The following is a 119681-nucleotide window of genomic DNA, read 5'->3' on the forward strand; positions in this document are numbered from 1 at the left end:
TATGATTGTAGATCAGCTATAGGAATTCTGACTGACGCACGTATAAACGTCGTCTTCTCTCTGATTGTAACAAAAAAAGAATGAATAATTACTCTGTTGTTCTATGATGTTTGGTATGATTAAATGTAAATTTTGTGTTTTGAGAAATTCGTATTTTTTTCTTAGTTGATTTATTACTGTCTTATTATAGGACAAATAAAAGACAAACTCTGACCAAACTACCCTGTTATCTTTACTTTTGTATGGATTGTTTGGTCATAAAAGATTTATTTAACTTACATTAAGTCAATAATAAATCAAATCGATGGTGAAAATGGATGTTAATTCAATCTTTTTGCTAATATCAGGGACACTAGTTGTAATTTTTCAAACTACAAAATATTTACGTATAATTATACTAAACCTGATGAGAGGACAATGCAATGATATATAAAAAAAATGGGAATAAATTGTTTAATTAGTACTTTTTAATTTTTATAAGCTTGCTTGCACAATTGTTTTGTAGTTGTTTGTTAATTTTATGAACTAAACAAAAATTTATAATTTCAGTCCTGTAAATAAAGTGTAGTAATTTTAGTTCTGTGTAAATTTATTCAAGTAATTTTATCTTATCAATTTAAAATTTTCACACATTAATAAAAAAATTGACTGAAATTTGCTAAAATGACAAAAAAAATATTGATGTTAGAAGCTTAATTTGGCGTAAAAATTACAAGACAAAATCATCAAAATTAATTCGTACATAATTAAAATTGCAACTCTCTATACTTACGGAATTGAATTACAATTTTTCCTATAAATTATTTTAATAAAAATTATAGTAGTTGAATTATATATTAATGCAACATACATTAGCAAGTTTTTTTTAAAAAAAAAAATCTAATTAATGTGTAAAATTATACAAATATGAAAAATGTATAGGAAAAGGGTAAAATTATGGGTGTGGTGTGAAATAGTGAGACAATGTCTGAGATGTGGGACCCATACAAAATTTTGAAGTATGGATAAAAACAAGAGATGAAGCTGTCCAAAAAGCTACCCTTCACGTTCTAGTTTTTTCATTTCGGAATCTGTAAAGCGCTGTCTCACCGCTCGCCCCCCCCTGCCTACATACACACGTTACTCTCTCTGGACTCTGGATATACGTCCAACCCCCCCCCCCCCCCCTACCTACTATACCCTTATCTATTTATCCAAATTTTTATTTATAACTGATTTTAGGTTAGGTCTCAATATACATTGATTGCGGATAAAGAGTTTGATTGATTCATTAGTTTCAAAACCTCCTCTGTCTAGCGAAATATATTTTCAGGATAAAATTCGTGAGGTTCATACGAGATGTAAACGAATAATACCTTGCGTAATGAGACATCAATCGAGTCACAAGTTACATCAACAATATATGTAGAAATACGTTTTATTTGGTTTCATATTATTCACAACAATGAATAATTTGTACACTTTCGTCATATTATTAACTAAAGTTTTTTGGTTAAAAATATTCATTGCGTAATATATTATTTTGAGGAATAATTGTATTTACAGTCCCTAATCTATGATCTGTTTACATAAATCACTTTTGTCTTTTACATAATTACAGAAACCACCTCTAACAACAAAAAATTATGATAGTTTGTATAATGAATTTGATGATTTTGGGAAGTGTACGTATAATTTCTCAGAAAACGGGAGTCGTTTATATAAATAATGTTGATGTTTGAAAATTGAAGCATGGAGGCAAGTTTGTCTCTGGACTATTTGTAGTCCATGTAGGTTATATTGGCATGATGTTTGAGTTTCAAGAAAATTAGTCAAGTAATTGGCTAAATTAATGTGAAATTTATAGAATTATTTGACATTCTTTTATATGAATATCAAATACATTTAAATTGAACATCCAACAAAATTTTTTTTATAAATTAGTTGTTGTAGCACATGGTTCCTGCGTGTATGTAATAAATATTTTTTTACGCTTTAAAATATATTAAAAATAAAAATAAAATATATTAATCAGTACAAAAGAGAAAGAATGTACAATTTAAAAAATAGAATAAATTTAATTATCTTATCAGTTGAAAGATACTATTAAAAAAAGGAGTATATTTTATCCTTTTTAATGAAAATGATAATCTTTCAGAAAAATAAAAATAAATGGAGACCTATGTCTATTGTTTTAAATAAATGATTAATCAGGTTAGCTGTATATATATATATATATATAGCATTCTATATTTACAAAATAAAAATATAAGTTAAATTTGATTAATGAAATCATACGACCACAGAGAAAAATAATTAGTACTAAAATTAATAAATAATTACATATAAGTGGTACTCGATTTCAAATTTATTAATTTTAAAGTCGTTGGGTTTACCTTTAGGGTAAAATTATAACCATCTCCCTTGAGATTTAGTATAATTATGAATACCTTTTTGTTATTAAAAAATTTATAAATACCACCCTCATATTTGATGAAATTATATAATTCTAATATGTAGGTATGAAATTATCAATTTTTTCTTACATTATTATTATTTTTTTTTTGTTTTAAAAATCTAAAAAAATCAAATGGGGTGGATGAAAAATTTTTAAAAAATAATTCACTCAGTTCATAAAAAAGAATCAAATAATTTTAAAAAATAAATAAAATTATAATTTTAATTCCACAAAGGCATTTTGGTCAATTAGCACAAAAAAAAAATGGATAGAAACCTAACAAATTGGGCTAACTGTTAGACGACCGTTATAATCAAGGGGTACTGATAATTTTTCAAACAACGGGGTATTCATAACTATGCCAAATCTTACAAGAGATTATTGTCATTTACCCTTAATTTATAACCATTTATAACTCTACTTAGTGCTCATTTGGCTCTGCGATTAAGCATATCACACCCTTGAAATTCTACCAAAACTACTTGCACAATGTTAGTTTTGAAATTTAAGTATAATTTGCAGTTGTATAATTGGTTACAGAATTTGTGAATCCAAATGTCAACACGTGCCACTTACTGGTAGTTGGCGCTTTTAGTCCCACAAAACTTATATTTATGTATTTTTACTCCTAAAAAGTCACATGCATTGTCGTTTTTGGACTAAAAAGACGTTGTTTGGGATTAAAAAGTTGTTGTAATTTCTGAAACTAAAAATGCCCAAAATCACATTCTTTTTGGGACTAAAAAGACATGATTTTTGAGTTTCATGAGACTAAAAACGTTACCCGCCATAATTGTGGTATTAAAAAAAATTCTGCCCTTATTATTTGACATTTTGGTTCCATTTCCTACCCTTACTGCATAATTGATTACGTAACAGTTTATTATTCGAATAAAGTCAAGATAAAAAGTTTCGATAAAAGTATTTATTGTGCAAACGATCCTATTTATACGGTTGCATTTTTCGTCAACTAAAAAATATAATACCAATTATGTGAAGAGCCTTATAATTACAAAAAATATATAATTTTCTTGTATTTTTTTTAAACGATTGTATGGTACGAAAAATATATTTTAACAGCCACAGAGTTACAATGGCGATGTCATCAATCCTTATTTTTGGAACAAATTAAAATAAAGAGAAAAATTATAAATTTGTGACATTTATAATATATAAGATGTGTTGAAATGATAAAATTTTAATTACCCCATTAATCAGATCAAGGTACAATATTGTGAATCCAGTGGGTACATTGTTAAAGATGTTAAAATTAAATAAATTTTTTATAGTTTAATTTTTTTTAGATTAGATAATCCTTTAATATGGTATCAAAATTAAGATAATTAAATTCTTGCAATCCATTTATAAAAAAGAAAGATTCACATAAGTGTTTGCACATGAATGTAGCGTTTTGAAATATTAAAAGTAAATAATTATATTTTAAATAAACTTTTGTAATTTTTAAATAAAATATAAGATCACAGAGCTCGTACGATGCTAATAGTAATAAGGGATATTTACACTTTCTTTTCTTAAGGTCTTGTGTATTACACATAAATTTTTTGTGGTTTGAAAAATTATATCTAGCACCTCTGAAGTTTGCTTCCGTCCAACAAATAAGTCCGTTTATTAGTCAAAATTTACTGAATTTGCTTATATTAACAAAAAAAAAATCTATAATTAAATAAAAGTGAGTAGTTATTTAGAAAAAGTGAGAGAAGAAAAAACATGAAAGTTGAGAGAGAGAAAAAAGAAAAAAATACTGAGATAATTAAATAAAATAAAAAATAGCAGATAAAAAACGGGAGGGACGCCAAATAGGTGCTCTCCCTTAATAGTATATTATAGTAGATTACACATAATCATAATCATATAGACGTGTCACTAATTCTCTATAAAAATAATTTTATAGACAAATCTTATTACTAATAATTATATTGCAATTATATTAAAATTATTATCATTTAATATATATATAGTTAATATTAAATTTTGAATTATTACTAAATATTATATATAATTGGAATAATTACACTTATCTCTTCTGAGGTTTTCTGTAACTATATGTTGACCCCCTGCGGTTTGAAAAATTATATTTAGTACTTCTGATGTTTGCTTCCTTCAGTCAAAATCCACTACATTTATTGACATTAACAAAACAACTTAACAAAAATCGATAATTACCCTCGATAAGCTTAATACAGACTTACTGCATGTCAAATAATTTTTTATAACTAGACTAGCTTTATAACGGTAAAAATATACCTCCTTACATGCATTAACATGTTAAATTGTATAAGTCTAATTTGATCATGAAAAGATTTATTTGACCAGCAATAATCAATTATAAGTCAATCAGGGGCAAATATAGATTTTTTATCCGATTTTTTTGACAAACAGAAAAACTTATTTGTTAGACTGAAGCAAACTTTAAGGTTACTATAAATATAATTTTTCAAATCACAAGAAATTTACATAAATTACACCAAACTTCGAGGAGAAGAGTGTAATTATTCCTATATAATATTTTTTTGAAGGGTATAATTTAATTTGGAGTGTCCAAGAAATGATGCATGCACAGTTTAAACAGGAAGAACTTTTTGCAGTGATTGGTTGGGAAATATGGGATGGGCATATATGGTAATTGAAAGGCAGAGGAGAAGGGTGAATGGAGTTCTTCTTGTTCAATCATGCTGGAAAAGTGAAATAATTATATTCTCGTGATCATATGTTTAAAACATTAATTAATAATCCACATCTCTCATCATTCCAATTCTTGATTTGAGGTTTTGTTCCTTAGTCATTTGATTCCTAGACAAAATTTCAATTTCATCCATAATTTCTCTTTTGAAAACCAAACATTCTCCTTCCTTCATTTTATTTATTAATCCATACCCTTCACAAATTATTATTGTTATTTTGTTAAACCAACACTTTATTTAAATATTTAAATTATTAAAAGATGAGAATTATTTAATATTTAATATCTGAATGTGAGAGGCCTTTTTTCTTACTTATGGGTGATGATCAGGTTTGAGACCAGGACCTCTCGTCTGACCTGATGAATTTGTTGCTGTGTTAAATGACAGTTTTGTCTAAAAGTTTTAACTATCAAAAGAGTACTCATGTAATGTTTATAGGCTGAATTACAACGTGAACTTCAACATAGTTACAGGTACCTTTTCGTTGTCTGAAAAATTAACGATACTCTTATGATGTTTGATGAAATTATGTACTCCTTAAACTGAGGCTTGAAAATGTCTGCTTCGCCCTCGTTGTAGGTTTTTTTTAATTGTTAAATCTCTTTGAAAAATTAAAAAAAGTTGACAAGGTGGAATTTCCTTCTTACCCTACTAATCCATAGAAAAGATTTAATTTCTTTTTTAAAAAAGGAAATTATTTTATAGCCTACAAGGGCATTTTGGTAAATTCACCATAAAAAGTGGATGAAACCTAACAAAGATTTATATAATGAGCTAGTTGTTAAACGAATATAAAAATTAGCAGAGTATTAATAATTTTTCAATCAACGACGAGTATTTGTACTTGTTGTAATTTAACCTTTTTAATAACATAACATCTAGTTGTTGAAAACACTTTTATTCAACCATTTTTTCGGATGGGGAATGTTTTTCTATTGAACAATAGATCGATCTGTCGTTTTTATTAAATAATAGATGTTGTTTTTATTGTAATAGTAGATATTAGTTAAATTTAATGTACTTGATATTATTGATCAAAGTATGATTGTTGTAATAGTCTTTGTTAAATACTGATATCCAACATAAATAATTATAATCAATTTATTTCAACTAATAATAGTTCATCGTTTTTGTTTAAAAAAAAAGAAAAAATAAATCTGAAAAATGAGGTTTCTAGATATGAATAAGAAAAAACCCAAATAAATTAAAATGATATGAATAAAAACTAATAGCACAGAGAAACTGTATGGTGTGTTATAATAGTGATAGGATGAAACAAAATTCGATTATCATGAACAAATTCGAGGTTATGGGTTTGAATCTCATTAGATGTGTGGGTATTTATCTCACTTTATATGAGTATTTGTCTTACTTTATATGAATTATTGTAATTTATTTGTCGAATCGATGGAATTTGTCTACCAATCTTAGTTATATTGATGTATTAATCGAATCCACGTGTTACTTTAAAGAAAGAAATAGAATTTGATTTGCGGATGTAATTGACTATGAGTAGCATCTTGTGACAAAGTAGGTGCAAATTGGGAAAAATTGCAAATAGCAGCCAAGTTGAATTGTTTTGTCTCACCACATGCAAATCATTTTCCGGGACTCAATTTCAAAATGCATCAATTGAGCAATTGAGTGATGTCTATATTCATCTCTTTTTAATATTTTTTTTGAAAAAAATGATTTTATTTATTGTATTATTATAAAAGTATGAATGTTTGTTTAATTTATTATTAAATAAAAGTTGTTCCCCTAATAATACCATTTTTTAATTATTACAAGTCTAAATTGATGATCTTTTCTTTTTCTTAGACTTGATTTTAATAATATTTTGGGTTAATAATTATTAATTTACATTATTTTGTTCATGTAATTATATAATTTTTTATAGAATGTATATGCTTAATTAATCCATATCTATATGCATGTAATTCATATGTGTTATTAAAGGTGAGCCCCCTAGAGTAAGATAAAAGAATTTATATTTTTAGAAGAGAGAAAAATATAAAAATAAAATAAAAACCTAATTTGACGATAATAATTATTGTCAATTAAAGATAAAAAATGTCAAAATACACAAAAAAAAAATTAAGCCCGAATACACTTCAGGCGCGTGCATCCCATCTTGTGTTAGTTTCTAACAGAAGGAAATATTTTTGCTGCATTTATTAAAATACGAGAGATTTATAGCGTATTTCTAAAATACAATAGGGTATTTAACTATTTCAGAATAACACATTGAGGTTTTATGTATTTTAGCCTATTATATTTTGTTGCAGTGTGTTCTAGGTTTGGCAAAAGCAATATTTTTTTTAATAAATTACTTAAGTCAATGATATTATTCAACTAGACATAATAATATTATATTCTTTTACCAAAAAAAATTAAAAAATAAGAGAAAAGATTTATATATGAGAACATAAAATTTTTATATTTCAATATGATATTTTAGTCTATCTCTTTTAGTGAAATAGTGAAATTCTTAATTGTTTTTCTATATGTTGAAATGTTTTATTCATTACTTTAATTATATTTTGAATTGCATTTATTCATAGTATAATTAAGTAGAATTGTTTGCGTTGATTTTTATATATCTATTTAATGTGAATAGGTTGGATTCTATATGTGAAAAACATACTAATAATGCTAAGTTCCTACGTTGAGATGAAAGTTTCGATGAAACTGCGATGGTACTTCACTAGGTGCATAAAAACATTGAAAAATCTGTTGCAAATTGTGATGAAAATTTGAGAAAGTGTCATTGCAATTCCGTGATGAAAATTGCAACGAGAATGTCGGGAAAGATGGCGGGAATTGGAGGAAGAAGGCGTCATTGCGATCCATTATTGAAAAAAACAATTTTGTCGCAAATTTTTTAAGGATTAGCAGAAAGGAAGGGTGAGCTTGCAAAATCGTCACAAATTGCTAATTATCAAATGATGTAGATTTAGCGACTGTATTTCTGGCATGCAATGGTAATATTTTGCCGTCTCAAGGCCGTCTAAATTTTAATGGCTATATTACAACGGTCATAACATTTCGGTCTCTAAATCCATCTCAAAATATGAGTATATATGGGCAATATCTTTTCATTTATATTCTTACACTCTTACATTAACATCTCAAGACATACAAAGTCTCTCTATCAATTAAGCATTCATTTTCATTAGCTCTTGTATCTTACATTGAATTAATACAAAACTCTAATCAACATATCATATGTAAAGTGAAGAGGGGTGCGTTATTAATCATGTAAAAATTCAATGGTATTTTAAATTTTTTATATTATGTTAGGAGCCCTAAATGTACATACTTTATGTTTGAGCATAAATAATTGAAAATTTTGAGTTATTTTACTAAACTAATATATATTATCTTTAATTAAGTTGATAATTTAAATATTTTATTCATGCTAATACTTGTGACAATAGATGTAGTTTTATTTCAGTATTAATAAAATATGCAATTATACTAATATCTTACCATAAGTAAGTGTATTTTATTTAAATTATATTTTCTTCATGCATGCATTTAGATAATAGTATTAAGACAACTGACAAGATGAATGTACGAGAAAAAAGCTACCTCGAAATGTAGGAATTAGATTTGAGTTTGAGACGTGTTTGTAATTTTATATTTTGGGCTAAAAATAGCGTGCATACATGACAGCAAAAAATTTGATATCCATGTGGTGAGTGCAAGAACTGTAAGTTCAAAATTACATGTGAAGTTACTTTACGACTCTAAGGGTTAAATGCAATTTACTTTTTGTGATATGTGAAATGAGCAAATAAACTCCTGTAAAGAAAGAATTAGTAAACTACATTTTGCCATTCGAACTATGCCTGTTTTCACACTTTGCCATGAAATATTTTTTTATGTCAACTTACCATCTCAACTTTGCAAATTTGCGCATTTCCTTATATGATTATCTTTTTATTGATTTTTCATCGAAAAAACATCACATGCTGTGAATATGTGAAAAATATCACATCACATAATCCTTAAACATCACATGTGCATTGCATGTGATTTTTTTCGATAAAAAACTTGGTTGAAAAATAGTTACAAATGGAAAAGTATATAATTGATTTAGTAAGCTGACATAAAAAAAAATTTTAATGTCAAAGTATAAAAACGGTCATAATTCGAATGATAAAATGTAACTAACCCTTTTTTATAACTTGTTATTGCTCTATTTTATTTTTTTTATCTTTTCACAACTATTTGTTGACTGAAGCATCAGAGTTGATGTCCATAATAATGGGCTGGGCCCAAGAGCCCAATTAATCCAAAACGAATAAAGAAATGCAAGGTCCATGGTGCCCCCGTCCCTCCCAGGAGGTCTAGTTCAAGAGAGGGACCAAAATGGCCTCAGGAAGCCCAATCCGGGTAGAGTCCCCAAAGAGTCCGGTAGGCACCCCTAGAAAATAAATTGACTATGAAGACCAAACGACCCAAATTTGAAAAGGCTCTAATCCTAAAAGGCCTCATAGACCCATGAGGAAGTTTAGGAACTTAAAGATCCCTAGCCAAAGTTAAAGTCCATCTTACGTGGCGTTCATGGGTACCTTAGGTGGCATCCAAGTAGGATTTTTTGCGACATATCTCATAGAATCGGACAAAAACCAGCATCCCCCTTGGAGACACGTGGCTTCTCTAGAGAGAAGTATCCTATAAAGTCTAAAAGGTTGAACTCCAGTATGCGAAAATGCATCTCAACCACCTCCATGAAATTTCGAGAGGCATCCTTATCCCTAAGAAAATACTTTCATTCATAGCAAATTCCAACAGCCCCCCTCCTCCCCCCACTCGAATTCAGGGGGATCCTCCAACTACCTCCCCAGAATTCGGGGGGATCCTACAACTATTGGGGACTTTCCACGAATCTGAGGGGGATTTAGTATTATCTGATAATTTTGAGATTATGTTCCCGAAATTCGTATTCTTCTCAAACCAATTTAGGATTGCATATAAATAGAATGCTCCCCCAGCTGGAGAAGAGAGATTTTTTATGGTTTTTATATTTTAAGTATACATACTATAATTTTTACCCCCATGCTACCACTTTAGCTAAGGGGAACATTATAATTTCGTATTGAGGCTTTGTTTCAATATCAACCTCTTATTTGTACCCTCAAAACGAGTAATAATACTATTTTCATCATTCATTTATACTCTTTTATTTCTTAGCATTTCACTTTATTATTTTGCACTCTATCTGGATTGAGCACCAATGTTTTTGCTCACACATAAGAACAATGGAGGCTACCAGTATCAGAGCTAACAAACCCTCGAATACCTCCTTTGGAAGGACGGGTCTCTTTTCGCTGGGGGACCTGCCCAACTTCAGGGGCCCCACCATTTTTATTATCAAATGATAATAACCCTGCTACCTCAACTTTTAATGTGAAGAGAACCTTGTGACATGACATCTCAATGGGGATAAAGCAGGAGCACCCCCCTTTCCCACAAGAAAAAGGTGCCTTCAGTGACTAGAGGGCGCACATTGATAAGCTTCAGCAGAAACTCTTGGACCTGCAAAGGTATGTTTTCAGGATCCCCTTGGGGGCGAAAAATCCTTGCAGAAGAACTCCCCCTCCAATAGAAAGAACTCAATCTGCTGGAGTACGACGGAACTACGTATCCTTAGGAGCACTTATCCTGCTTCGAGAATATTGCCTTTGTCCACTGTTATATTGTTGGGTTCAAGTGCCATGTGTCCGTATCCACCTTCACACGGTCGACCCAATAGTGGTTCAACCAATTACCCATGGGATCAATTCGATCATTCGTTGAATTTCACTCTCTTTTTCTACACCAATTTGGTAGTAGTAGATAACGTCGAAGGACAACTAGAGCATTTCTTTTCCTACAGCAAAAAGAAGGAGAATCACTGAGGGAGTATTTTCAACGTTTTAACTTAATGACCCTAGAGGTTCCTTTTGCTACATCTGATTCATTAACATGTGTTTTTTCACAAGGATTGCAAGATGGGGAATTTTCAAGTCCTTAGCCAAAATACTCACCCACAATTTTTACAATCTTTTGGCCCGAGTTGAAAAATACATAACCTTGGAAGATGCTAGGAAGTACAAGGATAAATCCCTTGGTAAAAAACACGAGGAACAGGAAGAAAAAGCCACAAACCTCGAGGAATAAACCTTCCCTCCAAGCAGGCACCCTAAACCCTGCTTCTGGTAGGCACTTAGGTCTATCTCCAAGTAGGTGCATAGGTTCTGCTTTGTGCAGGCACAAAAAAAACCCTATATTGTACACAGGCACAAAAATTCATGTCTTCTGTATAGGCATATAAGCCTACTCCTAATAGACACCTTATCCCCCATCTAGCGGGGCCATTAAGTCCTGCTCCAAGTAGGTACCTTTCTAGAAGAAACCCTGCCCCCAAACATGTCTCTTCTTAATATAAGCCTTGTCCCCAAGTAGGAACCCTCTTAGAATAAGCCATGCCCCTAGGCAGGCACCCTCTCAGAGTAAGCTCTACCCCATGCAGGCACTCTCTTAAGCAAAATCATGTTTCTAGACACATCTCTATTATTAACATTTTCTTGCAGTAAAATAAAGCCTTACACCCATGTAGGCATAAAAGGCACCCATTAAGCTCTCCTGCATGGAACCACACAAGCCTTGCTCCAAGCAGGCACCTTAAAAATAAAGTTATTTCATGCAGGCACTAAGTAAGCTCTTCTTTCTCTAGGCATGCTTATGCTACTAATATTTCATTGCAGAAATTCAAAATAAAAAAAGAAACAAAGAAAGAAATTGCTCCCTTCAGGCCAGTCTCTTGTCCCACAAAAATAGGCTGGTCCAAAGAGACCCAAACAATCCAAAAAGAAGAAATGAATACAAGGCCCATGGTCTCCCAAGGAGGCTTAGTTCAAGGGAGGGCCCAAAATGCCCCTAGGAATACCAGTCCAAGTAGAGCCACATGGAGCTTGCTAGACACCCTCCAACTAACTCCCCCGAATCTGGGGGGGTCCTCCAACTGCCTCCCTCGAATCCCTAGGATCCTTCAATGCTTCGGACTTTCCACCTTATTTGAGAGAGATTCAGCATTATTTAACAATTTGAAGATCATGTTCCCCTAAATTTGTGTTCTTCTCCAACCAACTTAAGGTTTTCTACAAATAGAGAGCTCCTTCAGCCAGCGAAAGAAGAGAGGTTTTTTTATGATTTTTGCACTTTAAGTCTACATACTACAATTTTGACTTCTATGCTACCACTTTAGCTTAAGAGAATATTATAATTTCATAGTGAGAATTTTGTTTCAATATCAACCTCGCAGTTGTACACACAAAATATGCAATAATACTCTCTTCATCACTCGTTCCACTCTTTTATTTCTTAGCATTTCACTTTATTATTTTGCATCCTAACTGGATCAAGCACTACTTGTTTTGCTCATTTCAGGTGCTAACACTTTTTTTTTGTAGGTTTTCTTTTGAGGCTTGTAGGAAATTCGGCCCAAATGAGTCAATTCCAAGAGCTATCAAACGAGCAACTTTTTGTAGTAGTTGGTAATTATTAAATGGGTGGGTTAAGGTTCAAATCATCGGATGACTTAATCATTTTTATAAATCGAAGGACTAAATTGATAAAGGGCATATTTGTAGGACTAAAAACAACAGTGGATAAAGTTATGAACTAAAAAAATGAATTTTTTTCTTTTTATTGTGTTTGTTATTTTTCAATAATTTTATTTATCAATATCTATAACATTATAAAAGAAAATCTTTTGTGGTGCTAATTTGTAAATATCTAAATTAATTTACCCTTTAATCCGTTTCTTCCCTTCTACAGAATTTTTTGCCAAAATAGTACTTTTAATATTTTTAATAATTTCATAATTATATATTTTTTTCTTATAACCCACTGCTCCACGTTTCTATCTCAAGTTACTTCTCCACATTTATTTTAACCACAAACTTCTATATTCGTAAATAAACTCTACAATTGTAATTTATATTTTTCTCTGTTACCTTTTTCCACATCTCATTCTTTTCATGAACTTCTTTCTTTCTCATCCCCTCACACCATGATTTTTTTCTATTTTTTTTTTCTTTTCATCTCACATTATAGTTATTTTTTATATGTTCGCGAGGACGATAACGTCTAATCTATACTAATATAAAAAGGAAAGAGCCTCCATATTCACAAATGAAGGTTAATTCACCATTGCACTAATTTTTTATGAAGTCAAAATGCCCTTCAATTAATAAGATAACTAACTTATTCAACTATTCAAATTATATTGATACGTACCAGATTTTTTGCACACTACAACGGTCGAAGGATTTTCATAACAACTACTAATAATCGATTGTGAAGGCTAAATTATAAAGGGTTTCTTCAAAGTTTATCATATACGGTCTATAAAAGAAAATTTTGTGACTGTATTAATTTTTAATTGCCCCAATTCACCCATTCTATTTTTTTTAAAACAAAGTTATCCACAATAGTAATTTTAATATTTTTTTAATTATTTTATAATTATGATTTTTTTCCTCTCAACCATTATTCGCTACTACATATCTCCCAACTACAACTTCATATTTCTCTCTCACATCTCGTCTTCATGTTTCTTTTCTCACTTCCTTATTTTTACAAACTTCCTTCTTCTCAAGTCCCTCTCGCCTTCTTCATGTTTTCATATTTTTAATTAATCCAAAAATTATAATTTTTTTTTTGTCTCTCATCTTACCATGTGCATTTATTTCTTATCACATACTTATTTCTTTCTCCTCACCTTACACTACGTTTATATCTTTTCATAATTTTTTTTAATCTCACAGTACGATTCTTATTATATGCTTGCTTGGATTGTGGACGAGACTGACTAGTAATTATAAATACATTGTCGCCATTTAAAAGAATACAAATACTATTTGATATTAACGATCGTCTAGCAAATACTCCCCTATAATGGGTTGTCATTGGAGGTATTTATTAGACGGTCATTAATCTCAGAGAGATATTTGAAATTTTTCGAACAACAAGATGGTATTTATGATGGCTTAAATGAATTTTGGGTCCGGTAACTTGGCTCATTTGACTTTTTCGTCCTTTAATTTTTTAGGGTGGCATTTTGATCTGACCCTGTAAGATTACCGAGGACTAACCCTGTAAAACAGAGGTTAGCACTACGATACTTAAGTTAATAACGAATTAAAGAAGAAATGAAAGGGAAAATCTGAATTAAAATGAGAATAATGGTGAAATACGATATAGGAGTGATGAATACTCGTGTGAGAGTGCAAAATATAGGCTCAATATAGCCTAAAGAGAGTAATGCCAGAAAGTGAGAGTTTGGGTTTGAAGAATGATGATACCAAATTACGGCACAAGACTCTATTTATAGACTTGTACAGAGTAAGATACGGGGTTAAATGCTAAGTTTCGAATAGCATCGGAAAGCCCTTTGGGTTCCTATCATCCAGAGCAAATCGTTTCAGATTTCGACTAGATTTGATTGAGAAACGTAAGTTGAACTGAACCCTGCCATGTCTGCCTAAAAATTCGAGTTGGTTATTTGCTGATTCTCAGCTCATTTGCCATTAATTTACTCAGAACTACCTGGAGATAATTTAAGGTGATGTGTACAAATGTCTTGGCAAGCTATATGACATGTTCTCCCAACTGTATGATGATGTATTCGGTTGAAATGGACTTATTTCTTGGGTGAGCCAGTTTAGTAAAGGAAGTAGCTAAGCCTGTAAGCCTTTCTTCCCTATTGATGGGCTTTATACGTCCTGCTAATGAGAGTTGAGCTCTTAGTTGGCTGGGCTAGTATGCTTAACTTGTGGACTTTGCCCGATAATTTTAGGAGGCATCATATATATACATTAACTGATAAATTAGTTTTTTATTCTTTTATTTTTTTAATATAATGTATTGGTTTGTATATTTCACTCTTATTTATAATATATTTTTAAATCATGAAAGATTATTTATTATATCCACGAAGAAACAGCGTGCCACAACGGCTAGTATATATATAAGATAACTCGTAATATTGTAACTTATTTTAAAAGTGAAACTAAAAAAAGCAATTTCAATTTGTATTTTGAATATTAAAATTTATAATCTAAACTTTGAACTTTATTTGAATTTAAACTTAAGTTTTTTCAATTATATTTCGTATCTAAATTAACAAGCACCCGTTGACAATAAATTAGGACATGTCTATATGTCCTATATCTTTATTAAATTAGAAAAAAGTGACTATTTCAAATTTGTATTTTGGGTTGATTTGGGTATTGATATTAATAACTAATGATTTCATTATAAACATTGAAAAATAAAGATAACTGTAAATTAGTAAAATAATAAATGTATCATAATCTTGATAATCTAATATGAAATAAAAGTCAAACCGCTAAAATAAAGATAAAATATTTTGATTTAGATTTCTGCAAATCCTATTTTAACACAAGTAGTGGTTTTTATTTTTCTATCTAGTGTTAATTAAAATGGTTATTACATGTAGTGGTTTTTATTATACTATTTAGAGAAGAGAATTATTTGACATTAATTTCATTTTTTCTATAAGAACCAAGCAGGTATCTATACTACATATTGGAGGAGAGCACCTTCGGTGTTCTCCCTTATTTATTATAGTTTTTTTGTTTCAAAAAAGGATATAATACTTCATAATAATTTTTTATATAAAAAGATGGAGAAAAATATTATTTAGTCCGCTAAGTATGCCTAATTTTAATTTTAGTCCGATAACTATGTCCATTTTTTTTAGATCCAGTAACTTACGGAATTGCTTACTTTTAGTCATTTGGCAAATTTTCGGACAATTTTACCCCTATGAGTGCATATGGACTAAAACTGCATTTCAAAAGTTGCATAGAGGTAAAATTATCCGAAAATCTGTTAGAGGACTAAAAGTAAACAATTTCGTAAGTTACTGGATCTAAATAAAAATGGACATAGTTATCGGACTAAAATTAAAATTAGGCATACTTAGCGGACTAAAATAATACTTTTCCCTAAAAAAATGGGATGCAATACATTTTCTAGAATTCATAATTAAATCCCACAAAGAAAAGACTTAAACCAAACATGATAAATGACTATTTGAAATAATATTGACGGAGGCAAGAAATCAAGTTAAATAAGGTAAGGATGACTTTTCAAAAAGAAGGTCCAAGTTGTAGAATTTTCTCGAAAAGAAATCACTTATAAGAATTCTAGTGTGAAGCGTGTTGAATCACGCCCCAATAATATAAATTTAGTCAATATCGTTTCTTGGCAACATCAAATATAAACTTGAAAATAGCCTTTTAAAAGTAAAAACAAACAAGATTTGAGAAATTAATAATTGGAAGACAATGTTTGTGTGAGTACGTGAAGGAAAGTGGGAGCAGAAGTTGCTGTAGCGTTATCTGGAGAAGAGGGAACGCTGCAGGCTGGTATAAGGACGTGTTTGGACCAAAGGTCCAAGCTGTCAGAGTCAGAGAGCTCCTGCATGCACCCTAATCCATGTGACAAACAGCTTGCCTCTGCTCTTACAAACTACACAAGAACAATCATACACATTCAACTCTGAACCCCTTTTGTATGTATGTGAGAGCTGCTTTTTGTTTTTAAGTAACTAAAAAGTATCATCATCAGAGGGACAATTAATGTAGTAAAACTTCCTTTTCTTTTTGGTTAAGAAGAAAAAGGGAAAAGAGGTGATGGGATTCTAATCAGATAACTTCTTTTGTAATTTGCTTATCCCGCAAAATTTCACTTTTAATCTCATAAGATTGGAGGTTCGACACTTTCAGTCTTTTATTTTGCGGAATTTTCTAAATGTACTAAAAGAAATTCAATATTTAATCATGACGGATTGTTATGATTAAAATAAATAGTCATAGTAAATAGTTATTGACTACCACGGCCACGCGACGATTTTTTACTGTGGTTTTTGTGAGTATGACTAAAATAATTATCATGACTAAAAGTCACGGCAAAAATATTTGAATTATGATAAAAAGAGTTTCCATGTAAATTTTTGCCTTGATTTTTATTTAACCATGATTAATAATAATTATTTACCACGGTTTCAGTGAATTGTAACCAATAGTAAATTTTCTGGTCCCAAAGTTGGGAAACTCCACCTATTTAGTCCCATGTCCAAGTTTTAGTAGAAATTTTGGACGGCAAGAACACATGCAAGATGCGTGGCCGTTATACACGTAACATATATATATATATATTAATTGAAATAAAAAAAATACAAGACAATTTAAAGTAGAAAATCAAACCCAAGATCATATCCAAGCTATTCCACCAACAAAATGACAATTTCACATCGTCGACTTTGAAATACTTAACATTCTTTGCAAATCAAGTTAATAGAAATTATCATCTTAAAGATTATTAATAATAATTAGCTAGTAATTTGTGATACATTTTATGTGTGTGCGTTAATTGTTTAAATTTATTTAGAACATAATTTTTTTATAATTTTTATTATTCAATAATTAGAGAAATAAATGCATGGAAACATTTTTTTAAAAAAAGTTTTAAGGTAGTTATACAGTCTATGACACCAATTCCTCCCTTTCCAATTGAATATAGTATAGATAACTTAAAGGCCTACATTTGAATAGAAAATTTTGAATGCAATCGAAGGATTTAAGGAACTAATTTAAAATTATTCCATATAAAAAAATTTAAAATCTATCCATATTTTACAAAATATATTTCAAATGAAAATATAATAATTAATTTAAATTCTTTATAGAATAAAACTATCAAAATAAATTGAAAAACATATATATATATATATATATATTTAAAATTAAAAATCTCTACATTTAAACTCATAAATTAAGACATAATATCCAGAATTCTTACAACGATTTTTATCTTTACCAGTTAACACATTAAAAAATTCAGTTAAATGCAATTTACCCCCTTACATTATGTAAAATGAGCAAAAAGAATCCCTGTAAAAAAAGAATTAGCAAATTATCCCCTATATTTTAAAAAATGAAGCAAATTATCCATCTATCAATGCTTTAAATCGAGGTAATTTGCTTATATTTTTTAAAACACATAAAGTAATTTGCATTTTTTTCTCACCAAGATTTTTTCGTGCTCATTTTTCATATGACCCTCAACATAAATCGTATTTTTCCCCTAAAAAAATCGTGATGTGATAGGTATGGTGAAGTTGATATGAAATCTTTATTGGCTCCACGTGATCCAGCGGTGAGGAAGTGCATGCAAGTGAAAGTACGTAGGAGAGGAATCGGAGTTGGACATAATAATGCATGTGGGCTAGCAATGGCAATAGCATTGGCCTCATCAGTACATGCAAATCCGATCCAGTGGCGCACCCACCCCTATCTACTGCACAAAGAAATATGGATAGCCTCTCTTCCTCTTGTGCATTCCAATAATATGTATACACTGCTCATCTCTTGATGGTTTCTATGCCTATGGAGACATACGGTAATTATTACTGATGGGTATTGGGTTATATTTGACATGAAGTCTTATTGGGATAGGATTGGAGTACTCATGTAAATAGGATACATCCCGAGCATTAAACTAGACAACTGAATTGTAAGTGATCACCTATAAGTTTTCGAAAAGGAATGGAGTATTCATATTGATACATTCCTCAATTATTTTTTTCAGAAGCCCAAAACAAAGGAAGTGGGCCCCATTGATTGACTCGGTAGGCCCAAGTTGTGTTTGCTCTTGAGCAAGGTATCAAGTTCGTGATTTCTGCATTAATACTAACTTGACAGGCTAGAAAAATATGTTTGATTCAATAGGATGACCCGACAAAAAAATAGGAATTCCACATCAGGTGAACTCTTCACATTCATACCTAAAGATCTCCAGCTAACCTCCCTTGTATCGGTGGAATCCGACTTGTCATACAGTTGGTAACAACTTCTCATACTTCTCAGGTTGAGTGGACAAGATTTATTCAAAAAGTCATTTATCTATCTAAATAAGTCCAAATCATGTTTCAATTATTTTGTTAGTTAGTCAATATCTGTAGCTTTCTGACGGTATGTAGATTGCTCCTAGCCACTTGATGATTCTACTCCAAACCCTCCTAAAAATTGGAAGTCATGGTGTGGTCATAATGGTAACTTTGATCATTCACACTCTACATTTTTACTCCCTCGATCAACAAGGATACATACTCTCTGTTCATTTTTTGCATTCCATATGCTCATTTCCACTCACAGTTTAATATTTTACCACCTCACATTGATTATTGTACCATATTCTTACATTATTTTCAAGTTTTCCCAATCCCTTTTCTAGTAAATGAATTACTAATTTAAGCATCAAAGTGTTAACTCCTATTATGGTTTTAGGATTTTTTTGAAAATCCTTCAACCGCTATGGTACTGCTAGACTCTGATATACATCATTGGCACTGTCTATGAAAACACTTGAGCTAAGACGTGAGAAATGACTAGTTTTTATAATGGAGGTGACAATAGCTCTTTTGAGGGAAACACCTCCCTCAAATTGCTATAAGTGTTGCGATTATGCCTCCAGAACATGCCTTTGGGAATGTCAATATCCTCGCTCTCGCTCTTAGTCTAACAACCTTGCATGTTGCCGCTATTTCACTCTTTTGAGAGCAACTCCTTCAATTTATTATTAACCAATTTAGCCCTTCGGGGGTCCCCTACCAATAGAGCAGGACTGATCCTAGCAAGAGAAGCTCAACACTCAAGGAGAACAAGGGGTCGGTGGACCGGCTCCCCCTATGCTTCAATAGGACATACTTACTCCTGTTGATCCCACCATCAAGGAAGAGACCAACTAGGAACCTCTTGAGATCTGGCGTTCCCTTAGGAAATACTGGAACTCCATGAAGAGGTAAGGAATGAAACCCCACTTATGAAGAGAGACATTCCTTTCAGTGACGGGATCATGGCTGAAGAAGTCTCTGCTCATTTTAGAGCACCCTCTCACTTAATCGCATATAATGGTACTATCGACCCTATTAAGCAAATTCGTAAGTTTGAAAATGTCTGCTGCATAGGTATACTGATTGTTTGTTAGTTAGCTAACATTTTTACCTTTCTAATGATTCATGCTATACACTTTTACTTTCGGTCAACCACAAGGATACTCACTCCTCGCTTATTTTTGGCAATCTATAGGCTCATTTCACTCACATTTCAATAATTTACCACTTCACATTGATTATTACACCATATTCTTGGGTTATTTTCAAGTTTTCCCAATCCCTTTTTCGGTAATTCAATTATTAACTTAATCAACAGAGTGTTTACCCATGTTCTGCAGGTTAATTCTCATTTGATCTTATTATTTTTCTTGAAGATTATTTGACCCTTCGGTGTTACTATATTCCTATACACATCACATATAAATAGGGCCAATGGAGCATTACCTAAAACTCTATGGACTTGAGATGTATAAAAGAGTGGGTTGCTTTAGTAATATCACAAAAAAGAGTAGGCCTTCTCAGGATTACATTGTATGCAGATGGTACATCTACCACCAGAAACTTTATTGAGCAAATCCTTCTGAAGGGCCCAGTTCTTAAGGATAATGGAAGCGATATCATACCTCGGGGATGAACCACCTCCCCTGCAAAGCCACATAGAGAAGTGTTTACCACTTCCAATGGGGTATCCCCTAATTGCATTTGGTCATATGCTTCTCCAAATAAGATTTCCTCCGAGCTACCCTAATGTATAAAAATATGGCTAACTTCAAAATTGGCTAAGGTGGTCATGATAACTAGAGCTTTATTGTGGGGCACTACCAGTCCAGCTCTTTCAACAGAGCTTAATGAATGATCGGGGTATCTCCAATTGCCTCCGCATCTCGGATTTCCTCAGGGATAACCCTCTACACTTCTCGAATTTGAGCCTTCCTCGCTCTATGGGAGTTTTTTCCTATTGGTCGCCCCAACGATCATGTGAATCACTCTTTTCCGAAGGGGATTAGAATCCTCGGGGCATCCAAACACCAAGGACTTGGACATTTGTTTTAGGGGGACTCGGACTAGATTCTTCCAGAGCCTTCCCCTTAACATGCTCATGCTTCTAATAAGGGCCCATGCACTCAGCCTTGTCTCGACACACAAATTCTTATTTTGGATGAGTTGTTCTATTTCCTTCTTCAAATGCTGATATTCCTCTGTAGTGTGTCCATAGTCGTTGTGGAAATGACAATATTTATTAGATTTGGGTCTAGTTGGTCCGTCCTGTGCTGTCTTGGGCCAAGCTAATAAGCCTTTACCTTCGACTGCTATCATTACTTGGGTGATGATGACATTCAATGGAGTATACATAGGGTTGCCTTTTTGGAATGGTTTTTGTCCCAAAATTTCAATCTCAATTTCTTGAAAAACCTTCCTTCTTAGACTCTTTCCTCTTTTCCCCTCGCCCTTCCTTCTCGAAAGCTTGTGAATTCTTGATGTTGATGTATTTTGTTGCTCTAGCCAAGAGGCTATCGAATTGGGGGTAGAGGTAGGGGGTTTAGCTAGACTTTAAAAAATCTCCATCCAACAATCATTGGGAGAAGACCTTAACCTCCCGGGTACTTGAAGACACCTCTAGGGCCACCGTGTTGAAATAGTGGAGATGGGACTCTCTTTCTTTCTGACGGACCATAAAAAGGTAGGGTTTCATCTTCCTATGCTTTCTGCTGCTAGCAAACTGATGTAGAAAAATGAACCAAAATTCTTGAAAATTCCCTATCGCGCCTGTTGGAAATTGGTTAAACCATTGTTGGGCTGCTTAGTAAAAGTGGTAAGCGAAGACCGGACACTTGATTCCATTGGTGTAATAGTGTAGCGGGGCTGCATTCTCGAACTGAGATAAATGCTCCTGGGGATCTATAATGTCATCATATTCAGCAATGGCCGGAGTTGATAGTTCAAGGAGAGTTCGTTCATCATGATCCTCAGGTGAAGGGGATGCCCCAATGTTCCTCTAGTGGTACTCCGATCACTTAATACTGGACGTCCTAAAGTCCTTTTTGTAGACACTCCAAGTAGGCAATCCACTGAGGAAGGAACCCTTTAAGGGCTACATGGGTTACCTCTGCCCCTCCAAGGGAGCCGCTAGCCCTTTCAATTGGTGTTTTAACAACCAGGGGGACCACCACTAGTATTTGCATTGTAGCCATAAATTGTTGCCGCATTGAGACGATTATCAGTTGTATGACCCCCAACAGTCTTAGAGATAGTCTTCCTGAGGAGGTGTCTAATAAAGTGTTGTTTCATGGGTGATCTGCCAAGGACTCAGTGAGCTTAGAGAACTTTACGATTGTTGGTCCTCCAACAGGGGCCAGGGTGCACTTGCTACCACCTGGGGGCCTTGAATAAACCTGAATATTTCCATAAGCCTTTTTTTTGTTCAGGTTGCCGTTCGGAATCTCGATTAATGCTCACGTCTTAATTTTGATTCCCACAGATGGATCCATTTGATCCATGCAAAAGTCGCACGTTAGAGACGATCTACGGACTTGGGATCAGTTAGGCTAGATTCGTTTGCAACCTAAAACAGGAACCTGCAAAAGAAATCTTAGCACTCTAACACCTAAGTCACTACACGATTTTGGAATGATAAAAAATTAAAAGAGAAGGACGTAAAAATGAATTAACGGTCTATAATGATAGAATAATTGAGAGTGATGAATGCATGTTAGACGAATTGCTCGTGTTAATGAGAAAAATGTTACCCTGCACCAAGTGAGGGAGGCTAGGTTTTATAGTGGTCAATCTAGCAGATGAAGAGGTAGGCGCTCGGAGGACTCAAGTTGGCGGTTGCTTAGTGATAAGCCTCCTTAGAGTCTGGATTTGTTAGCAAACATCTCCAACAAATCCTACCTGCGGGGGATCTTCCGGGGGATAGGTTCTTTAGGAGATGCGCCCTGATATTCCAGAAAGTAGTTAAGGGGTGAGGCATATCTTCTCTTCCTTATCATAACTTATATGGGTAGCTTCTTGTTTGATGTGTGCCAATGGTTGTCCATCACTTAAGAATAGTAGTCAACTTAGCCGCATTGTCAGCAAATAAATGTGCTAGGCCAGCGGGCTTAGGGTGTAGCCCTTCTTTGATGAGCCTGCTGTCCTAGGATCTAGGCCACCAGGGTACCATTCACCTTTGGGCCCTAGGCATTTCCAACCTTCTCTATTCCAGATTGTTGTGAAAACTTAGCCTTTGAGTGGATCAAGCTACTTAACTGGACTGAGCACAATAATTTTGGTCATCAACTACATATAAAAAAGATATGATTTGATAATGAACCATACTTTGTTCCCCAAAAATAAAACCAAACATACAACACCTGTTTTAAACTATTTTAAGTTAGCTTAAAAAATAAATCCTAACATATACACTATTTTTAAAATATATCTATTTATCTCTATTTTTTGCTCCCTGTCTCCACAAAACATAACAAAACACTCCTAATATGACTATAAATGAGTAGGCCAAAATGTGGCCCACGCATCAACTGAAAAACAGACTTAGGAGGCCTAATGGAGCAATGAACATTGAGGAGGCCTCCAAGGACCTTATCCCAGATAGGGCTCAACAAAGACAAACCAATGAAGAAAAATGCTGATTCAAGGAATCAAGGGGCCCAAGGCTACCTCGTCTACAAAAAAGGGCACTTGTTCAAATGGCTAAAAACTATTCGTTCAAGAAGTGATAAAGATATCCACGTGGTCGGACCCCTGGAAGAGCGGAACTCCTATTTAGCTAGGAATCCTCAGCTAATGTGGACTCCCTTGAACCTCTTCAACCAACATTAGGATGATGAAGAGACCTATCCGTCAGCAAGTGCCTCCTTGACTCCCGTGGGAGCAAGACTCCTCCCTCGCTGGAGGACTGTGAGTATAAAAGCAAGTTTGTCTTCAGGGGGGAACGTTTTTTTGAGCATACACATTTCTGCCATATATACGCACTAGTTTTCACTTGTTCTTTCAAGATAGCTTGCAATCTTATATTCGTGTCTTCTCTTTTTAACATTTTTATTTCAATATAACGCATTGACTTGGGTGTCGGGTTGCAAATATATATATATATATATACATATATATATATTTGCAGGTTCCCATCTTTAGGCTTGTAAAGAATTTGGGCCACGAAGGAACTCAAGTCCACAAACTACTTTACCCGTGCACTTTTTGCATGCATCAACTCCAAAAATAAGTACAAATACTACGATAATATTTTAATATGGGGCTATTTTAAAAATGTCTCCCTTGCACAATCACCACACTGGGGCTCCTAAATAATGCCACATGTCATTCAACCAATGGTCCAAATTCTAAGCATTCGAGTCAAATTGGGTCAAGTCGACCCCACTCGGATGAAAAGACATAGACCTTATAGCTCTATTTATAAATTTTCGTGGTGTTAAGGGTCAAAGATGGTATTCCACTTCTTTTACCTAATACACAAAATAATGCGTCCTATCTAATTGAATAGCCTGACCCACTTGAAGGCCCAAGCTTGCACTAAAGCACAAGAGAGAACAAACCCCTGCGGACTGGGCTGGATCTGACATATGGATTCCTAAAAAATGGGCTGACCCCGGCCCACCAATCTAAGGTATTTCGTGATAACCAGGCGGCTAAGTTGGCCATTCCCTCCCACCCTGCAGGAAACCATTCGTGTTAAGAATCAATAGGCGTCCACATGGACGGTGACGATGACAAACTTGGATAAGGCTCACACCTCCAACTGCCCCTTAGAATCTGAGGGCATATCTCTTAGAGGGCTTATCCCCTTGAAGATCCGCCGCATGTCCAAAATTCCGAGAAGGTATCTGCTGAGCAATCCAAGAAGTTGAAAAGGCTTATCCATAAATAACTGCCTACTCGAGTCACCAGGACGTCTACCTCCTCACCTGTTAGGAGACTTCGACTATAAAAGCAGGTTTGACCCCCCAGCTAGGGTAACATTTTCCAACTATTCATACAAGCAATCTCTCCTACACCCTTATATCCCAATGATCTTGCATCATAGCTCATTACCCCATTTGTACACCTTTCTCTTTTAATTTTATCATTCCAAACTCGTGTATAACTTGAGCATTGGAGTGCTTATATTTATTTTTGCAAGTTTCCCATTTTGGGCTTATAAAAGAATTTGGACCAAAAGATCTCAAGTCCAGTGATCATCTTATACATACGAATTTTATACACATCATTATCCACATCAGATACAAAAATATATTACTTGGAAAATCAAGTATACGACCCGAGAAAATCGAAACCCAATAAACACAACCTCGCGCTCCCAAGTCCTTATTTCCCATTTCTATATGTGATCTCTATACTGTTGAAGTTCCAACACAAAATTAGAATTAGAATTGGCCCGGTCAGCCTTCTTACGACGTGTTATGGTCGGGTCGTACCCAGATTGGCCCATTTATGCATCCTCATTTTCAGGCTCGTCTTTTGCATACATCTACGACACAGGCAATCCGCCACTTCTCCTCTTCGCTTAACCCCTTTCCCTCTCCATCACCAAACCCTAACCCTAGTTCTCTCTGATTTACCCAAGATTTCTTCTTTAATTACCAAACTCTTACCATAATTCTCCTCCGTTTCGTGATCTCTAATCTCTCCCTCTATATAATTCGTTCGGGGGCAGAGGTAGGTCAAGTATGGATTCGCAGACGAGCAATCTCTACGAGACAGCTTCTCAGCCGGATACCGGGAACGACGCTTATACGTTTCTTGAATTCAACACTCAAGGTGATGAGGACTTCGATTACCCTGAATTCCAAGAGTTGTCGCAGCCTATTCGATCTTCTGCCTCCGTCTGGCCCACACCCTCCGATTCTATTTCCGCTACCGAGGTTGCTTCCTCCTCTGAACCGTCCCAGTCCGCTAGTAAGCCCCGTGGCGGCGGTAACGGCGGTGGAATTAATAACAGCAGCAGCAATAGTAATAGTAATAATAACAGCAAGGAGACTGGTGTGGTCGAGGCGTTGGCTGCGGGGATGAGCGGCTTGAACTTTGAAGACACTGGTGGCGATGATGAGGTATTTGAGTATGGGAAGGGAGACTTTACTGAGCATGCTTGCAGGTACTGCGGTGTCACAAACCCAGCGTGCGTGGTTCGATGCAATGTGCCGTCCTGTAGGAAATGGTTTTGTAATTCACGTGGGAATACTTCTGGTTCTCACATTGTCAATCATCTGGTAAGTAGTTTGGTGGCCAAAGGAAATGCTGAGAAGCTTTTTGTGTGGGGATATGTATTATGTAGAACTTTGTCTTCTAATTGTTTCCCGTTCGAATAGAGAAAGCATGTGAATGTCAAAGGGATCGAGATAGAGTGTGGCCACATTTAGGATGTGTGAAATGGTTAAAGAAATAGTGCCGCTGTCATTTAAGTAGTTCTTCATTGTCTCTGGATGGCATTGTCACTAGAAAAGTGTGTGAAATGGTTAAAGTGATAGGACCAATGTTTTAAATTTATATGCTGTTTGAGAATAGATGTTGGGGGGGGGGGATGCAACTGCTTTTTTCCCTTTGTTTTAGAAGTGATGTTATGATATTAGTACTGTGAAGCATGAGGAGCTAAAGTTAGACCCTTTCTTATTTCTTTGTCTAAATAATCTGTGAATGATAAGATGTTTGTGAATAAAAAGAATTATGGGTATTGGTTTTACTTGGAGGAAGTTCTTCCAGTTTGAATGATGGCATACCTAATGCATTCTTGTATGAGCTAGAAATAGACAGTTTGTGTGGTTCAAGAGGTCATTTATATTCCTAAGATGATCATGCAATTTGACAGTTTGTGTGGTTCAAGAGGTCATTTATTTTCCGAATGAGCTAAATCATGTTAGGAAATTCTTATTTTTACTAAATATCATTTTTGATTGGCTTTAAGGATTCTGTTGGCATCAGTTAGTAACATGGACAAGAAAAAGGTTAATGGATAGTAACATCTTCCCGTCCCTCGGAAGTTAGAGCTGTGACAAATCCAACATACTTATAAATTCTGAACCAGACACTCCCACCTCAATCCCAGTAACATATCTCATACCTAAAACTGATGAAGTATAACATGCTGGACAAGGTTTCAGAGCTGGAACATGAAATAACAGAAATTCATATCAAGTTCAAAGTTCAAATGAACATTTTAGTTTTGCTAATAACAATGCTATTATGGCCTGTGAAAGTTGCAGCTTATATCCATAATTGTCGAATTTCACGTTCTGCTACAAAAAAGGCAAAAGAATCCTGAACTTGGGGTTTTAATTGTTTGAGATTTTGCGTAGTCTTGGGAGATCATTAAGCTGCACTTGCCATATGGTGTTATTATTTACTATTCGTAAATTTTGAGATGCCCCCTTCACTTAGCAACCCATTCTTACTTTCCTCTTATATCTAATTAGAACATATAAACTCCATACTTTAATAGGTCACTTTGGGTTTGTTGTTGTATTTATTTTTCTTTACAGTATGTTGAGGGCTTAAAATTTACTTTCTAAAGAAGATCTTTGGATGAATTGGCATGGATATCTGCAATATTATGGCTTTGCATGACTTCATTTATTTTTTGATCCTTTGCAGGTGAGAGCAAAGCACAAAGAAGTTTGTCTTCACAAAGACAGTCCTCTAGGAGAAACTATTCTTGAGTGCTATAACTGTGGATGTCGAAATGTTTTCCTTCTTGGATTCATATCTGCGAAGACAGAAAGTGTTGTGGTTCTGCTTTGTAGAGAACCCTGTCTTAGCGTCAATGCGTTAAAAGACATGAATTGGGACTTGAGTCAGTGGTGCCCCCTTATTGATGATAGATGTTTCTTGCAGTGGTTACTAAAGGTTGGGTGTGCTTAAATTTTTTATATTATCATAGGATTCAGGTTCTTATAGTGGAGTTCTTATTTTGTTGCAAAAAGCAGGTCCCATCTGAACAAGAGCAGTTGAGGGCTCGCCAAATTAGTGCCCAGCAGATAAATAAAATAGAAGAGCTTTGGAAGACAAATCCTGATGCTACCTTGGAGGATCTTGAGAAGCCTGGTGTGGATGATGAACCTCAACCTGTAGCTTTGAAGTATGAAGATGCTTATCAGGTACTCATGGCAAGATTATTAGTTTTACTTAATTGGCTGAAATTAAATTAATTGTTTGTGGCGTTGATGAAATGGAATTTTATTTAGTCATTTTTACTTATTATATTGCTTTTATGTTGACATTCCAGTATCAAAATGTTTTCGCACCACTCATCAAGCTTGAAGCAGACTACGATAAGGTATGACTGCACCCTATTTTTTAGGCTATTGTACTGCCTCCAGAAACCCCATGAAGAATTAGTTCTCAATGGCCTCTAACTTTGGATATTCATGTCTGAATTGGCTCAAAGTTTTAGATGAAACCTTAAAAAGTGAAGTCTTTGGTTGGTTGACATTTTATTTTAACAAAAGTTACAAAACTGTTTTTGAAATTTAAGGATCACGTTATTACTTTGCTTGAGAGGGTAATTTGGTTGCCACATCATTATTTAAATGAGAGGGTAATTCGGAAATAAAATGATCATTTTAGGAGACAAGACATATTTGTGGACTTCTCAAAAAGTAGATATCAGCAATCAGTTGTGGACTGAGAAAGATCATTGTTGAAAAGTTCTTGATTTTGTCTTCCTTTTTTGGTTTATTAATCTCTTTTGCAAAACATCGATGATTTATTTGTTGGAGATTTGATCAGTTTTCTTTTTCTGTTATTAGTCTTGGATATAAAGAAAATGAAACATCAAAAGAAAAGAGAAGAAAGTTGTTTTTCTTTTTTAATCAAATTTCCTTTCTACAAACTAGCTGCATTTTTTGAATTTTGTAAATAGTTAATATCATGAAAATAGAAGCAGAGGACATGCATGAATTAACAAGAGTCTGCCAGATTTGTATTCTAAACTGTGGAAGCCAGCGTCCATACCATGCTTCTTCTAAAACCAAACAGAGGCAAAGGTCCCCCCTTAATAATGTTCTTCTAACTCAAATCCAAGGTCCACACTGAATCTAGCCTAAATGTTGTAAGAGTTCTTATTGCATTTATTGTTGGCAGATGATGAAAGAGTCTCAAAGCAAAGACAATATCACGATTCGATGGGATATTGGTCTTAATAAGAAGCGGATTGCTTATTTTGTCTTTCCAAAGGTAACTGGTTTTGCTGTTTGTCATATCTATGTTTTCACCATTAACCTTTTCAATGAAGAATGCATGTTTCCTGTAGGAAGATAATGAGTTACGCCTTGTACCTGGTGATGAACTACGGCTGCGTTATTCAGGTGATGCGGCTCATCCCGCGTGGCAGTCTGTGGGTCATGTGGTATGGCATCTTGCTCTGAACTATTATACTTTTCATGTGTTTCACAAAGCTTTTTCAGTTAGCCTGCTCGTGGTTCTTGGATATGCATAACCTGATGTAATGAGACTCAGTATTGGGCTCTCATTTTCTATTTGATGTTCGTTAGGTCTAACTCATGCTTAGTGTTAATTTAAGAGATACCTTTCACAGAGTGCTTCAAATTTCTTTTGCGTTTCAGATAAAATTGACCGCACAGGAGGAGGTTGCGCTTGAGCTTGGTGCCAGTCAGGTGTCTTTTATGACGAATTACCTGTTCTTGTTGTTGTCGCAAAATAAATGAAAATTCTGATTCACACTGTTCTAGCAGGGTGTTCCTGTTGATGTGAACCATGGTTTTAGTGTCGACTTTGTGTGGAAGAGCACGAGTTTCGATCGGATGCAGGGGGCCATGAAAACATTTGCTGTTGATGAAACCAGTGTCAGTGGGTAAGTGAAAAGTTCTTCTATATTCAACATTCCTTTCTTGGTGTATTCATGTTTGATAACATTGAGGTGGAAGAATAGGATCGGATGTCTATCCGTCCTTACACTGTTACACTCACACACTTGTTCGAGTCAGAGAAATGGTTAAGGAGGTTTTTCCATATCATTTCCCTCTTCGGAAAGAGAGTAATGCCTAGCAGTTGCCTACTGTGAGTACCTAAGAATTTTGATGTCTTCAAATACTCTGCTTTTCTGACATCCAAACTGGTCAGCAAAACGGGACAAGTGATCAAAGTGTAGTCCTCCTTTCAGGACAATTGTTGTACTCTTAGGTGTCAGGTCATGCTTTATGCCTCTTTCCATGCAGCAAGTTTATCTGTTACTGCAGTAACGCAATGATTCTGCATTGTGGTCTATTGGTGTCTGGTACAAAATAGTCAAGTATCCATCATGGTTTTCAACTGGTCACGTTGTTGTATTCTTTTAATACTTCTTTTCATTTTTGTTACATGTTTTAAAAGAGATTGAATGGTGGCAAGGTGGGAGAGACAAGTTGTTGGCTAATTGAGCTCTAGTGGTCTCCTGGAGATCAACTAGTTTTGCAATAACAATAATAGCTAATCACCATTTTATGTCCCCTCTGATTTGGTAGGTTCTATTTGATTTACTGTCATGTTGCATGCATGCAGCTACATTTATCATCATCTGCTTGGCCATGAAGTTGAGATGCAGATGGTTCGCAATACTTTGCCTCGCCGTTTTGGTGCACCAGGTCTTCCAGAACTTAATGCATCTCAAGTATGATCCTCCACTCTTCCATATCGTCTTTAATGCAAGCCTTTATCTAGGCTTCTTGGTTCTGCTTTAGATGATGTTTCTTGTTCTTTCTCCAGGTTACCTGAACACACAATGCATATTAGGCTTCTGCTTTATATTAAGGAGTAGACCTTTAATATAAATCAGTTAAACTTTGCTTTTGTTTGGTTCTGTTAGCACCATGAGTGCGCCAAGAAAAGTTTCAGTTCTTTCAGTGTTGTTAAAGTAGATTGGAATTTAATCTCTTTAGAGGATTACAAAAAATGCTTTTTCTTTCTTGTGTTCTGTGGTGGATACTTTTAAATTATAGAGAAATCTTCTGGAAATACTGTGTTAATGATGCAGATTCTGCTACTTGTTTCCCTTTCAATGCTATAGGTTTTTGCTGTCAAGAGTGTCCTACAAAAGCCTATAAGTCTCATCCAAGGTCCACCTGGTACTGGTAAAACTGTCACATCTGCTGCAATTGTGTATCACATGGCAAAACAAGGCCAGGGGCAGGTTATGTTTCTACCTAGTTTCTACTTTTGGGGGAAGTCACTGGTTTTATTGCCCTATAGCTTTTTTTACTGTTTGCTAATAATTAGTTCCTGTTCAGGTTTTGGTCTGTGCTCCAAGTAATGTGGCTGTAGATCAGCTAGCTGAAAAGATAAGCGCCACTGGTTTAAAGGTCTGCATATTGTTATTTCTAAGTGATTGTTTTCCATGTACAACCATTCAGTTTTGAGGTGTATATAGCTCAACTGGTTCATTTTATGCAGAGTTCTCACATTTATCATGTCTTTCCAATGCTACGAATTTAAACACCCCCCCCCCAAAAAAAAAAAAAAGGAAAAAGAAAGTGAGCTAAAAAGATTAAATGACTTTGACTATGTGTTTCGAGATGTTATATCCATTTTGTCTGTGGATTTATTGATTCATCTGTTTTTTTTGTCCGATGATAAGGTTGTAAGACTTTGTGCTAAATCAAGGGAAGCTGTTAGTTCCCCCGTTGAGCATTTAACCTTGCACTATCAGGTTTGCTTAATTATGAAATTTTATTTTCTTATTTTCTTTTTCTGGTGTTGCTTGATGTGTATTTTTGGAGATATCGTGTTGCTTATGTAAATATGTAATGCACGTTTTAGGGGCAGTTGACCTTATGCTTTCTTTTTTCCTCCTATTCACAGGTTAGACATCTTGACACATCTGAAAAGAGTGAACTTCACAAGTTACAGCAACTCAAAGATGAACAAGGTGTGTTTATGTTTTAATTTTTTGTTTTTATGTTTCTTTTTCTTTTTCTCTGTTTCTTGAGTGGGTTTATGCATTTGGAATTGGTTTTTATAGTGCACTGTGCTTTCTTTTAGATTTCTCTGTTGCATTTCTCCTATGAAGTTTTAATGAACATCTCAAAATCAGTGTCTCAACATCGATGAAATCAATTGAATTCAGTCGGATGTAATCATAAAGTTAATAAGGGAAATTGTTGGGGCTAATGCATGCTCTTTTGTTATAAGCTCTATTGGAGTTGGCACACATGATGGATGTGTTGTATTATTTAGAAATTGTGAAACTTTTCAAAATTAACTTTATATTTTTTAAAAAAAAATTTGAGATTGTTTTGTATTTATTCGAAATCATGATAGGTAGAAGAGAAACAATGTTTTAATAAGAGAGAACCACTAGAGAGAAGGAGAATTAGGGAAGTATAAAGTACCATGATTTTTGCCCATGTCATTTCTCTGGGAGGTTGCTTGCAAAACCAAGCAGCTGATCTGCGGAACTCTTCAGCTAATGTATATGAACGGAATTAATTCTGAATACTTCGTGCAGAACAAAAGAAACATATACCTATTGAATTAAAATGCCAAAACTTATGCAAGTCCTGAATTGTTATACTGGTTCTGATGTTTTGATGCTTCATCCTTCCCCTTATGTTACCCCCATCTTAAATTCTTATTAAGTATTCTTAAACAATTTAGCTAGTCTTTGCTGTAATTGGTTAAACTCAATAAATATGGTGGGAACTGAGGTGGAAATTAAAATAACAATCCCCTGCCACCTGTGCTGTTCTTTCTCTAATTTTGTGGCTGTACCTCTGCAGATAATCAATAGTGTTTTGAATGAAACTGCCAAAAATAATTGTTACTATCTCACTTTTTAGGAGCATTTTAGGAATACAGTCGACTAGTATTAAGTTTTTTTAGTTTGTGTCAGAGTATCGGTATACTTAACCAGTATCGTGCTTAAAATTCTTGAATGTTATTGGATGCCAAATAGGTGTGAAAGACTGTCACCTTGGTGTACTTAAATGTTTTCTCTTTACTGAAGAAGAAATGAGCATCATGGACAGGAGCATCTGAAAAAGGAAACCATTCAGTTCCTTGATGCCACTTTATTTTTTTTTTGAATATGTCAGGCTTCATATGCCTGTATTCTGTCTGAAGGCAATTCTTTTATTCACAAAAATGTTGTTGTCTCAGTAGCTGATCCCTTACATTGGTGATAGCCACAATACTATTAGTTTGACAAGTCATTACTCATCAGGGTATCTTGTGTGGTTGTATGATCGATTGCCAAGAACTTACCATGCATCACCAGCATGGCCAAATATGACTGTTAACAGTATCAACTTCAAAATTTCTAGGACAAAGGGAAGTTGGCCATGATATCGATGGTTTTATGGAAAGCTAGTGACTGTAGGAGCCGGCTAGAAGAGCAGATTTCTGGAATGGTTTTATTCACTTGATTTTTCAGTTGGGTTCAATTTCAAAATATGATCTGAAGCATCTAGGTAAAGCATGCCTATGTTATAGAACCATGGCCATCAATCACAATTTACCGAGCCTCACTAATGGTGTATTTGCAAAAGCACTTTGCGATATGTGTGCTTCATCCTGTGAACTTCAAATGGAAATAAGTATAGTATATGGATGGTATATCAAATAGGCACTATTGCAATTTTTGGGTAAATTCAGCAGACATCAATTCTTGTCCACCTCCAATGAAGAGATTGAGGTTTTTTTCTAACAACCACACTAACTTCTGCTTCGATAATATCACCACTACCGAGAAGAAAAAAAGGAAGGTTGCAGTATGGTGTTGGGCTCCGTCACTACACTAACTTCTACTTTGGTAACATCACCACTACTGAGAAAAAAAAATGTGGTCACTGCCCTGACTGGTCTTAGACATTTGACTGAATGCTATCTTTTCTCATAAGTAACAATCTTCTGGTCTATATTAATTTGTTTTGTATAATATTACTATGAAGTATGAAGTAGATTTTCTGACAGAGGTTGCAATGCTTTTGATTCCTTAGTTTTTAGTTTCTCTCAAATGGACGTGACTTTCTGCTCTTTTTCCTGTTCACATAAGAACATCACATGGATTCATTGGCTCACTATACTTATTGGTTTTTGTATTATTTGTTAGATACAAAATGTTTGTCTTGAAGTTAATCTATTCATCATCTTGAATGTTTAAAATTGACTTCTTCCCCGTGCATTATAAATTTTACAGGAGAATTATCCAGCAGTGACGAGAAGAAATATAAAGCTCTCAAGCGAGCAACTGAAAGGGAGATATCTCAGAGTGCTGATGTTATCTGTTGTACATGTGTTGGGGCTGGAGATCCGCGGTTAGCAAATTTTAGATTCCGCCAGGTAATATTGGCAGTTGCAAACTCGAGAAAGTTGATGATGTTCTCTTTCTCTCCTTTTGTTTGCTGGGCGGGTGAGAGGGTTTTAATTGTCTATTGTCTACCAAGGTCCCCAGAACTTTTCAATTCTAAATTTCTAAAATCATTTTTTTTAGGTCCTTATCGATGAATCTACTCAAGCAACAGAACCTGAGTGTCTAATTCCTTTGGTTCTTGGTGCAAAACAGGTAATGAATACAGCTTTATTATTGTACTTCACTATGTCTTGTTAATTCTAATAACAAGATGATTGCAGGTTGTTCTTGTTGGAGACCATTGCCAGCTTGGTCCTGTCATTATGTGCAAGAAAGCTGCACGGGCTGGTTTAGCCCAATCTTTGTTTGAAAGGCTTGTGCTTCTTGGTGTGAAACCAATTAGACTGCAGGTGATTCTCATACTGCTGTTTGCATTTGTGATGGTCCTTTTAAGTGGATAAGGACTTTTAATTTTCTGAATATCTGTAGTTGATTTAGGAAAAGTGTTGGGATGTTTACTGATGATATAATTTTACACGAACCTCACCCCGTTTTCACCCCCCACTGCTCCTATGTCTGCTTCTCCCAGTGCTAAAACCAAAGAAAAGAAAGAAAATATTGATAATAGAAATAAATTGTTTGAAATACCTACTAGTTTATGTCTCTTTTACATGGTACTTGTGCTACACTATTCTCTATGGTCTTCAGAATATGAAATATACTCGAATAACTACTCGCATCAGGTAGTAGCTACTTTCACGACTCGAGTTACCGATGCTTGAGATGCTTGCATCTGTTAATACTTCTCCTTTAAGCTAATATCACCCAATTTATCTTCACAGGTTCAATATAGGATGCATCCAGCTCTCTCGGAGTTTCCATCAAACAGCTTTTACGAAGGTACTCTTCAAAATGGAGTGACAATCAATGAAAGGCAGTCACCTGGAATTGATTTTCCTTGGCCAGTGCCAAACCGTCCCATGTTTTTCTATGTCCAGGTATCAGTAGCTTTCTCTAAGAAACTAACATCTTTTCTAATTCATAGTTTGGAAGGTTACGACTGGTAGTACATAGTAGTTAATTGTGCAAGAACCTCGTTGGTTTATGATATAGTTAATGCTGAAACAAAGTGATTATATTATCTTTTGTTAGAGTTATGCTGCACTCTTTTAGTCTTTACTTAATGTAGGGGACAGACCAATGTCTTTGTTATGATGCGATTAACTGCTGGGAGATTGATTAGAACTCCAAATAAAATTTCCTCTTATGTTGGATGTTTGAGCATTTTACACTCTCAGATATCATTTTCTTCCATTGCACTTTACTTGCTCAAGATTTGTTAAACCTTCTTAGTTGACTTGTATAGATGGGACAAGAGGAGATAAGTGCCAGCGGAACATCATATCTAAATAGGACAGAGGCTGCAAATGTTGAGAAAATTGTGACAACATTCTTGAAGAGTGGCGTCGTTCCTAGTCAGGTTAAGTGGAAGGCTTTTCTATTTTCTTCAGGGTTTTCTTGCTTGGTTCTGTATTCTTCTTTTCCCCCCTGCTGAAATAATGAGTGTTGTTTGTTGGTATCCTGCAGATTGGTGTTATAACTCCTTATGAAGGTCAGCGAGCATACATTGTGAATTATATGTCTCGAAATGGTGCTCTGCGGCAGCAACTGTACAAAGAAATTGAGGTAAGATGTAATATTGATTGGAAGTTTTGTTCTTTCCAAATGAAAAGCTGAAGTGATATTTCTTATCCTCAGGTGGCAAGTGTAGATTCTTTCCAGGGGCGGGAAAAAGACTATATAATTTTGTCTTGCGTGAGGAGTAATGAACATCAGGTGGATTCTCAAGCTTGTGCAGCATATTTTCCTTATTGCACTACACCTATCACATTTCAACTATTGCTTAGTTTATGTTGTGGGAATGTATCGGCGTGTACTAGCTGCTAACTGTCACCACAGGCCCTTTTTTGGCATTTTTTTCGTACCTCTTCAGCTCTTCTTCCTGCTTCTCTTATCTATCCCCGGAACTGCCACCTCATGCCGCTGTGTTTAGCGTCATGGAAACCAGTGGCATGGATCTGCTATCATCTTCTTCTTTGTCGTTCTCGTCCCATGCTTCTCTCCCTCTTTCCTCCTTTTCCCTCCTCATTTATCCAGAGTGGAACTCCTATTATTCTTTCCTCCTCTGTTTTCCACTTCATTTTATTCAGTGGAAATTTGTCACTTTAGCTATCAACATCAGCTGCACCTTAGCCTAAGCAAGAAAATCTTTATTTCCTGTTCCGAGGATATTTCGAGGTTGGACATGAGGGTTCTTGGTTACTTATTTCTAATTTGGGTTGGAGGAGCGTAATCGCACCATTTGGGCCTGAGATATAGCGGCTCTAATAAAGTGAAATAGAATACTTTATTAAGATATATACCCAAATTCATCCATTCCTGTAAACCAAACAAAAGCCCTCTGTGTTAGGGTTTGGGATTTTCACCAGTTCTTCTACCACTGCTTAATGTCACGAAGTGACGAAAATCTCACTTAGTTTATGTCGAGCTTCTTTGTGATCACGGATAGATACCCTTAAGTTCATGTATCTTTCTATGCTGGGAAACTACTTGCTATTGTGGGTTACATGGTCAAAATATGTGTCTCTAGGAACTTCTTGAAGTCCCTGAATTGCATTGGAATTTACAAAATTTTTTATGAATAATCTAATGTTGGGGTGAGGCAGGGCCGGGGATAGCTGTAATTGCTATCATTCAGTTAACTTGTTTTTATCTATGTTCAGGGCATTGGTTTCCTCAATGATCCACGCCGTCTTAATGTTGCTCTGACACGTGCTCGTTATGGTATTGTTATCTTGGGAAATCCAAAAGTTCTGAGCAAGCAGCCTCTGTGGAATGGCTTATTAACACATTACAAGGTATTGCCTTCTTTGTGAAACACATGCATGACTAGAATATGTTCCTTCAAGCTGACCATGGTTTGATTCGTCTAGTGGACTTTCTCATAAATTTGGTGATTGAAATTGTTTCCTCGAATATTCATGCAATCAAGTGGAAATATTTCATAATGCCATTCCTTCCGAATTGGTTCTCAGGAACACGAGTGCTTGGTTGAAGGCCCTCTGAATAATCTAAAGCAGAGTATGGTTCAATTTCAAAAGCCCAAAAAGGTAAGTATTATGTACAATAGTGGCTAGGTAAAATATTTTGCGTAACACTTTTCCAATCTTATGTAGATCTTTGTGCGAGTTGGTTTTGGATGATTTTACATAGCTTGTGTGGTTAATGTCGCACAGATATACAATGAGCGAAGACTTTTCTACGGTGGTGGACCAGGAATTGTTCCCAATGACAGTTTTGGATCTGTTGCCTCAAGCCCAAATGCTGATAGGAGGGGTCCTCGCTCAAGGGGTGGGTTATTCCTTACTGGAAATGAACTCCATGAGCTGTTAAGATTTTGGATTCCACTAGTGATTCTGGCAGCTAGAAATAGCATGTCTGAACTATCTGATATAGAGAAGTTATAAAATCTAGAAGTAACTCTCTGCCCTCAACTGGAGCACTTAGCAATTTATTCTTGAAGCAGGTCCTTACATGCCACCTGGCCCGCCTAATGGTGCTCATAAACCCGGTGTTCACCCTTCTGGTTATGCAATGCCTCGGGTACCCCTTCCTCCATACCATGGGGGCCCTCCATCACAGCCATATGCCATTCCAACCCGTGGAGCTGTACATGGACCTGTTGGAGCTGTCCCCCAAGTTCCACAACCTGGAAGCCGAGGATTTGGTGCTGGACGTGGGAACTCCAGTGCGCCCATTGGTAGTCATCTTCCACACCAGCAAGGCGCACAGCCCCCAATTGGAAGTCTTCCATCTAACTTCAACTTTCCGTCTATGGAGAATGCTAGTAGCCAGCCAACTGTGGGTGGACCATTGTCTCAACCTGGTTATGTTTCTAATGTTAGTTCCATTTTAATTTCACTAATTTTTTTACTCATACTTTCTGAAATTGATTTGATGGAAAACCTGACACTCTTTTTGTGGCCTACAGGTGACTGGTCAAGGACCTAGCCAAACATATAGGGATGGATTCTCTATGGGTGGCATGTCTCAGGTGTTTTATTTAGCACATTGACTTCTATTGATTTGTTGGGTACTTTTTTATTGTTTTCTTTACATTTACTCGTGCAGGATTTCTTGGCCGATGATTTTAAAAGTCAGGGTTCACATGTCCCTTACAATGTTGCTGAATTCTCCACTCAGGCATGTGTATCTCTTTGTGGTTGTTTTCATGAGGATGTCTATTTCATTTGATACGGGATCTGCGTGATGATCTCTTTCTTGTTACTGTGATGGCATTGCTTAATGTTTCTTTATTGATGAGCTGATGATTGTTTCGCATTGATTCATGCAACTCTATAGGCTTCTCAGAGTGGGTATACTGTTGACTATGTTACACAAGGGGCGCAAGGTGGATTTCCTGGGAGCTTTTTTAACCAGAATTCTCAGGCTGGATATGCTCGTTTTGCCCCAGGAAATGACTATATGTCTCAGGTTTGAATAAGAAGTTTGTACTTTTCCCTTGGCATACTTAGCTCAGACTCAGGCATACCTCATTCCTGCCCTTCTCTTCAAACTCTACATGGTGATAAATGCACAGTTTTTTTCCCTTGTGAATGTTGAAAAAAGAGGTTGTGTTTTGACCTTGCACAGATCTGGAGAAATAAGATAAGATTCCATAAAATTGTTTGCTTCTATCTGGATAACTGTTGATTTGGAGAATTGTCTGTCTTTTCAAACTACAGATTAACGGAAGGCTAAACTTGTAAAATCTTATTTTTCTCTTAAGTTTTTGACAATGCGTTCATAACCATTACTGCTGATGCTAAACCTGAAACTTTATTTTTATGGGTAATGTAATTTTTTTAAATACTGAAGCTCTAAAAAGTTCTATTTTGGCATTTATCTTACATATCTGTTTCAGTTTCTAGATGCAAATAACCATGCAGCAATACTAATAAGAACTTTTTAGACATGACTTTGTATTGCTACATAAGTCCCATGTTTTAGCATTTCAGTTACCTGTAACATTAGCATTACTAGAACAGAGGCAGAGTGACCTTATTTTTATTGTCATATGGGGATGGAGATAATAGATAGAAAAAGTAAGCACTCACTTACTGGGGACACAGTGGATTTCCCAATTCATGCCATACATACCAAAAAGTATTTTGGGATACAGAAGATTCATTGACAAAGAAATGACTGTAGTTTTAAGACGGTATGGCAGTTTCCTTTGGCTATGTCTGTTTGACTAAGAAATAGATGTGTCATTGATAATTCAAACAGCATATCATTATGGTGTATATTTATGGGGTGGAAAAAGTATGGAAGCATGTAGATTTATTGTTTACATTTAAAGTATTGAAATATCATTATGGTGTATTTATATAGCAAAGTTATTGTTGAATGGATGCTTTTTGAAAATAAAATATAAAGTGTCTCGGAGTATTTCTTTTGTATCTTTGATTTTACTTTATCATAATATCTGTTTTTGTTCCAGAGGTGACTAACTATGTGATAAATAAAATTAAATGCTATTGAAGCTTAATTAGAGTTTAAAATTAGAAAGTAAGATTTACCTGCTCAATAAGATTATCAGAATTACAAAAAAAAACATAAAACAATTTCTTTGTAAACTAATGTGAACAATACACCTATAAGTTATTGACTTTTCCAATTGTCAAGGAGGTATTTGAATTACCTTAAAAGTTAGGCTACATGGTAAATGTGATCCACTAGTAATGGTTTCTCCTTCTCCAGTACTATGTCTGTGAAATACTGGGTTTTCCAACTGTTCTCCATTTTGCTTTCATTTGAAATGTAACACCTTTATTTATACCAGGAGTATATGGCCCATGGTTCACAAGGATTATTTACACAGGCTGCATTCAATGAACAATCTCAAGATGAGGCTTCTCAGAACCACTTCGGTGTGGCCAGTGCTAATCCACTTCAGTCACAGGTTTTTACTTGGTTAAGTGTTTGGTCAATTCTTTGGTGGTTGTGGCGGAGAATTGAACTGGTTGAAGTTTGTGCAACTGAATTTCTCTGAACTGTGATAAAATTCTTTGAAGAGACAAATTAAACTTCGGATCAACCCTCTTTAAAGTTGCCCACAAAAATTTCTTGAATAGATGGGAATGCTGCTGCTTCTCTTTGCGTTGTTTCCCCAGAGTAGTATACTGTGTAATCCTGCTGTTTCTTCACTCAACCTTTATTTACTCTTGTAGTTTGGCACTGAATCTTCTTTCTTTTTTTGTTTACAGGGTTTGCTGAACCCCCTTTATTCACAGCCATTTGCACACTACAATACTCAGCCACTAAATGTTCAAAATTCTCAGCAACAGCATTCATCCCAGCAGGGTCAAGGTTCCCAGAATCAGAAGCTCCACTACAATGGTTGAGGGCTGGTTGAATGAGTAACGGGTTATTGTCTTTGCATTCAGATATCTGGTTTGTGCTGTCATGTGTGGCTATATTATATGCCGTAAAGATGTTTTAGAGTTTGACAAAGATAGCAGGCTGATTGATGACACAATCCTTCAAGGACGTTTCTGAAAGAACTGGATCAGATAGATTGATTCAAAGGATGTCACTTGAGGCAAACACGCGGCTGCACAACTAGTGGCTGATGAGAAAAGATAAACCCCAATGATGTTGAGAGTTGAGAAAGCATTACACGGCATGGTGTGGTCAGTAAGGTTTCAGGAAGCCGGTCCAGTTACCTTCTATGAGTGGCATTATCACACTAGAGCAGCAGCTACTGCTATAACTTTTGTACAGCATGCTCATGCTCGGACGGTTCTTACCTCATCTCTTCTGACATGTAATTATTCTCTTATACACATTTATTAAGTTGGATGATGGTGGCTGTAGTCTCAAGTGAGCAAGACTACTGCTGTCATTCGTTAGATGTATGCTATGAGTGTTTAATTAGTTGTTTGCTCTTGAATCCTCATTATCATGAGTAGCAGTCGGCAATGAGTTAACCATTGCTCCGAAATGTGGCAGTCAAATCATTTAGGACTTTAGAAATGCTAGGATATTGAAAGCAGAGATGTTTTGGTGAGTTGGTGCTTGCTGGGAACATTAGATGCTTGAGGTTCTCTATTATCAGGAATACTGCACCCCAATTGCACTATGAAATGTTGGTATTCAAATTATGAGGATGTGTTTTGATTGAAGAGTTCAGGAGGTAAGTATTTCAAATTTATAATACCAAAATGTTTTTGGGTTGAAAATCCGGTTACTTCGAAGTTACAAATTCTGTCTTTCGTTTCGAGTATATTTCCTCCCATTATTGTGGTGATTAAAATTTCTTTATATCCTCTGCACTAAGTCTGTTAAATTTTAGATGTTTGATTTAGGCCTGCGTGATACCTTAATCAGGCGCATACTCAATAAATATTTGTAGTTATTTATATACCCTGTTTGTACCTTACTATGAGAATGTTCATTGGGTTTTAATTGGATTTGGTTTGGATTTTACCCATTAAATTCTTTGTCAATTCTTTTCATATTCAAATTTTAACATGTGTGAATTGTTTATTCCAGAAATTCATATGATTATGATTTTGTTCAAATAATAAATTATTTGATTAATCAATAAAGCCCAAAATATTGTTTATTGGCTTCACAACTTTTGGCTTATGTCCTTGATGTGCCGCACCCGCCAATGTCGGTTCAACCGGAGGGTGTGGCTCTGAGAAGTATCGCTAACAAGTTTATGATGATGTTCAAGCTCGATGCTATATGTTAGCATCTACATTTGATGAGCTGCAAAAGCAAAATGCAGGTATTGCCTATGAACATGATATCCATCTTCACTTACAACGGTTGTATGATGAACATTCTACGGTGGCAAGATATTAGTGTTAAAGGGGCTGTTCGAACACGATGACAAAGGCATTTTGGTCCATCAACATGATCGAAGATGATAAGCTAATAAAAACCTTAAAGAGGGGGCACTAACAAGAAGATGAGAATGTTGGCAAGAAATTGAAGGCGAAAGACAAGTGTCAGCATTGTAACTCAAGCATTCATAGAGGAAATGCAACAAGTATTTCATAGAGCGTCAAATGGTTCTTGTTTGAAATTAATTTATCAATTAATGATACTTTTTGGGTATTAAATATCAACTGTGGTTGTCGCCTATGTAATGATATGCAGGTAATAACAAGATTGAGGGAGCTAGGTACGTAAAAAGAGCAACTGTAGGCTAGGGCACGGAAATTGTTCCCTTTATTCAGATTCTTTATTTTGCAATGGTACATTGACAAATCGTTTGCACTACTCTTCCTAGTGCCTCCATGCTACTCATTCAACAAAGTAACCAAAAAACCATAAACAAAAACAAGATGATCAAGACAACACACAAAACATATTTCCACTAAGAGGACTCGATAGATGGCGTTACCAGAGTCTCTTGATCTCGATCATATACAAGAGATGCCTACTCACGTGCAGTCCTAATCATCTAAATTTAGTCATGGATCATTCTAGGATGAGTTTCACAGATCTTCATCCCTCCTCCTGGGGCTATGCCTTAGAAATGGCAGCATACTTGCTACATAGAGCAAGGTCGCGCCCAAAGTATCATACGAGATGTGGTGCTCTAAAAGACTAAAACTCATCATATTTGAAAACATGGGCCCCTGCTTATGAAAAGTTGGTATTGCAAAACAAATTGGATGCTAGGTCCATTTTGTTCAAATTTGTGGGGCATCCAGAAGAATCCCATGATACTATTTCTATGACTCTATGAGCAAAAGTTGCTTGTGGAGAAATACCACATTTTTGGACAAGGAATTTCTACCGGATAGAAGTGGGAAAGTCATAGTGCTTCAAGAAGTTCAAGATCCACAGAGCGTCCCACAAGCCAAGGTGACACAAGAGCCTACTCTTTCTCTTCAGATACACCCTTAAAGAAGATCCAAAAGGATTTTGAAACCGTCTAATAGGTGTTATGACTTCGTATTAAAGAATAGCAAAGATCCTTCTTTCTTTGGATAATGATCCAAGGGACCATAGTAAGGCAATGTCGGATATCGACTCAGACAAATTAAAAAAAAAAATGATACAAAAGGAATTAGACTCTATGTGCCTGAATAACGTTAAAATCTTGGTAGACCCACCTCCAAGAATTACACCTATAACGTTAAATTTCTTTAGCACAATAGTATAAGATTAATTCTTTGACTTGAGGCATTATAATGGTCTTCTACTAGATCCCTTGTACTTTGGTTTATTTTCTAGTAGTTGAGGTAATCATACAAGGGATATTTTGAGTACAAGGTTGTCCGGTATGAAAGCTAAAGAGTGGCACTCCAACAATTCATCAACTTGTCTTGATGAGTTGGAGATCTCCCATGCTCTCTAATATTTCTTGATTATGAAAGTCCTTGGTCAACCTGTCCAATCAATTCAAGATACAATTTAATTCAATAGCTTGAGTTAAACTTGTAGAGGATTAATCAATTAATTAATTAGTGTAGTCAATTTATTTTTGTCATTTTTCTTTAATCAAGTGTGTTCGGAGCATAAAATTACTAAACAAGAATTAATGTTATATATATTTGGATTAACTGAATTAACTCAATATTAGGAATATTTTAAGGTCCCTCAACTCTCATTCTAAACTATATTCAGCAAAATATTGATGAATTTTAACTTTTTTTTTAAAAAAAAAAGTTAAAAATTATTTGAAATCTTTTTTTCAAATACTTCATAAAAATACAACACAAGAGTTTTAATTTCTTCTAAACATTCATCTTATTCAACATAAAATGCCTAATGGGAAAAATGCAAGCAATCTCCTGTGATATTACAAAAAAAAAAAAAAATTACATCTCTATGTTTTATAAAATGCAACAATTTATCTTTTTATGCTTTTTAGAATGAAATAATTTAGATAAATTACTTTATTTTAAAAAGTATGAAAGAGTAAATTATTATTTTTATTATTATTATCATAAAGGAATAATTTATCCATTTACAATATCGTGAATAAATTGCATGAAGCCCAATACCTAGAGTAATAGAGTTGAAGTTGGTGGGAAGACAAATGACTTAGTGAAAATAGAATTAGTGAGAGGAAATGAGTATGCGTGCATTAACAATGGAATACTCAGTAGAGTATTATGAAGGGAATCAAAGTCAACCAATACAACTACTTATGAAATTAGCTTCAGATCCAATCTCGAAAATTTTCAATTGTTTAACACTAAAGGGAGAGAGAAAAAGAAAGGTATCGTTTGTCTTGCCTTCCCCTATACTCAAAACTTGTAGTGTCACACAAATTAATTTATTTTTTTAATTAACTGTTTTCACGTACATATAATAAATAATAATATTTAATTTTTTTAAATATATTATTAATAAAAATAAAATATATAAATTAACGTATAATATTTTTAAAAAAATTAACTAAAAAATATTATTCACGCAATAAAAAAATTAACATAATAGTGTCACATGAATTCACCATTTGCAAGTCAAAAGTATGTTTCCATTTTATATTAATTAGTGTATATGCATTCAATCCATATATATTTTAATAAAATATATAACATATATATATATATTTTATCTATAATCTATATTATATATATTGCCGTAGGATTTAGAGAAACTATTTTTGGTATATAAAGTGTAGATCGATTAATATGCCATTACTTATATTTCTTTCTTCCCATAATAACTATTAATTATGGGTAAATATTATTATTGAATTATAAATTGGTGTTTAGAATTGCTTTAGTTTCTCAAGTTTATTTTTGACTTTAGTGCTAGCTTTTAAACTTTAGTTTTTGTTTTAATTTGGTCCTTCTGATAAATTTTCGGTGAAAATGTGGCTGGAAAATGATTATGTGACCGACACATGGCTCAGTCTATAAGGGTAATTTTTCATTTCTTTTCCTCTTTTTTCTTTTGATAAAAAAGTAAACATGGTCAGGCCGTGTTCACATACACGGGCTTGTATTTTAGACAAGCAAATTCAACATCTAAACCGAGAGTTACACCACCAAGCCGTATTGAACAATTCGATGGTTTCTTTAATGTAGAACTTTATCTCAATGGGTTGTTGGTCACCGAATCAACAGTTTTTATATAAGGACCAACATTTGGCTTTTGAGCAAGTAGTTAAAGTATTTCTGCCACTTATAATAACAATTAATTTGGCTATTTTACATAATTAAGATATTGAAGTGAAAAAGAAAACTAACTTAAATTGACCATTGTACTATCCAAAAAATCAAAATTCGACGACATTTTCATTGAGAAATGATCAGAAAGACCAACCAATGAGACCAATACTAAAGTTTAAGGATGCTAATTGATAGCAGTAAATAATGAACTTAAATGGCGTTTACTTCACCTAATTAGGTTGAAATAAACAATTAGTATAAATTAATCAAATATTTACAATGAGTTTTGGGTGCTGGGGCTTATTATCGATTCCCGAGCCAATTTACTGTGCAATATTCATAAGTCGTAACTCACCCCACCAGTGGAGGTCGGTTAAATAATTGGGCAAAAAAGGCAGTAAGGGAGTAAAATGTCTATTTCACGCCTTCTTCTTCCCTACTTCCCCATGGTTCCTTCCCCCCTCTTGTCGATCGCCCCCACCCTCTTCGCCCTCGTCTTCTTCCCACCTATTGCATTCCCTCTTGTTCTCTCTATTCACACCCTCCTCCCAAACTAGTCCGTTGGCTGATCTCTGTCATGTATCCTTCTACTTGTAGCGCTCTCTAATTCACTATGTTTAATTATCACTGTTTTACAATTTCATTAATTACAACTTATTTTATAAGTAATTTTTTTTCAACTTGTAAAATAAATTCTATTTTGTCAATATAATATATAAAATATCACAAGAGATAATGATATGGCCAAAAGTTTATATTTACTCTCTCCAAATATCCTCATATACATAACTTCAAAGAAAAACAGCGTAACAACCAACAATGCAAAATTTTAAACACAAACCGTAAAAGACTAGTATATTTAATAACCACACAACCAAAAATCTCGATTCAAATATCACAGTTGACTCACCTAATAAGAATAATGGCATGGCTCAAAGTCTAATATGACTCGTTAGTGTGACATATATCCTGAAAAATACGTTGCAAGAATAAACTGCCTAAATAGTAAGTATAACTAACCAGTCTATATATATACACACAGGCAGCAAGCCACGTATATTGCAATCACATCAACTAACTAATATTCGACATATAGCAACAGCAAATATAAGGGATAATACATGCCCACAACTACAAATAAGTCCATGACATAACATTTGACGTTATCGTTTATTTTCTAATGACCCTACTTACTCTAATTGGAGTACATCAATTTATGATTTTGGAGGCCGTCATCATCTCCATCAATGTCATATCATATATAGTACATGATAGTCGTTGTATGTAATATCTCTACAATATCTATCCGAGTATGTAGCAATATCAATACAAGACATCACAATAATCTTGTCTGTTGTTCGACGCCTACAAATTATTTCTCTGCCGGCCTATAAATTATATTTAATTGAACAAATATACTAAAAATTTTGAATTACACACACATATTAAGTATACTTCAATCACTAATATATTTTCAAAGGGAAGATACTTAAACTAACTACTTTCATTGGGTGTAAGGACTAAAATGCCCTCAAATATACTTATTTGTTACACAATACAACTATTAATTTAACCAATTGACTTCATCAATAATTTTTTATTTAAGCTAATTCAAAATCTTTTTTTATCAATTTTGATGGATAATCATTTTATCTTTCCTACTTTTTTATCTCGTTAAATAAAATATCTTCAAAATTTAAAATATGCACATGCATCAAGTAGATTGATCATTAGTACTATTAGTTAATAAGATACAAACTAGAATAACCAATTTTGATATTCATTTAATGTATTAACTAAATTGACCCTACACAATTCAAAAAAAAGAAAAAGTCAATTTTAATTTGACATTTCTTTTCTTTACTTTATTTCTTGAAGGAATAATTATACTTTTCTTTCTTGAGATTTGGTGTAATTACACGTAAATTTTTATAGTTTGAAAAATTACAGTCTTAGAAATAAGTTCCTCCATTAGTCAAAATATACTGAATTTGCTGATATTACCAAAAAAAAATTGAATGAGAATTGATATTTACCCTTGATTGACTTATTACTAACTTATTGTAGGTCAAACAATTTTTTTCGAACCAAACTACTCTTATAACGGTAAAGATATACACCTTCCCGCATGCAATAATATATGAAGATATATGAGAGTAATTTGGTTATAAAAAAATTATTTGACCTGCTATAAGTTAATAATAAATCAATTGGGGGTAAATATAAATTTTTTTTTAAATTTTTTATTAATTATTAATAAATTTAGTAATTAATGAAAAAATTTACTTATTAGATATGAGTAATCTCGAGAAATATAATATAAGATGTAATTTTTCAAATTACACCAAATTTTAAACGAGGGAAGCGTAATTATCCTTTCCTAAAAGTTAAAAATGTGTTTCTTAAAACACATGTACATTTCCTTTGTGATATTCTTTATTGAGAACAACGTGGCCTTGGCTTGGTAAACCGAAGAAACTTCACGATTCTCCTTTTGCCGACTTTGTTCGTTTCAACTCCAAGAAATACATAGCATACATGCTCACGCACACACACATACACTGTCTGTGTAGACGATGATGTGTGAATAGGGTTGGGGAATCATATATCCTATGTAGAATCAGTCATTGATTTCGGAAACTTACGGAATTCGGAAGATGTTGGAGGATCAGGTTGCGTATCTGTTACAGAGATATTTGGGGAACTATGTCAGAGGGCTCAACAAAGAAGCACTCAAGATCAGCGTTTGGCGAGGTCATCCATTTTTCTATTCCTCATTTTCAATTCGCTGGTGGTTTTGCTGTTTACTTGATTATTGAGCTTTGTATCGCATGTAGGAAAGGTGAACTGGTTTGCTGCCCACGTTTTGTGCTCTCATTTTGTTATACATGCATAGATATGTGAATGGAATTCCTGTCTGGAATGTTATGATTTTAGAACAAATTGATAATCCTTCATTGCATCATAAACACGCTTGAGTTCTGGTTGAGACGAGGGTGGTTATGGTTGAGTTGCTTTGCTTGAGAGGATGCCGTACAGTGTGGTTTGGTGAGTGTAAGTTTCTTTTTCCCGTCTCTCTACTGTGGTTTTTCAGCATTCTGAACATTCTTATCATGAATGTTATCAAAAGCTGGGTTGTAAGCAATGAGCTTACTGAGGTTTGGTACTAGTGTTGACATGTGGTTTTCTTGGGATGAGTTATTAGTTGATTAGCTAAAATTAAATTTTTGTTATGTGTATTTAGCTCGGGTTCAATGCCAAAGCCCGTGATAAGTTTGCACATGTGCCTATTTCAGGGAAAGAATGAAGTCTTTATTTTATTTTTGGTTAGCTAATTGGGCAAAAGTATCCTATTAGTTCGGTGTTGTCTTTCATTTCAATTAATTTATCTATAGTTAAGTATGTTAGTGTAATAGATATTGGAGATCTAGGAAAAATCTTAAACTCGAAGTAGATCCTTGTCACTTGGTCGTGTTTGAAAGTAAACCCTGTATCCATAAATTAATGGTGCTGAACTTTCTGGATTTTGAGATCTAGCTGAACAATTCTTCCTACTTTCTAAATCTCCCCAGTTCTTGAGGTTATGGAAACTCTGTGTTTGTAAATGCCTATTTCTTCATGTGGGAGACTCTTTCTAAACTTTGTGAGAGAAGAACAAAGAAAATAGTTAATAACCAGGAAGTAGTACTATGATAGCATATTATGATTAAAAGGGGTTCTGTAACTCAAAATCAACAATGAGTGTAAAGTATTTGGTACTTTTTCATGTTTTGGTTTTGCTTTCTGTACTTGAAATGTAGGGGGGTGAAGAATAGTATCGGGCTTGCAAAAGATCTGATAGGTCAAGCGTTCAATAATCACTAAGCTATCTTCGAACGTTGTAGATATCATAACATGTTGTCTAGGGCACTTGGGATGTTTTTTGATATCTAGAGGATGCTGCTATTCCAACATTTAACTGTCGAGGAGCAGTATCAAGTGATCCTCCTGGCCTTTCTATTTTTTCTGTGTAATATTTTACTAGAGGACTTAAAAATATTTTAATTTTGAGATTTTTGGGACAATTACATATGAAGAATGATATAGCTATTAGTTACTGTCTGGAAGGAATATATATTGCTAGTAGCTTTGAACTTGTAGTCACTTACTCTACATTCCACATAGATTAGGTAACATAGAACTTTCTAACAATACTCTGTGGTGTGCTTTGATTTAATGTTTTCTACACTTTAGCAGAGTATTCTAGTTCATAGGGAATAACATATTATATTGCGAGATTCCATATCTAATATCGATAAATTGAAAAATGCTACATGGATAATGGATTTTTTTCTCTTTGCTCGACACTAAAGTAGGATGTGTTTTTGAATTGGAACTGTTGTATGGGTACTTTGGGAGGGAAACGGGGGAGAATTACATCAGTTATCCTAGGAGGAGCTAATGTTCCATTCCATTGGGGGCTTCAGGTGCAAAACATGGGGAGTGTGCAATAGGCATTTATGGACATTTAAGTCGCATATCCAATGCAGTGTTCTTGTTAGGCGCAATGGATTTCTGACCTGATTGTAAGAAAATTCGATGGAATTGAACAGTCCTGTGCCACATGGAAGAGAAATAAAGTACGTGCAAGCATTCTCAAGGTTGTTGCATATTTTAATGTAATGGGCTAGTTGACATAGGTTGACTTCTCTGCAATTTGAGAATAGGTTCTCTGTAAGAAGTTTTCTCTAGCTGTATCTTTGGAGTTGCAGTTTGACAAGAAGTCCCGCTACAGGCTCTGTACGAAAGGGAATTAGGTGCATTTCCATGGAGGGGTAGTGTCTTTAAGAGAGGTATCTTTTGTATAAAGAAGCATCTAAATCCATTGTAATAGTTGGTATTTTGTGCCGGAAAATCATCTCCTGTTGCTGCTAGTGCCTGGAAAATTAGTTTGGGCATGGTATAGGAGTTGGTCTTCTGTTGCTCTTAGCTATTGCTATAATTGAATTGATGGTTGCTAGACTTGTGAGTTGGGCAGCTCCTCTGTTTGGACTCAATATGGAGTCTGCCTATATGAGTAGGGTGTTTCTGTAGCGCCCTATCCTACGATAATTGTGGGGTGAGTATAAATTGTATGATACTTTAACTTATTGGGCTGAAAAATGTGCTGGTTCATGGTAATATGCTAAAAGGTTTGAAGTTTGACCCCAGTCTAATTAGTAGCTCTTGGGCTTCTAGAATTGCTAAATTCCTTAAGTAGTAGCTTGTTCCTTTGGAGTTTCGCACTTGGAAGGGGATACAAAATGATATTCAATGAATTTCCAAAAGTTTCACCTGCGCGATTATTGGAGTTTTTGTATTCTCATTTGCCATTCTGGACGAAGTCTGTACAAGAAGTCCATGAGGCTGTCTTCTGTTAGTTGTTTCCTTTTTCAGTATCCTTTTCCTGGGACATGTAGACAAGTATGGGGAACATTGCTTCGTGGAGGGCAATGGGATGGCTCTGATCAGAACTTATAGATTGAAGTGAATGGCACATTTTTGTTATGCTGTGGGGCTGGAAATACAGTTCTTTCCTTTTCCTTTTCCTTTCTTGTTTCTTAGTTTTTGCCTTCTGAAAATTTGTTAATATTCAAGAAATATGTAAATCAATCTACCATAATCGATGCATTGTTTTGTAATTAAGTGATGAAACCCCCGTTCTCTGGAATTATGTGCTGAATATGGGAATTCACTAAAACTTATTGTCACTTCTGAATGTTTCTGAAATATGCTTTAAATTTGCTGACATCAATGAATTTTTTTGCAGTTAGATGCTGAAACTAAGTGTTGAAATTCATGGACTTTATCTGTTTATGTCCCATATTTATTAGATTTATTATATTAATGATGCCTTTTTGCTCCTTAAGAATTTGACAAACCCTAGTACGCTCTTTGAGTATTCAACAGGTGACGTAGAGTTAACAAATATGCAACTGAAACCAGAGGCACTCAATGCATTGAAGTTACCTGTGAAGGTTAAGGCCGGGTTTCTTGGTTCGGTGAAGCTTAAGGTTTGTGGGGTTTTTTATTGTCTGTTCGCCAAAGAAGTCATATGTTGCTTTTATCAGTTGAAATATGTTATACCCAGTCTTGAACTGTCTGCCTTACATTTTCTTTACCTTTTTGCATCAGTGTCCCACCATTTATGCTGTTATAGTGAATTATGGTTAGCTGCTGGTTGGATAAATGTGACAGGAAACATGCTCTCAACAGAAGAAATTGTCAATCCTTTCTAGAATTTACTTATTTTTGTCAGCTTGGATACTGCATGTCTTTTGTAGGAACCAAATCAATGACATATTTCAATAAGTCCATGAGATAAGGGGCGTTATAGCCAGTCTTAAACTGTCTGCTTTACATTGTTTAACCTCTATCACGTCATTGTCGTTACAGTGAATTATGGTTAGCTACTGGTTGGATAACAAGTCCACAACAGAATATATGGTCAATCCTCTCTAGAATTTACTTATTTTTGTTAGTTTGGAAACTGGGTATGTCTTTAGTAGGAACAAAGAAATGAGATTAAGAGATTTTAAGATATCCACGAGTTAACAGGTTTTTGATGTACAACATTTGGAGGGGAAGTTTGGTAATAAAGACTTCTTGACTGTTATGTAAAGTTGCTTTGACATGGTGGCAAGACAGTTTCAAAAGTTGACCACGGTAGGTATAAGTGATACACTAAAAGCAAGGACGTCTTTATGTACTTCAGTTTTGGATTTTGAGTTGGGTACCATATTATTATCACACTTCTTTTAAGGAAATTGATTGAATTATTTGATATTTCATTCTCAAAGTAAGCATGAATAGGTAGTGTATTCTTCTATGCACATGTAAAATAGGGTCACAGACCACTTCTACTTTATTGGTGTAGAAGAGAGAACAATTGCATTGTATTTTGTTGACTAACCCTGTCTTAAATGTATGGAGATGGGATGAAGAGTTAATTACAAATCAACGATCCACCTACCAAACGAATCCTGACCACCTTCTAGCAAATCTTCTAATAACCTCCCTCAAGTTGGATCATCTATACCACTCATGTCTAGCTTGTTACACAAATTGTGAAACTGGTTGTTCCTAGATTTTTAGTGAAAAGATCAGCTCGCTCCTTTGAAGAACTAACTGGGGTACGTAAAATATTTTGTGAGTTTTGTTTCTTGCTCATGGAAAAATGGATTACTTGCAATTTGAAGAGTTACTTGATTGCTATGTGACACTTGGTTCCCGTCAAATTTTATACCCTCACTATGAAGGGGAATCACTCCTATATTTAACTTGTGGACTTGATCTTACAACTGTAGTTTGATTCTTGCTATGCTAATTTTATGAGATACCCCACGATATGCATGAGACCTAGATGTAGACGACTTGTCATCTTGGATCTAGCATAATCTGCGTCAGATGAAGCTTCTCATCACAACTAAATGAGCCTTCATATGTTAGTTGTCCCATCTATTTGATATCTAAGGTTAACACCCATCGAGAAGCAACCACCTCTATATCACAAGTAACTTGGACAAACTCTAAGTCCCCTGAGAAATAAGAGCTAATTTTTCTGCAGAAAGTAAGAAAAGAAAAGAGAATGTTGTGTATATTACTGATTATTCCACCTCTATATATAGTGGTGGAATTAAGGATAACTACAACTTATTGAATAACAATCAAAGATACGTATCTGAAACAAATAAGAAAAGATATGCACAAATAAGAAAAGATATACACAAATCCTAAATATTCTAACAGTCCCACTCAAGCTGGAGCAAATACATCAATCATCATGTGTAGCTTGTTACACAAAATATCAAAACGCTTTGCCTTGGTAAAAATATCTGCTCTTTGCGCTCTGAAGCAGGAGTGAAGAGGGAGTGCAATTTTCCTGACTCCCTCACGAACGAAGTGACAATCGACCTCAATATGTTTTGTCCTCTCATGGAAAATAGGATTACTAACAATATGAATTGCTGCTTGATTGTCACAGTGCATAGGTCTAGGGTCATCATACATGAAACCTAACTGTTTCAGCAGATTCTTTAACCACAAAACTTTACTTGTGGTGTGTGCCATAGCTCGATATTCAGCCTCTGAACTTGATGTAGAAAAAAATGCCAAGTCACAAGGTTCCCACCAACATAGGTGCAATATCCAGAAGTAGATTTTTCCTATCATCTTTCAACCAACATAATCTGCATCAGGATAAGCTTCTATCTTTACGTGTTCATGTCGCTCGAATAATAACCCTTTACTAAGGGATGCCTTTATATACTTCAAAATCCTTAGAGAGCAGCTTGACCGTGGCTTATCCATAAACTGACTAACTAAGCCAACGACGAAGGAGATATCAGGCCTAGTCACGGTTAAGTAGATTAGCTTGCCAGCAGTCTTCTATACTTTGTCTTGTTTTCCAAATAATTACCATCATCATTCCAGAAATTAGGATTAGAATCCATAGGAGTGTCCACCGGTTTAGCGCCGAGTAAGCCTGCTTCTTGAATGAGATCATGAGCATATTTTCTCTGAGATAGAGAGACCCATGCTTGCTCTGAGTGATTTCAATCCACAAGAAATACCTTGGCCTCCCCAAATCTTGTGACGAAGTGCTTCCGTAGGCATGTCATGGCGTCTTCTATTCCAGCAACATCACTACTGCAAGAACGATCATCAACATCACTACAGCAATATCATCAACGTAGACTGCAAAGAACGACCATACCGGATCCCTTAGTTCGGACAAAGACTGAATGATCTGCTTGGCACCTCAAAAACCCAAACTCACCAGTATTACAACTGAAATTATCAAACCACGTTCTAGGACTTTGTTTGAGACCATAAAGACTTCAATTTGCACACCAATGTTGCGACTCCCTGTGAGCAACATAACTCTCACAACATAACCAGGAGGTTGATAGTTCCATTCAAGTCACCATATAAGAAAGCATTTTTTTATGTCCATCTGATACATCGGCCACTTGATCTCAACTGCCAAGGAAAATAATACGCGAATAGAGTTAAGGTGAGCAACGCGTGAAAATGTTTCAAAATAATCTACTTTATACGTCCGTGTAAAGCCCTTTGCAACTAGACGAGTTTTATATTGTTCAAGTGTTCCATCAGCCTGAAATTTGAGGGTAAATACCCACCGGTAAGCAACAACATCGGCGTTAGGAGGTACTCTACAAGCTCCCATGCCCCCTGTGAAATGATAGCAGATATCTCCTCGTCCATTGCCATCTTCCACGTGAAGTGCCTCAAAATAAGAAAGAGGGATAGAAACACATGATAGGGAGGGAAACAAAGTCCGATAGGTATTGATAGGAAAGAGAGTGAGCCAAGGGATGAGCAGTGCACGCCTTTTACCTTTGTGAAGAGCAATGGGGAGATCATTGTCACATGGAGCTGCTGGGGTGTTAGAGGAAGACCATGCGAATCAGCAATCATGGTAGTGGTTGAACAATTATGTTGGGAATACCCGTGTAATGGTCGTGTAGGTTTTTCTGTATGTTGGAATAGACAATGCATGGTCAGGTAAGGGAAGTGAGGTAGCAGGAATGGCGGGGGAAGACTTTGTTGAGTAATTAGCAGTGGACTCAAAGGAGGTAACATCTGGGGAGGTAAAGGACCGGCAAGACTTGGGATCATAAAACCGATACCCCTTTTGTGCCTGTGAATAACCCAAAAATTTACATTTAACGGAGCGAGGAGAAAGTTTATCAAGATTAGGAGAATGGAGATGAACGAAACACACACACCCAAAGACCCGAGGAGTTACCCCAAATAGGGGCTTTCCAGGGATAAGACAAATGTGCAGTATCCCCACTGAAGACATTGGAAGGCATACGGTTAATAAGATAACAAGCATTGAGAATATCATCCCCAATAAGACTTGGGAACATGCATATGTGCCATTATAATCCGAGCAACATCGAGAAGATGGCCTGTTTACGTTCTGCTACAACTTTATTGTTGATAACTATAGACAATCAGTTGGTGAACTGATTCTCGGGTGAGAGGCAGGAACGCAATGTTATACTACACCGTATTGTTGAGAGGTATATGGGCAAGAGGTTTGATGAAAATGCCTTTGGAATCACAAAAGTCCGAAAACCGCTTTTGGACAAACTCAAGGGCATTGTTAGTATGAAATATACGAATATTAACCGAAAATTGCGGTTTTATTTCATTATAAAAGGAAGTGATGATAGTAGGGACCTGAGATCTATTTTTGAGTAAATAGACCCAAGTCATTCTAGAGTAATCATCAACAAAGGTAATAAAGTACCGAAACCTACCAATACGCTCAATACGACATGGACCCACAATATGAGAATGAACTAAACTAAAAAGAGAGGAACTACGGTTGTCAATTCGAGGGGAAAAACTAGCACAATGGTGCTTTCCCAATTCACATGAGTCAACTCAATAGGTAAGACTTGTTTAAGGTAGGTAGGGACAGATGTCTAGGACGACAATGCCACTGAAGAGGGGAGACACAGGCAGAAAGAGCACGAGCATCCACACGTGTAGATGTGTCTAGAAAGTATAGACCACCATGCTCTTGACTGCCACCAATCGTCCTCCGTGTTTGCAGATCTTGGAACACACGATAAGAAGGAAAGAAGGTTACTCGTAGTGATGATGTTGGAATAGAAGAGGCCACGACATACCTAGGCCTCCCAAATTATTCCACCTCTATTTATAGTGGTGGAATTAAGGATAAGTACAACTTATTGGATAAAAATCAAACATACCTATCTAAAACAAATAAGAAAAGATATTTGCAAATCCTAAATATTCTAACAGATTCTTCATTCATAACCATCTCCTACCTAGGATATTGAAGCGTCTCATGATAAAGACCTGGGAATATAGAGGGAGGAAAGAGAGACACCAAAAGTATGATAAATAGGACTAAGATGATCAAGAGAAAGAAAATTATCTAATGTGTCCACGGTCGACTGTTTACCTTTGTGAAGTGCAATGGAAAATGATTGGAAATGATCCTCAGATGTTGGATAGGAAGATAATTGAGGAACTGCAACAAGGAAGATTAGGTGGAGCTGTAAACATGATAGATCGAGGTTGCTGATGATGCGAGTACACCTTTAGTCGTCTAGAAGGTATCTTTGCGTTGGTAGGAGTAGAGAAGGATGGCACCGGTAAGGGATGACAATTAGAAGTAACCCCAGAGAAAGGTTCGTTCCTCGAGCACTAAGAAGTGCACTCAAAGATGGTAGCATCAACATAGGTGAAGAATTGCTGAGATACCATCTCATATAGTGATACCCTTTTATGTACGTGAATACCCAAGAAATATGCTCTAGGGATTGAAGAGATATTTTCTCAAGCTCAAGGGAGGAAATATGAATAGAAAACAGACAACCAAAGGTTTGAGGAGTGATGCTGAAGAGTGGCCTATCAGGGTAAAGACAAGGAAATAAAATATCGCCATGAAGAGCACTTGAGATTAAAACGATATTCAAGCAATAAGGATTATATCCCCCCAGAAAAACTTTAGAATGTTTGTCTGAAATCATCATAGACTGGTAATGTAGAATCTGTTGTTATTCATAAGAGTCAGAGACTTCATTTTGGACAAATTCTAGTGCACTATCTGTACAATGTGCACGGACATTAATAGAAAATTGGACTTCTAATTTATTATGGAAAGAATTGATTGCACATGGGACTTAAGATTTAGTAAATAAACAGAAGTAAAAGAGTACTCAGCCTAGCAATAGATTCAACACGATAAGGTCCCAAGACATTAGAATAAACCAAACTAAAGGAGTCGAACTATGTTATTTGACTTGGAAAGAAAGCATATGATGCTTTCTTAACTTACAAGACTCAAATTCAAAAATAGAAATAAAAGACTTAAAGGATAGAACTCCTTCAAGTTGCGTAAAGAGGAATGGGGAGATAGACATAGATAGAGCATTAGCATTCCTTAGTGAACTTGTGTATTGATAGTGGAGATGAGCATTTCTCATGATCACCACTAATCAACCTCTTTGTATATAGGTCCTAAAAAGCACAATAGAAAAGAAATGCTAAATACCAATTGTAAAATTTTGTTAGGTCAACTAATAGAGAGCAGACTAACAGAAATCTAGTAGCAAAGAAGGCATTATTAAGTGTAAGAGATTTAGCAGGATGAACTGTACTAGATTGAGAGATGGGAGAGTGAGAACTGTTAACAAGATGAATGCATCCTCACTCCAAGCTACGCCTGTTGAGCATGATGCATTGAGATTTCCTCTTCTGTGGACGCACCAGAGTATGGCTTGAGACCGGAAGAGCTAGGAAGAGCTGTATTAGGAGCAATGGTATACCATACTTGGAGGGAGAGAAAAACAGGATCTATGTATGCAATTCGAATAAATTAAAAGATAAATGGGGCCTATAAAATCAATTAGACCATGATTTCAATCCTTTTTTTTTTCCTGAAAATGAAACAGAAAACCATTCGTACTCAAAACTCAAGTTAGATATCTCTCAAATAGCTGAAAGGAAAAATCTTTAGTCAATTTCATTTATTGAGTGGTCTTTACCCGCTTTAGTTTTTTCGTTTAAAATTCTATTTGATTCTTTAGTCTGATCCAGTTATTGAGATTATCGAGATAATTAAGACGGTGTTTCCTTACTTCCTACTTGCTGTATGCTCTTTACTATATTAGACAACTTCCTACTTGCTGTATGCTCTTTATGATATAGACAAAGAAAAACAGACTTTTGTACTACTGATTTGGGATTTGGATATAGAACCTGAACCCGACATCCAAGACTCACGGACTCACCATGAGACATGACAAAGGCACCTGAATTGAAAGCTCATTTTACTACAGGGAGAATATTCTCATACAAATACGTGAATTTTTCTCATAGGAATACATATCATGATGCATTTCACGCCCCCTTTGTAGAGGTAAGAACATAAAATTGGTGCTGACAGATTTCTCCATGCTATTCAAAAGCCAAGTCTTAGAGTAGTCAGTTTGTTCCCATGTAGAATAACTAGTATCCTTGAGTCCAAAGGACTAGATAGAATAAGCATAAGTTTGTTCAAAGGTGCCGAGCAAGAATTTGAAAACCTGGTCTATAGTTTTGACCATTCAATTTGGCAGTGATATAGAGCGCCCTTATTGGGGATGCAGGTGTTATTAGAAATAGAAGAGCCGACAGGCTAATCAGGTGGGACCAGGTAAAGTATTGATGTCTATGGCTAAATGCACAGAGAACAATGCCGTCATACTCCTTTGTAGTACTTATAAAAGGTGGTAACTAATTGATAAAGTTTCATGGTTCATATGGATCCACCTAGATACTGGGATAAATTCTTCCCTTCCCATAGTTCGTTGTGTTTATGAACTTATTTTTCTAATATAACTTCATCTAGCATGCCCAGCTTCAGGGGGGGGGGGGGAATCAGGTGTTTGATAAATGAGATGTCATATAAATGCTTGAGTGCAGTTAATTCTAGCGTTACATGTGCCTTCGCATGATACATTAATGAATAGGTTCAATGCTGAATTTGTTGATCTGATTGTTAATGGATGAGCAGTTGATTCTTCGATCTGGCATGTATGTTAATAAATTAATACACATTAGTAGTAACCTATGTACTTTTATCCATGTAGAGTGTTGAAAAAAAAATCAGATCTGAATCCTACAATATATTTTTCCTATTATCTTTGATTGTTAGAATTTGTTTTTATCTATCAGTTGTTAATTTAAGGTGTTGTGTATGAATGCATTAAAGATTGTTAGATCTCATACATATTTAATTACTAGAGGATTCAATAACTATAGTCTTTTTATGTTTATTTTACATTACTTTTGTAATGTGCCCTTTATAACAGGTTCCATGGAGCAGGCTTGGCCAAGATCCTGTTTTGGTTTACCTGGATCGCATCTTTTTATTAGCTGAGCCTGCAACCCAGGTCGAAGGATCTAGTGAAGATGCCATCCAAGAAATTAAGAAGAGTCGGATACGAGTGAGAATTATATTTTGATTCTATATTGGCCATTATACTTGTTGTTTTGTGTATTGTAAATTAAAATTATCTTTGAACAGGAGATGGAAATGAAGTTGTTGGAGAGTCAACAACGGCTGAATTCAGAAATGGTATGATATTTTTAAGTGGCACATACATCCATTCTAATCCTAATTGCTCACTCTTCGAAGCTAAGCTATGAGAAACGTGATCCGTATCTCCTTTCCGTCTTGAATTTGGGAGCTACATGCCAATAAAAACTACTGTGTCTATTCATGATTATAAGTGAGAGTCAAGAGATACATGTGACTTACCCTGGAAGACATGAATATACTGGTTTTTTGTTTAGCTCAATATCCAAATATTGATCCTTCGGGCAAAGGTTGTGTACGTGTCCAACGTATCCAAAACTTGACATGGTGAAGAGCGGTGCCAGGCAGTTGCTGGATGGACTCTTTTGGGGAATAACATAGAAAGGATTGAATAAGAACAATGAAGGAATAAGTAACAAGAATTGAGGTAAATTAGGTGGGGAGAGAAAAGAAACAGGGGAAGATGGAGAAAAAGAAGCCGAATACAAGAAGGGAGAAAGAGTTGGGCAAAGTGTAACCTTTGGGATAGTGGAGTTGGAGTTCGAGGATGGTAATTATTTAAGATTTGACTTCAAATTGACATTTGGGCTTTTGGCACCTTTAAATTGTTGCAAGAATAAAAATAATTTGTGAGTTGGCCGTATAACTTAAGTTTGACTACGGGCGAATATAAATCGAGGAGGGTTGCATATTTAATAGTGTTGTGAATGTATTATCTCGAGTTGCAAAACATGGCAACAGAGTGAAAATAATATTTTATTTATTTAATTAATGCATGCTATATTAAGTTTGGTCCAAAGAAACTATATACTAAAATTATGGTTTCTATCCTCATCTCGACCTTTTTTCTTTCAATATTGTAGCATCTTGTATTTGTATTCCATCATATTGTGTCTCCATATTCAAATTCATGTTTGTACAACATAGGATTTTGTATATTTTTTCTGTTAAGTGCTTAGTCCGGGTGGTGCTGCAACACTGAATATTATAATAAATGCGTGTTTGAAATGTAGTATGATAAATTAAGATGTTATGGTTTAATAGATAAATAAATAATGTCATAATACAGTTCATTCAATTTTCCAGATTATCATGATATATCAAACAATAGCAGATTATAATGTTATTATCCAAGTTTCAAATATAAATATAGTATTACTACGAAAGATGGTTATTATGAGAGCTCCAGCAAGAAATAGCATAATCACTGATTGTAGTCTCCTCCTTGTTTTGAAACTACAAAAATTCCCATCTAAATTTGTGGCGCCACTTACGGTTGGTTTAGATGGAAAATGTTGAGAAAAGCATAAATGTCATAGGGCTAATGTTTTGAATCTTCAGGGAATAAACCTAGGCATGAACCATGAAATGGATAACTTATTATTAGATAATTAATAGTAAATAATTACTTAATAAAAAATTATGACAGATTGTGGATAGCGCATGATTGATATCCCCAATTATTGTAAGTTAAACAAGACACAAAAGATACTCATTCTTTTTATTATTCCCTTTTTCCTTTTATCCTTGTCTTTTCCGCCACTGTTTGCCCTAGTTCTGCTATTGTGCTACCCTTGTCACTGTCTACCACCATCATTATGTGCACGATTAGACCATGCCAACATGCACGCCACATAGATGCTTAATAAAGCATTAACAAAATGTTGATATATATCAGTATCTCTTATTGATGTCATGAGGTCGGCACTGCCATTTGCACCAAAATTAATCCATCTCTGTCTTCTTCTAACCTTCTAATCTATTGGAGAAATTTGTCATGAAAACTAGTCCAACATCTACGAGATTTTAGCTTGGGTTTGCGGTTGAAATTGGCAACAGATGATGGCGAGGTGATGATGTAGTTGCTGCTGGTTCGCTCTTGTGTGTCCAGTTTTTTGAGTTTGTGGGGTTTTGTTGTGAAGTTGTGATATTTGTTCAAGTGATGGTATTGGCATGAGGAAGTTGTTTGGGTGTTGGTGTATGTGGCAGTAAAATGGCTACAAAATAGGTTGGGAATTGCCTCAGACCCACCCTGTCTATCATGAGCTGACTGGATATCATCAAGCTCAACTAGTATCATGTTACATGTAACAACATATATATTGCATTTGAGTGTTGATATCTTTGTACTTTTTATCAATCGTAGAATAAATATATTTTAAGCATATTTGCCATGTGATTAGTTTTATTTGTCTAAAACCCAACTCTGTCTCTATCTCTCTCAACAAACCTAGGTATGACAAACATTTTGGACCTATTTATTTCTTTAAAATTTAGCGCCCCTCTATAAATCCATAAGAAAACCAAAAATTAAAAAATCCTAATTTAAACCTAATTCATTAGAGTTAATTTTACCCATTTATTAGGTACACTAATGGGTATTAGATTAAAGATGAGAAACCGAGCATAACCTTCATTACGATCCTTTTACTTTTGCATGTACGTAAAGGTTAACTTTCATTGGATGAGATCTTCATCAATCATCAACACATAAAACTTTAACCTTCCTCTCATGTTTTCTTTTGTTTCCGGGGGGGGGGGGGGGGATGGATGGTGTGAGTTCGAGTGTGGTTGTCCATGAAACATATGCTTTTATTCGATGTAATGGGATTCCTTTGATCTGATTACTTTCAAGTTTGATTTCTTTCTTAGTGGTTGTCAATTAGTACTTGATATGCATGGCACTTGAAACCAACATATTGTTGTAAGTATCTGCTCTTACGTCGCGGGCTTAAACAAATTGACTATTTATGTTCTATGCCTGAAACAGACAGAGTGAAAATTACCAAAGATAGTACACTGTTCACTGTTGTAAAGATCCAGCCAATCCCTTTTTGTGCCAAGGGTGTGTCCTAGGATTTTAAAGCTAGTACAACTTACACCAATCTGACATACTATGGATATATGGCTCTCAATTCCATCCTTAACTTGTTCCAAACAAAGTGGATTATTGGTTGCTAAAGATAACACCATTGCCCCTTATCTGGGAGAACTATTGCTTGTGAAAATATTTTGATTTTTTGCTTTAGGTCTTTCTGTTTGATTTATTGTTTATACTATTTAATTCTTATCTGTCATTTGCTTTTGATATATATATACACACACACATAGAACCTAGAACCTGTGTCATTTATTCTCACAGGATCAGTGGTCATCATGCCCCGAAACAAATATTTGTTGAAGTGTTCTAATAAGGATTTACCCATTTTTCCTTTTCTGCTTCTTTTTTCTCTCTAAGAATAAGTCTTGGCTTGGATCTTTAATCAATACGGTGATCGGGAATTTAAAGCTTTCTATATCAAATATTCACATCAGATATGAGGATCTTGAGAGGTACATGGTTTTTTGTATGTTTTAGCTCGTTTGTTCTCTTGCTTCTGTCTCCCCTGTCCCCTTTCTCCTCTACCCGAAATCGGTTACTCATGCAACTGCCTTTCTCTCCAGTAATCCAGGCCATCCTTTTGCAGCAGGCATGACCTTGGATAAACTCTCGGCTTTCACAGTTGATGATAAAGGAGAGGAGACGTTTGTAACAGGAGGTGCATTGGAGCGAATCCAGAAGGTTCCAAATTCTTTCAATATCTCAATGAAGTAGAAAAAAAATTATATTTTCTTCCACAACACTTTTGATGTTATATTTTACTCATTTGCTTCATATTGTTTTATGTCAACTTATATAATGTCTACCATGAAATCTGATTGTCTGACGAGACTGGTATTCTTTAAGTGTGCTTTGTTCTTTGAAGCTCCTGTAAACATGAAATCCCAGTTGCTCTGTGTGGTGTGTCAGTGATACCGTGATTGCTACAATTTATTTGTTTTTTCGAAAGGATAATACTCAAAGATTGAAAGATACATGAATAAATCTAGAGGAAGAAGTTTATGGTTTTTGACTTGGTTTATGGATTTTAATGCCAAAAGTTTGAAAAAATTGCAGAAATGTGACAAGTTAGAAAGCTATGGATGGTGATTCAGTAGGTTCTTTAGCATGAAACATACTTCATCTGATTGGAGAATATAATACTTGATAAATCAATTAGGCCACAACTTCAATTATAGCCTGTTGCTAATACATAGTAATAATAGTTACTGAAAGTATTCAGTAATTGTGCTGATAGTTAAGTTAGTAATTTAACCATGAAAAATTGCTTTGATAATAAAACTTGTAGATTTTTCTTCTTGTTCGTTATTTCTGCTTATTTTTATCAACCTTTTCCATAATAGAAACTATTTTAGAGAATTGATGAGGATTAAAATAGAGATTGTGAAAAAATGTAAAATAATAAGTGATAAATGCATAATAAGATGTGTATGTGGATGATATTGTTTTTACCCAGAAGTCTGTACAACTTTATTGAAAGATAGAGATAGGCAAAGTTGTGAATATCAGGGCTCGGGAAGACATTTCCTTGACAAGTATTTTAGGCAAGAAAATATAGCGGTTTGTCTTTCAATGTTTTTTGTCTATGGTTTTTTTCTCTTGTAATGTTGATTTCTTTCTTTTACTGATATTCCTTTTCTATTAGAAAAGTATGAAGTATCTTTGTGTAATTATTCACTTGAACTGATTATAGTAAATACTTTGAACAACTTAGATTTTAGTTTTGAGACAATGCTTTCATAAAAATTCTAGGAACATGAACCAGGTGATCATGCTATTTGTTCTGAAAAGTGTGACTTATGATGAACATATCTTCAAATAAGAATTACGCGATTGATGCTGTAGTATGTAACGTTGGATTCACCCAATGTTTGATGTCATTGTAATGTTGCTTGTGTTACAAGCCTATTTAGCTACTCATTGGTGAAGAAGGTTAGTAGCTTCAGCCCCTTTTCTTCACTTGGGTTCCTTTCTTATAGTTGATATTCTCTTTGAAATGAATTAACTTATGCTACATTATTCTAGTCCGTTCACATTTTACATGATTGTTTTGATAACTTTGCAGTCTGTGGAACTTGAACGGATAGCCATTTATTTGGATTCTGATATCAGTCCTTGGCACATTGAAAAGCCATGGGAGGATTTACTACCATATGAGTGGGGACAGGTATATTAAGTTTGATTAGGTGTACACTTGTTGCCCATACTTCCTATAACTTTTAACTAATCCACGAGTTTCTAGATTTTCAAATTTGGTACGAAGGATGGAAAACCTGCTGCTGATTATCTGGAAAAGCACTCTTATCTATTGCAACCAGTGAGTGGAGATGCCAAGTATTCAAAAGACCGTCCAGATATATCCTCGAGAAATGGTCAACCACTGCAGAGAGCTGCTGTAAATCTTGATGATGTGACTCTGAGCTTGTCAAAGGTGGTACCAGCTTGTTACTTAGTATCTTCCCCCGCTGTTGTATCTCTTTTCATTCTCCTGAGTGAATGGTGTGTAATTTTCTGCAGAGTGGTTATCGTGATCTGCTGAAATTAGCTGATAATTTCACAGCCTTCAACCAGAGACTGAAATATGCTCACTACCGCCCACATGTTTCTGTAAAACATGATCCGAGATCTTGGTGGAAGTATGCGTCTAGAGCAGGCTCTGAGCAAATGAAGAAAGCCAGGTTCCTACTTAACTTTTGTAATATTAAATATGTCGCATCATCCTGCAAGTATGCAAATATAAGAAAGTTCAATGGTGCTTGCCTATTAATTTTATAGGCTTCAACATAATGGGACAGGTCCTAATTCTCTTATGATGAAGGATAAACTTAGTTAATAGTTGAGTGAACATGTTGACTGATGACTCTTAATCAAATACTCAGTAAAAAGTAGGTCAGGTATCCTTAATAGTCATATGTAAATGAATCAGTAGTGGGTGAGATTTGAAACATCCACTAGCTTGAAAAAATATGAAAAATTTCTGAGAAGGTAAGATATTGGAATGGAACTTAAAAGATAGATTGATAATACTTGCATGTTGGAGGCAAATGCATCATGCGAACATCATCGGACTTTTTCATGAGAATGTTTTTGCTCTGGACTTTCAAGTGGGATATCTATTTATTATAAGCATTTCCTGATGTCTGGTTGGAAGCAGCTTATGTTTTTATTAGATATTTACTTGATGAATTATGGCTTCATGGTGATTCTTCTGACTGTTCTATCTTGTGAAGCACCGTGGAACCCCTGCGATATCCTTTCTCTTTGATATGCTGAAAGTTATGAATGGATAAAGAAGCTAATGATTTTTCCTTCTCTGTCTTTTTTCCTCTCCTTTTCTACTCGTTCTTTCTTTTCGTCTGAGTTTGGAGCTTTATGTCCGAATGCCTTGTTAATGCCACAGTAAACCTTGTTATTTGAGTTCAGAAAGTTTCCCTGATAACCATCATGGTTTTAATGAATTGAATTCTCCCTTTGTTTCTCCTAACTAAACATGTGGGATATTCCAATAATTCTAGTGCGACAAACTTATTTCCTTTACGTTATTGCCAGTGGAAAGATGCCATGGGAGCAAGTCCTACGATATGCAAGATTACGGAAGAAATACATCACTCTCTATGCTGCACTGCTCAAATCAGATCTTGACCGTGCTGTAGTTGATGACCACAAAGACATAGAGGAACTTGATCGTGAACTTGATATTGCCATCATTCTTCAGTGGAGGTATATAGTTTGACTTAGCTACTTGATGAGTCGGTGTTAAGCCTATGCTTGATATGCCAGTTTTCTGGGACTTCTGTGAGAGCACATAGTTCTTTTATGTGATATACTGGTGATGTATTGTTTTTATCCTATCTGTTTTTGTTTTGATGTTAATGAATTGCTTCCTTTTTATGATAGCATCTAGTTTCATTCTAGGTGGCCCTTCACCCTGTTCTTATCCTTAAGAATCTTTTCTCTTGGGAGTGCTAACTTCTAACATTTCAATAAATGTGATTCATTTGTATTATCTTTTCTAGTTAATGGTTTCAACTTATTGCTAGCAAGATTTACATATGATTTACTTCTGTTAGACCTCTATATTTTTAGTTACTACATTAATTCCTTCAAACAGGATGTTAGCCCATAAATTTGTGGAGCAATCGGCTGGGTCAGAACTCTATCTAAAGGAAAAAGCAAAAAAATCATGGTGGTCATTTGGATGGTAAATAAGTGTACCATGATCTCATGTTCTACTCTTGCAACTTCTTCATGAGCTCAGCATATTTTTCTTATAATACATATGTGATTGGGTACAATTGCAGGACCAGCCAACCTGTCAAAGATGAAAATGAACCAGGCACCCTGACTGAGGAAGATTGGGAGAGATTGAACAATATTATTGGATACAAAGAAGGTGATGATGAAGAGTTGTTGATCCATGACAAGGGGGATTTGCCATATATGTTATTGAAGCTTCACATGAAACATAATGCGTCAAAGCTAATTGACTCTGAGGAGTGCCTTGCGGACTTATCCTGTGATAATCTTGAAGGTTGCATAAAACTTTATTCAGAGGCCAAGGTTATCAATATAAAATTGGGATCATATAGATTATTGTCCCCAAATGGTCTTCTTGCTGAGGTAGGATGCATTTGCAATCCTCTCACTCCCTCTCCTCTCTCCTCTCTCCTCTCTGTTAATCTTTTGATGTGTTCATATGTTTTCGCCTTATATATTAGTCAACAGATCAGGAAGTATACCATCTGAATTGATCTTCTCTGCAGAGTGAAAGTGTGTCTGATTCTTTAGTTGGTGTCTTCTGTTATAAACCACTTGATGCAGACGTGGACTGGAGTTTGGTTGCTAAAGCTTCACCCTGTTATGTGACTGTAAGACATCTCTTTGTTCTTATCTAATGCATTGTCCCAATTGACCCTGATTTTTTGTTGTCTTGCTCAGTATTTGAAGGATTCCATCAATCAAATCATTGACTTTTTCCAGACTAGTGCTACTGTAAGTCAAACGTTGGTACAGGAAACTGCTTCTGCAGTGCAGGTTTGTCCATCATCCTTGTGACCTGTACAATATGGTTTTGTTCACGGTTTGTGGCCTATATAATATTTGTTCCTCTTTACAATTGGTGTTCAGCAGGAATGGGAATTTTTCAGATTATGTGAAAAAACTTTTTATATAATGTAGTGCGAGGGTTGGGATCTAGTGGTTGGATTGCCAAGGGGTGGCTGAAGGCCTTCTCTGCATGGGGTGGAGGGGATGCGAAACAGTTAAATTAATATCACCAATGCTGATACGGAGATGAAGTTTGGAGGATAGAGATAGCAGCTTATGTAGCTACTAGTTGTTTTCAAATTTATAAACCATATTAGGTATGAAGTCATAAGGGCTAGAACTGTTCTTCACATTTTGTATAGCAATATTGGAACTTAGAGATTCTTTCCAATTATTATTTTCTAAAGAGTGTGATGCAGACTTGTGGGGATTTCTCTGTGGTCATTCAGTTTCATTTTGTTGAGCGCTTGGCAATTGTCTGAAAACTGTGAACATTCTGCTTTACTGGCCTTTTAGTTGTTCCACTGCTGTGTGAAGTGATGCTCTAATTGGCCTATTATTTTATGCATGGGGAGCACTTCTTTGTGGATTAGCTATCTACGCATTATGGTTCAGCTGCTTTAACAGGACTACACATTATTTACTTGCATGATGCTAACAATTTTTATATAAAAAAGTTGCCAAATACAGCTGCAAATTTCAACTGCTGCTATAGCTGTTCTAATTAGCATCTTATTTTCTATGAACTAAAGATGATTTTTTTGGAAATTATGTGGCCGTTATTTGAACTTCTCCTATGTTATTATTAATTGATTTTATCTGCGCATTCTACAGTCCTTTCATGGAAAGGTATGTACGACTTCTCTTTCTGATTTTTAATGATACTGTGTTCTCTTTCCAGATGACAATTGATGAAGTCAAGCGTACAGCAGCCAAACAAGTGAACAGGGCATTGAAGGATCGAACCAGGTTCTTTTTCATCATTTTAAAGTTATAGGCTGTCATTGTAAATTCGTCAGGGATTAGAATGATGCACCTTTGACTGTTAGTATGCTGTAGACCTTGTGTCCTTAGCTTAGAGGCAAGAATAGGATTTCAAAGCCATAGGCCATGAACTGAAGTTGGTGAGCTAAAGTACTTATATACTGGTAAAGTTTGCTGTTGGGTTGTGGATGTGCCATTATTAGTAAAGGCCCGGAGTTGGTTCAATGTGAGGGTTGGAAAATGCTGCATACAGAAGAAAGGATGTCTGAAGATACTAGGCATCATTGCAAGATGGCTAGAAGTGGAACAGATTAGAATAAAAAAGATAAATATCATCAGATACTTAAAGTTTAGAGTATCAATCAGGTATAAGGTGGAACAATTATGCCCTTCTGAATTTCTACAGATATATGTTATGGTGGCTAAAGCTTCCACAAAACTTCAAACTTCTCCGCCTTCTAAATAACTAAACTTTATGTTAGTGTGTTATTGTGTTTGTCTGTCTTTAGTCTAGGAAATGGCACCGTGAACTTCTTTGTTCGCAGAGGGATTAATTTAGAGAGAAGTTATATCAGAAACATTGGAAGAGATTGGACTGCGAGTCAAACCTCCAGCTGTCTCACACCATTGTGTGACATTCCCTAACAGAATCAAATCTGAATGTCAAGCATGTTCTCGATTTTCTGATCCAGGTTAGAGTTGTAAGTTAGAAACCAACCCTCTGCTGCATGTCCCTAAAAATACCGAAATGAGGAGAGTCTGGAGACATGGAATTGCTCCCAGAGTCTCCTGATAAACCATAACCATTTCAGAAGTATTTGCCTTCAGTTCTGCTTTTGAAGTTATTTGTGAAGAAAAGACCACCAGTGTGGAAAGCACGTATCATCCAAACGCAAAAGATAAAGTAAATCGTTTTTATTCATATGAATGTTGGCAATGTGTTTTCTCTTGTTTTCTGAGTTCTGAAAAATTGTAGTCTGGTGTTCCTTTTGATGCTTTCTGAGTTGTAAATTATAGACCGCTAGTCAATTAACTTTTACGCAAAAACAATTATAGAAAAATATTCCAAGCCGCTGTTATCTGTTGTGATGTACTGTGTTAAGCATTGATATATATAATGGCACTACTAAATATTTTCTGAATTTGATTCACTTGTCTGTATTGAGTAATTTGCGGATATACGTCTGCCTCAGGTTTGTCTTGGATTTGGATATTGCTGCTCCCAAAATTACCATTCCTACTGACTTCTATCCTGATACTGTCCACCCTACCAAGCTTCTGATTGACTTGGGAAAGTTATTGATTCGATCTCAGGTTAATTCCCAATCTTTGGAACTGGTTAGACTAATTCTTCTGATTACAGTATCTTTACCTTCAGAAATATATGTTCAGGATGATGCTGAATATGCGTCACCCGAAGAGGCAAACATGTACACCCAATTTGATTTGGTCTTGAGAGATGTATCTGCTTTCCTGGTTGATGGTGACTATAGCTGGAGCCAAGCTTCTCTAAGTAAACTTGATGGTTCATCCAAGTATAGCTTTATTAGTTTCCTACCAGTTATTGATAAGTGTGGAGTATTTCTCAAGCTTCAGCAGGTTGTGCCTATCAAACTTAGGTTTTGAAATTTGTTAGATAACTGATGCAGGCATCAAGTGAGGTCTGGAATATGGTCAAGTTGTGACATATTTGTTTTGGCTTTTCAGATTAGATCACCGGTTGCTTCCTTCCCCTCAACGAGAGTTGCTATGAGGCTACCCTCAATAGGTCTTCATTTTTCTCCATCTCGTTATCATCGTTTAATGCAAGTAGCTAAGATTTTTCAAGGGGAGGATGCGGACCATCCTGATCATGTCTGTCCTTGGGATGAAGCTGATTTTGCAGGCTGGCTATATCATCTTACATGGAAGGTTGCTTGTTTATTGTCTTTTGTTTGTGAATTACCTAATATAAATCATATTTCATGCCAATTTTCTGATACTTTTCCTTAAATCCCTTTTGTTCTTTAGGGTGTTGGAGGTAGAGAAGCTGTGTGGCAGCGCAGATACTTTTGTGTAGTTGGACCTTTTCTTTACATCCTCGAAAACCCTGAGTCAAGAAATTATAAACAATACTTCAGGTCTGGACATTGTTGCTTGATAAAAGATAAATTTTGGTTTCGTGCCATGCACAAAACGGGGTGGGCCAATGCACTGTACAATGTTATTCAGAAAAAAAAGATATCTTGAGCAGGGTGGCTTGGTGGAGGTTAAAATACCATATGGTTTTTATTAAAAACCTCTAAAATGTATGTATAAAATCTCATGCTCTATTCTGTGGTGTGTTGTGTATGCATAGTTTTTATGGTGAACAACACAAAGCTAAACTTGAAAAGCATAGTGCTATAATCATTCTTGAGATATGTTAGGAAGTTGGTCCTGAAGTTAATGGGCTTATGCCTAAGAATATGAGAAATGTGTTGTCATGATCAAATATGAGCAAAATAAATTTCTGCACGGCATTTAAAATTAAACAGCCCGAAAATTGATATCCGGTGTCCTAAATAATTGACCAGTCGAAGTTATAGATTACAGTGTAAGATATTTAAGTAGCACATAGTTCTTTTTAATTCTTCTCTCTTATTTGGCACCATAGTTACCTCAAAGCCTACATATATTGGGACATTTATAATGCTGACATGGTGATGTGATTTTTCTAATTCAAGTCTACGAGGTAAACAGCTATATCAAGTTCCTCCTGATTTTGTTGGAAATGTGGAACATGTACTCGCTGTATGTGATGCTGACCGTTCCTATGTCAAGGTAGGCCTATAGCTGACATTGATTTTAAAGATATTCCATGGAATTTGTTGGTATGTGGTTTCTATTTGGCTTCATATATGTATCCTCCTTTCTAGGTTGTGGAAGATGTCAATGCTCTAATTTTGTGTTGTGACTCTGAAAATTCAAGGAGGACTTGGCAAAGCTACCTTCAGGGAGCCATTTATCGTGCATCGGTACTCTATCATGTTTTATCTTGTGAAACATGGAATTTTCACCTCCTCTTGTCAGGATTGTGCTTTTTAGCAGTTGATATGTTGCTTTACCTTGGTCTTTTGGTCTTATGCTCTTTTGTGACCTGAAACTTTGTCACTGGAAGCAAATCTGAAGAACCAATATGTTTGTGAGTATCTTTTAAAGCACTCCACATGGGAGCAAATTGTACGTACACTTTTACAGGGCTCGACATGTGTATTTCTGCCTAGAAAAGAGAGATGATATGGAAAATAAAACCTCAAAAACTTTAAAAAGAATCATATGACCTACATTTGAAAATTATTACATTGACATCACTATAATCTCTTTTTTTTTTTTATCTTGACAATTGTTAACTTTTAGTATAAAAAGGCTGCATAGGTATCATGGTGAAGTTCAGATTTGATGCTATTTTTCTCTTGCAGCTCGCCAAATCCCATTTGGTGGTGTTTTTGCTGCTGCTTTTATTATTATCAGTGTTGCTGTTTCTTGTTTTTCTTCTTCCTTTTCCTCCTGTAATTTCAGTATTTTATTTTAGTTTCTTCATTGGCCTTTATTTTTTTTTTTTTTGGGGAGTGGGGGATGGGGGTTCAGTTTTGTATCGTAAATCAGGTCTTCTGGAGTTGAACATGAGACTATCCTAGATACACATCCTACTCTTACTTTTGTTGGGATACTGAGTATAAAACAACCACTTCTCTACAAGAAGTCAGGGGAATTAATTTAGAATCTGTGGAATATAACATGTGGAGGTATAGATCGAGATGATTTTGAGAGGCAGCTGAATGCTGCATTTAGTGCAGTCAAAGGCATCCAGTATAGGTAGGTATCCAGAGTCACAACCTCTGAATCTCTTCTCGTTTTTGGTATTTGCTTGGTAATTCAGTGACTAAGTTTGAAGTTTAATCCACTAATCGTGCACTTTCTGGTGGAGTTAGAGTTAGAGACAAATTGTCAGAAACTTTTCTCCATTTGATTTCTATGATGAATGAGCTCATGCTGCCTATCCAGAGTTACAGCCTCTGAATCTCTTCTCGTTTTTTTGTATTTGCGTGCTAATTCAGTGACTAAGTTTGAAGTTTAAGCCACTAATCATGCACTTTCTAGGAGTTAGAGACGATTTAGCACAAAATTTTCTCTATTTGGTTTTTGTGATGAATGAGCTCATGCTATCAGATTGTTTTTGGTTTAATGGATGGTGGTTTCATGATTTGATGGTGAATATGTTGCTTATGTGGAAGAATGCTTGAACGTATGTGCAGGGAGCTACTCCTGTTACTGGTCTAATTGAAACCTTGTCGGATTCAGAAGACTCTGAAGTTGAGAATCGTGATTCAGTGGATGCATCAAAGGTGGAGAAATTTTTTTTGACTGGTGTACTGGATGAGTTGAAGATAAGTTTCAGTTATAGCAGCATGGTGAGCATGGTAGTTTTTTCAGGCTACTTTTGCATGGTATGTAGTCCTGCTAAACCATTGAACATGAACTTCTGCTTCTATTTTGTAGCGTGATCCAAGTTTTATGAAGCTGCTGCTTGCCGAGGAGAAGCGATTACTTGAGTTTCGAGCAATTGGTGGACAGGTAAGGCTAATCCTCATATCTTTTCTATTTTGCATTTCGTGCATTGGTTTACTTGTTGACTTGTTTGAATAAATCTGATGCAGGTTGAACTGTCGATGAGAGCAGATGATATTCTCATTGGTACAGTTCTTAAAGCTTTGGAGATAGTGGATTTAGTTCGCCTCAACGGAACATCCCAGATCAGTTACCTAGCAAGATCATTCATCAGGAATGCAGATCTACCTTCCTTATTAGATAATATTGAAATTCCAACTCAAGCCAGTAATGTTTTTAGCCAAGATGAAGGAGATGACGAGTTTTATGAGGTGTCTGAGGAACTTAATGATTCAGTACCTGACTCACCAGGTGATGAAATGGAGTATCTGAACTCTCGTATTACCAAACAAGCAGATAGCTCAGACTTGAAGGCCCCAAGTTTTACGCGTGTTGCTGGGCTACTGCCTTTTGATGTGACTCATACGGAAGCTGGTCAGATGAGGGTTACTGATGCATTAGACAGTTTTGTGAAAGCTCAGATAGTTATTTTCGATCAGAATTCATCACTTTATTCCAACGTTGATAAACAAGTAAGTTTGTATTTGTAATGAGGTTTGACCATTTACAGGTACCATGTATTTCCTTGATATCACCATGATGATCTGATGCACATGATCTTTCATGTCTATATGTTCCACCATACCATGCACAATATGCTCACTATGAAGCAGTCTTATGATGCATAGGTTTGATTACAGTCTAAACAAATTAAAAATTCAATTGAAGTCCTGCTTAATTTAATGGAAACACAATGCTCTGTCGTGTGAGAAATTTATATGTTGTATAGGAGGCTGCGGATGTCACGTTAGATAATATATCTGAGAGAGAGTTGAAGGGACCCAGAACTTTGCATGGTAATGCATTGTTAACATAACACTATCACAGAGTATATCTATATTGATCACTTGGGAGTTACAAATACACACCCAAAATAAGTTATCAACGTAAATGTGTGTGATTCTGCAGATAGTTTGGAAGAGTGATGCACAACTGGAAACTATTATGTTTTGCTGAAAATAGTTTAGTATTATTTTTTATCTCATCTATTGTTCAGTTATAGTCAAAATATCATTTCCAGATAAATGGTTGTGCTATCAAGGATTATCCTAAACAACACCTTAATGTTGTTCATGTCTTTGAATGATCCTCCACTTGAGGTTGAGATTGGTGCAGTGACATTACCCAATCTGAGAACCCCTGGGAAATGGTGTGATGAGAAAAGTTTTGAATAATCTCCTCGATGAGGTGCTACCAAAGTCAATTCCACTTCTTGAATAGCTTGCCATCTTTGACATATGAAATTCAGTCTGTATCATCTATGGGAACCATAGCTGCGGAAATACTGATTGCTTTGGTTGGATAAATGACATAAATTTATATAGTCCATATGTAATGCGTATTCATAGTAGAATACAAAACATTGCACTTAGGACATTTGGCATATATCTTGATAGTCTTGCCCTTTTTTTTGTTTCAGGTGACAGTCACACTCTCTACCTTGTCATTTTACTGTCGTAGGCCTACTATACTAGCAATCATGGAATTCGTAAATGCTATTAACACCCCGGAGGATAGCTCTGAAACTTTAACTGATACTCCTTCAACAGCTGTTGCACCAAATGATGTGTCCAAGGAAAATGTGAATGATGGTCTGGCTTCAGCTCGAATGGAAGAGCCTGTAGTTAAATCAATTCTAGGGAAGGGGAAATCCAGAGTGATTTTTTATTTACTGTTGAATATGGCTCGTGCTGAGATATTCTTGATGAAGGAAAATGATTCGAAACTTGCTACTTTGACTCAAGATAATTTTCTTACTGACATTAAGGTGCACATGCCATCCTTTACTCTGGTAGCAGAATTATGATATTATGCTCGCATGCGTCTGAAAAATTTCCGTCCTTGGAACAGGTGTTTCCTTCTTCTTTCAGAATAAAAGCATCCCTTGGAAATCTCAGAATAAGTGATGACAGTCTCCGTGACAGTCATATGTATTTCTGGGCCTGTGATATGAGGAATCCTGGTGGAAATTCATTTGTCGAGGTATTTATGAGTTGTTACTTATATTCTGCATTCATCTTGGCATCTGTTTGGTTTACGGTTTTCCTAATAGTTTGCCTAGTGCTATCAGATGCATAGATTTACTGATTTAATTCTTTTCAATAAAAATGGGTTTTCACTACTATCTGTATTGTGTTAATCGTGCTTTGCAGTTGTCTCCTTATGTGTCCTTATTTGTTTAAATTTTTAACATTTTATTCTATGAGTCTGGTGCGAGTCATATTGCATGTTTACTTCCCATAAAAATCTTATTAGTTTCATTTCATCATTTCCAACAGAATCTATATCTTACTATATATGATCTTATCTATATCTGTACCTCTATATGTACTATATAATCTCATAAGTGTTTGTGCTTTCATTACATTCGTACCTTATTTAAGTACTCTTTTAATAATAAATAAGTATTAGTTATAAAAGAACAATAAAAGAAGAAAACTATTTAATAGTCATAATTCATGTAAGTAGTTTAGAGAATGAATAATATTATCTAACTAAAATAAATTGTCAAATAACATTTCGAGATGATTAATTTTGTAGAAATGTTCTGGAACATTTTAAGATTTTTTTTAAGTTACTACTGCACAGTAAACTTTAAAATAGTATATGAAAAATATGTAAAATAATATTTTGAACTTTAAAAAAATATTTTAAAGAATATGTACCTGAAAATTCTAAATAAAATTCCACACTTTTATTCAATTTGAAGTACTTTTGAAAATTTTGAAACGAGTGAAATTTGAGTAATTGATTTTTATTTTAGTAGTAGCATTAGATAAGTTTCTTTGTAATTAAGGCTAGGTATTGAGAAAACTGCAAAGAAGGCTGCTGGAAAAGATCCCTAGGTTTCTCCTTAGTTCTCTATTTTCACAGAGGTGGGTTGAATCTATTGTGTTTTTTTCATTGAATCAGTAGGGATAAGTATAATGTTGGTGATCTACATAAAAATGGGAGCTTTGATCTTTCCCTAACCAAATTCTAGAGCATCCCTAGAACAGTACAGTCTCCATTTATTAGATGATAGCCCGAATAGCTATCATATGTACATTCAGAGATACAGCCTCTAAATACACAATTCTGAAATCCAGACAACTAAATAAACTTTTCAACATATATTTCAGGCTTTGAAATGTATGATTCATAAACAAGATGGGCTGCTGACCTTGTAAGAAGATGATGTTACCAGGCTCCCAAAACTTTCCCCATGAAGCAAGCAGTTTTTCTATCATTTTAAAACTCAGCTTCTTGTTTCATTTGATGTATCTTTTTTAAAACTGTTCGAGAATTGCTAAACTTGCATCTTTTTAAAATTATATTAGTCTTGACTTTGGATTAACATATGTTCTGAGCACATGCTGAGTTGCGAATATCCTGCTGTGAATTTGCAGCTGGTATTTTGTTCCTATAATGTTGATGATGAAGATTATGAGGGTTACGACTACAGCCTCCAAGGGGAGCTGTCTGAAGTGCGAATTGTCTATTTGAATCGCTTTGTTCAGGAGGTGACTCAATTTTTAGTCTACAGTTTGTTGTCCTCCTGAACTTAAAAGATGTATCTGCTCTGATTTTGTGAAATCATTTTCAGGTTATCAGCTACTTTATGGGTCTTGTTCCTAGTGATTCCAAGGATGTTATCCAAGTAAAAGATCAAGTGACAAATTCAGAGAAGTGGCTTACAAGAAGTGAAATTGAAGGATCACCTGCAGTAAAGTTTGATCTTTCACTTAAGAAGCCAATCATAGTAATGCCTAAAAGAACAAATAGCTCTGAGTGAGTTTGAAGTTTGCTCTAAGTGCTATATGCTTGCTGCCAGAGCAGTTACTTACAACTAAACAATGGGTGCGAGCTCAGGGATGTGATTCATATATAATCTGGCTTTGCTTGCAGTTATTTGAAGCTTGATGTTGTCCAAATCACCGTCCAGAACACATTTAAGTGGTTTGGTGGAAGCAAAACCGAAATAAATGCAGTACATGTGGACATTTTGAAAATTCTTGTAAGATGCTTTGCACCTTCATGCTTGTTTACTGGTGAGACTAGAAATGAGAAGAATTAGATGTGGTCTTGTCTGCAAAATTCTATTTCCTTTTTGATTTCCATTGGTCTGAAAGTTAACTTATCCTTTCCAGGCACTTATGGATTGTTCTTATTCTTTGCAATTTTGTAAAAAGTTTGGTGCTATATTGTTATAGTTGCTAAGGTCTTCTGCTTTGTTGTTAATTTCTAGATAAATGTCCTTATCACATCTGGATGTCCTTTCAGGTTGAAGATATCAACTTGAATGTTGGCTCAGGATCAGAATTGGGTGAGAGCATAATTCAAGATGTTAAGGGTGTTTCCTTTGTCATTCGGAGGTCACTACGTGACTTAGTGCATCAAATTCCAAGTTTAGAAGTTGCTGTTACGGTATCGCACTCCAAGCTTAGAAATCTTTACTTTTTGATTGTCCCCTATCAGTGCAAGTCTTTTATTACATCATTCTTTCAATCTCAAGGCCTAAGATCTGTAAAGGCTGATGGCTTTTTCATGTTGCTTTGCATCCTTTGGAGTTGAGGCTTTTGATAGAAGTTTCTCTTATTAAACTAAATACCTACTGTGCACTATCTATTTTTCTTCCATTCTAACTGGGCCTTCTTTTTTAAATTTCAGATTGAAGAACTCAAAGCAGCTTTATCCAACAAAGAGTATGAAATAATCATCGAATGTGCACAAGCTAATATTTCAGAGACCCCAAATGTTATGCCTCTACTGAAAGATGAAGTCTTGTCCCCTTCAATTGATGTTGTGGGACACACTGGTAGTCAATCTTTAGATCCTGCAAAAGCTGAAATTCAAGTGAGTGGAACGTGGGTCGCAACCAAGGTTTCTGTCCATATTAATATGGTTGAACTTTGTCTTCATTATGGTGTTTCGAGGGATGCATCTCTTGCCACTCTACAGGTAGATCATCAACCACCCTTGAGATTTTCCAACCTCGTGGTGTTTTATGCAGTTACACGGTATATATGGTGAAACATCTTCTACCCATTTCTTAGGATGTTTTTACATAAATATGTTTTTGTTTGTGTTTTAATTGCACTAGCAATATCTCATGGCTAAAATGATTATAATTAGCAATGACATATTTGTTACAAAAGATCCTAGTTGCATCTCATGTTTCCTAGAGTTCTGATGGTTAAGGAGCTAAAAGAACCAGGAAGGGCTAAAAAGTTGGGTTATATCATAGTCTTTGGAGTTTGAGTCCTCTTCCCTGTGAACCATGCTTTCTAATGCTTTTCTGTATCCCTGCTATACATTGAATATCTAACACAAGTTGTTGACAGAATATGCATGGAATCTTGATATATTCTTAACTGATTTCTTATATTATGGTGAAAACAATTGTTATAGCTACTGAAAATTGCCAATCATGAGCCTTAGGAGGCCTTGCATTGTTGATGTGCTTTGAGAGACATTGAATACAAGCAGCACCCTGTAGGAGAGGTATTCTTGGGCGTGATCATGTGTTGCTTGACCTGATAGAATAGTGTTTAGTGTAGTAGCAATAAGGGACACCTGCATACTGTTTTGGTTTTGGTTCTAGACTGGCCGGATGTGAGACTATTCCTTTACTTTGTTTCCTCTTGAATTTTTATCTGAAGGTAGTTGGGCAAAGATGTAAACATATATATCTTTGTTTCCGCTAGAATTTTTATCTGAAGGTAGTTGTGCAATGATATTAACATATCTATGCAGTCCTTGATCCGATGTGCCTGCTTTCTTTATATTTGATTGGCTTTTCCTCTTATGCTCTTCAACTTTTTAGTGCTACAGTGTAATAGGATTGTATGTATCAGGTGAGTGGAGTTTGGCTTTTGTACAAGTCTAATATGGTGGGGGAAGGTTTTCTATCAGCTACACTGAAAGATTTGGTGGTGGTTGATGATCGTGAAGGTACAGAAAAGGAGCTTAAATTGGCCTTTGGAAAGCCTGATGTAGATGGACACAGTCCTTCACAATCTGTGCCTGGAAACATTGATCATAATACTGTTGAGAGCAATCCTTTGGCAAACAATGCAAGAAAGTACACTCCAGCAATTCTAATTCTTGATGCCAGATTCCATGAAAGTTCAACATTCGTTTCCTTGTGCATCCAGAGGCCACAATTGCTTGTGGCACTTGATTTTTTGCTTGCAGTTGTTGAGTTTTTTGTCCCAACTGTTCGTAGTGATGTGTCAAATGATGAGAATGCTAACTCTTCGCATTTTCTGGACGCTATTGTACTTGACCAGCCAATTTTCTGCCAAGCCACTGCTGAATTCTCAATTTCACCTCAGAAACCTTTGGTTGCTGATGATGAAAGGTTTGAACATTTTATATATGATGGAAGAGGTGGGACTTTGTACCTAAAAGACCGATGGGGATTAAATCTCTCATGTCCGAGTATGGAAGCTTTAGTTTATGTTGGAAATGGAAAGAAACTGCAATTCAGAAATGTCACCATCAGGGTAGGTCCTCCTGTAACTCCTCTTTTTCATATGCATATCTAAACTTACTGCTCCGATTGCATCTGAACTTTCTCCTTTCTATTCATCATTCCAGAATGGGGCGTACTTAGATTCATGCATTTTACTGGGAGCCAATAGTTGCTATTCAGCTGATGAGAATGATAACGTCTTTTTAGAGGGAGAAAATGGAAGCCCTTCTGATCGCAATTCAGGAAGAAGCACTACTACTCATGCATCACAAAATGCTGTTTCTAGCAGATCGACAGAGTTGATATTTGAGTTACAGGTATGACACCAGTTGAGGAGTGCATCTGTTCCTGTTGCTTAAAGTTTGTTTCTTTCTGAATTCTCCAGCAAGGCTTATGGAAAATTTTTTAAACTCATTCAAGCAAAGACAATAGGATCTTACCGTCCAAAATCAATAGTTTTTGCTACGGATTTGATCATGTTTTTTATATCTGGGTGGAAATTTAATGAATTTGGGCCTCAGATAAAGATTGAAAAAGAATGATGTGACAGAGTCCATAATCTGGTGTCTCCAATTAACAAGCAATAAATTGTGTCAGTGATTCCATTTGACAGGTTTTGTAGATGGGAGTGTTTATTGGTTGTTATTCCCTAACTTAAACACTGGTTCTTATTTAGTTGGATACTTTGTGCACATGTAGAAAGAAAAATGTTTATTATGATAATATATGCGCCTATATTTGTTATGCATAAATTATACGTTTACCTATATAAGTTATATTAATAGCTATTATATATTAAATTTTCCTAAGCATATAACTTATGATATAAGATACATGTATTTATTTGTGATATTATTGTGCCTATGAATTAATACATATTCATATCCTGATATATACCAAAATTTAAATAAATGTATAATATACTTAATAGTTAATGAGCATATATTATTCATGTATGATTATATTTATCTAACATTCTTCTTTTGATATTTTAATATTAGCTTTATATTTATAATCTAGTAATCCATATTTTAATAGTTTTTACTACTAAGTAATGTATAATTGATATGTAAAATATATGGATAATTTTCTCAATATATATTTCTTGACATGTAGTACTCATCCTATCCAAATGTATAACTTGGTTACAACTTTGTTATATGTATGTATGGACTCCATTGTTGTTCCTGCTATAGTCTATCGTACACTAATAACTCCTGCGGAGTCCTTCATTATATATCGAGATATACTGCATATAAGTAATAATCTTGTATGAAATACATATAGATATTTGTGTATGCATAAACCTATGTATGTGTAGACATGACATGTATAAACATCTAAATTAAGTAATAATCATGTTGTATTGTCAAAATAAAACATTGTGTTTAGATGTTTTCTCTTATACATACTAGTAAAGGCTTGTACCATTATTTAGAAAATGTGTTTCCATAAGAAATCCATTTATTAATTTATAGAATATCTCATCGAGAAATATTTTTATTCCATAAGAAATGATAACAATAAAGTTCAATTACTATAGGAGCTCAAATCATTATTGTTTGTGTGCGAAATACCTTTTAATTATTGAGATTATTAGCTTTCTTCATATATATTTTCTTTCAGTAGTTTCGTTGTTCCTTTGCAATGATAATTAAGTTAAAGGCCTTTGTCTTAGATTTGATCATAATCCAAATTTTACGTTCTCTCTCTTTTGACAGTTTCAAGGTTGGATGACAAATTTTCTCTACAGTGCGTTCCATATGTTATATGTTTGATATTTTTTTTTTACTATCCTAAAGCACTCTTGAAATTGACATATTGTAAGGATTACCAAATTTTTTTATATTTGCTCAATTTTCAATTTAACACATAAATTTCGCAAAACATACTTATGTGATCTAATGCATATTTATTTGAACTACTAACTAGTCACTGTCTATATATGAATTTAATTATATAATGATTACAATTACAAAGTCATGAGTTAAGTTAATGTACGTTTAATTTTTTGAATGGAGGAATTATCCATCATGCAATAACAACAACATTTTAGACATATTATAATCAACAATTTTATGTATGATGTAGTCCTCCAATTAACTGAACCGCTGAAGCCCTTATCTGTAATTTTCTTCTATTCCTTTCTTAATAAAAATACATTTAGCATAAGAATGATTATCACAGCTTTAGAACTAGTCAATGAGTTATTATTTTCACCCCCTTAAGATCCTATACAATTAGTTCTTAATTCATAAAATTCATGAATTGAAGTAATATGAACGTTCCTCTTGGAACATGAAGGAGGGTGGATGCTTGAATGCTTATAGTGAAATGTGGTTATTGACTTGTTGGCAACATGCATGTTAGGCTCTGTAGTGTATTCTGATACTTGAAGTAAATGGAAAGTTGCTAATAGTCTATCTAGTAAGTAATTTATATTACCTATCTCGTTCAATAAACATTATATCTATGAGATTTAGCAAACTTATTTATGATTGCATCTTTTATTCGCTTTGATATTTTCTAGGGTCTACTTTCTGCCTAAGAGTCAAGACCTGAACTTTTGGGTCATCATTCATGAGTAAAATGAGGATGTTCATGAGTTGGTTAAAAACGACACCAATTAAGGATAAATCATCTGAGAACCATTACTCGTAGTGATACTAATAACAAGCAGACACAGTGGGATTTCGATGGTTTAATTATGGAGGAGTTCATGGATAGGCTCATTGAAGGGTCCAGGGGTTGGATTTCAAATTGGTTTTTATGCCTATATGTAGGGATGGCCGAGGACCGAGGAACATACATCCTGTTGATGCCATATAAGTGCCAAGTTTTGCACGAACTTTCTGATATATTTAACCATCTTGGTAACATTTTGTTTGAGGAACTTGGGGATGATAATGATCGCCAGAATATTGAAGTTTAATACTCACTTTAGAAATGCATGAAATATTTCTGAGGCACTGTTGCTTACATATTTGTTCATTATATGTTATTGTGCAGGCTATTGGTCCTGAACTCACCTTCTACAATAAAGCAAGAAATGCAGGGCAACTTATGCTCTCTAACAAACTGTTGCATGCACAGATGGATGCATTCTGCAGGTCAACTTCTTACTGGTGCTTTTCCCTCATTTTATTTGCTTTGAGGTTCACATTAATTCACATGGAACCACTTGTCATGTCCACTTCCCGTGAAGTTTGGCACATGACACATGGTGTCCATTTGTGGATAATTAGAGGGAAGCTCTCCTCATTCCATTTCGGTCACATATTCTGTCAATTATATGGTCTCCCCTCTCCTGGATTTTGCTCATAATTGATGCCGAATAAAATACTCATCCCTGATTTTGACAAAAACCAAAATAAAGTTGTAGCTGTAGGAAGTAGGAAAAGAAAAGAGAACTTAGTATTTATTATTGATTATTCCACCTTTATATATGGTGATGGAATTAAGTAGTAAGGACAACTTAGTGGATAACAGATACTTATCCAAAACAAATAAGAAAAGCTATGCACAAATCCTAAATATTCCAACACTCCCCAAGATGGAGCAAATATATCAATCATGCCCAGCTTGTTACTTAAATATCGAACTTCTTTGCTGCCAAAGCTTGGTAAAAATATCTGGGAGTGCAGATTTTCTGACTCATGACAGCCTCACGAACAAAGTGACAATCGACCTCTATATGTTTTGTCCTCTCTTGGAAAATAGGATTACTGGCAATATGAATAGCTGACAATCAGTTCATAGGTACAGGGTCAGCAGTACATGAAACCCGGCTCTTTCAGCAGATTCTTTAACCACAGAACTTCACTAGTGGTTTGAACCATAGCCAAATATTCAGCCTTTCTTCTTGATGTAGCAACTGTAGTTTGTTCGTTACTACGCCACCAACATAGGTGCAATATCCAGAAGTAGATTTCCTATCATCCTTTGACCCAGCATAGTCTGCATCAGCATAAGCTTTTATCTTTGTGTCCATGTCGCTTGAATAATAACCCTTTACCAAGGGATGCCATTATATACTTCAAATTATTAGAGTAGCTTCCCAATGAATTGGCTTATCCATAAAATTGACTAACTAGGCCAACGACAATGGAGATATGAGTCCTAGTCACACTTAAGCAGATTAGCTTGCCAACAAGTCTTCTATACTTTGTCTTGTCTTCCAAATAATTACTGTCATCATTCCAGAAATCAGGATTAGAATCTATAGGAATGTCCACCGGTTTATTGCTGTTAGAATATTAGGATTTGTGAATATCCTTCTTATTTGTGCATTTCTTTTCTTATTAGTTTTGGATAGGTATCTTTGATTGTTATCCACTAAGTTGCAGTTATCACTTAGTTCCACCACTATATGTTTAGGTGGAACGATCGGTAATAAACACAACATTCTCTTTTCTTTTCCTATTCTGTACATGGTATAAGAGAACGTCCAAAAAAAAAAAGGAGAGAGAAATTATATACATGTACTTATTTATATATATTTCTTTTAGGAAAAGAATAGGAGAGACCTAAACCCTAAATTACCCAAACTCCCATCTGACCCCCCCCCCCCCCCCCCCGTGCCTCTGTTTGTGCCTCCGCCCCCTGGCGCCTCTGTTTGCGCTCTCGCCGTGAGCGCCGCCGTGAATTCGCCATTCTCCGGTAGGTCATGGCCTAAGTGCTCTATTCACCATTGTTGCTTTTTGTCTGTGCCCTCATGCCCTGCAGACTGAATATTTGTGATTGAGATGTTTCCCTAAGATCTGTTCTCTATTCCCTCTGTGTGTGTGTGTGTTTCTTCCATTTTTTTCCTAATGGCTACTGTTGGAGAAAAAAATGCTCTTGGCACTACTTGTTAAATTGAATGGTCTGGATAATGCAACTGAATTTATCAAACCACGCTCCAGGACTTTCTTTGAGACCATAAATAGTTTTCTTCAATTTCAATTTGCACAAGCTTTCTTCAATTTCAATTTGCACATTATATGCTGCTTCTCCCCCTGAGCAACATAACCAGGAGGTTGCTCCATGTAAACGGTTTCATTCAAGTCACAGTATAAGAAATCAATTTTTATGTCGGCCGATACATTGGCCAGTTGAGATTAGTTGTCAGGAAACGAATACACGAATGGAGTTACGGCGTGCAATAGGGAAAAATATTTCAAAATAATCTACCCGATATGTCCAAGTAAAACCCTTTGCAACCACGCGAGCTTTATTGTCACCCCAAAATTTGAGGGTAAATACCCATCAACAAGCAACAATGATGAGGTTAGGAGGTACGTCCACAAGCTCCTATGTCCCCGGGAATTGAGAGCAAACATCTACTTGTTCATTGCCATCTTCCACGCACCGGATTCCTGAAGTTTTTCACAATAAGAATGAGGAATAGAAACACATGATAGGGAGACAAAGAAAGCATGATAATAGGACTAAGATACTGATAGGAAAAGAGTGAGCCAAGGGATGAGCACTGCACGACCTTTTACCTTTGCGAAAAGCAATTGGAACAGATGTAGCGGATGGGGTGCGAGGAGCTGCAGTGACAGGAAGACCAGGTGGATCAGCAGACGTGGTAGTGCTTGAACGATTACGTCTGGGATACACCTGTAATGGTCATGTATATAGTTCTGTATGCTAAGGAATAGCATTGCCGAGACACGTAACGGAAGTGAGGTATTGAACGGCGGGGAAAGAGTTTGTTGAGTAATAAGCACTGGAATCAAAGAAGGTCACATTTGCAAAGGTGAAGGACTGATGAGGCTTAAGATAGTAACACCGATACCCTTTTTGTGCCAGTGAATACCCTAAAAATGTACATTTAGCAGAGTGAGGAGAATGTTTATCAAGATTAGGAGATTGTACATGGGCAAATCACATACACCCAAAGACCTGAGGAATTACCCGAAATAGGAGCTTACCACGGAAAAGAACAAGAATATGGAGCATCCCCACTGAGAACACGGGAAGGCATATGGTTAATAAGATAACAAGCAGTCCCCAATAGGACTTGGAAATATGCATATGTGCCATTATAGGTCGAGCAATATCAAGAAGATAGCAATGTTTGTGTTCCGTACATCGTTTTGTTGAGGGGTATATGGCCAAGAGATTTGATGTAAAATGCCATTGGAATCACTTAAGACTAAAACTACTTTTTAGACAAACTCAAGAGCATTATCAATACGAAATAAACGAATACTGACCGAAAATTGGGTTTTTATTTCGTTACAAAAGGAAGTTATGATAGTAGGGACATGAGATCTATCCTTGAGTAAATAGACCCACGTCGTTCCAGAGTAATCATCTGCAGAAGCAATAAAGTATGGAAACCACCAATAGACTCAATACGACATGGACCCACATATCAGAATGAACTAAACTAAAAGGAGAGGAACTACGTTTGTCAATACGAGGTGGAAAACTAGCATTGGTGCTTTCCCAGTTCACATGATTCACATTCTGAGCTAGTCGACTAAGTAGGTAAGATTTTCATTAGGGTAGGTAAGGACGGATGTCCAAGATGACTGACGAGGGGAAGAGGGGAGGCACGCACAGAAAGAGCACGAGCATCCACAAGTGTAGATGTGTTTAGAAAGTAAAGACAATGACCGCCAGCAGTCGTCCTGTGTGTTTGCAGATCCTGGAACACAGAATAAGAAGGAAATAATGTTATTGAGCAATTGTGTGGATTGGTAAGTTGACTAATGGAGAGTAGATTAACACGAAACTTTGGGCAAAGAGAACATTAGTGAGGGTAAAATGGTCTGTGTGGGATGAATGTACCAGAGCCAAATATAGTAGAGTATGATTCATGAGCTAAGCGAACGGGAGAGAGGTATGAGTAGATAGAGAGGAAAAATGAGATCGATTACCAGTGATGTGTGTAGTAGCACTTGAATCTAGCATCCAACACTCACCGTGTGATGCAACAAAGGCATCCGGAGAGGAAGCAGATGTGGTTGGGGCAGCTAAATTAGCCAAGGGCGATGGAGGAGCTGCTCATATTCCTCACAACTAAGGGTAACCAAGTGTGATTCATGTGTAGAAGGTTCCGGAGCTGCTCATTCTGGTTTGCCATATTTGAGCCATCATTTTTCTGCTATATGATTTATTTGACCACAATTAGTGCACTAGCGAGAGTTGGTAGAAGTATTGGAGCCTCGGCCACGACCACCACGGACTCGGGAAGAGCCGCGACCCCTACAACGAAATGCCATGGGCGAGGACTCGGTGGTTGTTCCAAATGAAGATTCAGAAGAACTAGTAGCAACATGGAGGACACGATGTAGGGACATAGTCACTAGCTAGGAGATGATCATGAACGAATTTCAGATTTTTGTCAAGGCCACACAAGAACTTGGCCACCCCAAAATTTTCCACTGAGCTCTGAGCATCACAACTCAACCGGTGATATAACACAATCTCATCAGGTGTCCCCTTTAGTGTGGCGGAGATAGTCGGGAGCTGTACGACCATCTTGTTTGAAGGAGCAAAGTCTCATACATTTCAAAAACACGTGACATGTTCTTGTCATGAGAATACATATCATATAACGCATCCCACATTACCTTAGCAGAAGTTGGAAACATAACATTTGCACCAATAGATTCCGCCATACTATTTAGAAGCCACGTCATGACTCATTAATCAGCGAGGTGGGTGGAGAAGTCAATATGCGTTTCAGTTTATTTTGATAGCCTAGAAACAACCTAAAGGCTTGGGGCTAAAGGATATATTTCTGACCATTCAATTTAGCAGTGGTGTCAAGAGCACCTTTTTGGTCGACAGTAGCCATTAGCAAAAACGGAAGACACATGCTCACGGGCAGAGGGTATAGAGAACAAATCTTAGGGTAACATCTCACTCCTAAATAATCAAATTGTGGAGCATTAGGGAAGAGAAAAAAACAATTAAAAATAAAGCACATAGGCTATCACTTACCGGAGAACGGCGGACTGGCGATGCGACAGGTCTGATCGCTGTGGCAGCGCTCAATTGGGGGGGGGGGGCAGACAAAGGTGCGTGTGGCTGGGACGGCTGCGCGAGAAGCAGTGTTGGGGTGCAAAAAATGGCGGGGCGGGTGGAGAAGGATAGCAGTGGATGCCCAACGACCTGCGGCGGAGCAGATGCGGTTTTGGGTAATTAGGATTTAGGTCTCTCTCTCTTTTTTTTATCCTTTTTTAGAAGATATATATATATATATATATACAAGTATTATATATATATAATTTCTTTGTCACTTCTTTGCTTGAACCTGCTCTTATACCATGTCGAAAGTAGGAAAGGAAACGAAAACGTAATATTTATTCGTGATTATTCCATCTCTATGTATAGTGGTGGAATTAAGTGATAACTACAACTTAGTGGATAACAGTCAAAGATAGCTATCCAAAACATATAAGAAAAGATATGCACAAATCCTAAATATTCTAACAGTAGCAATTCTCAACAACACAATTTCATGACAAATAAATTGATGCAAAACCTGAAGCGACATAAACACTTAACTTTGTATTCATTACTGAAACTGTAAATGCTAGAAGTCCTATGCAGACTGAAAGCTGCATATCATGCACTACCAATCATAAACTTTTATCATATTTTCACTGAGCATAACATAAACTCGGGAATCGTGAAAATTATAATTGAACTCTTGTTGTGATGAATACATGCCGAAAGGCAAAGTATAATTTTGTCTATGAGCAAAAAATCAAAGGTAATGCCGTGTTATGCTATTGATTTTAGCTACAGAATGAATTGTAGAAATCATATAATTGAAAATATCAAAAAGAAGTTTGTAGAAAATTTGAAATAAATGATGAAAATGATACTTTAAAACAAGCATCTCTTCTCCATTGCAGTTTAGGGTAGATACAGACAATTGCTTTAATACTGGCATCATTGGCAGCATGAAAATATTTTTCCTTATAGAGATCATCTTGGCTCTTCCAAGTTGTGTATATCGATCTCAACCAAATGAACCCATGAAGTTGCTGTACACTAGAGTTTTAGAGCCTCCTGTTGGTACCAATAGAGAATGGACTAATTTGCACCCTGCCAATCTGTTGATTGAGTCAATTGCCTTCACCTCTTCTCAGCCTTTTATATGGTTCAGTCGGACTGTTTTAACTGCAGATTTACATGAAGCAAGGTCCTTGCGACATTCAAAAAATTGCTAGTTCGATTCAAGAAGACACTGTGAGGGTCTTCTTGATGAATCCTGTTTGTTTATATGATTAGTATGAGTTATCCCTTTCATGGAGATTAGTATCATATGTAGATTTTCCATCACTTGATACTGTGGTCCGGATAGTGTACGTGTAATTGCATTGTGTACATACAACATTGTAAAAGGATCATGATGACATTGGGATATAGATTTGTTGTTGTATGCACGCTATTCTGATGAAACAATATTCTATTTTATTTTTGTGCAGGCTTGTGTTGAATGGGGATACTGTTGAAATGAGTGCTGAAGCTCATGGTTTAACCATGGAGAGTAATGGAATCACAATTTTGGAGCCTTTTGATGCATCTATAAAGATCTCTAATGCTTCTGGGAAAACTAGCATACAGATGGTTGCCTCTGACATATTCATGAATTTTACATTCAGCATCTTCAGACTATTCCTGGCTGTTGAAGAGGATATTTTGTCATTTTTAAGAACAACATCAAAGAAATCAACTGTTCTGTGCTCTGAGTTTGATAGAGTTGGGATGATAAAAAGTAATTTATGATATAATTGGTGCTTGATTCTCTTTGTTGTTTTGATTTTGATATTCACGTACGGCCCGTGCGCACACACACTCACATATATATATATATATATTGTATGGATATAATATATAATATATAAATATGTGGAAATATCTGCAGCGATGACAATCCTATCTTTTTCTGCAGATCCTGTCAGTGACCAAGTATATGCATTTTGGAGACCTCGTGCACCAACTGGTTTTGCTGTCCTCGGTGACTATCTGACACCGACGTTAGTAAATTTTATTTTCCTTCACCTTTCCAATTCTTAAAATTTGGCAAGCAATGCCAATAATTTTTAATCATTTGGCAGTGACAAGCCACCAACAAGAGGTGTAATTGCTGTTAATACTAGCTTAATACGAGTGAAGAGACCAAAATCTTTCACTCTGGTTTGGTCTCCTTCTTCAAATGATGTCCTTTGGGCTGAAGGTGTTGATGGCTCTGAGTTGACTTCGGATAAAGGTAGATCCGAGGGGGGGACAATGTGCTCGATTTGGTTCCCTGAAGCCCCAAAAGGGTACGTAGCGCTGGGTTGTGTGGCTTCTCCAGGAAATGCACAGCCTCCAATTTCCTCAGTTTTCTGTGTCTTGGCATCTTTAGTTTCTCCCTGTGGCCTCAGAGATTGTATCAGTATTGGATCAGGCTCTCGGTATGGAAATCTTTTTTGAGTTCTTTATATGCTTATTTGTTCATCAAATTTCTTAAATCAAATTATGAACCCCTATGGTTTTACTTATAACATGGTTGTAGCTCTTACACACTCCAAGACATACCTTTCTTGACCCTAGAGATCGTCTGAAATGAAATAACAAATTGCACGACCTTTTGCAAGCATAGTTGTCCATATATACTTGCTTGATGCAGTCTATCTTCTGATTATAGATGTCCCAACTTGGCATTTTGGCGGGTTGATAATGCCGCTGGAGCGTTCCTTCCTGCTGATCCTGCCACTTTGAGTCTGACTCAGAGAGCATATGAGTTGCGTCATTTGTTTTTTGGGTTTTCGGAAATTTCTCCTGAAAAATTGAAGAGCTCAGAGAATGAAGCCTCTGCTTCTATTGGCGATGACACTGTCCAATCGGAGAGGTCATCAACTCTAAATTCCAGACAGAGGTTTGAAGCTGTTGCTACCTTTCGGTTAATCTGGTGGAATCAAGGTTCTGGATCAAGAAAGAAGTTATCCATCTGGCGTCCGGTAGTCCCTGAAGGAATGGTATATTTTGGTGATATTGCAATTCAAGGGTAAGAAATTGTGTAATATTGGTTTACCTAATCTCACTATCTCTTTCATGGTGTAGTATGCTTAAGTTTTTACTTGGTTTTCAGGTATGAACCTCCAAATGCTTGCATTGTGCTTCAAGATTCAGAAGGATCTGATCTGTATAAAGCCCCTTCAGATTTTCAGCTTATTGGACATATTAAAAAACAAAGAAAAACGGATAGTATATCCTTCTGGATGCCCCAAGCTCCCCCAGGTTTCGTTACATTAGGCTGTGTTGCTTGTAAAGGCACGCCTAAGCAATCTGATTTCAGCTCCTTCAGGTGCATTCGGGCTGATATGATCTCAACAGATCAGTTTTTGGATGAGAGTATATGGGACACATCCGACACCAAGTTCACAAAAGAGCCATTTAGTATATGGACAGTTGGTAATGAATTGGGAACCTTCATTGTTTGGAGTGGTTTCAAGAAACCTCCTAAGAGGTTTGCTTTGAAGCTCATTGGTCCAGACATATCAAGTGGTTCAGATGATACTGTGATTGATACAGAAATAAGAACCTTCTCCGCAGCTCTTTTTGATGATTATGGTGGCCTGGTAATCTTTGGTCTTGTTTGTTATCAATTTATTTTGAAAAGTCCTTTATCCTTTGGATACTTACGGGTATAACTTATTGTTGGTGAGGATAATCTTGAGATCAGTATAGGCATGCCACTTTCACATATTTTATAGCCACTAATACAATTATTAGAGATATTAAATATCAAATAATTCTTCTCGTATCTATCAGTTTAAACTTAGTATAAACTTAATGAGGTGATCATTCAATATGGTAAGAGGTCTTAAGTTCAAACTCACCGGCATTCCTTTATGAAAAAAGAGTTTCATCTGCTAGACTACATGAAAAGAATACCGTCTACATGCAAGGTGGATGCTAGAGATATTAAATATTAAATGGTTCTCTATTCTGACAATTTGAATGATGTGATCATTTAATACTCATTATGACTTGATTGATGAAAACACCTACGAAGGCGTTTGGTTGGTTGAATTTCTTATTGACTTGACATCATTGAACTAGGTGAAATCCATTTTACTAGGATGAGCCCTTGATCTTTGCATCAAATCACATGACAATCTTTCATTTTCAACTTAGCTCCATATAAAGTGCTGTGTGGTTCATGGAGTGTTGTGATGATTAGCCATAAAGTCTTCAGGTAAAGAATCATTTGGAAGGAGATTCTTATTTTCTTTTGAGATATTTTTTCTATTATACAATGCGCTTAATTTTTCACTTGTCTTGTCCTAGATATTGGTTCCGGTTACCTTTAATCTTAAGAGATCCTCCTTTAGATGGGGTTCAGTGTAGGGGTGGGGATCCAGAAACCCTCCCAATTCAGGGTGGGGATCGGAAACCCGGCCAAGCCCAGTTCAGTGAGACATGGTATTGTAAACATAGTTGAGATTATAACCAGAACTTTTTTGCAGTTCCAGCTAAATATTTACATGGGGTGATTTCTAATCCTTCCTTAATGAACATATAAAGGGACTGAAATGCTACTGTAGCTGATTGATTTTCCACTTGTGTTCACTGATGCAATGCAAATTGATGCTTGTTTGGAATAAGAATTACCTTACTAACTGTAAATGATTATTTGGTTGACCAATACATAAATGCATGCAGTACTTGTGTTTTTACAAAATTTTTTGCATATACATGCTTGTGCATTCATATATATTTTTGTAAAATCACACGGTTATAAACAGAGACACGTGTAATCTTTATCTACAGAGTAGTTTTCTTTCTCTGACTATTGCCGTTGCCTACTGTAGATGGTTCCACTATGTAATGTATCATTGAGTGGTGTAGGATTCAGCTTGCGTGGAAGACCTGATTGCTTGAATTCCAGCATGATGTTCTCTTTAGCTGCTAGGTCATACAATGATAAATATGAGTCATGGGAGCCTCTTATTGAACCAGTTGAAGGATCATTGAGGTATGAAGTTAAATCATTTTGAATCCTTCCCAGGTTTTTGGCCACTAAATCAAGTTTGAGCATGGCTTTTCAAATGATTGGCACATTGAATCCTTATAACTTGGAGGAAATGTTTGTAATTGCCTTTCGCCATCACATTATGTATTTGAGTTGTTTTGCTTCGCTTAGTGGTGCCAACTTATCAGTAGCTGGGCTTCTGGATAATACTATTGCTCCAAATGTCATCTTCATCACATCCGTGATCTATGACTTGCTTCTTGCTGCTTTAGTGTTCATGTTCGGCCTTTTTGGACACATATCAGTAGAATTTTGATCTCTTACTCTTGCATTTTATCTCTGTTTTTGTTGTTTATTCAGGTAATATACTTTCAAGAAATATTTTGCTATCTTCTATATGGTTAACCTCATTTAATATCTTTGAGACATATTTTGGTGCCCTTTCATCATGAAAATCTATTACTAATTTCTGTGGAGACCATTGGATGTGGACATGACCATTCAGAGTTTACTTCAGTAGTAATAGATGGACTCAAAGGTGGAAACATAGTCCGTAGATAACATTCACAAGTCTAAACTGAACTTACTAGATTGGTGCACTGTGATTTTGTCAGCTACTTAGCATTTGCCCAAACGTTATTTAATGGCTAATCTAAGTTGCTGGAGAAACTCAGTAAATTGCATATGTGTTTTCGTGCTTATCCTCTGAAGAGTTGTTTCCTGTATATAGGTACCAAAGTAGTCCTACTGCTCCTGGTGTAGCTTCTCAGCTACGAATTACTTCTACTAGAGATCTGAATTTGAATATGTCTGTTTCCAATGCCAATATGATTTTACAAGCCTATGCAAGCTGGAATAATCTCAACCATGTCCAAGAATCATGTGAGGTAAACTTAGTTTCTCTGGATTGAGACTTAAACTTTTTTGTTGTCTGATATTTCTGTTGATAGGGCTTATATTAATTGGTGGAAAATGGGAATAGCCATTCTACATTGGACAGAGGGAGATATCTATCATGAGAATATGCCTCTACTGACTGGTTTTTTACTTTTGTCAACAGGAAGCAAGTTCTCCGAATATTGATGGCAGATGGATGGCTACTGTTCATCAAAGAAAAAATTACTACATTGTTCCCCAGAATAAACTTGGGAAGGACATTTTTATCAGGGCTTCTGAATTAAAAGGACTTCCCAGTATAATCAGAATGCCAGCAGGAGATAGGAAGACTCTAAAAATGCCGGTTCCAGACAACATGCTGGATTCTCATCTGAAAGGAGGTCTTCTTAAGAAACTCCCAGTGATGTTAACTATTATAGTAGCTGAAGCAGAGGTGTGTTCACTAAAAGTCTTTCCTTTTCAAGCAACTTATTACTTTCTTCTTTTTTTTTTGGGAGTCCTCCAATAACTTAAATCAGGTTGAACAATTTTTGGAACTCATGAATGGCTCTAACTCTTGATCACGAAACAAGATGGATTTGTCTCACATCCTGTGCTAGCCTTATAGCAGTTGGATTGATATATGTTGATTATACAACTAGTTTAACTGAAACATCTCCATTGGCATAAATAGATGAGTGGTTGTTAATTACGGATTGTAGCCCTTCACCGTATTGATACAATTGTTGTTCTAGGTCCCAGGAAATAAAGTTGGCTTTAGTACAAGGTCATTAGATGAAGATATTAACAATCAGATGCACTTAGTAGCATGTTCCAATTTTTTGTGAGGTGGTTGTTCAGCATGGCAGCTTGTTATGAATTATGATTCAACTGCATGTTTATATAGAAGGAGGCCCATCAATTAAGCTTTGTTCACATCCATTCTCATCCTCTAGTTAATTTGTTGCAAGATACTTTGGAGTTTGCCAACAAGAAATAGTATTCTTGATCTTTTGGGTAATTGTACATTTTGTATGGAACTTGATGTGATACAATGTTGTCTCCTTATAATTACCATTTGACATTCTTTCCCTTTTTTGATGAATGTACATAAAATGTCAGTGGCAGCTAAACCCCTAATCCTGACATGAATATTCCGCTAAGAAGCCTCATCTGGTAGTATCGCCACTTGGAGCCTTCGTCATTCTTTCTATGTATATATGTTTATCTACCACAATCATGAATGTTGCCGCCATAAGTGCATGAACAGCCATATTACATAACCGAAAAAAAAAGGAAAAGAAAATGGTTGCGACCTTTTTTTGAAGTGTCTAGTGCCTTTCTAATCATTGAAGCCGCTCGTTGTATCACCGACAGATAGGAAGAAGTTGAACATTGAAACTCTACTTTTTAGTTTTCTGATGTCAACATGAAATAATGACAAATGTTAGAACGAACAAATGCATGGTTAGGGTATAGTGGATGATATAAGTTCATATGAAGGTTGCTAGAAATCCATCTTGAACAATAAAGTACCTGATGGGACTCAAATTGATAATTTTTATTTTGGTCACACAAAATTAGTAACTTAACTCGAGTGCTGTAATGAAAAGGAAATTCAACTTATGATGCTAAAAACAATAGAAGAAAGGAAGTTGCATTAGATAATATCAATATTTATCCTTTATCGCATTCAAGATTGAAATGTGGCAATAACCATGATAAACTTGTTTCAGTAACATGTTGGAGCAAGCTCCAGTTAACAGTAATAATTTCATGAATATCTACTCTCTTGAATTACTTTAATGAACAGCTATATATGCACTATCACAAGAACTTTTACAGGGCAATGCTTTACTTTGGAAACGTAATGGTTGTAGCTTATATAGGTTTCTACACTCTTAAAGGTTGAGTAACCCATCCTGGTTAATGGCGTCCAACATATGTGACTAGGTATAAGCATAGATTTGCTTGTGTTTGCATAGTTTGGGGCCATAATATTGGCGTAATATTGGTTGGTGTTATTCCTTATGGGTCATGTATATCGTAATAGCATTGGGAAATACGAGAGAAATACACAAGAGTATATTTCAAACATCTAAAAATTCAGTAAACTTGTAGAGAAGTAAATATAATAGAAACAACTGCTTATCGGCAGACTAAAATTCCTATTGAATCATATGATCATGAAAGTTAGATATGTCAAGCTTAAATTTGTAATAGGGAAGAGTTTTGATCAGTGATTACACCAATGAACATTCATTCTAGATGTAGTAATTCTAGATAGAGTGATGCATCCATTAAATACCAAAGGCCATTGTTTCAAAGAAGTGTACACTGCATTGTTGGAACATAACGTTTGAGACCATCCTATATTTTTTAATATTATAGCTTAATGTGTTTATTTCAGCCAACAGCATCAAGCTATTTCCGAATATAAAATAATATTATTGGATGTTACTTCTCGAAGTATAATCAGTATTGTCAATTTCTCTCATTAGCGATGGCTGATCTAGACTTGTATTAGCCCAGACATATGGCGCTAATAATTTTTGGCTTAAGGGCTATGGTCAATAAATTGATATTTGTATTATGGGTTAGGGGATGATTTGATCAGCACAGTTTAATGTAGTCTAGACTGACGCCAGAGAAGACAAATGGAAAACCTCATGAAAGAGAGTGATGACAAGAATGGAAAAGACTTGGAAAGGGTGATATTAGATTTAGAATTTCCAGATGATAATCCTGGCCCTGCTTGTTTGTAACTGTGTTTTCGGACCAGTTTTATATTATTTTCCAAATATTTTTCTACTGATGCCCCTAAAAAATTATAATTTCATAAAAACCCCATAAAATTGCAGCAATGCCTATCCACTGTGGCCTTCTTGAATATCAGTTTTCCACTAGCGAGCTAGTTTTAACATTAGTGGTGTTGTGAAAGCTTTGTGCACAAAACTACTTTTGCATATTCATCGTATCTTTGATTGTTTCTCATCCTGTATGTCATCTGCTTAAATGTACAGCTTCCCAAGCTTGAAGGCTTCTCCTCGCAGCAATACAGTGTTGGAGTCCGTGTCTATGAAGATCAGAATCACCCTAGTCAATCATACCTACACCAACAAAGTGCACGAACCTGTGGGTCTGGGTCAGATGGCTCCGAATCTTCCGATGTTGAATTTGTGAAGTGGAATGAAGTATTTTTTTTCAAAGTTGATTCAATGGTTCGTTCATAAATTAGCTTTTTAAATACCAAATTTATTCACACATGCTGCAAAGCTTTTGCAAATGTCAGATGGGCCTTTTTAGTTGATTTGAATTTATGAAGATATTTGTCTGCATATATACACGATCACATATAGCTTGTGCATGTGAAAATGTATTATCTTGGGATTTTCTTGTTTTTCTTCTTCCCTTTTAATTTTGGCTTTATAGCCTGCTTTATTTTCTTATTCCTGAATGCCTCTGTTGCATCTATTTAGGTTTATGTTCTACGCTCTAGTTTGGGTAAAGATCCACCCAATCATGATTCTTTAGTTGTTCTTTTGGCCATCTCTTATAGTTCAGATGCTTTTCATTGTATGCTTAGCTGCATCAGTGCGTCAGTACACTGCAAATTAGCATGCAACTTTTCCCTAAATAGAATCTACTTGACTCTGTTTGGTCAAAATCAGCGCTTCTCCACTGTAAAGCTTTCACTACGAATGTCTTCAAGGCTAAAAAATATATAAATGCTTATATAACAATCCAAATCATTAGGTCTCTGTACCTGCGAATATCTCATTTGATCAAATTTGATATGATAATGTTGGTTTTATAACTCATTGTTCTTAACTATATTTGAGAGTAGTGACCAAAGCTACTATGTTGTGCATACTGCAGCCAATTCACCTATTTGCATTGTTATGTTTATACTTCAAACATTAGCTCCTGTCTGGCATAGCAGTTTTGTAAGATTTCTGTACATAATTTTCCTTTTCTTTGTCAATTCTTTATCCATTCAGGTAACTATGAACTTATTCACATTCAATTCTCATATTACTTCCTTTTTCATCCGATGTTCACAGGACTGCTGCATGCTGGAATTCACTGTAAATGAGATGGGGATAGGTAATTTTTTATATTCATGCATTCTGTGAGCATGGCACAAACCATGGGCAGTTAGATGTCTATTTTTGAAGCTGATAACATAATATTGATGTTGCTTCATGTCATACTCTATGCTTAGTCTCATGAAGAGTACATTGGTAGCAAAATGGCTAGTGGCTTGATTATGATAGTACATAGGAAAAGAATAAAAGTCCAATTCAGTTCTCCCAGTAATTTCTTTAGTCAGTACATCTCTAACAGTTTGTGTCGTATCCCTGTATTCAGCTTTCATCACTGGATCTAGTCGGTGTAGTTTCCTTCACATTATTGCCAAGTCACAGGATTTCCTCCAACATAGCTGCATTAACTAGTAGATTTTATGTGATCTATCCAACACGATGTGTAGGATGTGCAGAGAGTTGCAGAACAATGTTACCAAACCCAGACACAGGGGATAGGAACCATAATAAGACAAAAAGGTGAAAGGAATTAAGTCGCGACATGTATGAACATGCGATTAGAACACTCACCATAAGAAGTGGCAAAAGCACCTAAACTTGGAGACACAACTGGAATAGTGAAGTTGGCAGCAAAATGTTGCATTAGACCAAGCGCAGAAGGCACCGCAGCACTGAAAACTGCATTGGCCCATTTTGGAATGCTGAACTTTACCAAACATTTACTAAAGAAACTTCTCTTTTGTCTGCCAAAGTATAAAAGTAACTTCTTTTTCGTCTGCCGAAGTTTAAAACAAACTTCTTTTTCGTCTGCCAAAGTTTAAAACAAACTTCTCTTTCATCTGCAAAAATTTAAAAGAAACTTCTTTCTGCCTTCTATATTGTTCTTTTTCTCTAATTTCCTTACCTGACAAATAGAACCATGCCATCCTAATGGAGTAGGATTACGAATGTAAGATTTCATAGTCATATTCAGAACATATATCGACCCAAAGTTTGATTCGTGTTTGTGTTTTCTACTGAGTTCCTATTTTGTTGCGCTTAGGGAAGTAAGTTTTGTATACAAATTGAAAATGGAGTCTCCAAGAAAACGTTTCTCCTTTCCTTTGCAGGTGAGCCTGTTGGCTACTGTTGTTCTTCTTTGAAACAGCTGACTGGATTTCAAGGCAACACTGACTCTAATAATTATCAAAATGAATTTATTTGGATAGATTTGTGCTCTCGTGAAACCAAGGTGAATCTCTCTCTCTCTCTCATGCACACATACACAGACTAGTTTTATTTGAAATTCTGTAGCCTTTATTGGTTAGTGTGTCTAGTACTAGAGACCTGAAATAGAGTGTCTTTTGTAATACTCTCACCTTCATGATCCTTTTACTGCAGCTGGATGCCAGATGCAGAAGTCTTGGTCGAATCAAATGTGCAGTGCTCCTGCCTCCTAGATCTGAAACCGAACATTTTGAGGAATTATTTAATGGATACAGAAGATCTGGTTCAATTCAGATTAGTCCGACTGAGGATGGACCATGGACCACTCTGAGGTTAAACTATGGCGCACCTGCTGCTTGTTGGCGATTAGGCAATGATGTAGTTGCAAGTGAAGTGAGTGTAAATGATGGGAACAGATATGTCAACCTCAGATCTTTGGTATCAGTTCGTAATAACACTGACTTTACTCTAGAGTTATGCCTCAAGCATAAGGCTGCAAATGGAGTTGCAGAGTCAATAAGTGGTGAGAGAAAGGAGGCTAAGTATGAAGAAAGTTTTGCAACAGATGAGCATTTTGAATCTCAGAAATATGATAGCACTCTTGGTTGGGTCTCAAGTACTAACTTTGAGGGGGTAAGTCGATGAGCAGAAAAATGTGTTCTTGATGCTGCCTAATCAATACGTAAGAAACAAATAGAGTTCATATCTCCTTTAAATGAACAATATTATAAAACAAATTGCATCCTTGTTTTCTCTTTACAGTGAACATAACTGCTCTAAAGATATATTGAGGAGTTTATCCCTATTAGCCTCTATCCTTTTGAGTCAGCTAGAAATACATCGCGTTTTCATAAATGATATCCAAATGGATCCTAAAAGGATATTTTGTCTTTCTCTGGTGTGGAGCAAAAAACGTTTACAGTGATAGCAAGTGGTTGCTTAAAGTTATCTCTAAGTAAAAACAGAGATTTTAGATGTTCGTCTCCAATATGGTATTTGAAACATGCCATATGTATGTCTGTGTGTGTATATATGTATATTTTTTACACATACAATATGGAGACATAGGGAGAGAGAAATAGAAGAAGCAGAGGTTGACATTTAAATTGTTCCTTACCAGTTTTGTACGTTAAAAGTCTTCAATTTGTTGTATGGTATTCAAAATGGTTGATTGTTGAAACAGGTGCAGTTTCAGTTCATACATTATGATTTTTGCTAATTATATTTGGCTTTTCTCCTTTTTGTTTGAAAATATCTGACCTCTTGCCACTGTAGTTAAAGAAGAATGGAAACTTGTTGTCAGGTTTAGTTTCTGATAAATGTTTAATATTGACTGGATATGGGGAACTGATCAACTATTAACTATATTTGTCATCTACAGAGAGCATCTGCGCTTGATTTGCCTGCAGGCTGGGAATGGCTTGATGAATGGCATGTAGATAATTCTGTCAAGAGACCTGATGGATGGGTTTATGCTCCAGATTCTGAAAGTTTAAAGTGGCCAGAATCTTACAATTCATTGAAATATGTAAACTATGCAAGGCAAAGGAGGTGGATTAGGAACAGGAAACGAGCGGCTGAGGATTTTAAATCAGAGATAATTGTTGGGCCCCTAAAACCTGGAGAAACTATACCTCTTCCTTTGCCTTGCCTATCTCAGTCAGCCTTGTATGTGTTGCACTTGAAACCCTTAAATGTGGAGGCTGCTAATCAATATTCATGGAGTTCTGTGATGGATGTGTCTGCTCGGTCACATCAGGCGGAGAGGTCAACAGAAATTTCAGAAATTTGTGTTTCTACTCTCACAGAGACAGAGAAGCTCTTATATTGTTCTGAAATAAGTGGAAGCTCATCAAGTAATTTGCATGCTATGTGGTTCTGTTTGAGCACTCAATCAACTGAAATTGCAAAGGACATTCATTTTAATCCAATTCAGGATTGGACAATTGTGGTTAAGTCTCCTGTATCAATCACCAATTATCTCCCTCTTGTGGCTGAAATTTCTCTTCTTGAGATGCAAGCAAGCGGTCATTTTCTTGCCTGCTATAGAGGGGTATTGGGTCCGGGTGAGACTGTCAAGGTGTACAATGCTGACATAAGAAACCCATTGTACTTCTCTTTGCTTCCCCAAAAAGGATGGCTGCCACAACACGTCAGTCTGTGTGGACTTTCCTATGTCTTCTTTTAGAACCTCTTATTTTTTCCTCTGTCTGACTTTTTCTATTGTGCTTGTTTTTGAATATTCTGTTCTAGGAGGCCGTTCCCCTATCTGATTCTAACAATTCACCATCGAAGACAATAAACTTAAGAAGTTCAGTTTCTGGAAGGTTATAGTTGTAATACTAGATTATACATTTATGCTTTCTCTATGCCAAGGAAGCATTTTCAGTTTGGTTGGTTAAGACCTCAGCATCTTTGTTTGCAGGATTGTTCAAATCATTCTTGAGCAAAACTATACCAATGAAAGGCCTCTGCAGCCGAAAATTGTCAAAGTCTTTTCCCCATTTTGGTTTGGAATTGCTAGATGCCCACCACTTAGTTTCAGGCTTGTTGATGTAAATGCTAGAAGATCAAAGAAGAATCCACTTTCTCTTCAGACAAAGAAAGTGAAAGAAGTCGTCCTTGAGGAGATTACTGAGGAGGAGATACATGAGGGTTACACAATTGCATCTGCATTGAATTTCAACTCTCTCGGTCTATCTGCATCTATAGGCCAATCTGGAGGAGAGCAGTTTGGGCCTGTTAAAGATCTTTCCCCACTTGGGGCCATGGTAAATAGCACCTTTTTGACATCCTGATGTATGTTAAGGTTTATGCTCATCTTGATTTCTGAATTTCTAGGATGGCTCACTGGATCTTTTTGCTTATAATGCTGACGGCAATTGTATGCAACTCTTTGTATCTTCAAAACCTTGCCCCTACCAATCTGTGCCAACAAAGGTAATTATATCCTTGGTTATAATTCATTTGTGTGTTATTGTATTAACTTATACTTGCCCTTTTGTCAGGTAATATGTGTTCGACCATTTATTACTTTTACAAACAGAGTTGGTCAAAATATGTTTCTGAAGTTCAGCAGTGAAGATGAACCTAAGATTTTATGGGTGTCTGATTCAAGAGTCTCCTTTATACACCATAAAACAGATGGACCAACTGAAATTCAGGTGAGTTCCACAGCTTTTCCTCTTTTCAGTGAATTTTGTCAGATCAAGCTGTTCATAAAGATGCAACTTTTTTGTTTTGTTGCATTTGCCTTTGGACATGATATATGTAAAGGAAAATGGTGCTTCTGTAAGTTCCAATGGTCAAATATTATTTTAACTTATCCTTGTGAAAATTTGCATTACAACTAGAATGCATGTATATGTGGCTACGTTAATTGAGATGATAAGTCTTGTCTGCATAGTAGGTTTTTATTTTGCCTCTATGGTCCAACTTTGTATGTTCCAGATATTTAGAGACAACAATAGCCACATTTAGATGTCATGAATGGTACTGGGTGCCATTTGCACATATCCTGGGAGTAAAGGGTTCACTACTGTCTTAACACAGGTAAAGAAGGCATTCTTTTGAATTGCACTTAAATAATGTGGAGGATGGGGTGTCAATATATACGAGCGTTGGGGAATAATCAGAAAAAAAAAAAAAAAAAAACTGGGAGAGTTGGTTTTAATATTCTACATATGTCTTGTTCTTGTATGAGTCATTTTGTTTCATTATGCATGCCCCCCTTTACTTGTGGAGCACATCACTCTTATTGTGCTGTGATTGTATAGGTACGAATGCATGATTCGGATTGGTCATTTCCTATTCAAATAGTGAAGGAGGATACTGTTACTTTGGTGCTGAAGAAACATGATGGTACAAGGAGATTCTTACGAATGGAAATTCGAGGATATGAGGAAGGATCCCGTTTTATAGTCGTATTCCGCCTTGGATCAGCCAATGGTCCTATTAGGTACTCTTTCCTAGATATTCTATGTCTGCTAGTTTAACTACTTCTAGTGTATTTTTAATCAGGGTAACAAGGATTTCAGCAAAGTTAGAAACAACTATATTATCACATTTCCACAATTTTCGGTACTAGTTGGATTGCACCTGGGTATTGGGTTTAAGAAATGTCACTGATTCGCAATTGTAATGGTAATTACGTCCAAGAATATTCTGAAAGATCAAGAATGAAAAGGAAAATAAGCTCCCTATGCATGGACCAAGAAGAAAAAATTGTAAGGGAGGACGCGCCGAAGTCCTCATTATCATGTACCCAGACTCACAAGAATTCTATTCTCAGTGGCCAAAATGAGAATTTTTCCGAGCCAAGCCAATACATTTTACAAACAATGAACATTATCTGTTATGTTAGTAGGTTTCATTCTTCTGCTCTGCTTCTTCCTGCCTTTACCAGTTTCCAAGCATCATATTTCAGCTTTAGCAGTGTTCTCCAATTCCAAGAACAATTAACTGGACCACAAGAAACGGACTGTTCAGACTGTTCCCCAGCTTCATCTCTGGTTAGCAGAGTTGAGCCTATTTTTTCCAGGCTAGTTTGCTAATATTCCTTGGAATTGCGTTCAGGGGTTTTTCTAATATTCTTCTAAATATCATCATGTGTTCTCCCTATTTATTGGTGTCAGCAGCAGAGAGTTGCTGAAGTAATAGTATCTTTTGGACTAATTTTTATCCCTCTAATTTAAATGGATAAAGTTTTCAGAATTGCCCTTTGGCGAATATATATAAATCTTTCCAGTAGTTAGCAATCTAGTAAAACCAATGCCTTGGTATTTATCAGTTGCCAAATTTTTAGTTGGTATGCTCAAGGAAACTCAGCTGAAATTTCGAAACCTTTTCACTTTTTCTCCATTTTCTTTTTATTGTCTGAAAGCTCAGACATTCTAATGCTCCCTTTCGGGATGAATAGACTTAGCCTACAATTAAGATAAGGACAGAGCCTAAAGCTTCTATAAATGCAGATACACCCAAGACATCAAAATCATTGGCCCATGGATGATAAAGATCATCAATGTTTCGCATTTCTCTGGATACTATATCTTTTTCTTGTGTTATAGTTCTGATCGATTATGAATGTGGTTCAACAGGATTGAGAACAGAACAAGAAACTGTACAGTAAGATTTCGCCAAACTGGATTTGGTGAAGATGCTTGGATTCAGTTACAGCCACTTTCAACAGCAAAATTTTCTTGGGAGGATCCATATGGCCAAAAAGTTATTGATACTGAGTTCTATAGTGGCAATGACACTGGGGTCCTCAAATTTGATTTGGACAAAGCTAGGTTCTCATCTATTGGTGACAACTCTGGTTTGTTTCTCCATATTGAAAATATAGGTGATATTAAGGTTGTTAAGTTTGTGAACATATATGCACTACTTTCAACTCCAAAAGAAGGAAGTGGATCTCTAGTGCTGGGCGGAAATTCTCATATCCCGGGTAAGATGCCAGAGCAAGGATCTCCATTAGAGCTTATAGTAGAGTTGGGTGTGGTTGGTATTTCTGTTGTGGACCACAGACCAAGAGAGTTGGTCTACTTATACATGGAGAAATTCTTCATATCATATTTGACTGGCTATGATGGTGGGACTACAAGCAGGTAGCAGTCTCTTCTTACATTTGCTTTTGTTAACTATATAGTCTCCTGAAAGGTGTTATCCTGCTTCAAGAACTTCAGTATGAAAATTTTAGCTTTACGTGATAGCATATGTATGTTTTAATCAGCACTATCACTTTGATCATATCCAACCTATTCATACACACTTTAGTCCCTTTCTTATTGTGTCTGGTTCAGTTCAAAGTAAGTTAGACTAGAAAAACATGGGGAAAGAGTGTGGTTCGGCCACTTGGCTTACATCCATAGACAACAGTCCTAAAGATCCATATTTTCTTATTTTGGATTATGTGGGACCCCTCTATTTATAGGTCAGGTTCCAGCATGTGAAAATTATTGTTGAAAGAAATTATTCCTTTCAAATTATAAGAAACCAAATTATGAACTATTCATTAAGTGCATAATCACAAATTACACGGTTTCTTAACCATTTCCATTCGCCACTGTTGGTTCATTATTTTCTGAAAAAATTTATGTTGTGTGCTCATCAAATTACATAAACATTTCTTGTAGTGTCCAGTTTGCCTCTGATCTCAACTCTTTTGTCGGCAGCATAGTGAATGATATCTGCTTATGAATGGCATGCCTCATTTCTTTCCTTAGCCAAATGTTTAGTCACATTTTTCTCTGTCATGTGCAGCAGATTTGTGATCCTGATCCAATTATATGCATAAACAATACCTTGAGTGCTTCTATGTTGACTGGTTATACATTGCTTTGCTTTTTCCTTCACCAGGTTCAAACTTATTCTCGGTTACATCCAGCTAGACAATCAGCTCCCCCTGACAGTAATGCCTGTACTTCTAGCACCGGAACAGACTCCCGATGTGCATCATCCAGTGTTCAAGATGACTGTAACAGTACGCAATGAAAACCTTGATGGTCTCCAGATTTACCCTTATGTTTATATTCGGGTAATGTCCTGAAGATATTTCAGTACTGAGCTGAAGTAATTTCTGAGTATAGTCTCACAAAGGGTATTATTAATCCTTTTATTATCTGACAGGTAATTGATAAAAGTTGGAGGCTTAGCATCCATGAGCCAATCATCTGGGCTTTGGTAGATTTCTTCAACAATCTCCAATTAGATCGCATTCCTAAAAATTCCAGCGTCACTCAAGTTGATCCTGAAATACGTGTAGAGTAAGTATCGATTACTTGAAATAAATTTCTATAGCTCTTTATCTGGTGCTTTCATTAGCAGCCTCCTGCTGCTGGTATCTTTCCATGAATGCTGTTTGCTGGAATTCCTAATTCTATCTGTTAATATTAATTTGTAGTAACTCCTTTTCCCTGTCGTTGCAGCTTGATTGACATTTCTGAGGTGAGGCTGAAGGTCACTTTGGAGACTGCACCAGCTCAAAGGCCACACGGTCTTCTCGGTGTATGGGGCCCTGTTCTTTCAGCTGTTGGGAATGCATTTAAAATTCAGGTCTGATGTTGCTGCTTGTTTGTTGATTGATGTCTAAATTAAATATGAAAAATAGAAAACTGTCCATTTCAAAAAACATGTCGAATTAAACAAAGAATGAATTTACAATAACCACCTCATGTATCTCCATATATGGTGAATTTTTCACTAAGAAAAGGAATAATATATGATAAATTACTTTCCTAGCCCTCACATATAAGAAATATAGTTCATAGTGAATGGCTGTTGTTAAACAAGATCCATATACAAGATCATCATCAAATATAGATTTTCTATACTTAGAATTGGTGATATGTTGGCTCACTTAGTTGGTTCTTGCCTCTTTCCAAATATCAATTGGCAGCAAGGTTATCATCAAATTAGGATTCACACCAGGCATTCTTAGTAAAAGACTTTGTTCAAGGCTGCTGAGATAATGCCTTTTGGGTTGTGTCATATTGCAGCACCTTTATGGTTTATGACTGACACTCTTAGGACTTTTCATTCAGAAGTTATAGTTGTCTTATTTTATGTTCTTGTATGATAAGTTAGATAAACGCTCTTAACTCATTTGAGAGAAGTGCTCTTTCTCTTCGGGTTTCTAAGTTGTGTGTTAACATTAAGAAAATATTGATTCATGCAATCTCTGGTCTTATTTTATATTTGTATGTGTAGTTTCTCTTGACCCTAACGAGATCATTGCTACTTTAGGGTGATTGCAACCAAAGACTAGGAAGAACCAAGATGTGTTTGAGGTCTGTATTTTCCATGATCCAGCTCATTTAGATGTTTCACCCATATTTTAGTTACTTGGCGTTCTCATCATTAATTTATGAGTCAAGGGAGAATTTTGTTTGTCTCCAGTTTATAGAAAGATGTTTTGAGGGGATTAAGTTAAAAATAACTAAAGCACCTAATTATCAGCGGCCTAATTTTTCTTCAGTTTTTGCGGTTGCCTGTGATGCATCTAGCACCAAATGTCAGGGGTGTCCTAACCCAAGAGCAAGATCCTATTACAGTGGCGAGAAACTGCTGAATGATACCAAACAGCGAGATTCTACTTATGCTGGAGACTATCACGCTATCTTAGACATGGATTATGTTCATTGAATATTAAAAAAAATAAATATAAAATTAGAGAAACATGGGACATACGGTAGCTCATGAGATATGACTATGTCCATCATAACTCTAAGTTCTTTTTAGTCGAACCATGTTAATTAGTTAGTGTCACGATGGCAGTATTAGAGTTCAGTGTGCATGATAGACTCTATTCCAATTTGCTGGTAGTATCGCAAGTTCCAAGTTGATTATATGTGTACATAAACTCATTGTGTCCTTATACATTAATGGTGCTAGATCTTTAGGATTAAAAATAATGTACTTTAATTATAACAATAAAGAAATTATTAAGCCAAGTCATTCAAACATCAAATACTAAAAAAACAACCTAAAGAGCTATTATTACTTCTTGCTTAAGTCAATAACTACTTAATCTTGACATTTTTAGATGAAGACGAATAATTGCATCTTCATTTTCAGATATATCTTATGAAAAATTAGAACATTTTTTTGTAATATTTTTTAAAAAATGTGCAACATTTTGTCAATCATTTTAAATGAAATATCTAATTTGACTGGATATATTTATTCATTTTTTGTAAAGAGCAAATTTTATTTGGTCAGTTGGTTAAAACCTCTTTTCAAAATAAAATTTTCAAGATCAGTATTTGTTGTGTATATATTATACTAATTTATTAGTTTAATTGAATTTACATTGCTTAAGTTACTAATTACTCTTTCTATGTTTTGATTAAGATTATATTTTTCTCCTAGTGAAGAAATAATTTAGTGTTGATTTAATATGCAAAATATTAAAATATATTGTGTTCATACAGATATGCGTTGCTTTAGGGGGTACTCTTGGCCACTTAATTAATTTAATTGTGCAAGTGTTATATTTACAAGTTTCTGGTTTGCAGGGTGAATGGGACTTTGAGTATAGTGGATAGTTTCTGGTTTGCAGGGTGAATGGGACTTTGAGTATAGTGGATGGGGGTAAAGAGTGTTTAACCCCAAAGAAAATGGGAAGTTCCTTAGGGAAATTGGAAAACTAGATAGTTTCTTAGGAAATATTTTAGGAAAAGTAAGACACAAGGTCACCTTAAGAAAATGAAAATGCTCTTCAATTAGGTTCCTATTCTGTTGAAATGGAAGCTTTTTTAGTGGTTACATGCCAAGCCATGTTGTTTATTATTTAGTTCCGCTAGGGGTTGTTTCCACTCTGGCCATTCTGCATTTAGGTTTCTCCATAAAACCTCTGTTCTAGGCAAGCTGAATAGGTTCAGTTTCCGAAAATATACCTGTTTCTACGATAGCATATTTTATTCCCTGCATTAAATCTTGTGATGGTTCACATTTTTCCAAGCTATTCATTCAAGAGGTGATCTGTTAGGCTGCCCACATCAATAGTCTGGTAGGGATGTTAAGTTCAAGTCATTCGAAAAATACTTTTGGCAACCTTTTAGGACCAGTTAAAGTTCTGTCCACATATCATCCTAATTTGATCTGCAAACCGTAGTCTACATAGTTTTTGTGTGCATTGTAAGCAGCATGGTATTGCTATTGTTTATTGCCGAATTTGCTTGTAATGGTTCTACAGATCTACCAGCATGAATCCTTTTCTAGTCGCTACTGGTTACCACCCCCCCCCCCCAAAAAAAAAAAAAAAAAAAAAAAAAACCTTTGTTATGATTAATGTTGATTATAATGCTGAGGTACATGCATAGTTTAACGTAGATGAATATAATGGTCCTCATCATGATCATGAAGTCCATCTGGGAGTGCTACCTCAGGCTATTGGTATTTTAACTGTCCTAAAAAATTGGGGCTAGTGCTTATTGGCTTGAACTGTTCCCTTGAGAGTAGGTATTGATCCATTTCTAGTGTTGAAGATTTTACCCTTCATCAAGGGTGCTTTTGGACCTCCTTCAATGGCTATAGATTCTGGCTCTCTTCGAGGCCGCTCCTTCCAATACTGTGTCACGACTGTTACCTTTGGTCGCCTTCACAAAAATGCTGTTCAGGACATTGTAGAGGATGGAATGATTGGTTCATCTCGATTATGCTCTCAGGGATTCCTTGTGAAGTGGAAGGATCATCCCACTGATGCTACAGGCATACATGAGGATGAGCTTTGTCCAGAGATAAAAACACTGTTGTTTGTATGAATCCAGGAACCATTGTCCAATTACTTTTGATCTGCATTTATTCTGACATATCAAAGCATGTTTCTAGACGTTGACGGGGAATACTGGTGTCCAGTTTGGCATCCTGTCCTTGATCATTTAACTACCTGTGAAATATCTTTAGATCCTATAAGTGTCCACAGCCTCTGCGTTCATTGGATTGCTTTTATTTATTATACTGTAAATTATGGCTTCTGATGTGTAATTGTTGGTAGAGCATGAGTTGGTTTTTTAAAACCATTTCTTTTTGGCACTATACACGAGGAAATGCATAAATTAATTGCCAGATTCAGGGAACCTTTTATCAGAATATGTTCCTTTGTTTCAGGTTCATCTTCGGAAAGTGACGCACAGAGACAGATTTCTGCGGAAGAGTGCTGTGATATCGGCCATTGGAAACCGCATATGGAGAGATCTTATCCATAATCCGTTGCATTTAATTTTTTCTGTAGATGTCCTTGGCATGACAAGCTCCACTTTGGCGTCTCTTAGCAAAGGTTTTGCTGAGCTCTCAACTGATGGGCAATTTCTTCAGCTTCGTTCAAAGCAGGTAACATTGTCCCAGTATTTTCTGAATTGACAGGAGATTAAGTTCTTACTGATGTTAAGAAATGGATGCAGGTGTGGTCAAGGAGGATTACTGGTGTTGGTGATGGAATTGTACAAGGAACTGAAGCTCTTGCGCAAGGTTTTGCTTTTGGAGTGTCAGGAGTTGTGAGGAAACCTATGGAGAGTGCTAGGCAGAATGGTCTTCTTGGCCTTGCCCATGGACTTGGACAAGCTTTCCTGGGATTTTTTGTACAGCCAGTGAGTGGAGCATTAGATTTTTTCTCGTTGACTGTTGATGGAATCGGTGCAAGTTGCTCCAGGTTCTTAGAGATTCTAAATAACAAGAGAGACTTCCAGCGAATACGGAACCCACGGGTATTTCATTCTGACAACGTACTACGAGAGTACTCGGAGAGAGAAGCACTTGGTCAGGTATCTCGTCATGGTTTCCTTAAATTCATTTCTGACTTTACTATTTTTTATTGCCTTGACATTTATAAATACTAGGTCATATGTGTCACATTTTGTAAGGCAATGGTGCACCCTTCAGACCAAACAATGTAATTTCTTTGTGCTCTATCAGTTTAACTGCCTTCTTGCTCTTGCAAGGCAAACAGATGAATTAATTTCATATTTTCCTAATGAAGAGACTGTCCTGATGATGTTGGAATTCTGATGTAGCTTATCATTATAGAGAAGATTAGCGTTTAATTTGGACAACATTAACTTTCTCCTCGTCCTCCATAAGCTGTTCTATGATGAATCTGGCACTGAGAGTTTTCAAAATATGGAATTAGAACAATCTGACCTCTCAATTTCTGTTTCAGATGATACTTTACCTTGCAGAAGCAAGTCGGAATTTTGGATGTACTGAAATATTCAAAGAGCCATCAAAATTTGCCTGGTCAGATTGCTATGAAGAGCATTTTGTTGTACCCTATCACCGGATTGTCTTAGTGACTAATAGGCGAGTCATGCTGCTGCAGGTAATCGCTGGATGCATTTCTGTTCATTCTTTAGCATATCCTCTCCTTTGCTTAGAATAATAGTTTCTAATTTAACATTGAGATGCGTTCTTTCTTGTATGGGGTAGTGTGTGGCCCCTGATAAGATGGATAAGAAGCCCTGCAAAATAATGTGGGATGTGCCATGGGAAGAAGTGATGGCACTGGAGTTGGCCAAAGCTGGCTACCCTAGCCCTTCTCATTTAATTATCCATCTGAAAAGCTTTAGGAGAGGTGAAAGCTTCGTTCGAGTGATAAAGTGCAATACAGAACAAATATCAGAGGAAGGACAGCCACAAGCAGTTAGAGTCTGCTCAGTTGTGCGTAAGATGTGGAAAGCACACCAGACCTATATGAAACAGGTCTGTAGTTCCCAACAAATTACTGTTTGATTTGATAAAGCACTATATCGTGCCATGTAAATTTGTTGTTTCCACAGGTTCCCTCAGGCCAAAGACATGTATCTTCTTTGAATGAAGTTGATGCAACAGAATCTCATAAGCAGCACAGAGCCATTATCACATCAGCAACGATTTCTTCTTCAGGTTCCGTCTCCAATGAGCAGAGACTTGTAGAACACAGTATTAATTTTGCAAGGATTTGGAGCAGCGACAGAGAATCAAAAGGTCGGTGCACATTGTGCCGAAAACAGGTGAGTAATATCAACCTTGATGGATGAGTCAATCCGCGTTTAGTTTGTGGATATATTTATATATATATATATATATATATATATATATTCTATTCTAAACATTTTTTGGTACTGCTAGAGTTTGGACAGTGATGAAATTTGTAGCATCTGGCGGCCAGTTTGTCCCGATGGGTGAGTTCTGATGTCCTCCTGGGGCTCACATCCCCTAACTTCTTTACATAAGCAATAGCATACATGTCGCATTTCCTCCCTGTTCTTGAATGTTACTTTTTAATGTATCCTCCTCGATGTTGAAGAATTATTGTTAATGTTACTAAGCATCGCCCACCGCCCTGTGAAATTTGTTGGATTCATTCCAATGCCAATGGAAAATTTTCCTGGGCAGGTCATTTGCCATCTTCTCAACAGTGTTATTTTACTTGCATCTCCACATTAGTCACTGGCAACTTGTGACAGTGCTGTTTTGAATCGTTTTTATTTCATGTATGTTGGTAGCTTCTTAAGTCGTAAAGAAACGTATTATGCTGTAACCTAAAGTTCTGTTGCATCGTAAGTTGGTTGAATCTCCTGTTGCGTAATTTTACGTTCTAGATCTGCTTCTTGTACACTTTTTTTTTTTTTGATATGATCTTGAATCATACTCCTGATATTATTGTGAAAAAACTGTTTTTTTCCTTTCATTTGGCAACCATCAGTAGTGTCATTAACCATATTAATTAAAAGTCTTTGCTTCACAGGTATGTCTCAATCGGGGACATAGCTCGTTCTGGCAGCCATCCTCCTAATGTTGCTGCTATATATCGTAAATCTGAGATGTTTGCCTTTCCAGTGGGTTATGACCTGGTAAAATATTCTTTAAATTTTATGATTGAGATTTTTAACAGTCATTATTGGAGGATAAGCAGAAATTCGGTATAGAAACTCAACAATGTGGTCTCATTAGAACTCTATGGTTTCAATTGGCTTGGCCACAATCAAAAGATGATTATATTCAAATTATTACTTGGTGTAGGTCTGGCGAAATTGTTTAGATGACTACAGAAGCCCCGTATCAATTTGGCATCCTCGTGCGCCTCAGGGTTATGTCGCTCTTGGATGTGTTGCCGTGCCAAGTTTTTCTGAGCCAGAACTCGATTCTGTGTACTGCATTACCGAATCTATTTGTGAAGAAACAACGTTTGAACAGCAAAAGATTTGGTCGGTACCCGACTCCTACCCATGGGCGTGTCATATTTACCAAGTGCATAGTGACGCTCTTCACTTTGTTGCCTTGAGACAGCCACGGGAAGAATCTGACTGGAAGCCTAAAAGGGTTATTGATAACCCACAGCTTTCAGGTCAAACATCTGATGCTCAATAATTCGCCTTCTGAAACTCCTTTGCTGACTCACACCTTAAAGATACAGGCATATGATCAAAGCTTTAGGCAATTTAGTTTTTATGACCATCATATTACGCTGCATGTGTATGAATACATTTTTGGTCAAATCTTTTAAGGAAATCAACTTGGCTCTTCTCCAAAATAGCATTGGTAGTTTTTTTTTATTTATTTTTATATATATTTTTGTCTTGATTGACTATGAATATTACTTTGGTTAAGAAATATATTATTATGAATAGGTGAAAGAAATTGCATATATCAATTTTAGCATACGAAATTACTTGATTTGGTCTTATGCAATGCATTTCCAGTCTTGTGTGCGTTATAGTAAGAATGTTTATACTTAATTCAGTAGTAATTTTTTTTTAACCATTGTTACTTCTTTATATTTTGATCTTTCAATAAACTAGTAAGGTAGTCACCCGTTATGTGCGGAAATTAATGAGTCAACCAAATAGTGATTAATTGAATATAATTTGATTAATTTAGAGCAAATTAGTTGTCGAATTAAATAGTATATAAGCAAGCCCAACACTAATTGAAAGTGAACCAATCAAACCCATATACAAAATACGAACAGCATTGAAAAATTAATCTTTAAATTAATTCCAGGAGAGAGAGGGGATTAGTCTAAAGGAGTTTAACATAATCACTTAAATAATTGAATTGTTATTGTGATCCTATTTAATTAACAAAAAGTGTTAATTAATTGAATTAATAAATATTCAAATTTTAGATTAATTAATATTAGAAACCATAAATTGCGGACTTAAAATTGATTGATTGAATTAATTAATTACTCATCTAAAGTTAAAATGTATTTAATTCAAATTATTATAAAGCTCAAGGAACCACCAGGTCCTATCACATAATGAAGTATTTGACTAGAGCTTGTCTAAGACATGATGAATGTTTAGCCGGCCAAGATTCATTCTATAGAGAGAATGGTTGGCAATTAACAAGCCTTTGGCAAGATGTGTGTCGTCATTTCTCTGCCCCATTCTCTTATTTCTCTTTTCCTTTTCAGATTATTTTTCTTTTTGCATTCTTCTTAAAAATTTGAAATAGATTCAAGGATTTACTAAAGAACACTTTCCACTTCAAAAGTGTTTTTCTAGTTCCACTCTTTTGAATTTCTAATAAGACTTAAAGCAACACACGCTGGTGTTCTGTATAAAAGTGCTACAAAGAATATTTGTTTTACTCTTGTGTGGATATAACACCTGAGTATATTTGGAGGTGAGCTTTCTGAAGCCATTCACCAAAGAAGGATTTCACTACTTGACGTACATCAATTAATTTATTGTGCAAATACATGAATATCCCAATTAACTTAAAATTTCATCCCTTTTATATTTTGTTTTATCACCTCCGTTACTTATTGATGTCCCGAAACTGTTTCGATTCCTTCACAATGGTCAACACTTACTACTTAGAACGCTCGACTTGCAAGTCAAACGAACACAATGAAATTCTTGGTACACAAAATTATTCATATGCTTCTTGTGTTTTTCTTTCCTTCCTATCATGTTCCAGTATTCTTCAATCCAGCGCAAGTCTCCACCCCATGCAAAGATGTAAAACATTCGTTTTACAAACTATAACTAAACACCACAACCAAATCTTCAGCCGTTATCAACTCTTTGCGACCAATATAGACATGCTCTAACAGGATTCCTACTGAACAAATTTTACAACATGATGAAGCTTATGGCACACATATATAGACACATTATACATAATGTTAGCAAACATGCTCAAAACAACGCACATCATGAGCAGGAGCTTAATCTGTAACTTCTGTAACTTGAAGCGTACGTGCAGCTTCCAGCATACTTAACCAAGTCAGCAGGTTGAGGCAGCCGTGTTATCAGACCTAACGATACAAACACCTTGTCAGAAAGAAAATAAACGTCTTGAGTCGATAAATATATAGTACAAGGGTGGGTTACAAACCGAGTTCATATGCTTTAGCAGCTACATTTGCAGCAATATGAGCAGAGATCTTTCTTATATTGAAAAAGGAGGAAAAATCATTCCCTTATGACAGTGTTCGTGTGTTAATTGACTAGCCAAAGCTTCCACTGTTGTGCAGAAAATAGTCATTATTAGTACTAAAATGAGGGTATGTCAATCTAGGGGAAAGGGTCGTGTTTTTCCACATATATTTTTTTATTAGATTTTCGTTTGCCCAAATTGGTTGGAACTTATTATGGATTTTCGGTCTTAGAGTGGATATTACAAGAAATAAGGAGATAGGATGGAGAGTTCAATATTCATCTTTCTGAGAAGCAAACTTATTAGTCATCAGTGCCTCATTTGCCTAAGATATTCATCAGATCATCAACAGGTTAGCCCGCTCTATGTCATGTTGATTATTCCTCCTTCCATAGCCGCTAGAAGTTAGAGGACGAAAAAGAGAAAATCAAGAGTAGAGGTACTTATCCAGCACCAAAGAACAAGAATCTGTGGTCAGCCAAGTTACCGCCAAGCAGCGTAAGCGAATCAACAAGCCCAGCAAGCACGATAGATGTTGTCCCCTGCATAAGAAGGATCGATAGGTACAGTTTAAGTGGAGGAAGGAAGAAGTGATTACTCTTTGATGACAGTTTAAGCAGAAGGATATCCCTAGTGCCACAGTCTAATAGGATGCAACCAACTTAATTAGGAGGATCTCAAAAGCTTCTGCACAGATAACCGTGGCTAGAAGGATCATATCCCCCTTTGTTTGTCGTCTTAGGAATTGAAAGGTTATCATCCGAACTAAATGGTTGAGAAGTGAAGCAAAAATGCAAGAAAGAATAGTTCACCATTTAAGTGGTAGCTTGAAGAGTGAGGCTCCCAATCAATGTCAAATAATGCGAGGACGTTCTTTTGACAAACCAAAAGTCACTGCATCGAGCATAACCCTCATGTTTAGTTGCCATTGTTGAGTTTGGAACCTAAATACGAGCGCCAACGATAAGCCAGAGGAAGTCGACGGTGATGTCAAGTCTCAAGGACCTGTAACACTAATAATCTAGCAAAGTCACATTCCTTATATCTAAAAGTTTGTACATTGTATTCATAAGCCATAACTGAGTTATCTGAGAATCAGATCCAGCATTGATTTGATCGCATAACCCACTTTTAGCAAGTGAACTAACAACAATCTCTAGTTTCTTACCAAAATTGATCCCTGTGACCATATCATAAATGGGAATAAAATCCAAAGGAATACCCCAGTAAGGGTACAAATGTTCCCTCAAAATAATAATACATTGTTTGTCTAGTTACTTTTTTAATCCAATGTATTTACCGTTAATGTCCAAATAATTTAGAGACATTAGAATTTAGGACTATTAAATAGTCTTCTTTTGATAGAATTTTATCTTCTAAAACTAATTTGGATTTATTACTTAGATTATTTAAGGATATAAAAGTATTTTCACAATGAGAATAAACACACGAGAGATTCATACTTTTATATATAGTATAGATATAGATATACATAATATAAATCTATCATCACATATGTTCCACTTGAACTATGGCTCTTTGGTACTCTAAACTAATGTTGAGTTCCTGGCCAGAGAGGCAGTATACTACGGAGATATATACGACACCCCTAGCACTCACATTAGAGCTACGAACTCATAGGAAAATATAACAAATACATACCATCTTTAGGAGCAGCTATTAGGACAACCTGACACAGACTGGATACTCTTCAACTAGGTGAACCACAAGCATGCATGTCTGGAAGAACAAGCCCTGAAGTTACAGAGACACAGGCGTTGGTTAGAATAAGATTAAGATATGTTGATATATAAAAAAGTAGCTTCTGTTTAAAGATAGTTGGATATTCAATATAGTGCCATAACTAGGAGCAGATGGAGTTTTGGGATCAATTACCCAACCATCAATATATGAAAATGAAAAAAAATCTCCATATTTTACTTCAATAAAAGATGTAGCTTGTGCGTCAAGGACGTGTTCATGAATACAAAATGGAGAAACACCTCTCAATGTCACTGGTAAAGATACACAGTCCAATGTCCCTTCCATCTGAGATAAACTCCTGGAAAAAATTGATCCAGAATTCTTTGTGGGGAAGCGATTGAAAATGAAATACTTCAGGCATTTGCTTTGAAAATTCATAAATCCTTTTATGAACTCAGGCAGGAGTATGAGCTTGAATTTGATTAGCAGACCATGTCTACAATCACCCTGGAGAGCTGAAGCTTTCCCTAACAAGTGGAAAGGAAAAAGTCATTATGCATGTGAGAATGCAAACCATAACAATACTTCAAACATGATTGGACAATATGCGGGATGTCTCCATGTGACTCGTCTCTCACATATTTTTCCCTTCTAGAATGATGTTCACATGCATACATTAAATGAATCTAGAATTTTGCAACCAACTCGATACAAAATACTGAATAGAACCAAATAAAACTGAGTACAACTAAAAACCAAAATTGAACTGAATACTGAATTTATATAAAAGTTAAAATTGAAATAAAATGTCTTCACTCAGTTCAATACATACCAAATTTTATATTGCTCTTCGATTTGGTTGATTTGTTACATTGTAAACTAATTATAAGGTCAAGCAACATTATTTGAGTAGACTTATCTGAGAGAGTGGAGCATCCCACATTATACTTTCATTATTATCTTTTTAGATGCAGACTGTAGAAGTTCTTCAATCTCAAACTTGGAAAACATATACTCATCCATAGAATTATAGTTGCCTTAGATCTAGTGTTTAGCAAACTCAATCACACTTTCTCATATGGTGATTATCTACAAAATCTGCAAGAAAATATAGCCTGTGCAGCTCCTTCACTTTCTACATTATAGAAATTACAAGAACTCTCTAATTAGCAGGGGCTAATTGCATTTTACCCCACAATGAAAACATTAATAGACACCTTTTTAACCAAAACAAAACAAAAAAATGGTACCACAACCCCTAAACTTTTGAAGAAAGCTCACATCCCTTTCTGGGATATCCTCAAACAACCTCCTCCAGTTTGCACGATAAGCTAATTGATGCAAGTTAAATAGTGTAATGCTTCTTTGGTGAGTAGCTTCACAACGCTCACTTCCAAGTAGACTCCTCATTCTGTCCACACAAGAGCATAACAGATGTTCTTTGTAGTAATTCTATACAAAATTTCAATTTGTGTCGATTTAGGCGTTGTTAGAAATATAAAAAAGCTGAAATAGAAAGTGTTCTTCAGCCCTTGCATTTTCTCAACAAGGTTGCAAGAGGAAAAATACTGTTGAAGAATAAGAGAGTAAGTGGAGAGAGAAATGAAGACACACACCTCGCCAAGAGCCTTTGTTTTTTTCTAATGGGCTTTTCTTCTATTGAATATGAAGCAAGAGTACATACAATTACCTTCAATATACAAATCTCATGAAAAGACGATCAAATGGATAGAGGACAACATTCGGAGTCTCCAGCTTTTGTTGCCGGCGGGGTTCGTAGATCTTGAGCTTTGTTGTGTCTCGAATAAGCACGGGCTCGTGCCCAGGAACAGCCTGCAACTAGTCGAGGCGATCGCGCAGCTCCATGATTTCTGGTGGCGCCGATGCAGCTCCATGATTTCGCCGACTCAGCCACCCTCTTGTATAACGGTGAGGCTGTGGAACTAGAGTTAGAGTTTGGATGGGAGGAACAACATGATTATGATTATTCTTTAACCATTGTTTGAGCGACAGAGAATTGAGAATTAGGGTTTGGAAGTTGGGGAAATTGGGATACAATTATTGGGTGGAGCAATCGATGTAAAAGTAAAGTGATTGAAATACAGCAGATGAAGAAGAAATGGCTTCTTTGCGGCGGCGGCGGAGAGGAGCGGAGTGGGTAACCGGATAATTTTTCCTGGTGGAACCTGGTTAGTCACCTTGCACGCCGTCGTTTCTACTGAATCACGTAACACGTCATAGTGCATCCCTGAGTCCGCCTCCACGTCAACGCTGTATTCTGAGTCATTACGGCACGTCATCATAATATGCTGAGTCAACACAAAGGCACGTCATCGTCTTTGCTGACTCACCTACGACACGTCATCCCTACTGCTGACTCACCCACGACACGTCATCCTTACTGCTGACTCACCACGACCGCGTCATCCTACTTGCTAACTCTCCAATGACACGTCATCCTGAATGCTGACTCACCCTGGGCACGTAAACTTTGCAGCTGACTCATCTCCGACACGTAACACTTCATGCTCATTCATACAGACACGTCATCCTCCTTGCTGACTCATCCGGCCACCTGATCGTCGTTGCTGACTCACCAAGAACATCTCAACGCCTACGTCATCCAACGAGCTGACTCACCACGCACACGTCATTGCCTCCGCTGACAAGCAACGTACACGTAATCTCGGCTGCTGACTAAGCCATACACGTCATCGTTATTGCTGACTCGCCGCGTACACGTCATCGCTACTGCTGACTCATCCATACATGTCATCGCCATTGCTGAGTCAACACGGACAAGTCATCGCCATTGCTGACTCACAGCGTACACGTCCTTGCTGTTGCTGACTCACGTGTACACGTCATCGTCGTTGCTAACTCACTGCTCACACGTCATCTGTCCTGCTGAGTCATCCATCCACGTCATCGCCATTGCTGACTCACTGCGTACATGTGATCGCCATTGCTGACTCACCAGGAACACGTCATACCTCCTGCTGACTCATCCGTACACGTCATCGCCATTGCTGAGTCAAGAGGCACACGTCATTGTCGTTGCTGACTCACGCTGTACACGTCATTGCCTTGCTGACTCACCAGGTACACGTCATCTACCCTGCTGACTCGTCGATACACGTCATTTCCATTGCTGACTCAACAAGGACACCTCATTCCAGCTGCTGACTCAGCCACACACGTCATCTGGAATGCTGACTCATCCATA

General features: G+C 35.9%; 2 protein-coding genes and 1 long non-coding RNA gene across 10 annotated transcripts; 2 read left to right on the forward strand and 1 right to left on the reverse strand.

The window, feature by feature from the left end:
• The first annotated feature begins 25563 nt into the window (after positions 1-25563).
• On the forward strand, positions 25564-41659 carry LBA1 (RNA helicase). 2 transcript variants are annotated; one of them, XM_020692113.2, is made up of 29 exons: positions 25564-26346; positions 27725-27976; positions 28057-28227; positions 28356-28406; positions 29213-29305; positions 29382-29477; positions 29695-29745; positions 29824-29942; positions 30629-30737; positions 31134-31256; positions 31354-31425; positions 31701-31772; positions 31925-31991; positions 34260-34402; positions 34554-34625; positions 34694-34822; positions 35255-35410; positions 35779-35892; positions 36000-36098; positions 36171-36248; positions 37196-37330; positions 37508-37582; positions 37709-37823; positions 37999-38372; positions 38464-38526; positions 38604-38675; positions 38835-38966; positions 40357-40437; positions 40742-41659. In XM_020692113.2, exons 1-29 carry the CDS (start codon positions 25807-25809, stop codon positions 40877-40879), a joined length of 3792 nt encoding a protein of 1263 aa, XP_020547772.1. In that variant the 5' UTR covers positions 25564-25806; the 3' UTR covers positions 40880-41659. The 2 variants fall into 2 exon arrangements, with proteins under 2 accessions (XP_020547772.1, XP_011070275.1); XM_011071973.3 differs by having other exon boundaries at positions 25569-26346; positions 40318-40437.
• Positions 41660-48057: 6398 nt separating this feature from the next.
• Positions 48058-113011, forward strand: LOC105155975 (pleckstrin homology (PH) domain-containing protein). Its single transcript, XM_088877708.1, has 64 exons — positions 48058-48376; positions 51551-51654; positions 59503-59637; positions 59718-59768; positions 62968-63062; positions 63174-63291; positions 64676-64777; positions 64853-65041; positions 65128-65288; positions 66160-66330; positions 66722-66811; positions 66912-67230; positions 67374-67478; positions 67549-67644; positions 68558-68625; positions 69834-69954; positions 70033-70239; positions 70348-70551; positions 70651-70760; positions 71346-71442; positions 71538-71636; positions 72918-73073; positions 73162-73236; positions 73320-73802; positions 74750-75097; positions 75181-75312; positions 76719-76832; positions 76916-77100; positions 77218-77326; positions 77593-77736; positions 77980-78270; positions 79167-79817; positions 79912-80103; positions 82796-82896; positions 89224-89513; positions 89691-89775; positions 89857-90195; positions 90429-90788; positions 90873-91362; positions 92599-92762; positions 93490-93646; positions 93820-94089; positions 96659-96856; positions 97700-97742; positions 98791-98912; positions 99062-99520; positions 100269-101039; positions 101141-101214; positions 101313-101658; positions 101729-101827; positions 101896-102051; positions 102664-102845; positions 103984-104493; positions 105245-105422; positions 105515-105651; positions 105814-105940; positions 109496-109717; positions 109789-110148; positions 110544-110702; positions 110810-111082; positions 111160-111372; positions 111491-111543; positions 112110-112215; positions 112385-113011. Exons 1-64 carry the CDS (start codon positions 48280-48282, stop codon positions 112730-112732), a joined length of 13011 nt encoding a protein of 4336 aa, XP_088733834.1. The 5' UTR covers positions 48058-48279; the 3' UTR covers positions 112733-113011.
• Positions 113012-114199: 1188 nt separating this feature from the next.
• Positions 114200-119060, reverse strand: LOC105155976 (uncharacterized). Of its 7 annotated transcripts, none has more exons than XR_002286641.2 (6): positions 118146-119060; positions 116755-117866; positions 116414-116506; positions 115564-115764; positions 114710-115293; positions 114200-114629 (listed from the first exon to the last, which is right to left on the reverse strand). It is a non-coding gene; the product is annotated as an uncharacterized LOC105155976 (long non-coding RNA). The 7 variants fall into 7 exon arrangements; XR_016064031.1 differs by having other exon boundaries at positions 116755-116982; positions 117712-118756; XR_002286643.2 differs by having other exon boundaries at positions 116755-116982; positions 117737-118755.
• Positions 119061-119681: the final 621 nt, after the last annotated feature.

This window comes from Sesamum indicum, linkage group LG2 (genome assembly GCF_026168435.1).
Source record: "Sesamum indicum cultivar Baizhima isolate 11 linkage group LG2, ASM2616843v1, whole genome shotgun sequence".
In the NCBI taxonomy this organism is placed as follows: Eukaryota; Viridiplantae; Streptophyta; class Magnoliopsida; order Lamiales; family Pedaliaceae; genus Sesamum; species Sesamum indicum.

What these genes read in the sequence shown, in the direction of transcription:
- LBA1 (XM_011071973.3), top strand. Translation starts at nt 25,807, where the DNA reads ATGGATTCGCAGACGAGCAATCTCTACGAGACAGCTTCTCAGCCGGAT. An exon ending in TCTTGCAGTGGTTACTAAAG is followed by an intron (nt 27,977 to 28,056) that starts GTTGGGTGTGCT and finishes TGCAAAAAGCAG; the next exon opens with GTCCCATCTGAACAAGAGCA. An exon ending in GCTTATTAACACATTACAAG is followed by an intron (nt 37,331 to 37,507) that starts GTATTGCCTTCT and finishes ATTGGTTCTCAG; the next exon opens with GAACACGAGTGCTTGGTTGA.
- LOC105155975 (XM_088877708.1), top strand. Translation starts at nt 48,280, where the DNA reads ATGTTGGAGGATCAGGTTGCGTATCTGTTACAGAGATATTTGGGGAAC. An exon ending in TATATCATCTTACATGGAAG is followed by an intron (nt 70,552 to 70,650) that starts GTTGCTTGTTTA and finishes TTTGTTCTTTAG; the next exon opens with GGTGTTGGAGGTAGAGAAGC. An exon ending in GATCCTGAAATACGTGTAGA is followed by an intron (nt 105,652 to 105,813) that starts GTAAGTATCGAT and finishes CTGTCGTTGCAG; the next exon opens with CTTGATTGACATTTCTGAGG.